Raw genomic sequence first — 131,556 nt, 5'->3', positions numbered from 1 at the left:
TCTGTCACTCTATTCCTCCCCCTGCTGTGTTTCCTTCATAATGCTTACCACAAACTGGCTTACACATCTGTCTCTCCCGCCAGAAAGTGGCTCTATGAGAGCGTGGTACCCCTCACTCCTACAGCGGTACCTGGTACACAGTAGGTGCTTAATACTTGCTAAGTAAAGCCACCAAGTGGACATACTCCAAAGAGAAAACACTTCAGGGTCTTCAAGAGAAGGAATCAGCAAAAATTTAATGCTCAGCTCCCCACGCTTAACTACTGGAATAAGGATACAGGAGTCATCCCTTATTCACGATGTTCTGCAGCGTCAGTTATCTACGGTCAACTGCAGTATGAAAACATTAATGAAAAATTCCAGAAATAAACCATTCATGGGTTTTAACCTGTGCACAGAACTGAGTCGCGTGATGAAATCTCGCGAGGTCTGCTCTGCCCCGCCCCCGGAACCTGAGCCGTGTGCCCTGGGTGTGGGCGCTCCCGCCTGCCAGTCACTCAGTAGCCATGTGGGTTGTCAGACCGACTGGGGCGGTGTCGCAGGGCTGTTGCTCAGAGATCACGTCCGTTACTTAATAATGGCCCCAAAATGTAAGAGCAGGAAGGCGGGCAGTTCAGGTGTGCCCCAGAGAAGTTGTAAAGTGCTTCCTGTAAGTGAAAGGTGGAAGTTATCGACTTAATAAAGAAAATCGTCTGCTGAGGTCGCTAAGATCCACAGTAAACATGAGTCTTCTATTTGTGAAATTGTGATAAAGGAGAAAGAAATCTGTGCTAGTTTTGCTGCTGCGCTTCAAATTGCAAAAGGTATGACCAACAGGGTATGGTAAGTGCTTAGTTAAGATGGAAAAGGCGCTAAATTTGTGGGTGGAAGACGGGAATGGGAAATGTGTGTGTTTCCATTTATGGACAACATGTGCCAAAAAGCAATTGTTGGGAGGGGATGAGCTGGGGGGAGGGCGGGCGGTTACGCGGAGAGGAGGTGTGGAGAAGGGGGGGGAAAGACAACCAGTGGGTCCGGATTTGGAAAGAAGGACCACCTGAAATTTTACCTTCCTCTCCCAACCCGACACTAGAGATCCAGAAGAGCTGCCTCTGGTAAGAATTCTCACCTTTTTTTGGCTTCGGCCATTTTCCTAGGATCCCATGTGCAAGTTCCAAAGTGGGGTTTAAAGTAGAGAGTGTAGCCCCACTGTCTACAAAAATTAATTTCCCCCTGGCTCTTTAAGAGCATAAATGATAGATAGCGGTTTACTGGGGAATCCCTGGGAGTGCCATCAGCACTGGGAGGAGCCCTCCTACCAGGATAGATAGTGGGCGCTTAGTTGATGTGAAAGGATTTAACCAAAGCTTGAATACAATATTCTTTCCAGCATCCTGGTAGAGTGCAGTTGACACACAGATTTCTGAGCCAGAGTTTTGATGATGGACGAATAGGAGGGAGGGTGCAAAACAGGAGGCCCAGGTGTTTTGAGGTTTCTGGTTTGGAAACTGTTGCAGCTGCCAGATTAACGGAGTGGTCTTTGCTTACTGCCTTGTGGTCTCTTCAGAGCAGAAAGGCAGTTCAGAAGAGGGTAGTGAGTACTCAGGTGAAGGAAGATTGAGAAGAGTAGGAGGAGTCAAGTCTTATAGTTCCTCTCCTGTCATCAACTTCTCATTAGCCTTTTGCAATGAAGCTGTTTTGGCATTTTAAAGTTTTTTGGAGGCTCCTGCATTCCAGTTAAAATAGGTATCCCATTTTCATGTTGTTCGAGAACCCTTGCTTGAAAATGCATGTCCAATTGGAATATTCCCCATAATGGTCATTGTAAGTCTAAGTGGTCTTAGTAAAATTTTGTCATTTCTGTAGATGGATACTGCTTCCAGGCCCACAGCTGTGCTGGGATGCGGTGCAGTCAGTTTAGGTTTCCAATTATTATACTTTGAGTTTTGGGGTCTTTTGGAGTGAAATTAATTAGCCTGAGGGGCCTGTGCTACTGGGTTGGGAATTTTGTGGTGGTTTACAATGTACTTTGTTGCAAAAACAAAAACAAAAAAAAAGCTGTTCAATTATTAAAGAAGACAACTTGGGTGATTCAAACTACAATGAACACTTTATGAAGTGGACAGTTTCCTTTTGATCTATCAAATGGGCAGAAAGCAAGAGATACTATAGGATAAAGAATAAAGAACAAGAGATAAATAGAAATTATCGGATTGGCTGGGGCCACACAGTCAACCTTGTTTGGGGTGAGAAAGCCCAGAGTTGGCTTGGTGTTTGGAGATTGGCTGACTGAATATATTGCAATTCTGGTCAATCAGAACATGAAAGTTATCTAAGTGTCCGTTTGATGACATGGTGCCCTGCATAGGAGTAACTCTATATTGGGCCCCCTATTATAGCTTTTTCTTCTCCTAACATGTTATAATTCTTTTTTTTTTCTTTTTTTTTTTTTACTTTTCTCTCACTAGATTGTGATTTTTTTTTTTTTAAGGCAATGTACTCCTTTTGGCCTGGCTAATGAAGGTTTAAGTCAGGATATTAATATTTGACTATTCTTTTCCTTCTAACACCAGCACTTCTCAAAATGTGTTCCTTTGAACTGATATCAAAATCAACTAGGATCTTGTTAGAAAATGCCAATTATCAAACCCCAGCTCAGGTTGTTGGAGTAAGAATCTCTATGGGTGAGAACCAGAATCTGTGTTTAAATAAGTTCTTTCATTACTTTTATGTGCCCTAAAGTTTGGAAAACATTGTTCAGACCTCGTGGAGTTATTTTTTTTTTTCCTCCTTCAGTTTTGCAAAAAAGCAAAAGTAATCTCCGCCCCCTTTCTAACTCATTACATTTATGCAAAGGAATGCATGTTCCTACTGAAGTTGCAACAGGTGAGGGCTAAAGGCACTTAGAGGACTAATAAAATCACAGATTTGGCCAATTTTCACCAAGCAAGAAAGGAATGATGAAGCCAGCTATCGGCTCATTTCAGCAGCAAAGGAAACCTAAGATTGGCTGTTACCATCATGGCATCCATTGGCTTCATAGGGTTCTGGACCCAATTTTAATATAGGGGGTATGGTTTCCTACACCGGCTGGGTGTCCTACAATTCAACTTAATTCTGATAGTATCAGATTCTACCTAGAGATAGCTTCAGATTTTACAGGTTAAGAGCTCAGTCCTACAAGACTGCCTCCCCAACATCTCTGATGCCAGTGGCAAGCCCATGTTGTCACCTGGCTTTCTGACTTATGGGCCATAGGTTGGAGGTCCCAATGACACCCCCTCCTCGGTTAGATTAATTTTGCTAGAACAGTTCACAGACTCGGAGAAACATTTTATTTAAATGTTATTGTTTTATTATAAAAGGATGTAACTCAGGAAGAGCCACATGGAAGAAATGTGTAGGGCAAGGTGTGAGGAAAGGGCAGAAGCTCCCATGCCTCTCCAGACACACCATACTCCCCAAATCTCCAGGCATCTTTTTGAACCCTGTCTTTTTTGGGTTTTAATGAAGGCTTTATTACAAAAGTATGATTGATTAAATCAGTGGTTATTGGTGATCAATTCAATTCCTCTCCCCTTTTATCCCATCCTTGGAGGTCAAGGGGATGGGGTTCCAGTCCTCTAATCACATGGCTGGTTCCCCTTGCAACCAGTGCCCATTCTTTGGTGCTTTCCAGTCACCTATCACCATAACAAGACACCTTCATGGCTGTTGTCAGGGCATTCCAAGGGTGTTAGGAGCTCTGTATCAGAAACTGGGAAGAAGACCAAATCTATATTTCTTGTTATAAATCACAATATCACACATCACAAGTTGGCATGGGCTAAAGGCTGTAAAGATTAAAATGTCACTCAGAGGAGAGAAGAGACTAACAGAAAATCACATCATGTTTTCCCTGAAAGTCCATTAGTGTAATTGGCAGGGGCTGCACACCTTCCTCACCTGCCTCATTGTGGCTCTCCAGTCACACAGGCCATTGCCCCTCTGCTTTTGTAATTGGGTGAAAACACACAACACACAGGGCCTAGGATTTGGCGTCCCAGGGGTTACCAAAGGGGTCAAAGGACACAACTCAGAAGTTCAGGGGGTTAATTTTGAACATGGGATTGTTTGATCATTAGGAATCCAGAGATGGGAGGGAACCAGGCTGATTAATTTCTTCTCCTTCTCTCTCCCTGGACTGCTCTGAGGCTTGCTTTTCCCTTGAAGCCCATCGGGACAATCCTTGAGTTCCAATCCAGTAAAAGACCCTACCAAGCCACTTGCTACTTTTTGCCTTAATCCTTTTTTTTTTTTCTCATCCTAATACCCAAAGGTTTGCCTCTCCTCTCCCAAGTAAACTACTGTCCCTTTGCTGCATGCCTCTGGCTCTGTTTCCTGGGGACCCTGAGCTACATGCCATCCTTTACATTGAGAATATCAGATTGCATTTCCCTGGCTGGAGCTGAAACACCAAAGATGAAGACACCAAAACTGCCTCATGGGAGAGGGGGGAGCAGTGGGCGGGGAGACCAGTGTAGGGAAGAGCAGGCTGGTGCAGAACAGACCAGCGAGGAGAGCAGAGCAGAGATAGGGGCCTAGCCCTGGGGTTAACTCACAGCCATTCTGGTGCACAGCTGTGCTATGTCACAATTGAGCTGTTTTGCACTGAATTGAGTTCTCTTCGCTCAGCCCCAAATTGGGGATTCCTGTCAGTGCTGAATTGACACCGACGCCAATTGGTTATGTAACATATGGTGCCTGTTATATATCAGGTACTCAAATATTAATATTTATGTGTTAATATTTGTGTAGCAGAAGGCAAACAGATTGAAAAACACTCAGAGATATGAAGGTCTGCTAGCAATCTTTGCATAATGATTCAGAAGCATCTTAAGAAAAAGATGGAGGCCAGCTTGACTCAGTAATTGAGCCACGGTTAGACTTTCAAATATAGGTATCTTCTATTGCTGGAGTCAGCTCTGTAAATTCCCACATGTCCTCTGAAGACTCGACATTTCGGAATTAGGAGTGACTTTACAAGTTTCTCCCCCAAATTTACATTCAAGTGTCCATTTCCAAATAGCGAAGATTTGAGTGTTAGCATCTGGCTGCATGATCCCAGTTGCACCCTGTTCCCCTCTGCTCCTTGACTGCAGAGCAAGCAAAGAGGCTGCAAGACAGGAAGAGGGTCACCATTTGGTAGTCATATTCAGATGTGGGAACTCAACTATAGAGAGAAGGGGGGCAGGGGAGTGGTTTGCCAGTGAAGCTGTGGGAAGCTGAGGATTCTCGGCAGCTCAGGGCCATTGGGAATGTCCAGGGCACCACTGGCGTCAGGTGGGAGTGCACACTCACCCAGGAATCAGATAGGGGTTGCAGACCAATGTGAAAATGAATATCAAATGGCTAGAAGGTCTTGATGAATAAAGCTAAGAATGTCTGCTTTGAAAGGTCATAAAAAGAAGCAACTATCAATAAAACCAACATGAATTAATAGCAGGAGTATAGCAGGAATTAGGAAAAAGGGTATGAAGAGGCAATTCACAGAAGGGAAAGCCCAGATAGCTAACAAGTATATGAACCGTTACACAAACACCAATAAAATGCAAATAAGAATGAGTCACTTGAGACTGGCAAAAATTAGAAACTTAAATAACACAAGACGCAGGGCAGGATGTAGAGGAATGGGAGCCTCAGACGTTGCTAACGGAGGTGCAGACTAGGAGAGCCGTTCTGGAAAGAGTTTTGGCAGAACTCCATGGAATTAAACACGAGACTACTCTATGACCAGCAAATGTTCTCTCCTATATATGGGCAAGAAAACATTATTTGTATTTTTTTATTTTAAATATATTTTATTGATTTTTACAGAGAGGAAGGGAGAGGGATAGAGAGTTAAAAACATCGATGAGAGAGAAACGTCGATTAGCTGCCTCTTGCACACCCCTCACCGGGGGATGTGCCCACAACCAAGATACATGCCCTTGACTGGAATCGAACCTGGGACCCTTCAGTCAGCAGGCCGATGCTCTATCCACTGAGCCAAACCGGTTAGGGCAGTAGTCAGCAAACCAGCTCGTGAGCCACATGCGGCTCTTTAGCCCCTTGAGTGTGGCTCTTCCACAAAATGCCATGGCCTGTGCAAGTCTATTTTGAAGAAGTGGCGTTAGAAGTTTAAGTTGAAAAAATTTGGCTTTCAAAAGATATTTCAATTGTACTGTTGATGTTTGGCTCTGTTGACTAATGAGTTTGCCGACCACTGAGTTAGGGCAAGAAAACATTATTTTAAAGTTTCATAAAGATATCATCATGGTGGTATTGATGGTAGTGGGAAGTTGGAAGCAATCTAGGTATCTATCACTGGGAGGAATAGGGGAAAATGGTTAGGGAGGAGTGAGAGCTGGCATTAAGGCTAATTTTCTTTCTCTGTGTTCTATAGCACTGTAATATTTTACATGATAGTTATGCATTATATTTTAAATTCAGGAAGAACAATAAATATTGGAGGTGAGTTCTCTCTAATGGAGCATGCCTGCACCTTCCCCTCCTCCTCTTCTCTCCCCAGGCGTTACCTTTGCTCTTCTCTCTCCTAAGCTCCAAGGGCCCTTCTTCTGCCTCTAAAACTTGTTTCCTGAGCCTATGCAGCCCAGCTGGCTCAGTTCCACCTCTGTGACTTTCAAAACAAACTTTTTCTTTTAATTTGAGAAAAAAAAATATTAGAAGTTGTTTTAAAAAAAGAAAAATATGGTCGAGGCACACAGTGGCCTCTTCTGCAGAACTTAGTTAGCAGCAAGAACTAGGTGTGACCATTGCAGCAAGGATAGATTTTTTTTTTAGATAGTTCTGAGTGAAAAACCTATGAAACTGAACAATGCCATTTAAAGTTTGAAACACATGTAGACATTTTAAATATTCCTACGTACTTTGTAAAGATGCTGTATCTATCTAGGAAATTGGATCATTGTTCAAAACAGAATCACTCAAATGTATAACAGTTGATTAAACTGGATAACTTTTTTCTCCTATAAAAATTCATGGGTAGGGGGAGGGTATAATGGTTCCAAATCATCAGGGACCTAAGCTGCTTCAGTCACGTTGCTTTGCCACCCTCCACTCTCAGCTCCAGCTCCTACGCGTAAGGGGAAAAGGAAAGGCAAGGACACATCTCCACCTACGGGGCAACCTAACTTGATACATCACTTTTGCTCATACCCCATTGGCCAAAAGTAAGTGGTATCATTATGGCTAACACCCAGCTACTAATTGCATTAGTATGTAAGGAGGACAGGGAGCAGTGCCTGCTACAGACACATACATATGCAAGTGATACCAATCAGCCATGTTAATGACATTCACAGTAGCCACTTTAGTGGCTGAGCAGAAAGGAATGAGGGTCAGGATAAAAGGGGAAGGTGAACATTTTATATGAAACAGAAAGAGTCCTTATAGGGATTCATAATGATATGGGTCATAAACTACCATAAACTGAGACATATGATTAAGGCAATCCTGTGCATGTGAGAAAAGAAAAAGAGCAGAAGAAAGAAACAGGGAAGAAAGGAAGGAGGGAAAGAGGGAGGGAGGGGAATGAGGAGGGAGAGAAAAAAACACAAGAACGAGGGAAAGAAAGCAGAGTTATGATAATCTGAGAGTTCTCAGGGAGCAGTTTGGGGAGTGATCACACATGTACCAGTAGGTGAGTTGCAGGGTGTTCCAAGACTTGAGGGCACTTTTCTCAATAGTCTCAGAAAACCACCAAAAAGAAACAAAGTTGGCTTCTGAAGTTACAGGTCAGCTTGGCTACTGGTTTCTCTTCTGGTCACTGAGAAATTCCAATTGCTTAAGTGCACCGAGTCAGAGACATGGAAGATCAAAGGGCAGGGTTTTCCAAGGCTGAGTAATCTGTGGGTCAATGAACTATTCAAATTCTCATTTTCAAACCCAGAAAAAGCAGAGGATGGGTAGTGGAAGTAAATTCTGACTCTGCCATGCTCTGGGGATGAAAGAAGTAGGAAGATGTGGGCTCATCCGTCTGAAGACTGTTTTGCTAGAAAACACTGACTTGGATTAACAGTTTAGCAAGTCTCATTTGACTTATGCAAAGGAGAACAAAAACCTCAGTACTGATTATGCTCTAGTTAATTCTGAAGTGGCTACAGTGAATATCATTAGCCTAATGATTAATAAATTTATATAATATATATATATATGTAATATAGAAGTCTGTTGTTCTGTATTTGGCTGACTGTTGTCAATATCTATGGTAGAAAAGAAAGAGAACAGTTTAGAAACAATGCAGATGCAAGCTCACATTCTTGCTTTAATACTTGCAGATGTACAGATTTGGTCAGGGCTCTTAAACTTTCAAAGCCTTCCTTTCCTTATGGTAAGATTAATGTAATAGCAGTTACTTAGAAGAGTTGCTTAGGATACTTTAAGTTAAGTACATAAAGTATCATGCAACTCCTGGTTTACAGGGTGAAGCAAATGGTAACATTATCCACTAAATATTGGGTCTTTCCCCATATTATTTTTTAGTTGGTCATTTGGTTAATGCGGAATTTCGTTATATTTCTAGCCAATAAGTGCATGCGTTCAGGTGCAGGCAGAGGAAGACCGTTAACACCGCTCATGTATTTCATGTACATATAAAATCCTCATCTTTAATTTTGTTCATCCTTTTGGACTTACAGATCAGTTGTTTGGCCCGCTGTTGGAAAAGTTGGTTCTGGGGAATTTATCTCACAAAGGGGACCTGGGAGAGGACACATGAAATCAAGAGCACGTGATGAGAACGCTTTTTTTTTTTTTTTGTCCGGGTCCCTGGGTAGCATTCACATCTTTGGTTATGACATTAGAAAAGAACTACCACTAAGAACCTTTGTAGCCGTTACAGGAAAGAACAGTCAGTGGAACAAAGTCTTGCGCTTACAGAAACTGTCACAGTCCAAGAGAACAGTCCCGCTGTTTTCTGGGAACACACACAAGTAGAATAAGGGGCCACGTGCCAAATCAAGCTTTGCACTGAGGAAGAGCCAAAATGAAGCTTCACCAAGCTCAAGGACCAAATTAATCACCGCAGAGCTCAGACTTCAAACACACCAATACAGAAACCGGTCATTGTGAGGGAATGGCTTTCAGCATATATTTACATCCCAAGTGCAAAGAAATCTAATAATAGCAAGGAGAGTTCTCCACTAGCTGGAATTTTTATGGGATAATTATATTTCTGGGGACTAAAGGTACCATCTTCATTTCTTATTATGAAAAATCATGGGACCAATTGTCTTTCAGTGACCATCCTAGCTATATCTATGGCTCTAAGACTTGACAGTAGGTAAGGGAGGATATATTTATGTATAAAATCATCTGTATGTTTTATCTGACTCCTTATCACATACCTTGTATTTCTTAAGAACAGGATAATGATCACAGAAGTCAGAAAATCCATTTGCAAACTCTAAGCTGAACCTCATTTAGCCCAGTGAGTTTTAAAGAAATCACACACACACACACACCTAGACAAAGATATATAATCACTTTTTCTCATAAAATGAATACAAATTAATGGGGTTAAATCTTTTCAAGGTCTCTTTCAGGAAAAAAGTTAGTCCTCAGGTGAATTTGTCTGTATATGCAATGAAAACTAAGTTAGATTATTTTTCTTCTTGCCTTAGCTTTCAGCTGCACAGGCTCGTTCCCTTTATGCAGGTGCCTATGTTAGCTAACCCTGTGTCTCTTTTCTGTTCCTTAATCCTTATTGTGCTATGAGGCACGTGGGATATTTCTGGAAATCTAGATGCTTTAAAATCAGTTGAATAAAACCTCCCTTTCCTGGATGAAATGAGGTAAATTCCCTTAAATATTTCCTTGCCACATCCAGAATTTTGCCAGTCTTTAGAAACTCTCTTTTTCACCTGCTGTTCAAGTGGCTTCTTTCTCTGCAATTGCTCTGTCTCCTTGCCCTTCACCATCCTGCCCTGGCTTAAGTGTTAGCTTTATCATGCCTAGATTATACATTCTCCATCCTGCCATCCTCCCTGGACAGTTCCCCCTCCATTTAATACCCAAAGTGATGCCAAGGTCCCCTCAATCACTCACTGCTGTGACAAAAAGCTAAAACTTTAATCAGCAGTGAGGGACTAAAACCCAACGGTGATGTGACCAGCTTCTCAACTCCTTAAGCCTAACCAGTCAAGTAGGTGGTAGTGGTTTTCTTTTTCTAGAATGATCAGGACTTGTTCTCCTGAGATCAAAGAGCGATGATCGAGTTTTTACTCTGAAGGACTGTTTTCTTGTTCCACGAGTCAAAAATCACAGGGCAAAAGCACAAGGACTTAGCACATTTATTATTGGACAAGGTGATAACCATTGACACTTTTATTTTGTTTGATATGAAAAGGGCTTTCAAAGCCCCCACAGGGATCATGAAGGAGAAGCATCTTCAGCTAGAAAATACTGACAGCATTTTCCTGGAGTGCATGCAGTTCCTGGTGCTGCTGTTGGGGGTTCGCTGGGGTGTCCGCAAGTTTACCTGGGTCTCTGGGCCAGCTCAGGGTGTCAGTTACCAAGCACACGTTGTTTGGGGAGGACTTGTTTCCTAGCGCTGCCATAACAAAGCACCCAAAACTGGGTGGCTTCCAACAGCATGAATTTATTCTCTGAGTTCTGGAGTCTAGAAATATGAAGTCAAGGTGTAGGCAGAGCCATGCTCCCTCTGAGTCTTTAGGGGAGAGTCCTTCCTCGCCCCTGCCTAGTTCTGGCGGTTCTCAGCAATCCATGCCATCCCTTGGTTTGCAGATGCATCCCTGCAGGCTCTGCCTCTACCCTGCCCACAGCCGTCTTCTCCTCGCCTGTCTGTCTCTTACAAAGACACCAGTCACATTAGATTTAGGGCCCATCCTACTCCAATACAACTTCATCTTAACTAACTGCATCTGCAAAGACATGTTTCCAAATAAAGGGTCACCTCCTGGGGGACTGGCCAGGAGTTAGGACTTCAGCATACCTTTTTGTGGAGACATGATTCAACCCATAATGTTAGAGTTAAATTTAGCTTCCTGCTGGTCTTAGATCCTTAGGGAAGTCACTTTATCCTTACGTTGGAGGGTACACTGTCAGGTGGGGTCAGGAGTGTTGGAAAGGGCACACATCTTCCCCTTTGCTCTTAGTCCGAGCCCTGTCTAGCTTGCCTGCCAATTGGCACACACCGTACTCAGTGTCCTGACAAAGCGTCTGCCTGTGTCTGTGGGGTGAGCAGTCATCAGAGCTACCTCTGTGGCGTAAAAACGCTTGCCGATCTGCCAGGAGCATGAGTGACAGGCATTTTCCACAAAAGTTCCTCTTCCTCAGGCAGGCCAGGAACTGTTTTTCTGAAAGCACCGCACAGGCAGTGAGATCCCTGGTTATAAATCTCTTTGTAGGGAGCACGATTTGCCATTAAGTGCCAACTTCCTCTGCCCAAGTCAACTCTGCCCGCCCCGCCCCTCAGAGGTTTAGTCCAGAGGGCACCATGGAGCGTGCAGCCTGCGGCTGGCTTCAGGGGAGAAGCTGGCAACATGCTTCTGCCTAGGAACCACCCCATGAGGTCATCCTCGGGACAATGGTGGGGGTGGGGAGGACTAGGGGGGACTCGGGTCTGCCCTTGACTGCCTGATAAGGAGCTAGTGGGCTGAGAGGGTGGGCAGGCACTGAATGTTGGCAGCCTTGAGCCCTTGGACCTCTGCCCAGTCTCTCAGCTGCTGCTACTCCACTCCCCGGTGGCAGCTGCCTGGGTACTCCTTTGACGCAGTAAGGGAGCACAGAAGCCAAAATCAAGGAGCTCGTGGGGCTGGTCCAGGGCAGAACTGGGACAGGCAAAGTGTGTCGGGGTGTCTTGCCACTCACACTCCCTCCCAGGACCTCAGCCCATTTCATGCCTCAGCCCATCTCAGCAAAACCTTGCTCTTACTTGGATGGCTCTTGCCATTGATGGCCTTTTTGCTCCATCCTTAACATTTATCCCAAAAGAAATAAAACCTAACAAAAAGCCTTAAAAGGGTCTCTTGAAATCTTAAATAAAATGGCAAAATGAGTAGCAGGAAACGTCTTATAGAAAACAACAATAACTGAAACTGATCTTTAAAATGATTCTCCTCCCCTGCTGATTTCCCCACGCTCTCCACTCCTCCAGCTTTTTAATCCAACCTTTTCCCAGATCTACTTTCTCATAAAGTGACTTTCTTGCCTCTGCCCTTCATCGTTCTCCTTCTGGACCCTCTGCCTTTTTAGTCATCAAAATGAAACAGAATAGCCTGAAAGGTCTTCCCACAGAAGGCTGTGGGGGAGGTCTCCTGGACGCTCCTCCAAACACACGATATTTAACCACTATTAATTTTGGTTTGTCTTGCACTCCCAAAGAAATCTTAATATCATTTATTCCTCCATACACTAAAAAGTGGATCTTTAATTTTTGAATTCCAGGCACTATAGCAGGCAGGGGGCAAGGTAAAGATGGGGAGCAAATGCAGACTCTGGTGGAGAAGGGATGGCCCATCACCTCCTGGGCCAGCTGTTGTGCCTGGTGATGGTTCATCCCTTTTTGGCAGTTTCTGATTAAGGGCCCAAACTCCGAAGCTCCTCATACCCAAGGTACAAGGCTGACTCCGAGCACCCAGGCTGGGCTCCATGCCTCTAGAAATTCAAATCGGTGTTAGCTGTAGCTGCAAGTACAAAGTTAGCAGGCGAGGCTGTGACCATGAAGCATCATCTCCCCAGTATATCCTATTTTCATTGTATTTCATCTTTCCTCAAGTGATACAAATGAATCACTAGAAAGCCATGCTTTTGCTCCTTGTTAAAGCCCCAACAAAGGAAGTCCCCTCAAGTGACTTTTTTCTTCCATACTTAATTAGAAGCCAAATTTACTTCAGAGTTCAAGACTATTCCACACTTATACATCCTGCAATGAGCTTGTAAATCCTCAGCATCCATGGCTCTAATTTAGCACTTTGAGATAGAGCAGTGGGCTGGGTGTGGGGAGGAGGGGAGAATTGGGGGAGTTGAGCAGGTGGGGGTGATGAAAGAGAAGATCATAGTCATGAAATGCAGTTGCCACCAGATCCATAACTCCCAACATTGTGAAGGTTCTGCACAAAACTGAAACAATCTATACCCAAGCATGTCAAACTCAAAGGCTGACACGAGCCAAATAAACATGGTTTAAGCACAGTATGTGGGCCACACAAAAAACACAAAAGCTTCAATTTTCATAGAAATGTAGGTTTATTTCTATAGAGACATGCTGAATACAAAGGGCTGAAATAAGTGAGTAATCATTAACATAAAATAATAGAACATTTAAATAAAAATTAATATTTATCTTGAATATTAACTTACCAGACACTGAATAACTACACAAATTAATAAGTGTAATGCAAATCTATTTTTCTTGTTCTCAAAAAGTGAAATATTTCCTGTTGCACTGTAAGTCAGTCCAAGACTAATGACATGGCAATCAGCTAAAATATTTGCTGCTAGTATTAGTGGAGAGAAATAGTGCGCCTGCTCTAAGGCATGTAAGAGAAATTAATGCAACACAATTATAGTAGTCAGTCATTAGTGAAGGTTGTCATTTATTATTAATAATTATGTATAACATGATATTGTAAAAATTAAGATACAAAATTTTTATTAAAATGTCTCTTACATACCGTTAAATTGGCTGGGCTGCAAAAATGTTCATTGTGGGCCACATGGGGCCCATGGGCCTTGAGTTTGACATGCTTGGTCTATACCCAATAAACTGAGACTTTCTCTTAAATACTCTTGAGTTTATACTTGACTGGCAAGGTCAGAGAGCAAGACACTTCAGTGAGAGGATGGAGTTGGGTAAAAAGTTATATACGAGGGCAAAGAATGCAGTTTTGCTGGTGGTTCTTTCTATTTGATGTTGTTATGCAATTTTCCATTCATCCTAACTCAGTTGGTGAAGTTTGTTATTCTTGTTTCAGTGACAAGATACCTAAGCAGGATCTTATTCTAAACTAGAGGCCCAGTGCACAGAATTTGGGCATTGCAGGGTCCTTGGCAGCTGCCAGCTGCCAGCCAGGGCCTCCCTTCCCCCGCCATGTTCTTCGCCATCCCCTGGTGGTCAGCATACATCTAACTCCTGGTCAGTCCAACTCCCGCCTGTGGGGACAATTTGCATATTAGCCTTTTATTATATAGGGTTATTGCTTTGTACTAGCATCTTCATGTACCTAAGAAGGGCTTTTCTAAAAGAAGTTGATAATTGGGGTGAACTGGTGATATTTGGTGAAGTCACCTCAATATCAACTGGTGAAGTTAATATTTAGGTGACTAGCTAACAGACTTTTTCATCCAAATGGGCTGGTAAACAATGAAAGGACTGGCAGCTGAGGGAAGCCCTGGACTACCGTGTTTCCCCCAAAATAAGACATCCTTTGGAAATAAGACCTAGCGCATGGGAAGATAAGACATCCCCTGAAAATAAGACCTAGCACAACTTTGGGAGAAAAAATTAATATAAGACACTGTCTTATTTTCGGGGAAACAGGGTAGGAGTTCCTAAAGCACAAGAAGCAGTTGAAGCTTCAGATCTCTCCAGGTTGCTGGAACCACAGCAGAGGTCTCCTGGGCACTCCTCCAGACACACAACCAAAGCTGCCCTTGATCTACTGCCTGGCTTCCAGGTGGCCATGCACTGTGCCCACCCACACGATGTCTTTGCCCAGAGTACTGTGGCTGGGCCACTATCCTCTGAGGCTGATTGGTGCAAATCTAGCCCTCACTGATTATGTCACCAGACCCATGATTGGAAGACTAGTAACTTGAAAGACACAGAGCAAAGAGTGTATGATAAAAAATAAAAACCTTTTACTCCTAATACACCTTTCTTTTATTGTATTTTGGAACCAGTAAAATTACCCAAATGGTTCTTTTTATAGCATATATAGGATTTGATTTTATTTTTTAGAAATACCTCTGAACATCACCTAGATCCCCTAAATTATATTGCCTTGATCCAAAACAATCTAACTGGCCAATTTTTAGATACTATTAAAGAAGCATGGTCAGCTCTGAAAGTGAGCATGAGATGGACATATATGGAGCAAGTTAAGTCTCTACATCACTTAGCTCACTGGTGTTAAATATGCAAGCCTTGTGAATAAACATCTCCTTGAGATCTTCCAGCTTTCCTCAGAGAAATACTCTATTATTTAGCTAGGTTGTACCCCTCCATCAGCAATTCATTCACTGACTTCTGATCAGGAGAAGGAGAAAGAGGACACTATGGGAGGCTCAACCTTCAGGGAAGACATGATCCACTGAGGAGGGACCAGGGAAATCGTCTCTAAATGAGAATGACATGTCTGCAACAATGGATTTGGGCATATAAACTATGTGTTCATGTCTCATAGCTCTAACTACCACATCAGGAGCCAGTTGAGCAGCACCACCAGTTTCCATTTCCACAAATGGGCACATTTCACATACCATTCGTTTCATATTAGGTATTTTTAATTAAGGCAATTAAAAATTTACTGATGTCTGACTCAGAGAAAAAGATAGGAAGGCTAAAAACAAGGCATGACTTCAACTGAAATAAATTTGAATGCCTACCATTGTCTTCCTTCTCAACGCTCATGTCTTAAAACAGGCCAAAAGATCTCAATTGTCCAATGAACTGAGTGATAGCAATGACTACAATTGCTGTCTGAAGGACATGAGTTCATGGGATAAAGGTAAAAGTAGTTTAATTCAGTGTTAATAAAAGTGCTTATTCAGGTTGAGAAGAGAAAGACACTAACAATTACAATCCAGAAAATTCTATGGCTGTGGACATCTGTCTGTGGTCCTTAACGGAATTCTGCCAGGAAGTTGTGCCAGCGAGCTGAGGCCAGATGTAGGCTGGATGCTGGCACACCAGCTGCCTGCCATGGCAGATGTCATCCTGAATCTGATAGACAGAGGTGGTTTACCACATTTACCCTTGGTGCTTATTGGATTGAAACTTCAGACTCGCTTTTGATTTCATTAATAATGAAGAGGGAGAAAGACACTATTCTGCTGTGAAGTAGATGATGCTGACGAGTTTTATTTTTATACCTCAGGATTTCTTTTTCCTCCGTCATTCTAGAAAGCGATTAGATAACATCGAAAGATGTCAGTGTAAACCTCCTCCCTGTCTCCTGACACAAGATAGGAGCGATTTGAAGTCATCCCTAAGGGATCTATCTGCTCAGGGCAGGGAGCCAAGTTTCCATCTGTAGCCAAGTGGTGGGCCCAGTGACATCACAGGAGGAAGGCTGACAGTGTGCCGGGAGGTAGGAGAGCTCCAAGCTCCCACCAGGGCCCTGGCTTAGTAGCTCACTGCTCTAGGACTTAAGACATGAAAAGCCAAAAACCCCATCTTGGAAGTAATTACAGACTTCCTAACCAAACCAGTGCAACTTAGTCTAGATTCTAAGGGTCAAAGCCTTATGGTTTAGCCCTAGCCAGTTTGGCTAAGTGGATAGAACATCAGCCTGCAGACTGAAGGGTCCCAGTTTGATTCCTGGTTAGGGTACATGCCTGGGATACAGGCTCCATCCTCAGTATGGGGTGTGCAGGAGGCAGTCCATCAATGATTCTCTGTCATCATTGATGTTTTCTATCTCGCTCTCCTTCTCCCTCTCTGAAATCAATAAAATATATTTTTTAAAAGTAGTGTGGGAAACAGCAGATTGGGCGCTTTTGAAAAACCAGGTGATGGAAGCCTCTGACTTTTAAAAATGCTTTGATACGATTGATTGAAATACCCCAGTGACTAAAATGGGCTATTTTTAACCGCCGGTGCCTTGTCAGCATGCACAGGACACTCACTCTAATCTGGGGGATTTCAGCGTTTGCTTTCTGAAGAAGGTCAGCGTGTCCTGAGGGTGTGAGAGTGACATCAATCTCAGTGCCATGGTTCGAGGTTTTGTTACAGTGGCCCATTTAGTACAGCTACAACCACAGTACTTCTTAGTAACAGTTAGCTGGTGTGTAAGGGCACATAACCAACAAAAATCTCTTCTACTACCATTTTTATTCTTTCACCTAGGTTTCACTGAAGGTACTTTTCTGACCTCATAGCCCTTGACAGAATCTGAACACTGGAGTCCTGTGCTTTATCTCAGTCCAGCGACCCACAATTTATGTCAAGCCCCGCCATCCAGGCTACTGCAGGCAGCAGACAGCGTTTTTTAGCATCTCTCAATGGGAACACTATTGGAATTTGGGAGGACATAGAAGGGAAGGGGAGAAATTGGGTTGGGCTTGGGCAGTTTGCTGTAGAGGGCAATAAGGAGAAGCATGGCTGTCCCTCCCCCACACGAAATGCCAGCAAGTCCTTTCCTGGGTACACATTTCCAAATGTCCCCTTGGGGAAAAGAAATGCAGTTAAGAAAATATTTTAAAATAAATCAGCAAGCCCTCTGGCCAGGTTGCTGAATTGGTTGGAGCATAATCTTATTGATATACACCAAAACGTTATGGGTTTGATTCCAGGTCAGGACACATGCTTGGGCTGTGGGTTCAATTCCTGGTTGGGGCACATATGGGTGGTAACTATCAATGTTTCTTTCTCTCTCTTCCATTCTTTCTTTCTAGAAATCAATGGAAATGCCCTGGGATGGAGATTTACAAATAAATAAAAATAAATCAAATAATAAAAACTCAAGTCTCCTTCATAGCTGAGTATGAAGAGCTGAACAGTTAGGACACCAAGCAGCCAGCATAAAGGCATCTCCTCGGAGGCATTATTCTGCACCCTATAGTTTGCCACAAATTGGACTTTATTTGTGGTCTCAGAGGAAGAAAAGACTCAAGTAAATGTGCAGAGAGAAGTAGATAGAGAATATTCAGGCCACAGACCGATGCACATCCTTGGTTCCCAGCCCAGACCCTGGCTTCACAAGGATCTCGCGGGCTCTGTTGTGTTCTCTCCTCTTAGATTTCATGGGCTTGTCCGCAGCCTTAGAACAAATCTCATTCCCCCTCTGTTTTTTTCTTAAGCTAGTTTAAGGTGTTTCAGTTATTTTCAACCAGAACAACTTGATTTAGAGTATATTTTTGAAAGGATAATTAATAATACAAGGTGCTCATGAAGCAAGCCATGAACATAGCAAGGTCATCGAGGAAATGTCATACATATGGTGACCAGGTTTGCCTGGAAGTCTTGGCTTACACCCATTGCCCTTCTTTCATGCCCAATGTCCCAGTTTGACAGCAAATTATATGGCCACCCTAGCCAAAGGATCCAAAGCAAACAACAATCTTCTTGAAGAAAGTTGACTGTAGAGGAAGGACTTCAGGTAAAAGGAAGAAAAAAAAATTTCCCCCCAATGGCTCCTTTAGCGGCAGATATATCTGAGTATGATTCAAGAAGAAATATAACTGGCCCCCAGACAACCAGACTGTGTATAAATAAGTAAAAATGTAGAGAATAATATTACCTTATTATGTTTTTCTTTACTGGCAAACTCATACATTAAAATCTGTTATTGTGACTCATGGAAGTAACTAATTCTGGTTTGGCAGACAGAATGGCAAGTGTTTTAGGTTTTATAATCCATGAAGAGGAATGCTGTCTAATCAAAGCACTTAGATGCACCATCTAATTGGAGTCCTTTCTTGTTGCAAGAGAAGCAAAACAGCAAAGGGATTCTCTTGTTTCTGAGAGCAAAGGTGATCTTCAAGGTTGAGGGACATATGAAGAGAAAGTATCTGTAAAAGTCCAGGGCCCACCCTGAGGCAGCACTTGGCAAAAGCCAGTGTACCTCTGTCACCAGCCAATTGGGTGGTTTCCTGTTTGAGGTTCTTGTTGCTGGGGTAAGGGCATGATCATACATAAAGTCCAATGTCAGAAAATGCTTTTTATTTTATTTTTTTACTGTGGTGTTTTAATCTTAATACATTAATTTTGGATGCTTGGGCATTATTTTGAACACTTAAGATCTGATCCTTTGCAGCAGTTCATTTTGTCTAGTTAGCCTCTGATAATTTGCTGAGAAAGCAAATGGAAATATTAATATACAGTGCATAAATCAACACTAAAGTGGAGACTCCTTGAATTTGATTATATCATATTGTCAAATTCTTGGAGAAAATGTAAAGTACAAAAGTTACTTGACAAGATCAAATTCAAGAGTCTAAAAATTCAAACTCAGATCTCCTTTTAGTGGTTTCAAAACAAAACACCTTAAGACTCAGATGTTCCACTACTAGATATTTACCCAATAGAAGTGAAAACTTATTCATACAAAAACAGCTGTTTATAGCAGCTTTGTTTTAGTCTCTCTACCCCCTAATAAAAACAAACCAACAATGCCTCAACCAATGAATGGATAAACAAACTTGTATATGGCAGTAAAAAAGAAGAAACTCTTGCTCTAGCCAGTTTGGCTTAGCGGATAGAGTGTCAGGTCTGGGTTCTATTCCAGTCAAGGGCACGTACCTTGGTTACAGGCTTGATCCCAGCCCCAGTCATGGCATGTGTGGGAGCAACCAATCCATGAACCTCTCAAGTCGATGTTTCTTTCTCTCTCTTTCTCTGTCTCTCCTTCTCCCTTCCACCTTCTCTAAAAATCAATGGGAAAATATACTTAGGAGAAGGTTAACAAACAAAAAAAGGAGGAGGAACTATTAATTAGGTGCAACAAGAATGTCAGATGCACTGTGCTAAGTGCAAGAAACCAGACTCAAAGGCTACACAGCATTAATTCTATTTGTATGGGAATCTGGAGAAGATTGTATGAACATTATGGAAGAAAGCAGAACTCTAGGGACAAAAAAACAACAGTGGTTTCCAGGTGTGGGTATGAGTAGCGGTTGACTACAGAGGGGTGATGGGAATTTGAGGGCTGATTAAACTGTTCTATGTCTTTATTGTGGTGGTGGTGATGGTGGTGGTGGTGGTGGTTACACAACTTGTGTATTTGTCAAAACTTCTAGAATTCAAAGTAAAAATGTCTAAGTTTTATTGTACATAATTCCTTAATATTTTTAAATGGGAAAATTCATATTTGTAACCCCAAGTCATTGGCACAACATCTGACTTGCAGTCAAGCTCTCAATAAGTGTTGAGTGTCATCTTTATTTTTTTAAGTGTTAAATGATTCAAACACCTAAAACAAAAGTTAAATTTGAATTTGTTCAAGGTTATTAAAATTTTCCTAGAAGCTATTGAGTTAATGAAAAATTCCTAGGATAGTAAAAAAAACAAAAAGAGTCAGGAATGGTTGATTTAAAAGTTTTCATGACCTTTACACATCGTTTATTTGTGGCAGGTGTTTAATTTTTTCTTGATTTGTGTTGGGCCAAAAGGAGCCCAGCTCATTTCAATTTATACAGGAAGGAGGGAGCCTCTTGGAGGAGTGACTGGGGTCACTTAAAGGAGCTGAAGTCTCCAGCTGTGCCTGTCAGAGCCACAGCCCTGATCTGAAATAACACGAGAAAAGTAAGCATAAGGTTATGAATTTTTCCTAAGACTACATCCATTCAACTTAAAGGACTACCCTTCATTCTGACATCAGGTGCTTGCTTCTTGTTTTGACAGTCCAATGGTTTTTATTTTTTTAAATAGTGGTTATATAAGTGGATGATTTTTAAAATATTTTGTTGTTTTTAAATGTAATAAAAAGAGTCTGCAACACACTTTCAGGCATTCTCTGTGACTCTGTCTGCCTCAATCTCTGTTTCTTTCTCTCTCCCTCTCTTCCACTCATCTATCTTAACTAGTCAGTGAAATCTAAGAATCTGTTAAGCACAGAGATGATGGTGTTATGGGCTGGGGTTGCTAAAACTGGCTAGCCCCGCTATGGTCATGGTTTTCATTCTTCACTGTATCCAGGCTCTGCCCAGCACCTTGCATCAAGCAGCAGTCTAGCATGTCTCAGAATGATTTGAAAATCACAAGGTGTTTTCTAAGTTTCAAGGATGTGCTCAGAAGTGTTGGATTTAAGTGATCAAAATCTAGGCTTTACAAGTCACATGTTTCCCCACATGAAAAGCAGAGTTCACACCTCTTCAGATACTTTTCTTCTCTCTCTACACCCCTCCCCACTCTCACCCCTGTCTGCCTGAAGAACAAACAAAGCAACCCACTTCCATTTAGGCCATGTTTGGATCATGCCTTTTATCTGGAGCTCAAACAAGGAGCCCAGTGTACACAAACTCCCACAGGTGCTGCTTTCCTGGTGGTAGAGAGGTCCTTCCACAGGCCTGTAAGAGCATGCTGCCACCTTTATGTAATGCTCTCTAAAGGCATCTCTGGGGTGAGTATCATCCCACTGCTGCTGTACTGATGGTCATGTTTGTTTTTGCAGTCTGATCGAGACTTACTAGACTGCCATGCCATGTGACAGGCGAAGGGAACCCAGAGTTCAAACTCAGAGGTAGTTAGTATGCAATACTCACTTGACTGCATTACTCCTATCTCTCCTTCTGTGGCTATAAAGCCTTTTCCTCTTCTGTCTGTGTCCTATTTCTCACTGCCTCCTATTTATAAGGATGCGTGTGATTGGATTTAAGCTTCACCATGGTAAACCAGGATAATCTCCTCATCTCAGGATTCTTAGCTTCATCTCAGATGAAAAGATCTTGTTTCTATGTTGAGTAACATTCACAGGTCCCAGGGATTCAAATATGGACGTCTCTGGGGAAGGGGGACACTGTCTAGCCTAACACAAGAAGACAATTGTATTGCTATTCTGCATTCCTCTGCTCCTTCATAACCTCTACCCCAGAAGCCTCCTCTTTACATGTTTTATGCCTACCATGTAGGATACCATGGAAAATACAGAAAAGTGAAATCACAGCCTTCCTTTTAGGAATCTTGCCATCTATTTTAGGACAACTACCCTGGGCTCAGCAATAAGTACTCAAATTACTATAACTAATTACCATTCCACTGGACTCTTAGAGTCCTTATATTCCAAGAGGATGTAGAGAAAGTCAGTGGGTTGGAATGGTCAAGGGAAGCTTTAGAGAAAGTTAAGACTTGAACCAAGCCTTAACATTTTGTGGGTCTTGGCCATGTAGAGGGAAAGATAGTATCTTAGTCCCTTTTGGCTGCTATAACAAAACTAGAGTCCTGGTGCATGAAATTCAGGCATGGGTAGGGTCCCCAGGCCTGGCCAGTGGTCAGGGCCAATTGGAGCCTTCTTGCTGCCAACTGGAACCTTCCTTCCCCTAGTAGCCAACTGCCATTTTATGCCACCCCATGATGGTCAGCGCATATCATAGTGGGTGGTTGAATTCCCGAGGGGACAATTTGCTTATTGGCCTTTTATTATATAGGATAGGATACCACAAACTTGGAGGCTTATAAACAACAAAAATTTTTCATAGTTCTGGAGGCTGGAAGTCCAAGATATGGCACCAGCACTGTCAGTTCAGGGTTGTCTTCCAGGTCAGTGGTTGCCAACTGGCGGTCCTTGAGGTCCAAAAGGTTGGTGACCACTGTTCCAGGTCTCGGAATTCTTGTTGTATCATCACATGGTAGAAGGGAGAACAGAGCTCTGTAGAGTCTCTTTTTGTAGATCAATAACCTCATTCATGAGGGTTGCACCCTCATGATCTTCTACCACCATCACTTTAGTGTTTCAGTGTGAATTTAGGAAGGCAGTAACATTCAGGCTATGATAAGAGTTAAATTTATTTTTTCATTTGAGTTTTACAATTGCCCTTCAGGGTTGTGTCTTTCAAACATTTTTGGCCCAGCTCATATTAAGAAATACATTTTACATCATGACCAAGTGTTGAAATATATTTGTGAAAGAAAAAGTTCATAAGATAATATTTCTTTTTAACACCCGTGAGGTCTGATCCTTTTTATTCTATCCCATTCCATTTCATTAAAAAATTCTGACTGAGGCTTACTAGCTCACTAAGTTGAATTATAACCATTAGATTGGATTGAGACATGGACATTTGAAAAATACCACTTCAGTGCAAATACTCTTTGTCATGACCTGACTATTGCGTTTATTAGTTATCTATTGCTGCACATGACAAATTATCCCAACACTTAGTGGATTAAAGCAGTGCCCATTTATAATCCCAGTTTCTGTGGATCAGAATCTCTGCATTGCTTAGCTAGGTGCATCTGCCTTAAGGTCCGTCACAAGGCTGCAAAGCGGTGCGCAGAGCTGTCGTCTCATCTGAAGGTTCAGTTAAAGAGCAGAAGGACTCACTTTCAAGCTTACTCAACTTGCTTCTTGTCAGGATTCAGTTCCTTGTGGACTTTGAGGTTCTCAATTCTTTGCTGACTATTGGCTGGAGGCCTCGCTCAGTTCATTTCCATATGGATCTCTGCACATGGCAATTAGCAACAGGACAGCTGGCTCTAGCAAAGTGAGTAAATGGGAGAGTGAGCAAGACAATGCAAGCCTTTTAGTAGTCTCAGAAGTGATATACCACCACATTTTCTGTATTTTAGTTGTTGGGGAAAAAATCACAAGGCTCAGCCACACCTAAGGGGAGAGAATTATGCAATGGTGTGAATACCAGTAGGTAAGCAATCACTGGGGACCATCTTAGAAGCTCCTACCACACTGATATCAATAAGAGAAGGAGTTAATGGACTTGGGGGGATTGAGCATAACCCGTGGTCTAATTCGCTTAGCCCTTTAGTGAGCCATACTGTCTTATAGTATATTCAGGGTCTGATTGTTGTCTACAGTTATGACTCTGAGGAACAAAATGATTGGGAGTATGGCTTTAAGGTAAATAGGGAAGCAAGAGTGTTCCCTTAATTTGACAATTGGGGAAAATGAGGTGTGATGGATTTGCTCATACTCACATTATGAGTTAGTAATTATATTGTAGTTACAAGGATATGAGTTATCCTATCTAGAGAGATTAGTAAATTAACCAAGGTTATCATGTCCTCCTGACTTAATAAGTTATTAACTTGACCATGGTTACACAGCTAGGTGTTAACACAATACCATACTGTCTCATACTAAGCTAGAAGGTCGAATAAGAGGGATTTCTCTCTTTTGAGTTAGATTTGCCAATTTAGGAAATTTTGCTTTCTGTGAGGCAAAGGAGAGGATGTAACACTTATGAAGGAAGCAAACCATGTTAGTTTTTCAGATTTTTCACCGCAAGAGGTAGGCACTATTCTCTTATTCACCTAACCATAGTCCATTCTTTATTGATAACAAACTCTATTTGTCTTTGGAATTTTATAACAATTTTCTTAAATCTTGGTAAGTCTTAAGAACAGGATGCTATGTCACACAAAACCTAAGATCTTGCTTTTATTTATTCAGGGGATTGAAAGATTGGTATTTGGAAAAATGATTTCCAATTCCTAGATTCCTCCTTTCCAATTCTTAAAGGGCTCGATTTTAGGACTGTCTAGATCACATGTGTCAAACACAAGGCCCGCAGGCCAAATCCGTCCCGCCAGGCCTTGCAATGTGGCCCGCACCGCGCTGTCATCACTGCACTCCGCTGCATTTCCATCACAATGACAGTTTATGACTATTCAGTAAACCATTCGGCCCGCGATTTAGGCTGGATTTTAGATTTTGGCCCCTTCTCTGAGTTCGATACCCCTAGTCTAGATAGTGTTTTACGAATGTTTATATGAGTAGCTGGTGACAAACTGACAGATCTATTTTACATATAGAATTTTGTGGTACTTGAAATGCAGTGTAGGTACAAGGAAAAAGATTGTGACTTCTAGCATCAAATGTCAAGAGGCCTCACAGGATATATTATAGAAGAGGCTGAGTTTGAGAACTCAAGGCCTTTTCTCTAGCATCACTCATGAGGAAACAAAAACACTGCTCTTTGCCCTGTTCATGTTACCATGGTGATCTGATCTCTACAGTCACAGTAGCGAGAGACAATTGTGTTCGGACTCATTGAGGATCCTCTCCTCATGGCAACAGACTAGAGAGATTTCAATGGCAGGGCTCACCATTCATGCAGGCTGCATTCAGATGATGACATTAATGGCTTTGAATAGAAGGTGGAGCTGTCATGAAGTGACAAAAAAGAAAAGGAATTTTGTAAATTTTTTTTTTCCCCTTTGAACTAAGAATAACCCTGGGGTTTGAGAGAACTTCCTATCTTTTCTTTCTGTTCTCACTACAATCATGCCTCTGAGGTCCTGAAAAATCTGCCCTGATTTTTTGGGAATGAATTGAGTAAGAAAGAAGATTAAGGCATGAAACGAAATGAATGTGGGTTTTTTTGTTTGTTTTTTTCTTGTTTTGTTGTGTGTGTGGTTTTTTGTTTTGTTTTTTTCTTTCTGTTTTTCAGGACTATAACCAGGTGGGAATGTAAAGGTTTCTTTTATCTTGGCCTTCCTTTTCTCTGGATGACAGGACATGGCAAAATGGAATAAAATTGATCTGTGAGTTCAAAAAAGGAGACTGAGAAGGCCAAATAAAGAAAGGTGGGTTTTTTAAGATACTTCGAAATTTATTCAATATATAATAAAAATAATCTGGAATGATTTTTTTTAAAGAATCATAACTTTAACCTTTTGTTCTTTCTTTTCAATAACTGATGATTCTTTTTAGTGTGGGGTCTCTGGAATGCAAGGGTCTTGCCTGATAGAAATATTGATGGAACATCTACTCACAAACAAGTTCTTGAAACTACTTGAATTTTCCTTTCAGGGTCTGCATTCTTACCTCTTTTTTTCTTTTTTCTTCTCTCCTTTTTCTTCCTTTCTTCCAGTTAGTTAAGCATTTGACCTCTTTCAGTAATATGGCTTGAGTTTCAAGTTTTGCCAATGGGAATGTCAGCCAATAGCTAGCTGAATCTTATGGAAACTCAGGAAGAGTTGAATCATCAGGCTCCACAAAGAACAGGAAGGCTGGTGACACTGAGCCTCATAGGAGGGTCAGGATAGCTTTTTGGATCCCACATGCACACTTCCAGGCACCTCAGCAGTGACATGCAAGGTTTCTTCACTATGTACTCTGACTTTCCAGTGGTTCTGCTATTTTCAGTTTCTGTTTATCCTTGAGTCTTCTTGCTTTTCCACACTGGTGATTCTCTACACATTTTCCAATTCCAATTGTTAAGGAAGATCTGGCTGGCCATCTAATTATCATCATCTCTTCACATGTTTTTTGCACAAGACCACATCACAGGTCCCTGGCCAGTCTGGGGATTGGTTATGTCTGTGCCAGTCCGTCATGTGGCCTGAACATTGCCAGTCCTTCTGGAATGACTGCTCAGGGCTCCTTTCTTCAGTGGGGCAGTTTTTCTGAAAGGGACTGTGAGTCTTGCACAATGGCTGCCATAAATAGTTTTCAGTGAAAATGCCCATGGCTTGGATACATCTTGCCCCATATGTTTTAATATGACATAAGAACAATTGCTCATTCACTTTGTGACTTTTTGTGTGTGTGTGATTCATTAAGCTTCCTTGAAGGAAATATTGGAGGAAGAGGGGATGGCCAAGGGAAGGTAGGCAAGATTTTATTTCTTTACTCACTGAGGAACACAATTTCAAGTGAGAGAACGACAATGGGATTTTGAAAAATGTTAGTGAGACCTCCTCTAATCTTGCTTTAGATTGCTGGCTACATTTAGCTCATCTCTTCCTTGGTGTGAGAGTGGACATAGGACAAGAGACTGACACATGAGCTTATGCATGGACACTGTCACCATCGGTTTAGTCCAACAGTCCACCTAAACTGGATTAAACTGTGAAATAATCTGTTTCTTTATGGGTATTTCTCATTCCGGGTCAGTTTGTTCCCACCTGCATTGCACCATGTGGCCAGGAGGCAGCAAAACACGGAAAAGGCAGGGATGGAAAGTTGGGCAGTGCAGAGGCCAGGCGTGCATGGCACACTTGCATTTTGTTCTTACATTTCTCGTGGCATGGCTTCTTACATAGCTTGTCTGGGGGTCAGGAAGGATACCACTTGGGAAAACATGCTATCCTTTTGAAAATGGCTGCTACAAAGAATAATGTTTTGAAAAGTCAGCCAATTCAGGATTATCAGAGTTTCCCTCCTTGACCTAGTTTAAGTCCTTTGCTGTGCCTCCTATTTTAGCCGTTAAGAATTAGGTTGCTATTAAATATCTCCAGCTTAATTTGCTCCAGAGGCCGATGCCCCAGCATCTGGTCCACAGCAAGTGATAGAAAGACCTACATTTCTCAGGTTGTCCTTAGTGTAACCAGCATCCCTCTTCTCACCGAGGCAATCAGCTCTGGGCCCTGCGTTCTAAATGTGAGCTCATCCTTACACAGCGAGAGAATTCATTTCTGTGAACTTGTGTTCCACACCTCTATTTATACATCCACGTTTCCTACTTCCTTTCAACACAGCAAAAATGTCTTAAATGACCTCATTTAATCTTCTTGCTGCTGCTTATTCTTCAAGGTTGCATTTAAAGAGTTAAAAATGGGGCTGTGGCGGGGGGCAGGATGAGATGCGGGTAGAAATTTTCATTTGCAGTTGAAAATACAAAGTAATGAAAAAGTGGGTAGAAAACTGGAAGTAACAACTGATGGCAAAATGCTTAAGAATGTCCAATAAATCATTTTGTGGAGACTTAATGTTTCTGAGTTCCAGTTTAGAAGAATTTGTCATTGGTCCCTTGTTACAAATGCAGAATCTTAGGTTCCATCTCACAACTGAATACAAATCTGCATTTTAATAAGTTCCCCGGTGATTCTTAAGCATGTTCAAGTTTGAGAAGCACTGCCCTCAATACCTTATCAGTTGTCAGGACAACCTGATCACATCAATTCCAGTTGAACTGATTTTCGATCCAGTACCATCGCTCCCTGCTGGATAGTCTGTGTGTCTTCCTCATTGCCAGCAAACCAAGCCCAAGTTTATGGTTTGGCCATGAAGGTCGGGCACAATATCTGAAATCCATGTTTCTAGCTTTGTCTTTCATCACTCCCCATACACACATTAATCTCCAATCAGACCACGACACTTCATCATGGATGTGTGTACCAGACCAGACACTCATGGTTGCTCGCCTTTTATCTATTATGCTGTTCTTTCTGTGTGATGCATCCTCTTGTCCATGCCTTTGTACATGCTGACATCTTGTTAAATCTGCAAGGACCACATCAAATTCCAAATTCTTTGTGAAGCCTTTCCACGAATAGATGGGGTTCTTCTCTCTCAATCTCTCTCTCTCTCTCTCTCTCTCTCTCTCTCTCTCTCTCTCTCTCTCTCTCTCTCTCTCCCTCTCTCTCCCTCCCTCCCTCCCTCCCTCCCTCCCTCCCTCTCTCTCTCCTGTAACACTTGCAGTAACGCTCTTTTATGGTGTTCTTCTCATTATGGCTGACTTTACTCATAGAACACTCATCTGGACTTTCTCTATCCCTGCTCCATATGATAAGCTCTTTGAAACAATGGCTCCATCTGAACTCATACTTATTGTCCCTGAAGCGATGGGCTTAGTACCTTGCACAGAATGGACAGTCAATACATTAAATTCCCAGACAGTATAATTTGGTGAATACAAAATAATCATATATTAGGCTTCATATATAAGGAAGGTGCTGCTCAAATTATCATTTGTGCACATCATGAGCTGGACGAAAACATACTCTTGCTCAGTTCTCTTTTGGAGTAATTGCTTCAGTGGCAAAGGACAAGAATGAACTCTGGGCCTTAGGATTTGAGAGGCTAATTGGTCCCAATATGCATTTAGTCTATGGTTTGTCTCCAAGAATGTGGGGTGCTAACCAGGATAACAGGCCTGATGGGTGAATGAAGCCTCATTGTTTCATATAATACAATGGGACGTGAGAAGCATTTGCTCTGGTTTCTGGCACACAGAAAGCACTTCAAACAGTAGCTATTTTGATGATTTAAAAGATAATGGTAATTTTGATGGAATTAATATGACCACCTATTTTATTATCCTAAAATTTTTTAAGTCATCAGATATTAAGATACTAGCTGCACTTGCCATGTTTAATGTTTATCTTTTATGGTGGACAGTAGCAGACAAATCTTAGCCTGTTTCATGTACATAGTTGGAATATCCCCAAATGATACAGTGCTATTAATCATGGAAAAAATGTTTTCTCTCACACCATTTAAAATTTTCTCTGAATAATGTATTATCTTTGAATCAAATACTGAACAGAATAACACCTACAGTTTCCAACTTTATAGTAGGAAAAAAATCTATGTGAAATAAAGTAAATGAAAACATTTATTATCATCACGGAAAATAATGAAGGTGGAGAAAATAATTAGATTATGACGTTTTCACCACCACTCTTTTCCCCTTGTGATGTTGCCATGGTGATGGAGGAACCAGTTAGCCAGTAAAACCTTTTCCATTCTTGTATGGTTTATCCTATCACCTGTCATGTTGGAAAAAGCAGCATACTCATTAGCTTGTCAACTGTAACATAGAAATCTTGATTAAGTTGATGGGTTTCTGCTTCTTTTGAAACATTCATCATTGACTAGTTCTTCCTTCTCTGACATCTCAATTTTCCAAAAGGATTTTCTTTTCCTTTCCATCCTTCAACTTTGCTCATTTTCGTTGACCTCAGATCTTTGTTAAACTACATCATCTTCTCATCTTTTATATTTGTTTACTTATTAAATTTCCAACTAGTTAAGAACATTATTTAATATTTCCCATGAAATTAATGACTTGACTCCACTTCCCTTTGGACTTCCTTCAATTTGTTTCTTAGGTTAAAGCACATGAAAAGAAAAGGAGAATTTCAAACATTCTTTGCTGGCGATCCTCGTTAAGTAGGGTCTCATTATCACTGTATTTTGAGGGAACTAGAAGTGAAGTTTAGAGTAAAAGTGAAGCCAGTGTTATCTTACTGAGTCTAAATAGCAGAGATTCGAAAATTCTGTGGGGCTTTCAAAACCTTTTTCCTCTGCCTACTATCCAGTTCTTCCTTTAGTAACAGCATCTTGGTCTCCTTTTAGGGGTGCTACTTTCCCACTCAGATCATGTGATGAACTTGGGCTAACTGCATCCCCCGCTATTGGCTGGTGCAGGGCCCAGACCTGGTCAAGGAGGTCCCTGGCCCGAACTCTCTCTGAATCCAGTGGGAGGCATTTTTCCAACTGAGAAAAGATAGGTAAGATATAGCGGGAGCTGCTGGTGTCGGTCCTTGTGGTCACCTTAGAAAGAAGCCACACACAGAGAAAGCAAAGCTGAGCTGGACTGAGAGTGACCAATGCCTTGTGACCCAGGGACTCAAATCAGGCTTTTTAGTTCCATAAGCTGTTTAAGTCCCTGGTTTAGGCCAGTATGAGTCCTGTTCTAATAACATAACTTTGATTCATTCATAGCTTTCTGTGGCCTGAAAAATTGAGGAGGAAATTGAGTGCTTCTGACTCCCCATGTGGGTTTTATCACATAGGAATCCTAGGAGAGTCTGTCTTTGTCCTGGAGGCAACTGAGTACAGAGCAGGCTTTGGAATAAAATAAAATAAATACTTGGTTTCAAATTCACTGATGCGGCTGTGTGGCCTCATGGGCACATTACTTAAGCTCTCTGGCCCTCTGCTCCTTTATGTGTAGATGTAGCTGTACATATGAACTGCCTTGCCCTGCAAAGAACTTAGCATGTGAACGAATAGGAGTGGGAGCAGGGGGACATTCTGGGACTGGATGAGAGGAAATTCCGGGTCCCAGGGGTGGGAAAGAACTCGGTGGCCTTAAGCCTGAGGAGCCAGGGTGGTGCTCTCACTGTGGAGTCCTAGCTACATCCGGGTCTGAGTAAGCATGCTTTGCAGTCAGAGTGATCATTCAAACACCTAAATCCAACCAAGTCACTCTGCTTTTGAAAATCCTAACAGCCACCCATCCTTCAAACTTTGGAACTTATAAATAAACCTCTCCCCCATCTGCCCCAGGGCCACTGATAACCCACCCATGGCCAATGAAAGACGGAATCTTTGTGCAAACTGCATAAAGGTGTGTAAGAAAGGGATTGAATTACACACACACACACACACACACACACACAAAAAAAGAAAGAAAAAAAAAAAAAACCCTTTCCTGGGTGAACGCAGAAACTGTATGCAGTGCACAAACAGCATGACTTTGACAAGAAGCCCTGGCTCACCATTGCCTGGAACTTTGGTCTCTTCTCTTAGGCAGAGGCTCCACCTTCCTGGAGGCTGCTGGGCTGAGGGAGCTTTCCAGTGACTGTTTAAAACCAGAAAATTCTCCCTGGAGCCTTATCTGCAGAGAGCTTTCTAGGGTGTCCTCTGGTGGTCACTCCTTAGAATTTAGCCCACTGTTTCTGGGGCAACCATCTGTTATAGTATCAGAGGTCTCACCTTCAGGCCCGAGGAACAGTTCCAGAGAGAAAGGTAAACTCGTTACGCAGCAATGCTTGAAGGAGAGAGAGGCCCAAAGGAAACAAACGGGTGGAGGAGGCAGAGGAGAACAGGGGAGACCACAGACAGGAGAGCAAGACAGATGGCTACGAAAACACAGATCTGAATGAAAGGGCACAGTGTGACTAAGACAGAGACACACTGAGGAAAGGATCCTGCCTCCTGGGTTCAGCTTATCCACACTCATCACCGAAAAAAAAACCAAACAGCCAGGGTGGAGCAGGCCTGAGCAGTCTCTCTTCCTGTGTCCAGGGTATCATCACGGAACAGGGAGACACATGGCTAAACATCAGAATGAAATTCTCTTTCAAAAACTTGCTACCTAACCGCAGAGAGCAGAGCCAGGATGCTCTCCTCTGCCCGAGGAATGACGTGACCGCTGCTGCGCCCGATCCTAGTCATCCTTGACCAGTGATGCCTCTGGGGGAGCTCTGGCCGCCAGAACGTTTGAACAGACACAGCGGTTTTCTCGGGCAGCTCAAGGTCACTCGCCATAACGTCAGAGGAAGCTGCTCCTTGGGCAAATGGGAATGAACAATGACAATGACGCTTCCCAGCAGATGCCTGTGTCCTTAATTTGCCCGCTGTGGAGTGAAACCGCAGAGATTTGAATAGTCTCAGGATGAGGTGTCAGGACCGTCTGCTTTGATTAAGATGCATTAGCTGATCACGAGGAGTCTCCCCCTCCCCTTTGAAGCACAGAGGGATAAAATACGTCAAGGGGAGCTGGCAGAGAGAAGCAGGCAGGGAGGAGGGGAAGTGATGTCTGAGGAAGGGAGGAAGGGAGGAAGGGAGGAGGGAAGGGATGGAGGGTGAGAGGAGAAAAGAGGGGGGGGGGACAGCACAGCAGGGGTTCCTGCTCTTGGAGATGGAGCATTTCATCAGAATAGCAATGAGGAGTAGGGGAGAGGAGGGGGTTGGAAGAAGGGCCCTGCATGAATAGTCACCTTCAGAACAGAGAGAGAACAAAGATCTCGGATCCTCAGGCTTCTGTGACAGCTCCGGGGGAGTTTGCAGGAGAGCAGAGGCAGCGGGCTGGCAATTTGGGTCTAAACCTGGAGGCAAGGCTGGAGAAGAGCAGACAGGGGTTTCTACCTGCAGAGCCACCCAGAAGATTCTTTCCTGGCTCGCTCTGGGGGACAGCGGTGTGGTGGATGGGGACCAGGATCTGGGTCTATGGCTGCTTCACCTCTCATCAGGTTTAGAATCCTGTAAGTCGCATAACTTCTCTAGCCTCGGTTCCGTATCTGCAAACGGGGTACACTCTCCCTCGGCTACTTGTTTACTCCCTCCTGGCTATTCAGTGAGCAGCAGATGCGTGCTCACACTCGGCTCCATGCTGGGGCTACAGTGAAGTGATCCTGCCCTGTGGCCAGTGCTCACCCAGCCCTGGGCACTTCATTGTATCCACTCACTTCCACAACCCTCAGAGGGCAATGTTACCTTTATCTCCATTTTACAAGGAAAAAAGCTGAACAGGATCGGTAAGCCCCATGCCAAGGGCACACATCGGCCAAGAATCGGAAAGTCTGAACTTGAACCCAGACAGCCTGTACCCGAGGCCAGGCTCCCACCCTCCGCTCTCCTCCTGGGTACTCATAGACTTGCCATTTTGTCTGGAAAACAGCCGTGCTTGGCCACATATTCCCTGAGATTGCTTCCAACCCTAAGGTGTAGCAAGTCCACCAGGAAGTATCTCAGGTTTAGGAACAACTGCCTGCAGCCTGGGGTTACCCCGCTCTCCGTGTCCACGCTGGGTTTGCACATGCACACTGTGGAGCAGACGGTCCCCCTGCTTCTCTGCAGCTCCCCAGGCCCTCATCCCTGGTCCTTACGGTCGGTGGCCAGGAGTGGACCACAAGTGATGTCTGTCTGAGCACAGAAGTGAGTCATTTAGCTTTTGAAAGGGAGAGAGAGAACACTAAGGTTGAGGGCTGCCTAGGTGAAGTCTAGCAGACTTTTAAACATGCTGTGCTCAATTTCATCTCATCTCTTAAGACTGTGGTTTAAAGGCTGACAAAATTATACACCCTAAAATCAATGACAGTGAGCTACTACTTGAGACAAAAACAACAGTACCTTGTATTCCGGCGTATAAGACGACCCCCTAATTTTACAGTTGAAACATAGGTTTAGGCCTATATTCGCTGTATAAGACTACCCCCCACTTCTGAGGCGACACCAGTTCTTTGTTTAATAGACCGCCTCTCTGACTCTGGCCAATTTTCGGTTGACTTTTTTTCGGTTCAAAAGTCGTCTTATACGCCAGAAAATACGGTAAATCCACTTTGCTCAAGGTTTTGTTTTTCTTTTTTTCCAGAGCTCGTTAAACTTCCAAAAGCAGACTGTTTTAAGTTCTAACCCAGAATCACTGCTTTCCTGGTCTCAGTGTGTGGATCCCAGAGTGGCCAGGAATAAGGTCATCATTTAGGGAGGATGATAGAAGAATTTTCACACAAATAAGACAGCACCAGCACTGGCCTACCTCCAGGGGGGTAAGATGGGGGCATACCCAGTACTGAATGGTGTGTGTGTGTGTGTGGTGGGAGAGTGGCTTTTGAAGGAGGAAATGGGGATATGTGGTTGAAAACAGTCAACAATGCAATTGTTGGTTCCAATTTTTTTAAAACCTTGAGAGGCGATCATCAGGACTTCTGAGGGAGGGTGGTGATTGTCCTCCACATGCATTTCTACTAGACACATCTCTCCTGCAAATCCCCACTTGAGAAACATGAGGATGAGGCTAGATATGGACACCCTAATCAGGGACACTAATGACCTGGGAGGAATTCTTGTCAGGGTGTTAATTGCTTTAAAAAACAAAACAACTGATTTAGCCCATCCAGCATGGCTCAGTAGTTAAGCATCGGCCTATGATCCGAGAGTTCGTGGTTTAATTCCAGTCAGGGCATATGCCTGGGTTACAGGCTCGATCCCCAGTGTGGGGCATCAGGAGGCAGCCCATCAATGACTTTCTCTCATCACTGATGTTTCTACCTCTCTCTCCCTCTCCCTTCCTCTCTGAAATCAATTAAAAATATATTTAAAATAAAAAAAGAGATACAATTCAGAGACAAATTCCAACAACCTTCCCACAGGAACCTTGGCTCAAGATGGACTTCTGATCAGTTAAATCCATGGGCCTCAGCCTCAGGGTTTGGGGTGCTCTCTGAGGACCTATGTTTGCTGATACCAAGCAAGAATGCATGTGCATCTCTCTCTGTGTGTGGCAGCCAGAAACACCAGCCGTGGCAATTCCAGCCTGATCCCTGAACTCCCTCTAGTGGCTCTTTGGGGCACTTCTTTTCATTGCCAGCCATTAAATTTAGAAATAGGTAATTCCAAAGACAACCCCTGTGTGAGCTCCTTGGTCTCCGTTTAGATTCTTTGGTTGATCATGATAATTGCAAACTTTTTAAAACACTAATTGCCTATCATCTCCTATATGTATTAATCCTCACAGTTGTCTCCCCACTTTACAAAGGAGGAAATGGAAGTTCCCTAATGTGTCTCCGGACCAGGTCGTGGAGCTGGAGTGGCTCTGAACAGCCCTGCTCTAGAGCCCAGGCCCCAGCACTGCCCTCTCCGCCCTCCCTAAGCTGTGTGCGAAGCCCAGGATGCCAGCGTCACCGCACAGACACTCAGCCTTCAACAGAGGGACACTCGACGGGTTCTGCCACTAGCACTTAGGTTTCCTTGAGAATCATCATTTTAGGCTAATGTGTAGCCACATTTACTATCAAAAGATAGTTCGCTTTACAGGGTAAACTCCTTGGAGAAGGCTCTAGGCTTGATTTTGCTACTATAGCAAAAGGCACTTCAAACTTAAAGAATTTTATGTTTTATACAGGAGTGGTACCCTACGTAATATAATATAGCACATTATTCCCACTCGCCCCTACAGATATGTTTTATAGACAAACTTAATGAATCTTTGGGTTCTTGAAAGGCCATCTATTAAGTGAAGACTTGAAGCTATATTGTTCCCCTGTTCTCTGGAGAGCTAGATTCCTGAGGTTTGAAAGTGCACTAGTTTGGGAGCCAAATAAAATCAGGCTTGCATCTGGCTTTATGTTTTAGCAACTTCACAATTCTGGGTTCCAGCTTCCTTATCTATAAAATGAAGGGATTTAACCAGATGAATTTTAAGCCTCCTGTTAGTGGAATGTTGTGAGTTGGTTGGTTGTGAGAGCAGAGACATTAAGAACAACAACGTAATGATTAGCAGATGTTGATAACTTTACTCATGCAGTTATATACAGCAGATCCTGGAGTATTGTTTAGCTAAAATGTTGATGAGATGCCATAAGAACTTAACACTTGTTTCTATCAGTTAGTCTATGGTATGATCAACCTCTTTAAACAGGCATACCTCTGAGATATTGGGGGTTCTGTTCCAGGCCACCACAATAAAGAGAGTTTGGGGCCCTGGCCAATTTGGCTCAGCCATTAAGAGCATTGCCCTGTGGACTAAAGGGTTGCAGGTCCACATACCTCAGTTGCAGGCTCGATCCCTGGCCCTGGTCGGGGAATGTGTGGGAAGCAATCAGTCAATGTGTCTCTCTCACATCGATGATTCTCTGTCTCTCCCCCTCCCTTCCATTCTCTCTAAAAAAAGAGTCAATGGAAAAAATATCCTTGGGTGAGGATTAACAAAAAAGGGGAGTTTAGGTGGCAAAGGGTCTTGCCTTTCATTTGTAAGAAATGAAGCATTTGTGTATGTGTCCACAACCAAGGTATATGCCCTTGACCGGAATCAAACCCGGGACCTTTCAGCCCGCAGGTGGATGCTCTATCCACTGAGCCAAACTGGTCTCGGCTGTTGATCCTCTTATTAACATGTTACATAGTGTGGTACATTTGTCACAAATAATGAATGGATATTGATGAATTATTATTAGCTAAAGTCCATAGTTTATTGAGATTTTCTTTGCCATTTCCTAAAGTCTTTTTCCTGTTTCAGGATCCAACTAGGATATATTACATTTATTAGTAGTCATCATGTCTTCTTAGGCTCCTCTTTGCTGTGACAGTACCTCAGACTTTCCTTGATCAAAAATAGTATTTAAAAGTGCAAGGAGCTGAAACCGGTTTGGCTCAGTGGATAGAGTGTCGGCCTGCAGACTGAAAGACCTCAGATTCGATTCCGGTCAAGGGCATGTACCTTGATTGTGGGCACATCCCCAGTAGGGGGTGTGCAGGAGACAGCTGATCGATGTTTCTCTCTCATCGATGTTTCTAACTCTCTATCCCTCTCTCTTCCTTTCTGTAAAAAATCAATAAAATATATTTTAAAAATAAAGTAAAATAAAAGTGCAAGGAAGTCACAGACATTGGTTGCCTCTGGGAGGTTGTGAGGGCCGTGGGGTCAAGGGATGGATACACAGGTACTTCACATGCATCTGTAATATTTTATTAAAAGAGAAGTGAAGCAGGGGTGGCAAAATATTTAGACTGGATAACATTGAGTAGAAGGTAAGTGTATTACATCATAGTTATGTCCTATTTTATTTTCTTGAAATATTTCAGTTAAATAAAGAAGTGGGCTGTGGTTAGATGGAGCTGGAGCACAGGGTTGGCAGATGCTGGTTAAAGGACTTGTGGCTGGAATTGAGACAGGGCCTGTTGTAGACGCTGCTGACGGAGGGCAAATCAAACCTCTTCGTGAACGGAGAACCACTTACAACTTGTTGGCAGTGACGTGGGCTTAGCAGGGTTAAGCGTTGGGATGTATGGAATTGCATTGGAGAGGGATTAAGGAGGCAATTCGGCCAGGAGGATGATATAGAGGTTCAAGTGTTTAATCAGAAAGGGCCGAATTTAAAAGGTATCAGATACTTAGTGTTCACTTTCCTGGTGCTCTGTGTGTTATATAATTTAACCCTCAGAACAACTCATTGAGGCGAGTACCCATTATTAATACCGTGTCTCTTGTGCAGATGAGGAAACTGAGCCACAGAGAGGTTAAAGAACTGCTCAGCGGCATAATAATGGTAATAATGTAGTACTTTCAACAATAAAGAATTATTTAAAAAAAAAGTTGTGTTTGAGAGGCTGAAGCAAGGTCGAACAGGAGGTTGTGAAACTAGGAACGTGGGGGCACTGGATGGAAATGCCGCCAGGCTCCCAGGCCTTTCATTTTCTACTCCCGCCATAGGCAGATAGCAGGGGCAGATGGGAGGAGGCCCAGGCATTAGGGGTAAGGAAGAAGTAGGTATGGACAGTTAATGGCTTCAAAATCAGGAGGAAAACCTGGATTGAGTAATTGGCTAACAAGAAAACTTATGTTTCATGATCTCTCTCATATGTGGAATCTAAGTAACAAAATAAACTGATGAACAGAGTACGTACATCCAGAGGCTTGAAAGCATGGAACAGAATACGGAATCTCGGAGGGAAGGCAGGGGAGGATGGGTGGGTGGGAAATAATCAACCAAGAACCTTATATGCTAATATGCACGGTCCATGGCCACAAACAACAGAGCTGTGAGGGCCTGGGGCGAGCTGGAGGCAGTTAATGGGGGGCGGGGAGGTAATAATGTAATACTTTCAACAATAAAGAATTATTTTTAAAAAAAGTTGTGTTTGAGAGGCTGAAGCAAGGTCGAACAGGAGGTTGTGAAACTAGGAACCAGCTGCTTAGGAGTGGGAGAGTTAGTGAGCCAGAGTGTTTCTTTATGGAGGAGAGGAAGGAAGGAAAGTGAAAGACAGGAAGCAATCAAAACTGTAAAGATAGAAACTGTTTTATAAACTTGGTTCGTTAAATATTTAGTAGGCTTTTTACTTAAGTATGTAACTTCCTCCCACATGGGTTTAGGCGAGCCTGAGTGAGAAGTAGTTTCTCCTTCCCTTTTACAACTCCATCCGCTTACAGGAGTGCTTGGTTTGGAGTGATTTCTAGAAGGATGAAATAGCACGCTTTACCCCATTGTATGTCCTTATTTATTTATGTTATTCTTTTTAATTTGGCCCAGCACTTTTCACTTTCATTTACAAAATAGTACTCCTTTTCTTTTCAACATTTTTGCTTTATGTAAACTATATCTTGAGGTGAGATAACAAATAGAAGTTGAAATAAACAATTTAAATATATCAGGTGTTATGGGCAGAACATTGTTCACTTTTGATATTTTAAAATCCATATTTGATTTCAGAGTGAAATTAAGATTTTATATGCTTACTTTTTTGTCCACCTGAGGAGATAGCTTGTTTCTTTGTCCTGCAATGAAAGGTGAGGGTTACTAAGATTCATTTAAAACACAGTAAGAAATGGCTCTAGCTGGTTTGTCTCAGTGGAGAGAACACTGGCCTATAGACTGAAGGGTCCCAGGTTCGATTCTGATCAAGAGCACATGCCTGAGTTGCAGGCTCAGTCCCCAGTAGGGGGCATGCAGCAGGCACCCAATCAATAATTCTCATCATTGATGTTTCTATGTCTCTCTCCCCTCTCTGTTCCTCTCTGAAATCAATAAAAATGTATTTAAAAAACACACAGTAAGGAATGAACATCTTTTTTTTTATGTTTATCAACAAAGTGGTGAATCTATGCATGTCATATGTTAGATTACTGTAAAACATGAACTTGATATTCAAGTGTGTTATAAAAGATGCATTTACTGTAAAACTACATTAGGGGGCTGTCAAAGACAAGTCAGAATCAATAAGTCTTTTTCTTCAGTTATTTCTGAAGAAAATCTAAACAGAGGCAAAGTTGGGAGAGGAAAGTGTTGATATAAAGTTTGATTTTTGTCCTTATTCTCATAGAAGGATTTTGGAATGTCAGTTATTAGTCAAATCACTTTGCAAATATAGAATTACATGAGATAAGAGAGAGTAAAAGCCAGTAGCAAAGGAACATTGACCAAGGAGTCAGGAGACTTAGTTCCATCCCTAACTTGCTATAACTCTGGACAAACTAGGATCATCTATTTCACCCTCAGTGATCCCATTATTATTGAATGATCTTTGGTGAGGCCTAAGCTCAGTATGTTTAAGAACATTTCCCAGGTGATTGTACTAGGTATCTGGGGCTGAAAGCCATTGCACAGAATAGCAGTTTTATGTCACCAACACACTGCTGTTTAATGGAAGAGGAATTGTGGGATAGCCAGTGCTTATGAAAGGAGAGACTGAGGCAGAGCTGGAGCAGAATGCAGTGGGCATTACAACTGACACCCAATATCCATTTCACTCTAGATGCTTAGTCGCGGCCAACTAGGAGACCCTCATTCTCCTGACCAATGACAAGCTCAGGGGAGAGCATGGAACCCAGTGAGGCCTGAGAAGTCTGATGTCGCTGCTGTCGCTGCTGTCGCTGCTAGGTGAGGGCCAGGGGCATCATTCTGGGAAAGGTCTCTCTCGCTGGAGAGGAAGTCCCTAATGGAGATGTTCTCTTTTCTTCCTCGTGAAATTTGGTTGGATTTGATGTTTGGTTCCACGGAGGCCATCTGGCTCCCTGCCTATGGAGGGAGTAAACATCAAAGCTCAGAAGACCCTGAGTCTGGATGACATTGTTCAACCACTATATTAACCCGCTCTGCTTAGGAGATTTTTTTTTTTTTTCAAAAAATATATTTTATTGACTTTTTACAGAGAGGAAGGGAGAGAGAGAGAGAGAGCTAGAAATGTCGATGAGAGAGAAACATCGACCAGCTGCCTCTTGCACACCCCCCACCGGGGATGTGCCTGCAACCAAGGTACATGCCCTTGACCGGAATCGAACCCGGGACCTTTCAGTCTGCAGATCGACGCTCTACCACTGAGGTTTCAGGTCTACTTAGGAGATTTTTATGTTGGACTTTTACTAAATTGATATTGAAAGCCTCTTTGAGTTAGATTTTGTTATTTGCAGCCAAATACACTCTAAATGGCACAGCAGAATATAGTTCCTTTTAGCCTAAAGTCAAAGTGGAGTTTTCTACTGTGGTTCTCTCTGGGGCTAAGACAGAGTCTTCTTGTGGCTTTGGTGAAGGCTAAGTTGGGGTCCTGGACCCAGAGTGGTAGGCTTAGTCATATGATTCAAGTGCCATATTTTGGGGGAGGGGGCTGAGAAACATTGCATAGAAAAGTAGTTTGATATCACCAATGCACTTCTGTTTAATGGAAGAGGAATTGTGGGACAGCCAATGCTTATGAAAGGAAAGCACACTGGGAGAGGGCAAGGGAACATGCTGGGAGAAACCTGGAAAGCATCTTGCATGAGGATGTCCTAGCTCATGGAAATAATCTAAATGTCCATCAACACCAGGATCAATAAAATATGATATAAGCCTAAAATGCAAGACTATACAACAATGAAAAACAATGAACTACAGCTACACACAAACATGTAGATGAATTTTCAAACCTAATGTTGCCCATAGGAAATGAATACCAAAAAATACATGCTACATATACAAAATCAGTTAAAACAAAACTATAGTGTCAGATGCCCTATTTGTATCTCTATATATAAAAGGCTAATATGCTAAGTGTCCCTCTGCCCACCCAACTGGTTGCTATGACGTGCACTGACCACAAGGGGGCAGATGTTTAACACAGGAGTTACTGAGCTATAGTGACTTAGCAGAGTTCTCAGGTGACATGCCTTGAAACTAGAGAGGAGGGAGCCTGATTCCTCACGGGCCACCCAATTCCACCTTTAGCTGTGAGTTATGTTGTTGCTAGAGCCTTATAATAAAATGCTATTCTTATTGTGTTCATACAAATAATCAGGCCAAATTGAAAATAGGTTTAATGCAGTAAGCAAATTGTTCTTAATTTTACTCTAATAAAAATTAGGGTAATTTTAGGGGGCAAATTGTGTTTCAGTAGATTCTATAATACAAAGTTGTAAATATTAAACTCCAGTCCAATTAAAAGCTTTATTTTTTCACCTATAAAGTAACTATTAATAGATCCTGAATTTTTATAATTTTCTTAAATGTTTTATTATAACCCTCCAAATTAATGTGTCCTTTTTCTCCCATTCTTTGACTTAGAATTAAAACATTTTTCTTTGTATCGAACCATTTGTCATAATCTTTTTTGTTCTAGATTTTGCCCCAATATAATTAAAATTTATAATAGGTTGTCTCCACCAGGTTACAAGTCCTACTCACACTCAGGGAATACCACCTCTAGGCACCATGGCCACCTCATTCCGTGCCCAGGCCTCATTGTCTCCCTAACAGAGAGAAGAAAAACTTGGCCTTCTCATCAAGGAGCAGCTACAGAAGGAACCCTGTGCCCCCTTTCTCTGAAAGAATTAGAGCCAAGATTCTTTTGTGTGGGGGGCGGAAGGGAGTGGTAATGTGGTAGGCAGTTAGACATGAGCAGAGCAAGGACATAGGCCAAGTACAGAAGGTCACCAGCATGGAAAGCCTCAGGTGCCCAGCAAAGAACAATTGTAGGGTGGGACCTTCTTCCAGGGTGACCTTTCCTCCCCTAGCATTTGGTTTGGACCCCTGACCTTTCCTCCCTAGAGATAACATTTAGGCCTCAGTTGTATTTCAGCTCCAGGCCCAGAAAAGCAGCAAAACCAGATATGCCACATCAAGGCTGACCTCTGACCCAGCTGTATTGAAAATGACCCCCAGCCCTGACACCAACCAGTCAATCAGTGGAGACCCTGACCTTGAAAGGACACACCTGTAAAGCTGCTGAATATTCTACTGACATCTTCCCCTGAGTCCTCCCCTAAAATATCCACCCTGAAAACTCTTAGGACTAGGACCCGGTCCAGGAGCACACTGGTGCCTTTTCCTTTCCCCTTTTCCTCCTCCTCCTCCTCCCCATCCCCATCCCCCCAGGCATGCTACCTTTATCTTCCTCAGTGAAAAGCTCCAACGGCACTTCCTTTACTTCTATAATTTATTTCCTAAGCCCAGTTCTTCTATAAACTACTTCTTCTACCTCTGTGATTTTATAAATAAACTAGAGGCTCAGGGCACAAGATTCATGCACTCAGGGAGTACCTCAGCCTGGCCTATGCCCTCTCACAGTCCGGGAACCCTTGGGGGATGTCCAACTGACAGTCTCCTTAGTGCTGCCTCAAAGGCAGGAGAGGCTCCCGCCATTACTGTGCTTACCATAAGCCTGGTTGAGCAGCACTCACCCTGTGAGAGTGCGCTGACCACCAGGTGGCAGCTCCTGCATTAAACATCTGCCCTCTGGTGGTCAGTGCAAGTCATAGCGACCAGTCATTCCGCCATTTGGTTTATTTGCATATTAGCCTTTTATTATATGGGATGCTCTTTTATAGTTTGAGTCTTGGCTCTGAATTCTTTCTTAGCCAGAGCTCATGTACAGAGGTTGCTGAACCCAGACTCCACCAGTCTAATGCCTGGTGCCATTCCCACCTCCTACAGCAAGACCATCCTATGTAATTACTTTTGGTCCTTGAGTTTGTAAGGCCCACCATGCTGGCCTCTCCTGAGTTTGTGTGGTTTAGTATGTGGCCCCTTTTCCGTCCACACTGCTGGTTACTTGTGATGAGCCCGTACTTCTCATCAGAGACTCGAGGCATCCACCTTCTTTGCTGGTTGGTTGCTGCCAGCAAGCTGAGCTGCCTTAGGATTGTAAGCACAGTGTATTTTTGGTCAAGGGGATCATTGGGGCTACAATGAGGCTAGAGAGCCAGGGTGGCCTGTCTCCTGTTGTCTTCCATTTCTCTCACTCATGGTGCTGGCCACATTGTCCTGGGAACCAAGTTACTCAGAATGATAAGTTCCCTGGGAGGGCACAAGTGGCCCCGAGGTCTACCCAAGGATAGCACAGTCTCCAGGTTGCCCTCCCTGTTCTCCCAACCCCCAACAAGATGTGGTCTTTCTGGGTTCTGTCCTTTCTTGGACTTGCTCTTCTCCAAGTTCTCTGTCCTGGGTTTTTGGTGTTATTATTGTTACTTGTTTATTTTTTATTTAACTTCCCTCAATTTCTTTTCTTTCTAATTCTCCATACTTCTTGCACACTCCTGTTTTCTGTGAAAGGAGATGATTATGAGTCTTGTTAGTATGAAGGAGTGTCTAAGGAATGTGCTTGTCTAGCATGTATATGAGGCAGGGTTTTGCGGGAGGGCCAGTGTCTGAGAATCTGTGCATGTGGTTACATGATCAAATTCATAATCCCAAGGGAGGCCAGTGTATTTATGTGGGTTTTGATATTTCCCAGGGTGGGTGAATGATATCCAAAGGGGTTTGGGTAGACTCTTGAATCCTGGGCCTCCCCCCATCCCTGGGTAAGCGAGGAATGGATTTTCCCTCAGGTTGGCCTGGTGCCAGGCAGTGAGTTAAGTATTTCCTATTTCAGTGTAACTTAGTTTTCATTGCAGTTTTCGCTCCTGTGAGTCAGCCTCAGGAAACAGCTGAGAGAAACCCAGTTCTCCTGCAGGGTCACCCAATGAAAGAGACACATTACTCCCTTTTATAGCCTCTTGGGATTGGGGAGACATCAGCTTCTACCTCATCACACTGGCCCTCCCATTTTAGGGCCAGACCCCAAGCTCTGCCCCACCAGAAGACATTCCTGGAACTGGTGCCTGTGTGGTCAGGGCCACGACCCACCCATCTAGTCTTTCTTCCCTCCCTAACTTGCTAGTCACCACTTCCCCATGCCTCCTGGCTGGGCCTGTGTGTCATCCCGCAGGTGTATGGCTGTGATCCAAGGTCTCCAGGTATGCTGTGGGGCAAGCTTAGGCAGAATCAGGGCTATGGTATTCAAACCAAGGCAACTTTGGAAGGAGTGTTGGGTCTGGAGCCAAGAAAATAAAGACTCCTTCCCAATGAGAGTAGACAGTTGTGCAGCTTTGGAGTGCTCATCTCTCAGAGGAGGGGTTCAGATGACAAAATGGCTAAGTCCTGCCAGCTCTAACATCTTCCAACACCCTCTCAGACCAGGATCTTTTCTCAGCATTGGGGAGCCACCCTGGAGGAGGTGAGAAGAGGAAGCTCAGGCCCGGTGGAGGTCTGGTGCAGGGAGAGGCCAGGCACAGGCCCTGGGAACAGCTGGCCATTCAGACTCTGACTGCGATACCCACTCAGTCTCTGAGCCTCCCCTGTCACTTCCTCAGGAAGGGAGTTGCAGGAATTAACTGACGGTGCACAAAAAGCGGTCTGCATAAGATCAGCACCTGGCTGTTAGGGGAAACCCACAGTTCTATTAGGGGAAGGAGAAGGAGACACAGACAGGAAGAGAGGATGGCTTCTTTCCCACAAAGTGGGGCTCCCAGGATGGCCAAAGAGGGGGGTGGTAGTTTGTGTTATCAGCCCCCCACATTCCAGCCCAGAGGGCAGGTATGTCTATTGGTATGTGCATTTGTGTTTGCATGTGTGTTTGTGTATGCATGTCTGTGTGTGTGTGAATGTATATGTTTGCATGTGCACTGTGTATGTTTTGGAGAAGGGCAGCTCCTTGGCATGTGGCTCCCCTGGCTTGGCTGCCCTTGAACTTTGGGGTCTTTCCCATATGGCCTCGGGGACCCGCCTTTCTGAATACGGGGTGGGCCTGGCCTGGGGGCCCATAAAAGGGTCAGGTTGTAGCAGTTCTAGAAAGCTGTGCTGCTTGCCATCTCTGCAGCGTTGGTCTCGGTCAGGAGCACCCTGAGGGCTGGGCCTCTCCAGGGGCTGGGACAGGCCTGGGCCTGGGAGAAGGAGTGGCCTCGGTCCTACCTGTCCAGCTGCAGCACATGTGCCTCCGGCTTCACAACTGGAAAGTCTTAATTTGTGCTCTTTCTTCATTTCTCTTTTTTGGCCCTGATTTTTCCCTTGTCCCGTTTTCTCCCCCACCATTTTGTTGCTTTGCCTTCAGAACACCTGTTTATAAACCAGCACTTGGGTTTTCCAAGGACAGCCTGTCGGGCTCTGCACTGTGAGATCTCTGTCCTGTCCTTCCCAACTATCCCTGCCCCCTTCCTCAGGAAACTGGACCACCACCAGATTGGAGCTCACAGAACAGCCACAAGTTTCCACACTTGATCTTCCCAGAATCTGGGCACTCCATCCCACTCATCCCATCCTTTCCTGGATCTGCAGGTTCTGTTTCTGTCTGGGCCTTTTCCTCCTCTCTCACTACTCAGGAGGTGCACTGGGTCATGCCAAAACTGCCCCCACAGGAGAAGCATCCCTCCGCTTCTGAGCATGTCCTGTATTGAGGCATGCAGGCTGGGCTCTGCAGCGGAGTGGCTAGTGTGAGGTTGACTATGATCCATGGAGGTGCCGCTAAGGAATGGAGAGGTGCCATCGAGGGAAGAGCACCATTGGGAAGGAAAGCAGAAGCCCCTGGATCAGAAGCACTGTAGACCTCAGGTGCAGTGGGGTGAAGCTCCTGTAGAAATAAGAAGCTGTTGCTTTGTCCAGTTTTGCTCAGTGGTTAGAGCGTTGGACCACAGACCAAAGGGTTGTGGGTTTGAATCCCAATCAAGGGCATGTACCTTGGTTGCAATTCAACCCCTGGCCCCTGTTGGGAGACAACAAATTGATGTATCTCTCTGATCTCTCCCTTTCCCTCTCCCTCTCCCTCGCCCTTTCCCTCTCCTTCCCTTCCACTCTTTCTAAAAAATCAATGGAAAAATATCCTCAGGTGAGGACTTTAAAAAAAAAGAAAGAAATTGTTTTCCATGGTGAAGAGGGGGAATGGGGCAGAGAACTGAACACATTTTTTTTTTTTCCATTGCAAAGCCTTTCCTTGGTTGCTTAGCTCTCATTCTGCTTCTGTGAGAGACACAGAGGAGGCCACAAGGGCTTGTTGTGAAGATAAAGATGGGATGACAGGGCCACAGAAGGGGTAAAGGGCCCTGTGAAAGGGAGCCAGAAACAGTACATTTGGGGGAAAGGGAGAAAACAGTGCTAGGAAACTATCAAAATTACCACCCAGAATCGTAGCAGCATTTCTCAATTCACTGGAGAGCATCACAGTGCTGACTCCAACTGTCAGCATGAAATCTGAGGTGATTTTCAATGTTATGACATGTTTTACATGATGTGGTTGCTCTAGGAATGCATACCGATCCCCTTGCCCGTTCTGCTCCGGACACGTGATTGTGGAAAGGTTTTCAGCAGCTTCAAGTTTACACTGTTCATCTCCATCCCTTTCTTGCTCCTGGCTCATCGTCACCCAGAGAGGCCTCACTTCCCATCATTGGGACCTCTGATAGGCACCTCCACAGGACAGTCCTGCCTCTGACAACAGAGTTTTTTTCATTCTGCTTTTCTTTTAGCTTCATCCAAACAGGAGCCAGCTGTGAAACCCAGAGGGAAGTGTTGACGTTGCATAATTAGAACCAATGTTTCCAGAGTAGAAACATTCAAGCAGTTCAAGAGGGACTGTTTGAAAAGAATTAATGAGAGAGAGAGAGGGAGGGAGAGAGAGAGAGAGAGAGAGAGAGAGAGAGAGAGAGAGAGAGAGAGAGAGAGAGAGAGAGAGAGAGAGGGGGGGGGAGGAGTCGTTTCCTCAGGTAGCATCATACATAATTGCCTCATAATAGGTAATGGTTTTTTAAAAATATATTTTATTGATTTTTTACAGAGAGAAAGGGAGAGGGATAGAAAGCTAGAAACATCAAAAGCTAGAAATATCAATGAGAGGGAAACATCGACCAGCTGCCTCCTGCATACCCCGCACTGGGGATGTGCCCGCAACCAATGTACATGCCCTTGACCGGAATTGAGCCTGGGACCTTTGAGTCCACAGGCTGACGCTCTATCCACTGAGCCAAACCGGTTTCGGCAATAATGGTCTTAATGAAAGTCGTTAAGCTCATGTTTCATGAATAAAATGGTTATAGTGTAGGAATGTTCAAATCATTGCACTCAGTTGGCTTTTTATTGTATTTTAGTTCAGAGTGTCAGATTGAATTGTCAAGGTAGTTTCATAACTTCATGAAAATTCCTTCCTTTTTGAAACGTTGACAGGACCAGGTGTCAGTAAGCTCAGGTGGGATCCTGGAGGCTGGCAGAGGGGAGGGGACAAGGCTGGACCGTGGGAGGAAGGGGGGCTTGGCATATCCTCAGTGTGCAACCAAGGATTAAAGTCAAGGCAGGACCCCTGCCCCTTAGCAGAGCAAGAGGCAGGAATGGGTCAGCTGCGCATGGCCTGAGGGTGCCTCTGTGGCTCCAGGCCACGTGTCGTGGGCAACCGGAAGTTGTGCAGCCTCCAGGATGAAGCCACAGCCACACGGGCCGCTGAGCAGTGTAAGTGTGGCTGCTCCAAATGGAGAGGCTGTGAATGTAAGGGCCACATGGATTTTCAAATCCAGTGTAAAAAACGGGACAGCCGAAACCTGTTTGGCTCAATGGATAGAGTGTCGGCTTGGGGACTGAAGGACCCGGGTTCGATTCCGGTCAAGGGCATGTACCTTGGTTGCGGGCATATCCCCAGTAGGGGGTGTGCAAGAGGCAGCTGATTGATGACTCTCTCTCATCGATGTTTCTAACTATCTCTCTCCCTTCCTCTCTGTACAAAATCAATAAAATATATATTTAAAAAAAAAAAAAAGGACAAAAGAGCTCAGTAAGTCTGACTCTGCAGATACCTCTAGTCCCACCTTTGTGCTCCTGGAGAAGGCTGAGTTCCCAGGCCTGCATTCAGGGCTCAGGCCCTCCCGTCCACAGCTGTCCATCCTGAAGGTGGCACTGCCATCTGGGCTTTGTTTTGCCTGGGCTGATGGCTCTCTCTCAACTCCCTCTCTCAGGGGTGGTGTCAGCTGGCCTCTTCCTGAGCTCAGCAAACAGGTCACATTCTTACATACTGAGCGGGTGTTTAATATATATACATTTCTGCTACCCCTCCCTCCACATTAGTGCTTGGGATTTTGGGAGGGAGGACAGGTACCGCCCTCCTGGAACTAAAGTCCAAGAGGGGGAGGCAGATGTTAGTCAGACAACAACAGAAATAATGGGCAAAACCACACCAAGGCCATGCCACTGCAGCAGGCTGATTCGGGGGCTGGGGAGGGGTACTTTGCAAAGAGCTTCAGCTGAGACCTGCAGTTGGGTGAGGACATGGATAAGGAGAGGGCATTCTGGACAGCAGGAACAGCCTATGCAAAGTCCCCATGTCACAAGTGTGGCTGGTCTGCAGGCCCTGTGAGCCCTTCCCGTTGTTTCCTCCCCCTCATGCTCCACAAAGGCAGCCGAAATTGGCAGGACCAGCAACTCAGACCTGACTTTAGGGCAGAAAACTAACTTCTGTAGGAATGGGAGGTGGGTCATCGCCTGTCTCTGCTCTTTAGACCTGGCTGATGTGCGCTGGCCCGGGGCCTGCAGCATCTGAGCCCACAGCACAGCTCCATTCACACAGGCCTCTCTGTCCCCCAGGCAGGTCTGCCCGTGGGGGGAGACACAGAAGCCCTGCGCTGAAATAACTCACATTCCAGGGCGGGCAGCGCCTGAGTCTCCCTTTGTGCTCTGCTGCCCGATTCTGTCAGAGCGAAATCCTGTGTATAATGGAATCGGTGTGGGCAGCCACAGCAGACGGCTCCCCGTCTCCTGCCGAGCTCCCCGGAGGGCCATGGGCGCGCAGGACTAGAACAGGTGGTTTTTCTAACCTCCTCATAAGGTTTGGTTTTCACTATTTCTTTTTTTTTTTTTAATGTATATTTTATTGATTTTTCACAGAGAGGAAGAAAGAGGGATAGAGAGTTAGAAATATTGATGAGAGATAATCATCGATTAGCTGCCTTCTGCACTGGGGATGTGCCCGCAACCAAGGTACATGCCTTTGAATGGAATCAAACCTGGGACCCCTGAGTGAGCCAAATCGGTCAGGGCTGGTTTTCACTATTTCTGAACTGAGAACAAATTTAATTCATATGCTCCATGATGCTGTTGATTGAGAGTTATAGTTCCTTTTTGTTTCTCAGAATTAGACTTGATAAAACATCTAATTAACATGTTAAAACATTTTGACATACTAAAATCTATCTCATAGGTTTAAATGCAAAATACCAATAGTTTGAGAACAATTATTTACACATCACAGCAAAACTTCTAACAGTTGCCCCTCTTCCTGCATATCAGTGAGGCATTCGCTGCTTCAGACAGGCATTGGCGCGGCATCTGTGTTTCCCTACTTTGTCTGCACTGAGCACATATTTAAGTGGATTTTAAACAAGCATAATCGGGTAACCCAGGGCATACAGGGTTCCTCTCTGGTCTCCGTGTGTGCTGTGTGAAAAGGGTTCTCAGAGACACAAACCCTCTCACAGGACGCCCAATGTGATCGGTGACCCGTGAATGGGGTCAGGGGCCAGCACTGCCAGGCAGGCAAGGAAGGGCTTCCCCCAGGAGGACAGTGACGGCTCATTGTGGGGGGAGGGAACGGGGACACGGAGCATGAAACAGGTCCGAGATCGCTGCGCTGCTGGGACCATGATCACAGCACTCCTATTTGTCTGTCAGAGGTGCTTTCTGTGGGAACAGTCCTCTGGAATACTAACATTTTCTGTTATTATATTCTTTACTGTAACCTACCAGAACAACACCGGATTGAAAACCATGGAATGCATATGCCACTTGTAAGTGTAAGCGGTATCTGTGAAATAAAAACTATGAAAGAGAAATTCTACGGAAAGGTAAATAAGGGGCAGAGTTCATCACACATTCGGGCTGTGGTTGCTCAACACTTCTCTGTAAGACTTCTACGTGCTCGACTACAGAACCTAAACGCTCTGAGAGTAAAAGCCCAGCAGCCACTTGGTCCACAGCCGCCGGCCTCACAGCGTGTCATAAGGGGCCCCCATTCCCAGGACTTCCTCTTCCTGCCACAGCCAGCCAGCCAAGGGATAACCAGGGTCATCTCCCCAGGGACAGCCCAATGCTACGCAGGCCATGTCCCCAGCCCCGCACCCCACCCCCATTCCGCTGGCAGCCACACTAGCCCTCGTAGTCCCACAATACGCTGTGTGCATTCTGCCTCCTGGCCTCTGCGAGGAGAGCTCCAGAGCGCGGGCTCTCAGGCAGCAGGTGCACAGGTGTCTCCCTCATCTCCTTCCTGCTTCTCTGGGAGGCCAAGCCCACGGCCGCCCTGGGGTCAGGGTAATGGGCAAACAGCATCCACGCTCACTCCCCAACACACTTCCCTCTGCTTGCTGCTCTCTGCATTTCCTTTATCTTGGGGGAATAAATGGTTGAAAATTGATAGGACAGAGAGGGCCTGGGAGGAAAGGCATCTGAGGAAAGCTGGACCTGGATGGGGCTGGCCCGGGCTGGGGCAGGCAGCAGCTCCACAAAGTGCACCAAGCTCCGCACAGATTGCACGGATTCCACACAGGACTTTCCGAGGCCACAAGTGTGTGCTGCTCCAAGACCACCTCATTGGTCAGGCCTCGGGCTATGGTGTTCTCCCCAGAACAACCCATTGCACATCTGACTGCTGTCTGTGGCAGTATATTTCCCATCATACCCTGCAGTTAAAACTTCAACTCATTAAAACTAAAACTAGAAGCTGGAGCAAATGCAGAATAGAGTAAAAGTGAGAAGCCAAAAAGCAGTTGGAGCCCTGAGCCCAGCCTTTGGCAGTTTCCACAAACTTCCTGCACCTAGAAGAGCATTGTGTGCAACTTACCAACAGCCGTTCTCACAGCCGTTAACACAGAACCCTCTGGGGATAATCCTCCGTGTGTGGTGATTCTAGTCGCAACTTTATGCTTTAGGAGTATGAGCATGTGTTGATAAACAGCCCAGAGAATTTGGGGTCTTTCTAGGGTTTGCCTAAATTCTGGCCACCGTTCTGATCCTTTTGTAACTTGCTGGGTGTTTTTCACTCAACAGTGCCTTTGAGGCTTCTCGGTGTTCATTTATTTTACCTGCTGTGCTCCTTCGTGTAAGTGTCACAATTGGCTTTTCCATTCCAAGTTGATGGGCATTTAGGTGTCTCTCATGGGCCTTCACAGTGCTCTGTCCCTTCAGGGGACTTGATAAATGTGAAGTTTCATGGTCAGTCACCAACACTCTCAGCAAAGAGCAAACACTTGGGATTGTTAGACCTTAATATATATTTTTTTAATATAGCTTATTAATTTTTTATTTTTATTTTTTTACAGAAAGGAAGGGAGAGGGAGAGAGAGTTAGAAACATTGATGAGAGAGAAACATCAATCAGTTGCCTCCTGCATACCCCCTACTGGGGATGTGCCTTCAACCAAGGTACATGCCCTTGACCGGAATCTAGCCTGGGACCCTTGAGTTTAGTCTTTTGAAATGTCGATTCATAACCTTTGCCAAATATCCCCTTAGGCTCTATTGTTGTTAGTTTTTAGGAACTCTATATATTCTGGAACCTGGTCATTAACTGGCTATAAGAGTTTCAAACGTTTCCCATTTTGTGGCTTATCTTTTAAATTTATCAGCCAGCAGTATGAAACTTGAATGTAGTCACATATGTTGATCGTTTTACTTATAGTTTGTGGTTTGTGCATCTCATTTATTAAACACTTCCTTATCCCAACTTCACAATGGTCACTTTTTTAGTTTTAAGATTTTTTTTTATATTTAGTTCTTTCATCTACTTGCAACTTATTTTTATTGAGGTAAAATTTATATAGTGTACAAGGTCACCATTTTAACCACTTTAAAGTGTACAATCTAGTGCTATTTAGTACATTCACAATGTTATGTAATTGTAACATTGATGAGAGAGAAACATTGATGAGAGAGAAACACCAATCCATATCCTCACCTACACTTACTATTTTCCTCTTTTTATTACAGCCATCCCAGTGGGTGTCTCATTGTGGTTTTGATTTACATTTCCCAGTGACTAATGATGCTGAACATCTTTTCATGAGCTTGTTGAACATCTGTATTAGTTCTTTGAAGAAATATTTATTTCAGTCCTTTGCACTTGTTCAATTGGATTGTTTGTCTCTCTGATGAGTTTTAGTTCTTTATGTATTCTAGATTTAAAAAAATGCTTTTATTGATTTCAGAAAGAAGAAAGGAGAGGGAAAGAAACATCAGTGATGAGAGAGAATCATCACTCAGCCACCTCCTGCACACACTCCCACAGAGGAGCGAGCTTGAAACCTGGGCATGTGCCCCGACCTGGAATTGAACCCCGAACTCTTGGTTTATGGATTGATGCTCAACCACTGAGCCACACCAGCTGGGCTATATATTCTGTATTTTAATCCCTGTTGAATATATGACTCAAAAATAATTTGTCCCATTCTGTGTTGTCTTTTTACTTTCTTGATACAATCCTTTAATTCATAAAATTTTTAGTTTTTATGAAGTTCAATTTATGTATATTTTCTTCTGTTGCATGTGCTTTTGGTGTCATATCTAAGAAACCACTGCCAAATCCAAGGATATGAAGATTTCAACCCTACAATTTTTTCATAAGAATTTTATAGCTTTAGCACTTACAGTTATTAATAGGTCTCTAACCCATTTTTAGTTAAATTGTGTACATGGTATAAAGTAAGGGTCCAACTTCATTCTTTTGCATGTGGATATCCAATTTTCCCACAATCATTTGTTGAAAATACTGTCCTTTCCTCATTGAATGTTCTTGGAAACTTCGTTGAGAATCACTTAACTATATATGTGAGTGTTTACTTCTGGGCCAGTCTCTTCCATTGATTTATATCTCTGTCCTTGTGCCAGAACCACACTTTTAACTGCTCTAGTTTGAATATAGGTTTTGAATTCAGGTTGTGTGAGTCCTCCAACCTTGTTCTTTTTGTCAAGATTGTTTCTGCTATTAGGGACCTCCTGCAATCCATGTGAATTTGAGAATCAGCTTTTCAATTTTCCTGAAAAAGGCTATTGAAATTTTTATGAGAATTATAGATAGTATTGACATCTTGAAAACGTTGTTTTCCTGTCCATAACCACCATGTCTTTCCATTTACTTACATCTTTTTAAACTTCAACAGTGTTCTGTAGTTTTCAGCATAAAAATCTTTCTCCTCCTTGATTAGATTTATTCCTAAACTATTAATACTTTTAGATGCTAGTATAGGTGGATTTATTTTCTTAATTTTTTTTTAATCGTTCATTGCTGGTATATAGAAGCACAACTGATTTGTGTGTGTTGATCTTGTACACTGCAACTTTGCTAAATTCATCCATTAGTTCTAGTAACTTTTTGGTGGGTTCTTTGACATTTTCTATGTATAGGATAATGTCACTATGAATGGAGATAGTTTTACCCCTTTCTTTCCAACTTGAATGCCTTTTATTTCTTTCTGTTCCTCTAACAGCTCTGGCTAGGGCTTCCAGTACAATGGTGAATAGCAGTGGTGAAAGCAGGCACCCTTGTCTTGTTCCTGATCTTAAGGAGAAAGCTTTCAATCTTTCATCATTGTTTATGATGTTAACTGTCTTTTCCATAAATACTATTTATCACATTAAAGAATTTCTCTCTAATCCTAGTTTTTTTGAGAGCTTTTATTATGAAAGGGTGTTGGATTTTTGAAATGCCTTTCCTGCATCCATTCAGATGATCTCCCCCCCCCCCACATCGTTCTTTTACTGAGAAGTATAAGATTGATTAATTTTCCTATATTGAATTACCTTTGTATTTCTGGGATAAATCTCATTTGTTCATGATGAATAATCCTAATATGCTGTTGGACTCTATTTGTTAATTTTTTGTTGCATCTATATTCATCAGGGATGTAGTTCTGTAGTTTTCTTGTGTCTTTGTCTGGGTTTGGTATCAGAGTAATGCTGGCCTCATAGAATGAATTATTCCGCCTCTTCAGTTTTTGGCATGTTCCCCAGCTCAGTCCTGGTCCTTTTTTCCTTCTGTTCACACATTCAGTTTCCTCGTCTCTTTACACACCTATGTGTAGATGCTTTCAGATCTGTATTTCCAACCTGACCACGCTCATTCAGGGACTAGTTCACTCTACAGGTCTAACAGGCATCTCAATGTTAATATGTCTTTCCCCCAAGTCTCTCCTACATTAGTAAGTGACACTGACTTCCAGCTGCCAACCAGTCCCTGAATCCTTGAATTGCTGTCTTGGTACTAATTCTCACCTGCAGACAGGAGAATCCACTGGAGTTCATTTATGCAGGAAGGGATGTGGTAGAAGATATTAGGTAGATTATAGCGTCCATGGGAGGGTCAGGTAACAAGGAGCAGCCAGAAACATCAACAACCTGGAGAAACACCTGACCATGCTGTGGGATGTGTTAGAAAAATTCCCACTGCCCTGCTCCCTTTTGCTCAGCACCATTGCTGCTGGGGACATGACCTGAACTGCTTCAGACAAACCAAACACATCTATCACCATCTGCTGTGACAGCCACTACCTGTGGCTCCTTCCACATCTTATGTGGTGCATGTATTAGCAAAAACAGGCATATCTGTGACCTCAAACACAAGTGACCCAGGGCATGTAGCTTTGCAGTCCCCAACTTCTGCAGGCAGGAGAGCACACTAGAGGTGGTGGGCATGGGTTATGATCAGCTGATTCAAAATGCCTCCCAGTATCCTCCTTGGCTTCTCTGTCCCATCCTCTCCACAGCCGACTGTCAGCCTGTCCTCTCAGTGCTCTTCTAAGCATATCCTGCTTTGACCATTTCTCACAACCTCTGTCATCGCCACTTTGATCAAGCCCTAACACTCTTAACAAGATTGTAGCAGTTGCTTCCTGACTGGACTCCCTGCCTCAACCATCTGTGGTCTCCACACTGCAGACAGGGGTGAGATGTTTGGAATGTAAATCAGATAGTGTCACTTCCTTTCCAAACTCTCCCCACAGTGGTTTCCCACGACACTCAGAATAAAACCGGACCCATGACCACGACCTACTTATCCCTGCCGCCTTTCCAGCCTTGTCTGCTTCGTGTAGCCCTCATTCACCACGCTCCTCTGTACACCAGCGTGCCCCAAGCAAACCAGATCCGTTCCCAGCCCAGGGCTTTTTGCACGAGCAGCTCCCTCGCTTTCTTCCGGCCCTTGCACAGCCTTCTCTGCCTTGACCATCTGCTTTATCCAGATTTATGTTCTCTGTTCATTGGTTTATTTGTCTCCCTCCACTGGACCTGACCGGGGCTGTGCAGCGACTGGCCAAAAGTAGGTGACCAGTCAGTACCTTTTAAATAAATGAAACCATCTCAGTTGCCCAAGTTTTGGGAAAAACTTCTTGGAAAACATCCCTGACTTTATGGATATAGCAAGGAAGGAAACAGATCTCTAGATATCATGACTGGAGACAGCACCTGGAGGACTCCTGGGCCTGCCCTGTGCAGGTCCAGCTTTCCTCTGCACAATAGGCTCCACCTGCAGTGGAGCTGGAGGGATGGAGGGGAGGCGAGATGGCGGGATTGGGGGGGGGGGGGGGCATTTGCTTCTACTACTTTGTTACCAGTCTCCAGCAAGCATGAGAGGCCAGCCCTGCCAGGTGGCTCAGTGACTGAGTGTTGACCTATGAACCAGGAGATCACAGTTGGATTCCTGGTCAGGGCACGTGCCTGGGTGCGGGCTCAATCCCCAGTAGGGGCGTGTAGGAGGCATCCCATCAGTGCCATCAGTGATTCTCACCATTGATATACATATACATATACATATATATATATGAATGAAATCTTCTTCTCCCTCTCTGAAATCAATAAAAATATATTTTAAAAAGAAGAAGAAGAAAAAAGAATGAGAGTTCAGTATTGCACCTTGACCAGGCGTCAGGGTCACTGTTGACCTTTTCTGAAGTCAGCTTCTGGATCCAGGAGGAGCTGCTGAGGGACAAAGCCACCTGCTCTTATTCTGGGACAAGGCCCAGAGGGCGCAGTAGAGAAGCCCTAAGCAATGTGCTCACTGGGCCGGGAAGGGAAGGCCGGTCCGTCTACACTGGCAGCAATCCAAGTCCACTTTCTCTATGCGGGTGGAAATCGGGGGTCCAACTGTGTTCCGTAGCCCCGTGGTTGGCAAATTGCAGCTCGTGAGCCACATGTGGCTCTTTGGCCCCTTGAGTGTGGCTCTCCCACAAAAATATCACGGCCTGAGAGAGTCTATTTTGAAGAAGTGGCATTAGAAGAAGTTTACGTTTAAAAAATTTGGCTCTCAAAAGAAATTTCAATCGTTGTCTTGTTGATATTTGGCTCTGTTGACTAATGAGTTTGCAGACCATTGCCCCAGCCCGTCTGTCTACACCACATCTGTCTACACTGGGGGAAACCAGGGCTCAATAGTCTTCGCTGATAGAAGTCAAAAGTCTGTTGGGTTTACACCCCCCCACCACCCCCCCCACCACCCCGCAGAAACCGGGTGCAGAGCCACAGCCACTAGTCTGATCCTAAGAAGACAAAGTAGAAGCAAATGCCCCACGCCCCCACGCCCCAGCTCTTAGAACAGGAGCCCGCGGGCCCGCCCAGGTGAGAGCGCCAGGTCCGGGCACTGGCACTCAGGGTCCGCCCCGCACCTCGCCCACGCCCCTGGGTGGGTGGGTGGGAGGTCAGGCCCCGCCCGGCCCCCTCCCGGAGCCCCGTGGGTGTGGCCCCGTCCCCGCCGGGGAGCCGGGTGCGGAGGTGTCAGCCCCGCCCCCGCCGGGGAGACCCCCGGAGGTGAGGCTCCGCCCTCGGGGTCCGCCCACCGCTTCCGCCGCCGCGGCCGCCAGGGTGGGGGCGCGGCCCCGAGGGTCCGCCCGGCGGACGGCGGCCCCACTGCAGCCTGGGCTCCCGGCTCCGGCGGCGGCGGCGGCGGCGGCCTCCGTGGGGACACGGCCCCGCGGCGGACAAAGGCGGCCCCGCCATGGCTCTGAGCGCGGACGGCCCCGGCGGCAAGGGCTCGGGCGCCCAGGTAGGGACCGGCCGCTGGGGGGGGGGGGGGGGGGGAACCTTGGACTTTCTGGTCTTTGGAACACAGTGTAGCAAACTTTTCCCTGAACCTCATGCATGTTATTTAGGAGGAAAAGACGCTTTCCCAAGACGGCTGCGCGGTCCTGGGTCCGGGGGAGTGCAGAGGGAGGGGGTGTGGGACAGAAAGACGCCGGCGGGACTGCTGGGGATGGGAATGCCCCCAAGTCACCCATTAGCCCAGGCGGTGGGACCAGCCCATGCATGAACCAGGGTGCAGAAGGGTACAGAGCTTGTACCGAAAGAAGTGCCAGGACTGGCTTCCAGGTTGGAGGGTCGGCTGATTTAAATAATGATCGTCGACGAGGGAAACAGGACAGTCATTTCCGATTTGGAAAAGTGCGATGGGAGCTGTGTGTGTGGCCCAGCGGCGTGCAGAGCAACCAGCGTGTCGGGTTTATGCTTCCCTTTTCCCTGGGAAACGAGATTCGAGTGTTTTGGGAAAGTAATTACATTCGACTGCTGCTACCCAACAGCATTTTTTACTGAAAAAGTTTAGCTGGTGCTTTCGGGTGTCTAATTAACAATTAGAACATGTAATTCAAAATTAAATTAAACGCATAATGAATGCCTTCCGAAAGGGCTGTGCTGAGCAGGCAGCAGGCGCCGGGAGGAGGGAGGGCGAGCGTCTCAGCTTCGTGTGGACAGAGTTCCCAGTGGACCGGAGCGAGGCAGGGTCTCTGGGTCAGGAGGAACTTTCCAGGCGCTTCATGGGAAATGTTTGCTCTCTGAAACGTATTGGGAGGTGGAGATGTTCAACCGCTGCACGTTTCCATTCACCGGGATGGGATTCCGTCTGCAAAGCTGGGCATCTGTAACCAGGACAGGAAGCCCACTTTCTCTTTTTTAATATATATTTTATTGATTTTTTACAGAGAGGAAGGGAGAAAGATAGAGAGCTAGAAACATCGATGAGAGAGAAACATCGACCAGCTGCCTCCTGCACACCCCTCACTGGGGATGTGCCCGCAACCAAGGTACGTGCCCTGACTGGAACTGAACCCGGTACCCTTCAGGCCGATGCTCTATCCACTGAGCCAAACTGGTTTTGGCGCAAGCCCATTTTTGCATCTGAGGTGGTGCCGCGTTTTGGTCTTACTGTGCTGAGTCTAGTCTGCAAATGGCGTGGGAGCAGAGTGGACTGGTCAGATGGGCCCCAGGGAACAGAGTCCTGGCCTTCCCCAGGGGCGGTGGGGCCTGGATGCTGGATACCCGGTGGCTAGCAGGCCAGCCCTCATGTTTGGTTCCATTGAAGGGGTCTGGTGTGGGTCTAGTCCAAATGGCCTTGGTGAAACGAAGACCTTTGTGTCTGGCGTCTGGTGGTGGTCTCACATGAATACATGTAAAAGATAAGGAAAGAAGCCGGCCTTGAATTTGAGAGCGAAGATGTGTGTTCACTGGTTGAATCATCCAACCCAACCTAGGAGTCCCCTGGTCCCCGGATCTCAGTGTTTCTTTTTCGAGAATCATTCCAGCTCAGTTCACATGCCACTGCCTCCCTCCTTCCCCACAAAACTGAGGTGTCCTCTCTTTGTGCTTGAACAAAAATTGCATCACCGAGAGCAGATGTGGGGAACGTCCAGCCCGAGGGCCAGGTACAGCCCGAGAAATCATTTGGTCTGGCCCTGCCAAGGCATTCAAGGTGGGTTAATAAAATGTTTGATTAAATACAGCCGGCTAATTTTTAACACATTGCGGACCAGTAGTTTTATTGCCAGCTTTACCCAGATACATTTCTATTGAACGAGTACAAAAAATGTTTTACGTAAAATGTTAAAGGCACACTTTAAAATTAAATACCCATTGCATTTTGAAGTTATTTATTACATGTTCTTACAAGCGAATACTTTTTAAAGAATTCTCATGGTCGGCCACAGCCCTTAGAACAGAAAAATATGAGAATTCTCGTGATCCGTCCGAAATGTGTTAAGTTGGTAATTTTGTATGGCTTGCGAATGAGGTTATAAATATGCAAATGGCCCTTGGCAGAGAAAAGGTTCCCCACCCCTGACGTAGCACCTGCTAGGCCTTAATAGCCGCCCACCCAGGTGGGATACCCATTCTTCAGATGGTGGAAAGTGAGGCTTTTTGTTGCCTTGTGTCTCCCAGCCAAGAAGCAGCCATGAAACAGTGGGGTGACTGTTCAGTATTGAGCCCAGGGTTTCTGTGTCCAGTCCAGAATCTCTGAGGGTGGGGATGGAGGCTTCTTCACTGCATCCCTGGGCCGGGGCTCACTGGTCCAGCTGAGGAGAACGAACCCAGCACACTTCTAGGGTTGGGGAGTCAAGAGAGGAGGCTGGGGTGAAGGAAGTGGGGGTGCAGGGGATGGGCTGAGAGGTGCAAAGTCTTGTCCTACACGTGTTGATCCTGGGGTGCGTGGGGAATCCTGAGTTCTGTGAAGCGAAGGCATCCTACCTTCGCTATGTGCCCTTCAAAGGGCCAGGAGAACAGGTGCCCTTGGAGTGGGGAAGAGGCACCAGACCCCGACCTATTGCCCGGAGAACAGGCCTGGGTCTTAGAGATTGGATATGCGCCCGCATCCACTCTGGGTTAGCTGTTGGTCTTCGGCCCAGTAGTTCAGCCTCTCTGAGCTTCAGTCTATGCCTTGTGTATGGGAATGACATGTAGCCCCAGTACCTCTTGGAGCACCATAAGGTCTGATTTTAAAAATGGATCTGCAGATGCTTCTAGAAAGGAAACTCAGTTCATCATTTAGCTAAATGTCCTCAGGTTGAAAGTTGCCTCTGTCCTGATATCTGGGACACTTTTCCAGGCCTCTCTGTTCACATCTGGGCCCAAATTCTCAAAAACAGAGCTTTCAGATGCTTTTAGACAAGTGTCTGACCTAACAGAATTTTCCCCAACTCAGAAAATCAGATTGTGCCCAAGATACTTTGTGGTGAATTTCTTTTCATCTCTTTAAAACTACTTATGTTTCTGAGACCGAGGAATGGGCTTAAATCCAATGCAACAACAATTAGGAATTAATTAATTTCCAGTTCTGCACTAGAATTGGCCATGTCAGCTAGGTAGATAGATGCACCTCACCTGCACACAGTCCCCTGACCCAGGGACCCCCAGCCCTCATACCTCCCCTGCCCAGCCCCTTTCCTGCTTGGTTTCTCCATATGTGGGCCTCCTCCATATGAGGGTCTAAAATCACCAGTGCCTGGCTTTCCTTAATTGCTTGTCTCCCCAGGCTTTGTTTCATTCTCCTTGTTTCTCTGATGCCTGGAATGGTGCATGGCGTGCAGTAGGTGTCACATGATAGTGACCCTCCCCTCCCTCCTAAAGCCCACTTTCATTCTTCTGTCTAACCCCCCCCCCCCCCCAAATTTTTCTGGGCCACACAGATGCAGAGCCTGCCCTGTGGGACCTGCGGGAGCAGCCAGGGAAACCTTGTTTGTCTCCGGGATATAGTCAAAGCAGACCAAAGACAGTCACAGAGAAAGGCTCAATACACCCTCATGTGACGTAATGAGTGTGCTTTGTGTGTGTGTTTTGGGGGTGGGGATGGTGGTGAGCCGAGCAGAAAAGAAATGCCTGAATTAATTTCAAATGAATGGAAAGGGCAGCTAGGAGGCTGACCCCTCCCTTCATTGCCAAGTGGAGGAGATGTGGTTTGGCTCAGTAGAAACTCTTTGACCTGTAATGAGCTGTAGCCATCAGGTGACTTAGCCGGGAGTGTGAAGGGGTTGGAATGAGTTTCTGAGAGCTCTTGACTCTGTCCCTGCTAGAGTGAGACAAAGGGCAGCGTGGCATAGAGGCAGCGGCTCAGAGGTTGGGATGTGGGCCATGCAGCTGGAGGGGCCTGGGTTCAATCCTGGTTTCCCCATGAGTGGGTGAGCAGGCCAGCCCCTCAACTCATCTTTAGAATGGGATAGTAACAGCATTACAGTAGGCTTTCAACAGCATCTGCAGTACTTGAAAAATGTCAGCTGTTATTCTGTGATTCTGTAGAGAGAGAGATTTTACTACAAATAAGAGGTAAAAAGCATTACATTTTAATTTGTTGTCAAATCACTTAAGGAGAAATGTTCAATGAAGTTATCTTCAAGACATTCAAAAATATCAACTGAGAAGAGGGATTATAACTGCAATTATGTACTGTTTCAAACAATCACCAATTTTTTTTTTAAAAAGAAGAAATATTTTGTGAAAGTGCCCAAATCAATAGGCCATGAATTCTACGTGGTTCCAAGGTTTCGGAGCTTTTCTTCTGGGTTATTCAGAGACTAATCCGGTGTGACTCAGTGGTTGAGCGCTGACTTTTGAACCAAGACAGAGAGCGGTTGGATTCCTGGTCTGGGCACATGCCCGAATTGTGGGCTTGATTCCCAATAGGGGGCATGCAAGAGGCAGCAGATTGGTGATTCTCTCTCATTGATGTTTCTCTCTCTCTCTCTCTCTCTCTCTCTCTCTCTGTCCTTTTCTCTCTGAAATCAATCACAATGTATTTTGAAAAAATAAAGAAAGAAAACCTAATTGGAGCACGCATTTAGTTAGTGTGGAGCACCACAATGGGCAAAGGTGTGAGCATTTAGTTCTCAAGCTGACATTTGTGTGTCCAGAGATTCTGCCACTTTTGACTGTAGCACAGAGACTCATGGTGGCCAGTGACATATGCTGACTAGCCTCTGACACTAATGCAGCCTGTCCCCAAAGCACAGTGTTACACAGGAGAAGCATGTACAAGGGTTGGGTATAGAGAGCAACAGCAACAAATGAGGAAAAATATCTTAGCACAATTTCTGAAAGGTACTATAAGTAATTAAAAAAATAATAATTTATGAGATGAGGTTCACATAATGTAAAATTAACCATTTTAGAGCAAACAGGTTAGTGGCATTTGGTAACATTTACAATGCCGTGCAACCACCTCTATCTATTTCCAAAACGTTTATGTCACCTCAAAGTAAACCCCCACACCTCTTAAGCAGTTTCCCCGATTCTACCCGTTCCCAGCACTAATGTGCTCTCTGTCTGTGGATTTATCTACTCCAAATATTTCATGTAAATCGAATCATACAATATGCAACTCTTTGAATTGTGCTAAAATACATATAACATGGAGCTGACACAGAGCCACTGGATCTGCCCACCCTAGTGTGGCCGAGAGCAATGGGGACATGGTGAGGATGCTGCACAGAGGGCCCCATAGCTGCACAAGCAGGGTCCCATAGCTGAGTTTTCTAATATACACTAGAATCAAAGGAGCAGACGCAATGGAGATTACATGGATTCCATTGGTGGTAGATTAAGGGGGCAGGAGAAAGCAAAGTGGGGAAATCTCTGAGGTTGGATATAAAACTAAATGGAGAGATACATACTTGATTTACATTGGTGAGTACCTGATAGTCAACATTTACAGCACATAGAGATGGTATTCAAGGAGCAAGATAACAACGAAGGGTTCCGTGGTCTCCTGCAAAAGATTATCCACAAAATTAGTTTTTGGTTATTGAATAGTCTTTAAACACTGGATGAACTCTAGGTGTATGAGTTTATTTCTGGAACCTCAATTCTGTAGAGAATTTTTATGAGTTTATTTGAGCCAACTGACAGCGTATACCGGGGAGTAAGATCTCAGGTTCTCGGGAGAAGAATAATTTGCAGTTTCTTGTATGTATTTGGACTTAAGTCCAGGCCATCTGAGTGGCTCAGAGAAGAGGAGATGTGGAAACTTCCACAAAATGGGCTGCTGGCCAGAACAAACAGCATTTGATCACCAAGAACATGCCAAGCTGGACGGGGAGACTGAGGAGCTGCACCACAACTGGGTGGCCCTGGAGGTGGGCGGGGTGATTCGCACGGCCAGGGACTGATGCAGAAGGGTCTGGGGGCAAAAATCAATGAAAAGCCACAGGTCATTGCAGACTATAAGAGTGAGTAGGCCATTTCTAATAATCGGCTTCTGGGCACATTTGAGAGAGCCATCGACCTCAACTCCAGGGCAAGGACTTTGGGTAGTAGATTGAGAAGGGGCCAAGGGCGAAATGAACACGAAGCCTCGAAATCAGTGCATTCTGGCTGATCTCATCTGGCTGGTTCCCCGTTACCATCGGCACCAGCATGGATCTCCTTATGCAGCTGAGTTGAACACAGGGTGTCAGCCCTGCCTAGGAGCCCCCTCTTCCTGAACCCGCCTACTGGCAAACAAAACATTGCAAAGTGTTTGCTTCTCCTCACTGTTTTGCCTCCCTACCCCCAAATCTCAAATTAAGGTACAAAACACCACCTTCCTCTCCCAGGGCGTTGGCCCAATTGTGGGTGTGTTTCCTGGGGGAGCTGAGTGGGAGCCCCTCAGATGGGCGTGTGCGGGCTGGGGTGGCCCAATCTGGTCCAGGAGAGGGAAGATGCTGCCTCCAGTGCAACTGTTAGAGACACTATGAAGATTCCAGTGTCTCCACAGCCTCACCTATATTTATCTCCTGGTTTTGTAAAACTATTATTATTTTCATCCTAATGAGTATGAAGGAGTATTTCACCATAGTTTTGGTTTGCATTTTCCTAATGAGTACTGATGTTAAGCCTTTTTTTTTTATGTGCTTGTTGACCATCTGTATCTCTTTCTTGGAGAGCTGTTTATTCAAGTCCTTTGCCCATTTTTAAATTGGATTATTTGTCTTTTTATTGTTGAGTTTTAACAGTTCTTTATATATTCTGGAAACTGGACTCTTATCAGATATATTATTTGTAAATATTTTCTCCCATCTATTGATTATCTGTTTACTTCCTTGATAGGGTTCAATACTCAGTATGCAAAATTTTTTAATTTTTATGAAGTCCAATATATATATTTGCTCTTGTTTTTTGTGTTATATCTAAGAAATCATTGCCACATACAAAGTTATCAAGATTTTTTAAGAGTTTTATAGTTTATTCATTTTAGTTTTTGTGTATGGTGTGAGATAAAGGTCCAATTTCATTCTTTTGTGTGTAATATCTACTTTTTCCAGCATCATTTGTTGAAATCGTTAGTGTAAGAAATATCCAAACCTATAGAGGATTTTGATGTCTTTATCTGGGCCAAACTGACACAATTGCCAGGAAGCAAAATCTCAATGGATTGAGAAAATGCTCCAGAGAAGGCAGTTTTGCACCTTCTCTGGAGCATTTTATACATTAAAATCAAAGGAGCAGACAAAATGGGGTTACATGGATTCCATTGGTGGTAGATTAAGGGGCAAGAGAAAGCAAAGTGGGGAAATCTCTAAGGTTGGATATAAAACCAAATGGAGAGACACATACTTGTTTTACATTGGTGGGTACCCGATAGTCAACATTTACAGCACATAGAGATGGTATTCAAGGAACAAGATAACAACGAAGGGTTCTATGGTCTCCTGCAAAAGATTATTCTGCTATTTCAAAGTTATGCTACCTTAGATACAAAAATATATAGACAGGTTTACTTTAAGTAAAACTTAATCTTTGTCAAGGACACTACAGGTTGAGGATGTGACTACCTGCCATGACCCACTTTTAGTTAGGAATTTGTATGTTTAGACCACCCTATGTGGTTTCTTTCAGTCTTTGAGTTTGTAAGGCCTACCATGCCCTAAGTTTGTCAGGTTTAGTATGTGGACCCTTTTTTTGTCGACAAAATTAATTTTTGATTATTGAACAGTCTTTGAACCCTCGATGGGCTCTACCGTGTTTCCCCAAAAATAAGACATCCTCCGAAAATAAGACCTAGCACATGGAAAGATAAGACATCCCCTGAAAATAAGACCTAGCGCAACTTTGGGAGAAACAATTAATATAAGACACTGTCTTATTTTCGGGGAAACAGGGTAGTTGTATGAGTTTATTTCTGGACCCTCAATTCTGTAGAGAATTTAATGAGTTTATTTGATCCAACTGGCAATGTATATCAGGGAACAAGACCTCAGCTTCTCAGGAGAATAACAATTTGCTGTTTCTTATATGCATTTGGACTTAAGGAGGGAACATAAGGAAGATTACATGAAGTAGGAAAAATCAAGGGAGGGATTGGATTAAAGAAGGAAGGGTGAAAGGGGCATTTCAAAGGTATATTAACCTTAGATGCACAGAAGCAGTGGACAGGACTTGCTTAAAGTGAAGATAAGCCTTTTAGTAAAGAAGTTATATACCATGGTGGGGATGTGACTGTTCACCATGATCTGTCCAATTAGGAATTTATAATCAGATCACCCTATGTGGTTACTTACCATAGAACCTGATTTTCTTCTATAACCCCCGTTTAATCATAAATCTATCCAAAGGATGCATTGATGGCCAACCTTTTGACCAGCTAATGTGATCTCACAGTGCTATGAAGGTTTGTTCCTAGGAAGTCTCAGTATTGATGTTATCTATTGACCACTGGGGATGGGGCAATACTGTAGCCATGGGATATGAGTGGAAGCCAGGTTTTCTTGAAATGAGAAAGGTAGGTAATTGGAAGGCAGCCAGGTCTTAAGGCTTTTATTGTGAAAAAACACTGGATTATTTCTATCCTGTGAACTATCATGATCTGAATTTTGCCTTCCACCTCATTATTCTATATTTGGCATCTAGTATAACATTTACATAGTCATAAAAAAAAGAGTATTTACAGTTGTTATCTTATACATGTTCAGTTGGACTATATAGAAAAACCCAAAGAACAAGTATAACTACCCTGTTTCCCCCGAAAATAAGATAGTGTCTTATATTAATTTTTGCTCCCAAAGATGCGCTAGGTCTTATTTTCAGGGGATGTCTTATTTTTCCATGAAGAAGAATACGGTACCCATTTATTGTTAAATGAAAATAAAGGAAATTTATTACCTGTATACGGTACGGTAGTACGGTAGTTGTCAACACAAACCAGACAAACTGTGAATCCTACAGTATCAGGAATTTACTCATTTATTCAATGACAATCATGTCATCATCTTCTGGAACATCATCATAGCAATCCAATTCCTGAATTTCCTGGTGAATTTCTTGTGACTCCATTTCTTTCAGAATCAGTGGACCAAATCTCTCAATTTTAGCCTAGGGAATCCTTCTTTTCGGGAGGATGCCTTATATTTCACTCAAAAGGAAACCTGTAAATAGGTCTTACTTTCAGGGAAACATGGTATTAGTATGACTAATGTCATTAACAGACAGATAAGGACAAATAGAATGGTTTCTGAGTTCAATATCAGTCCATTGGTATACAGGCCTTGTTGACATATTGTCTGCCTCTGATGTTAATGGAGTTTCTGGTGTCCCTTGAGGCAATATCAAAGATGGGTAGATGTCCATTCCTGGCTAGGCTCCTGGTAAGGTCTGATCCAGCAAAGTTGGAGAGTATCTTTTATTTGGTGTCCTTTCCAATAAATGAAATCTTCAGGTCATAGTCAATGATCTTTGTCTTCTGGAACTCATTCTGAATCGTTTACTAACTTGGCATTTTTTTTAAGTAACTCAAACATTGGCAATAGGATAAGATGTCATCTCGTAAGTTACTTCATTTAATTCAATTAAATACACTATGATCCATAGAGGAATGCAAAAACCAAAAAGTGAGGAGCCAGGGAGCCAGGAAAAGAACCAAGCAGTTGCCTTGGTTTCCCATATCCCTGACTATCCATTTCTTTTAAATCACTTAACTTCCATAAACATATTTCACAGACATCAAAGTCAATTATTAACATGGACTTATTTTTTGTAAAACCCAGATAAAATAAAGACATGTCTTTTTTACTTAAACCAACAAACTTAAGCTAACTTATATTTACTAAAGATTAATCTTAGAGACATGAACTTGAAAAGCATGAGTTAGTTTCTATATTTCTGAGAATGTTAGAATACTCAGTCCTTACAAGTGCTTGCCTTTAAGTTAATTTTAACAATAACATCCGGAGGTAGAACATTATCTCACATTTACTGGAACTGGTGCTGATACTGGGCTGAGGCTTTTTCAGGAATTTGTGCTGGACCCGGACGGAAGCACCTTTGTTTTTTTCCAGAAGGAGGTGGGGTGAAGACTTCAAGATTGCATGTCTGGCTGGGAAAGCTCTGCGGGACCACCTCAGGAGGCATTATGGGAGTGCAGGAAGTGGCAGATGGTAAAGCACAATTTAAGGTATTTTATGGAAAATGCAAACCATACACATGATAAAAACCATTACAAAAAGCTATTCTACTGAGAAACCTATGATGTGTCTACTTGGAGTGCCAAATAGTCCTTTGCATGGTCTCCCTGCCCAGGAAAGCCACCAGGAAAGGCAGCCTGGCAGGTAAGGCTGTACATGACGTGAACAGGCTCCCAGCGTTTCCAATGTGGGGCACAAAGAGGAACCAAGAAAGACATGCACAAGAAAACTGTTGGGGATCCTGAGTCTTAAGATAAAGCCGAAGCCTGGAGGCCAAACCCACACTCAGAATGGGCATGGCAGGAGGCTTATCAACTGTTGGTATTCCAGAGCAGGGAAACTCTGATGCAAGGAAGCAAAACATAGCATGGAGGAAAGGTGCAAACTGGAAAACAAGAGGTGTGATGCATTAATTACATACATTAATGCACACACAGACTCAGAAGAGTTGATTCCAATTTTTGTTTTGATGGCATTTACAATTTATATCTGTCCTTGCTTGACAAATCAAGTTCCAAATGACCTTCCCCTTTTTATAATAAAGACACCCATTTTTAATACCTCAAAAAATTGGGTTGTCACCTAAATGACATCATAGGTTGGCTCATTTATCTAAATGCCTTCTCTCTCCCCCTCTCTCTCCCTCTCTCTTTCTCTCTCTCTCTTTCTCTCTCTCTCTCTCTCTCTCTCTCTCTCTCCTTATAAATTCTTGTATATAATTTCATTTTACAATAGCTTATGGGAGAAGGCCTTCTTAGCTTAGGGGACAAGTTCTGAGATGGTCTATAATCATTTTCTTTCCATTCATTCTGCCTAATTGGAAAGCTGGCTTTTTCTCATTGTTCACACAAAAATTAATTTAAAAGTATCAAAGGATCCTCCTTTTGGCCACCTTAGAATTAATAGGAGGTTGACTGTTGTGGAGATTGTTGGCCTTGGAGTCACAGTTTCCCATGTAAATATTGAGGTCTGTAGAGTCTGAACTTACTTTTTGGGAAACCCAGTCTTTATGTGGACATCTCTGGAGAAGCCAAATGAGACGGGTATTCCTATAGGACTGCTTCTTAGTCACCTAACAATAGCATACTGGACGCCACCAGAACCGCATGCTCTTCAAGCACAGGCCCCTCTCTCGGGGTGAACCCCTTCCTTCTTCTCTCCCTAGGGCTTCCGCTATCTTCTCCAGGATTGGCTGCATTGCCACACTGGACAGCCCCGGTGCCCATCTCCACCACTCTGGATTCAGGGATCTGGACAAATCATCACCCACCTTGTCATTCCCACTGGGGAAGCAAGTGTCCTTTCTCTTTTGAATCTAAAGAGATTCAGTCTCTCAGTTGACCAGCTAAACCTTTGTTCAGATTGTTTTGAATACTATTGACTCCTTAACAATATTAAGTCTTTCAATCTATGAATGCAGGATATTTTCTGTTTATTTAGATCTCTTTAATTTTTCCAAGCATTGTTTTGTACAATAGTTTTCAGTGTATGTGTCTTTCATTTCACTGATTAAATGTACCCTGGGTGTTTTATTCCTTTTGGATGCTATTGTTATGATGCACTTGTTTTCTTAATTTCCTTTTTGAATTGTTCATTGCTAGAAACACAGCTGATTTTTGCATGTTGATCTTGTACCCCTGCAACTTTGCTGAATCCATTGATTAGCCCTAGTAGGCTTTTTGGAGATTCTTTGGCATTTTCTATAAATAAGATCATCTGCAAGAAGAGACAGTTTTACTTCTTCATTTCTAATTTGAGTGCTTCGTTCTCAGTTTTCCTTCCCAGACTTTGTTCATAGACGACACATTTCTCGGTGCTCATTGGTTTTAATTTAAATACTGTCAGTGAAACACAGCATGTGAGATGGGAGAGCAGTGCCCCCGCCCTGGGAGGACAGGGGCTTTGGACAGTGTTGACCAGAGAACCCAGGTGCATGTTCTAAACACACACTTCTGTTTCCCCAAATGTCCCTGGATGCAGGCACATGATCTCTACGTCCTCATGACCTGCCCATGTCCACACATCTCTGCACTGTGTTCCACCATCGCTCTGGATTTGCTGCCATTATTGACGGAATTCCTGCCAGATCCTTGTGAGAGTTCAGCAAGCCTGATCATGCCTTCTGCAGTTGAAACACTGTCCTGAAAGGGGTCAGAGGTCAAATAATTTACTAGTGACTAATACAAATTCCTCACTCAGCCCTGGCCAGTGTGATTTCAGTGATTGGAGCGTCCCTCCCTTCGACTCTCTCTGAATATCAGTGGAAAAATACCTTCGGGGTGAGGATTAACAACAAAAATTCCTCACTCACTGCCACCCACTTCACCTCCACTTTTCACTCACCTCCACTTTTCACTCACTGCCACACTCCTTCACCTCTCCACTTCACGCACCCTCATCTTCCCCCCTCCCTCACCTGTACCTCTCACTAAACTCTACTCTTTCTCACCTCCCTGTTACCTCTATCTTTTCTCAAGGACACCCTCCCTCATCTGTACCATTCACCTCCACACTTACCCACTTCTACCCTCACTCACCCACCTCCTCCCTACTCACCTCCACTCTCACTCACCTCTACATCTCACTCACCTCTACCTCATTCACCTTGACTCTTCACTCACCTTCACTTCTATTCACTTCTACCTCTCAATCATCTCTATTGTTTTTTGCCTCCCACCCTTCACGCAAAAGTTAGACCCGTTGGGAGAGAAGCAGATTGTGAAAATGCAGGGTAATTAACCTGTGGTCACTTGAGCTGAAACTACCACCTTATGGACTCAAGGAAGCCCACATCTTATTTGTTGTCCACATTGGAACACTTTGAAGGGGGAAAAGAGTGGTAATGCCAAGACCACAGGTGAAAACCCAAATTATCTGGGGAACCCTGTGACTTGGGTATCTTTTCCTCCTGGTGACTACATTGTAAACCATAAGGGTTGGTCCCAACAGTAGAAGGGGGTGCTCATAAACTGGGTGTCTCCAGACTCCCTTGCAAAGCTAGTTGCTGTAATTCCAGAGGGAGCACGTCAGAGCCATGCTGTGCAGACATGCCGACTATACAAAGTGCAGCCAGCCCCCAGCAGATGCGGACACACCCTCTGTCCTCACAAGCCGGCCCACTCTTAGGTCTCCGCCAGGTCCAGGCTGCGTGTACACTGAGCCTGGCCACCACTGGGCATTACACCTCTTGTTTCCCAGTTTGCATCAACACCTTTCCTCCATGCTATGTTTCGCTTGCTTGCATCAGAGTTCCCCTGCTCTGGAATACCAACAGTTGATAAGCCTCCTGCCATGCCCATTCTGAGTGTGAGTTTGGCCTCTAGGCCCCAGCTTCAACTTGAGACTCAGGGTGCCCAGACTCAGGGTTTTCTTGTGTATGTCTTTCTTGGTCCCTCTTTGTGCCTCACATTGGAAACGCTGGGAGCCTGTTCACGTCATGTACAGCCATACCTGCCAGGCCTGCCTTTCCTGGTGGTTTCCCTGGACAGGGAGACCATGCAAAGGACTATTTGGCACTCCAAGTAGACACATCATAGGTTTCTCAGTAAAATAGCTTTTTGTTATTGTTTTTATCACGTGTATGGTTTGCATTTTCCATAAAATACCTTAAATTGTGCTTTACCATCTGCCACTTCCTGCACTCCCATAATGCCTCCTGAGGTGGTCCCGCAGAGCTTTCCCAGCCAGACATGCAATCTTGAAGCCTTCACCCCACCTCCTTCTGGAAAAAACAAAGATGATTCCATCCGGGTCCAGCACAAATTCCTGAAAAAGCCTCAGCCCAGTATCAGCACCAGTTCCCCGACAACCTCAGCCCAGAGTCAGCATCAACACCTGTCCCACCAAAACGAAAGATTAAGTCTAAAGCATGAGGTTCTTTAGGAAAAGCACAGGAATCATGGGTAAGTTAAAGTGCATGCCCAACTGTGCTTTTCCATTAATACCATACATTGGGTCCTCCTTACCTTAGTTGTTAAAATCAAATCAGGACCTTGGTACCAGGTACCTTAACGGCACTATCAAGCAGAGAAACACTGCCAGTCTGAGAGGAACTTTCCTAGGATTCCTGTACCCCCATTTTGAAGAACCACAAATCGGATCGATTCCTGACTTTAATCACAGCTGTAACATCCCAGCTGTGGCTGGGACCCCTGCCCACAGAATGCTTAGGGAAGATGTTAGGTGACATTTTCAAATTCGCAGTGCAGATATACAGTGTCACACTCCCACTCAGTGTTTTTGCACCTACTCCCTTTTTATATATGTTGGCATGTAATCTGAAAGTGTGGGGGGGGGGCGGGGGGGAAACACACCTGTAATTGGTGATTTCGATGGAATCTGCTGTCAGATCTACAATTTAGAAAGATTAGTTTCAACCCTTCCACAAGAATATCCACGGGAATTAGTTGTTTCTCTGTTGGAAGTTGCCTGGGAAAGGTGTGGGGACGCCAGGTGTGCTGGCTGAAGACCGGATGCGAGGCAGACGCTGGCAAAGCAGCTGGACTCAGACAAAAGGGAACTCCATCTGTTTTTGAAGTGGTTTGTTGTGGCTCATTTTAATAGGGATGTGAACCAAAAAGGACAACAAAACTCTTGGAGGATGAGAATATGTTTCACTCTTTATGCTTGAGAAACTATACATCTCACTGCACGGACACATTTCAAGAGCACTTTCCTTTCCTGGCCAAGGGTTCTTCAGAGAAATTAAGCAGCAAAGAATGGACCAAGTCTCGATGGAGGGCCCAATGGAGAAAGTTAAGTGTGGTGTACTTAGGAGTACAGGAGATGTGTTAAGTTGATATAATAATCTTTATGCTCCAGCTGTGATTTAGAACAGACAAAACTCTTACTTCCAGCTGAAATTACATTTGGCAGGAGAAACCCAGTCTGGGCTGATTGTGGTTAATAACAGTCTTGTACAATTTTATCAAATACCTTCAAAGAACTAAAATAATTAAAGTCAGCCAAAATGCCTTGAAAACCAACCTCTTATTGTCAATTTTCCTTTTGTATTAAAAAAAATAAAAAGCTTTAAAGTCCTTTTAAAATAAAATAAGTTGTTACCATTGTGGAATAATTGATGAATTTAATTTTAGTAATTTTCCTGTTTTACATATGAAGAAACCAGGTGTGCAGAAATCTCAGGGATTTTATACTATGAAACCAATATAGAACTCCAGGTGGCATTTATTGTACATGTGGTGTCATCATCCCCCCCCCCACCACCACCATCACCTTTGCCTTGGCCCGGGGACACTGCCCACTGCCTAGCCAGCCTCCTCTTCATTGGCACCTCCATTTGGACCCCCTTGGGCCCTATAGCCTGTTTCTCATCTTGCCAGCTCTGTCTTCTGTCTGCTGAGGGCAGGCCTGCGTCTGCTGGCCAACCACTGCAGGATCAGCAAGTGAACTGTAAGGTGGGGTCACTTCCGGGTCGCTGCTGGCATGATGGGCTCCAGTGCCCACGGCAGGCCTCTGTCTGGGACCTTGTGCTTGCAGCTGCTTTTGTCCTGTGCACAGACCAAGTGATCATACAGCAGGTGGCTAGGGTTGTGCTTTGACTTCCCACGTGCAGCCATCATTCCCAAACATGCCACACAATAGGGACACCCCAAGACTTTCATAGCACCCTCCCCCCCCCCAATTTGGGAATTCCCTGTAGTTTATTAGGTTGTCGAATACAAAACAAGGATAACAGAACTTTAAATGACTGCTTTAGGCCCTTTCCATTCACTTGATCATGAGTAGAAATGAGCAAGCCCCAACAGACAGAGGTGCCTGGTGGCCATCCTCCATCGCAGGCTGGGACCATCGACTTGCCCAGCCTCAGAGCACACGGAGCAGTGCTGTCCTGGGCTGACTCATGAAGAGGCACATGTCACTGACAATCAGTCGAACATTGAACGTTGAGTTAGAGAATGGTGTGAGCAGAGCCCTCCTTCCTTCATGCCTTCACCCAGAATGGCAGCCATGCTGAGCCAGGCTCCACACCATGGGGGCAGCAGATGGGAGGTGGGTGGAGCTGCCTGGCAGGAATTCCCCCCTGAGAGTGTGGGGTCAGCAGGTTTTCTGTGAAAGGCCAGACAGTATTTTAGGCTTTGAAGGATCACATGATCTTGATTATAACTACTCAACTCGCCTTTTACAGCACAAAAGCAGCCATAGGCTGAGAGTGGCTGTGTGCCAATAAAACTTTATTTATCGACACTGAAATTTGAATTTTGCATAATTTTCGCACCACAGACTAGTGTTCTTCTTTGTTTATATTTCAATCACTGGATCATAGATTATGGGCTGCTGAGCATTTTGTAGAGAGCAGCAAGGACAGAGCTGGAGTGACACAGGGTGCCCCCACAGATCCACGTGAGATCCTGAGGCAGCTTTTCCAAAGAACACCCAGAGGAAGATTCTGAGTGTGCCAGGTACAGGCAGATTCACCAGGAGATAAAACCCCATTAGGTCAAGGCCCATTCTGTGTGGAGGTAGATTTGATAGAATGGCTGATAACATAATTGCAGATTTAATACAGAGTTGTGGGGCGGGCTTGCTTTTCCAGTCATGGGAGTTAAATGTGTGAATGTGGTTATAAACTGTGAAGTGCCCTCAGTTACCTCTATGGTGGGTGTGGCATTACAGTTTGGAGGTTCAGAGGCCACATGGTGGGCAGGTATGTTGACACCCTGCTAGCAGCTTGGCAGGGTCCTATTTCTTCCTTCAGGAGAGCCTACCAGTGGTCAGCAAACTCATTAGTCAACAAACCCAAATATCAACAGTACAACGATTGAAATTTCTTTTGAGAGCCAAATTTTTTAAATTTAAACTTCTTCTAATACCATTTCTTCAAAGTAGACTCGCCCAAGCCATGGTATTTTGTGGAAGAGCCACACTCAAGGGGCCAAAGAGCCGCATGTGGCTCAAGAGCCGCAGTTTGCCGACCACGGGCCTAACCTGTTCATCTTATCGAGGCTGCAGTGGTAGCAGCTGCTCTTTGAGTTTCTCTTTGCTGCTCAAGGAGAAGAAGAAAGATGCTGGAAAGTTGGCCAAGAAAGACAAAGACCCAGGGAACAAATCTGGGGCAAGGCCAAGAAGGAGTGGTCCAAAGACAAAGCTCCGGACAAGCTCAATAACCTGGTCTTGTTGGACAAAGCAACATATGACAAACTCTGTAAGGAGATTCCCACCTGTACGCTCATAAACCCAGCTGTTGTCTCTGAGAGACTGAAGCAGGCTCCACAGCATGGGAGGTGAAGGCCCCTGGTTCCTTGGCCAGGGCAGCCCTACAGGAGCTCCTCAGTAAAGGACTCACTACTCTCAAAGCACAGCGCTCAAGAAACTTACACCAGAAACACCAAGGGTGGGGATGCCCCAGCTACTGGTGAAGGTGTGTGAACAACAGGTCCCACTAGCTGTACATTTTGAAAAATAAAACTTTATTAAATTAAAAACAAACAACCACAGTAAAAAAAAAAAAAAAAAAAAAAAAAAAAGAGTCTAGCCCTAGCTTGTTTGGCCAGTGGATAGAGCATCGGCCTGTGGATTGAAGAGTCCTGGGTTCGATTCCGGTCAAAGACACATGCCTGGATTGCAGCCTTGATCCCCAGTAGGGTGTATGCAGGAGACAGATGATCAATAATTCTCTCTCATTATTGATGTTTCTACTTCTCTCTCCCTCTCCCTTCCTATCTGAAATTAATTAAAATTATATTTAAAACAAACAAACAAAAACAGCCTAATCCCGGCTGCACCTGCCAGTCCCACAACAGGAAGTTTAGTCTGGGACAGAAGGAAAAACTTGAGATCAGTTTAAAAATAAATTGGGGTGTAAGCCACCTGGAAAGCCCCTGCTCCATGTGGATCTGAGCATCTGAGGAGGAAGAAAAGAAAAAGTGCAGTGCAGCCTCAGTCTGCTCACAAACTTGAGAGAAGCCCCTCTGGCAGCCGTCCCAGCACGGTTCTGGGCGTAAGATTGCAGAGGGGAGCTGTTCGAACACGCTGGCCGGCGGACTGTGGCTGGGCTGAGTGTTTCGCCCTGTTAACGGATTTTCATTGTCAGTGATCCCTGGCATCCCACAATCCACTGTAATCCGCACACCAGCTTTAAATTGCTGAAGTCAGGTGATTGTGTGTGTGTCACATTTAGTAAGTTATGTATAGAGAAGATCAGAGAAGATGATGAAAACATCAGAGAAGATGTTTTCAGGGTTTATATTTGGAGACATTATTTTCTGGATTCTCCTCTTGGGCCTGTTACACAAGGAACAGCCCTGAAGAATGGCCCAAAGGTCATTCCTTTCTTTTGGCATTCTCCTAATTTGGCCCTGACACCCAGAAGGTGTTTAAAGACCTTTGTGTCTGCTAGGCCTGCTGGTAACCTCAACAATACCACTATTGCTCACTGACAAATAGCTTGAAGCTCCAGTTCCGGGGAAAAGTCTAGGTAGGGTGGGAGGCACTCATTACAGGACCCTCACCTGGAAGTATTGGGAAAAGGGAGAAAAGAGACGGGAAAGGGCAGCCACAGAGTAAGGAGTAGCTTCCTCTGCAGTTGCCTTTCAGCTGCTGTGAAATGTCAAGAACCCTTGTTTGAATACGAAAGCACTGGGAATGGCCTATTGCAGTTCTCTCTTAATTATGCTCAGGCACTTGAAGGAAACGGGCAGCTCCACAGCCAGCTCCCTGTTTTCTTCAGGGGAAAGTCTCAGTCCTCAGACATTTTACTCTTGGGATTTTAAAAAACAACTTAGACCCCAACACACAGTGTTGTTTTTAAATACTTTGCATACTTATTTATTTTAATATATTTATTTTTAGTTTGAAAGAAAAAATCTGCAAGCAGTATTTCGTAGCCAGGGGAATGAAGATTTAGCACTGCACTTTACAAACAAGTTTCAAATTAGAGAGTTTTTTCCTCACGACTGCTATGCAGGCTTCAAGCTGTGCTGAGATTTGCTCTGATGCTCCAGTTGTTGGATGGGGGCTGAGCACAGATCTGGGTGAGAAGTAAGGCTGAAAAAATGAGAAATTGAGTGCAGGGGTGCGCACAGGCAGGAGTGGGGTGAGTTTCCACGCACTTCCTGAGTGTGTGTGTACGTACATGTGTGTGCCTGTGCGTATGGGTGTACACACATGCAGGAAACTGTCTCTGTGTATGTTTGTGCATGCATGTCTGCATGTGTGCATCTGCTTGTGCATGTGAGTGTGCAGAGAGACCAAAGTGCAAGGCACCGTCTCAGCAGGCTGGAATGTGCCTGTCCACTGAGACCTGCTGTCACAGACCCATCTCTCTCAGGCTATAGGAGTAAAAGATAACGGGCTCATTATCAGTGCCTAGTGGCTCTAAAGCCAGCTTTAGCCCCCGCCTATCTCTCACTGCTGGAGGTTGGCACCAGCTCTGGTGAGAAGTCCATATGTGCCCATAGGGTCAGCCTCCAGGGTCCACTGGACAGCACCCTCTCACTGTTGACTCTTGAGAGACCTCCACTTTCTGGTCTGCTGGGCTCTGCTCTGGATTGCTTGTCCCTCATTCGGATACCCAGCCTTGGCCTCATTCTGTCCAATGTTTGGGCTCCTCCAGAGAGCCCAGGCAGCCCCTAACTGTCAAAGGGAATGGGTGGGCACCCTGCAAGAAAGAAAAATCACTAGAAGGCTCCTTCCCTGATCTTCCCACCCAGTGAGACCTTGCTCATGTCTGTGCCCTGTGTCTATGTAAAGCTGGTCTGGATACAGCTTGGCCTGTGCTCCCACCCTGCCCCGGCCTGGCTTTACTCCCTGGTCTGTGGTCAGTCCTTTGGGGTCCTCTGCCCTTTTACACTGTGCGTTAGTGGAGAGCTGGGTCACCCTGGGCAGGGGCTCAGAAGAAGTGAACTGGCCCAGCCACGGGGTTTCCTGGGGCTTTAAGCTGACAGGTGTTCTCTGGTGTGGGGAGGAAGGCTTTGGCCAGATCATGGTGTTGTCACCAGCATGAGCCATCACCACAAGGCCTAGAAGCTCACCTGGGCCACCCCGGGTCTCGGTTGAGTGGTTCAGGTGGGGCTTGGACATCAGACCTATGTGCACCAGGTGTGCCTGTTTCCGGACTCCAGGGGGTGCAGACATTGCGGTGAGAGGGGTGAAGTGGGGCTCCTTCTGCAGCAGTCACCATCCCAGGCTCAGTTGTAATGGAGAGGTTTGAAAGGAGGCTGTGGAATCAGGAAAGAAAGAGCCTCATTGATAGAGGAGTCCCCAGAGCCGCCCCCAGCTGCTGGCGTCTCACGTCTCCACTAGGCTTCCTGTGCCAGTTGCGGGTTGGAAAAATTATGTGCCAGGTGAGGCTTCTCACCAGGGCCTGAGAATCTCTACATTCGGCAGAATTAGTAGCGTGTGTTGCTTTTGTTAATCACCGAGCTCTTCCAAGTGTGTGGAGTGTAGACCTCAAGAGGCATCGCCCCTTTTCCTCCCTTCTCCTTCTCTCTGGGCACCAGCGTTGGGCCACAGGATTTTTCACCCCTTAGAAACGTCTCAGCCTTCCAACTGGGAGGGTCGGGAACCCCACATACACAGCAGCTGTGAGCGGAGGCAGGGCAGGAACCGGCAGACTGGGTGTCGCTGGACTAGATGTACACAGCCTGATGTAGACATGCTAGGAGTAGACAGACTGGGAATAGACAGGCCGGCACACCAGTGGATGAGGGGATCAGGCTTTTTAGGCAGGTGTCTTGGAAGCAAAGGTGGTTTCTGGGTCTATGCACACAGGAAACCAGCGATGGTCATCGATCCCTTGGGCAGGACGCCGGGTGCCGTCACTGGGCCCTTTCAGCAAGGAGGCCCCTGTTAATAGCAGCTAAGCAGCTCTAACCAGGCTGGCTGCGCAGAGCAGGCCTCCTGGGAGTGTGGGTTTCACACACAGCTCCTTCACCCTCAAAGCTGAAAAAGCAGCTATTGATGGAAAGTGGGGCAGCGCAGGGCCCCTTTGGACCTGGGTCCTGCTTGGAGGGGTTGCAGGATGCTCCAGTGCACATCCTGGCTTTTGTTTATAAGTTCTGGCTAGAGGCAAAGGCCACAGCAGCGAACTGAAAGGCGGCTCTGCCTTCTGGGGTGGAAGTGCCTGGGGGACAGGCACCCCCACACCCCTCACTCAGGATGGCTTCCCCCTGGGCTGCAGCTTGTTATCACTGGGGGCTGGTGTGGGGGCTGCAGGAGGAGCCAAGCTCCCAGACCAGATTAGGGGCCTTTGTGACCGCCACCCCCACCCTCGTCCACCTGCCCAAGCCTTGCCTCTTGGGTGATGCCCCCAGCCCACATTCTGTGACCCCATCAAGCCCTCAGCCCCACGTTCTATCTGCTCTTTACATCCTGACGTAAATCCTTCAGCCTACTGTGGATTTTCAGAATGAGACATTATGGCTGGGTCCCAGAGGAGCCCCCTAGCCTAGCTGATGGGGGTGGAGAGGACTGTGCCACCTTTTGCCACCACCGCTGCTTGGTCTTCCCCTCGCCCTACCTGAGACCTTGTCCTAAGTGTCCTGTGATCCAGCTTGTGTCTGCAGCCCTGTCTGTGTGGTGCCTCGCTCTTCAGCGTTCTGTCATGTTGAAGTGCCCTTCTGGGGGGGTGGGTGGGGTTGGGAGCAGGGCTCAGTAAGCCGCTGCAGACCTCCCCAGCAGTTAAAGGGATGCTGATTGATGTCTGGGTCCAGCCTGCTGACAGTCTTGCCTGAAGCCCTGGCTCTGTCCTGGGCTTGCACCTTCACTCACCCTTAAGGATATTGTGCTTGAATTAAAACGTGAGCATTGATGGGCATTCCTTGCTGGGATAACCTCAGTCACATCCCTCCGGCCTGCTAGGCCCTGGACAGGGCACCCCTGCCTTTCCCTGTCCATTTCAGCTGGCCTCATTTAGGTCAGCAGTGTCTTCAAAAAGAAATTCCCTTAGTTTTGACGGTGAGTGAGTTACCTTCCCTCTGCCTCAACCGCACCTTTCCTATGAGGAAGGGTGTGACTGGCTTCCAAGGGGTGGGCACCAACGGACCTTCTAACCCCAGTCTCTGCCTTCTCATTTGGCACACCTGAGGGTCGCATGGAGGCCATCATCTCCTGAGAGCCCGATGCCAGGAAGAAGGTGCTTAGTCCCTGGAGAGCAGAGATATGATGAGAAACAAAGATCTTGACTTTAGCACGGCCAGCATGGCTCAGTGGTTGAGTGTCAACCTATGAACCAGGAGGTCATGGTTCGATTCCTGGCCAAGGGTTGTGGGCTCAATCCCTAGTGTGGGGCATGCAGGGGGCAGCCAATCAATGATTCCCTCTTATCATTGATGTTTCTATCTCTCTCCCTTTCCCTTCTTCTCTGAAATCAATAAAAATATATATTTTTAAAGATCTTGATTTTGAAAAACATCCCCCTTTCAATAAAATTTCACCTAAAGTTAATAGGGAAAATAAACCCGTTGTTGAAGAGTGACTCTTTAAAATGTCTTTACAAACATACATTTTCTGTTGTTAAAATGCAAAGGCAGTCCTGCAGTTGGCCAAATACTGAATTCACAGATCAGCAAAATGGTGATTAAATGTTTTTATGCAAGTACTGTACCTGTTATTCCGCCAACATGTGTAATACATAATCCCATTCTAAATCACGGTAAGATTGATCATCAAGTAAACAGGCAAATGTTCTGTGTTTTGGAGTCAGCCTATCTCCATGTGTGAGGGTTTGATTGAAATGGGAACCCTGAGTTATATAAAGAAAAGAAACTAGTGCTTTACTGTCAACATAGTCATCAACATTTGTCTGTCTCCTCTCTTCTTATTTTTGGATGTTTTGATGGTATTTGAGGTTTTGGAGAATGTGAGGCCAGGCTGAAATGCTTAGCTGTGCTCACACAACATTCGCCCTGACCCTGCGTCCACCTCTTTCTCTTCCTCTGCACCCAAAGGCCTAGAACTATTTTAAGAATTTGCCAACACATATTTCTATTGACTCACCATTTCTGTACTCACGTACACACACCTTCAGAAGTCCTTGTTCACAACCCTGACCCTCAACACACTCAGCCCTTGAGCTCACATGTATTCTCCCATACAACTATGCCCTCACACACAAACCTGGCCTCAAACATACACACTGACCCCCCCACACACACACACACATACACACACTCACAGAAACATGAGGAAAGAAAATGCCAAACAGAGTAAACGTTCCAGATGACTGAATTTGACGCTGTAAGATGCCAAGACATTGTTCTCATTTTTAAGCATTTGTTAGGGAAACCTTTCTAAAATATACTGTATAATTTCCTGTTTTCTTAAGCTGCCTTAAATATATCCAAGGAATTTTGGGCCAGGCCCTCTCTGTCAGTGATGGCACATTAGCATGTGAGGCTGGAGAAGACCACAGCGAGGTTTCACCTCACAATTGTCAGAATGGCTGCAAGAAATCAACAACTAGCAAGTGATGGGATTGTAAGTTGGTGCAGCCACTACGGAAAACAATATGTAGATTCCTCAAAAAATTAAAACTGGAATATGACCTAGCAATTCCACTTCTGGGTATTTATCTGAAGAAACTCAAAATACTAATTTGGAATGATATATGTACCCCTATATTCACTGCAACATATTTACAATAGTCAAGAATTGGAAGAAAGCTAATTAGTGGACAATTGGATAAAGAAGATATGGTACAATATGCAATGGAATATTACTCGGCCGTAGAAAAATAAAAAGCATGAAATCTTGCCATTTGTGACAGCATAGATGAACCTAGAGGGTATTATGCTAAGTGAAATAAGTCAGACAAATACTATATGATCTCACTTATATGTGGATTCTAAAAACAAAACAAACAAACTCATAGATGTAGAGAACATTTTGGTGGTTGTTAGATCGGAGGGGTTTAGAAGGATAAGTGAAAAAAGTGAGAGGATTAAGAAACACAAATTACCAGTTATAAAAGTCACTGGAATGTAAGGTACTACATAGGGAATCTATACTAAAAAAGCTGAGGTGCCCCTTGCACCCTCGCATGATGTCCTCACATCATCACAAGATGGCCGCCCCCACATTGTCACAAGATGGCAGGCAGGGAAGGGAAGTTGTGGGCAATCAGGCCAGCAGGGAAGGGCAATTGGGGGCAATCAGGTCATCAGGGGAGGGCAGTTGGGAGGGACCAGGCCTGCAAGGGAGGACATTTGGGGCGGGGTGATCAAGCCTACAGGGGAGGGCAGTTGGCAAACAGGCTGGCAGGGGAGAAGTTAGGCATTAATCAGACTGGCAGGGGAGTGGTTAGGGGGTGATCAGGCTGGCTGGCAGAAACTGTTATGAGCAATCAGGAAGGCAGGCAGGCGAGCAGTTGGGAGCCAGCTGTCCTGGATTGTGAAAGGGATGTCTGAGATTGGAGAGGGTGCAGACTGGGCTGAGGGACACCCCGCTCTCCCCCCCCCCCCCCCCCGCCCCGCCCCATGCATGAATTTTGTGCACTGGGCCTCTAGTATTGTAATAATTATGTATGCTGTGAGATGGTTACTAGACTTATTGGGTGAACATTTCATAACTAATATAAATGTTTAACCACTATTATACACCTAAAACTAATATAATATTACAGGTCAGCTATAATTGAAATTTCTTATTTTTTAAAAAAGAAGCTGAAGTTGTTTTACTTTGTCCTACCCAAGGCTTCCTCAACTTACCTGACCTGGGAAATGGCCTCTTGGCCAGCAGACAACTTCCCTTGGGCAGTTCTTGCCAGAACCAGGCTCTGAGTGAGGACAGCTGCACAGGGAGTTGGAACCAGGAGAGGGGCACCCCTTCCTCTCCACTCTGTCCTTCGCCTGGGCCACGTGTGGGGGCCCAACCCAGTCCCAATGGGAATCAAAGGACAGAGAAGCAGCGAGGGAGGCAGGGCTGCTCTGTGAGTGCCCAGGGCTGTCTCTAGGATCTCAACAAACATCGATTTCTCTCCTTCAATGTTGGACAGTTTTGAGAAGATAAACTAGTTGGAGGCCAGGAGACCCACCATCGGGAAGCTGCTGCACATAAGAGATCAGGTCCTGCCCAGTGGGTCTGGAAGATGAATGGGCCTGGATTTGGGCATCTGAGCAGCGGAAGGACAGCTCTCTGCCTGGGAGAGTCCAAAGTTTGCATTTGAGTTCCTCCAACATAGGTCATTAGAGACATGTCCCCTAGGATTCCATTCCACTTCCTTCCCAGCAGTCTCTTGTGTTACAGTTAGCATTTGCTTCAAATATCTGTAAGGGACTGCACAGCCCCTGGAGAGTGGTTCCTGCCACTTATTCTTATGGACTCGATGCTTGCTTCTGAACCGGGAGTGATTTGAGTTTTTTGGAAATCAGACCACATTGGCCTTTTCTGGACAAAATCAGCATTTAGATAATTCCTGTTGACGGAGGAGAGCCGCGCATGTGGAGGAAACGGAGAAGACTGGCATGGCAAGGCTTGTGAGGGGTGTGGGAGCTCCAGAGGGCATCACCCGGTAACACAGAGGTGGGAGCTGAGCTCCCTGAGGTGTGCCTTGCACCACGTGGTTTCTACTAGGCAGAGGCTGAACTGACTGCAGCCCTTACCGGCCAGTCTCTGTTTGGCCTGGTTCCTCGGATAGCACAGGCAGCTTCCCTCTGAGCCCACCCACTTCAGGCCCAGAGGATGTGGGGTTTTCTTTTCCATTAGGAAATTATCAATTAATTTGATTAGCTGGTCAGAGGAGTCTCAGATGTAACCGTTGTCCCTTTAAAAATCCACTTGGCAGTTTTAACCTCTTGGGCATTTAACTGTTATTTGTAGCCTTGCATTTATTTCCTAAACAAATGAACCTTGTGGCATTTCCTCAGGAAATGTTACATCTAAAAATAGCATTAAACTTTAAAAAAAAAAAAAAAAAAAAAAAAAAAAAGCTAAACTAAAAGCATTCTATCTTTACATAAAAGCATGTGGTACTAAAAATGTAAAGGGGAATCGGTACCAGTGATACAGTTTTCAGAATGACTGAAAGGGCACACTTCTGTGATTTTTTGACGAAGGAGCCCCAATGGTTTCTATTCAAAATTTTAAAACATCACCGAAACCGGTTTGGTTCAGTGGTAGAGCGTCGGTCTGCAGACTGAAAGGTCCCAGGCTCGATTCCCGTCAGGGGCATGTACATTGGTTGCGGCCACATCCCCAGAAGGGGGTGTGCAGGAGGCAGCTGGTCTATGTTTCTCTCTCATCGACGTTTCTAGCTCTCTATCTCTCTCCCTTCCTCTCTGTAAAAAATCAATAAAACATATTTTTAAAAAATTTTAAAACACCATCAATACAATTTAAATGTGTTTGCTGTGGATGCACTTATTTCTAAGCATACAATGGTATGTGGACCAACTCTGCTCTCCCCACAGGCCCCTCCATTCCAGGTGCAGACCCAGGTGTGCCAGGCAGGGGTGGGGGCGGGGGTGGGGCTACAGGAGAGGAAGACGCCCCTGAGAAATTTCACATGCTCCACGAAAGATCCTAAGATGTAGCATTTAATGTGCATATTTCGGAATTTGATGGGATGGAACTTATCCCAAATTTAAACTTGATTGAGTGTTATTTAGGGCCACCCTCTGAGGCAGAGGTCTCCCGTCTACCTAATGCAGCTGTGGGCACTTCCTTGGTCCTACTGCTGAGTGACAGCGCAAAGGACAAGCGGGTGGTCCCCAACAGGAACTCGCACTGTGCTGAGGACTCACCTAGTTCACAAATATAACTCAGGGACCCTAGTGCCAGCCTGTGAAAGTGTCTTTCTTGGTATTTAACATTCCCGATCCTCTCTTTCGTTTCAGGATCTGGAATCCCTCGACACCTACATCCAGAACACGCTCTCTGACCTCTACCCACCGTTTGAGGCCACGGCGGCCACGGTGCTCTGGCAGGTGTTCAGCGTGGCCGAGAGGCTCCACGGAGGTGATGGGCTGCGCTGCCTCACTGACTTCCTCATCCCTGCCACGAGGGCCCTGCAGCACCTGCAGCAGGAAGCCTGTGTGAGTACCGCCCTCAGGGGACAGTGCCTGTGGGAGACCCTCCCCTCAGGGGACAGAGCCTGTGTGAGACCCTCCCCTCAAGGGACAGAGCCTGTGTGAGACCCTCCCCTCAGGGGACAGAGCCTGTGTGAGACCCTCCCCTCAGGGGACAGAGCCTGTGTGAGACCCTCCTCACTCTCAGGGGACAGAGCCTGTGTGAGACCTCCTCACTCTCAGGGGACAGAGCCTGTGTGAGGACCTGCCTTCTGGTGTGAGGACTTCCCTGCAGAAGGAATCCAGTGTGAAGACCTTTCCTGCAGGGAACACCTTAACTGTTCTTTAACTTGGAGAAGATTTAGGCAAAGATAGCTGGTACCTAGAAAATATTTAAGCTGAGGAAGTGGAATTTCAAAACCAGGGAAACATGCCATTGATGGAGGGAAACATGCCCTCTCCCTCACCTCCATCAATGGCATGTTGATTTAAGCCAGAAATTAAAACCAACATAATTCAAGTGAGCATTTGTTGTTTTATTTCCAAAAGAACGCTGTGAGATCATGAAAAAACAACACTGTATTGTAACCTCAGCCATGTTCTTACAGAGTTTAAACACATACGTGGAGAGATCTTCCCGTTCCCCTCTATTTGATGGGTCCATCCGGTACTGCTCACCTCCTTCTTTCATCTCTGGCTCCTCCTTTTCCTTGTCCCGAATGATGGGTGAAATAAGACTGTGTCCCAGGAGCCAGGCTTCTGCAGACATCCACTCTGGCCCCCCGAAATGAACTTTCACTTGAGCACAGGAAGTAAGTCACTCTCTGGAGTAATCATCTCAGAGCCAACTATTGGAGCAGTTCCAATACATACAAATAAACTCTGTTTAATTAATGTCTTATATGTTTAGTTTATTTCTTGGGATATTTTTATCCTAGATATATTTTCGAGGCAGTGCTAAAGTTAATGACAGCCAAATTGTGGGTATATTGCAGTGAGCTACTGTAAAGATTATGGCTGAATCTTAAAAAAGATATATCTTTATCAGTACCTTTTATTACTCGTTGATATTGAATTACAGCTTTAAAAAAAATACCATTTGGGCTACTTTGATTTATTAAATTCTTTGAATACCTTCTAGCTAGAATGAGTATGGTAGAGAAATAACCAAGGATACCCTAGGTTTGATTCTTTATCTGGTAGTCTACCCAGAGGATATTTTCCTTAGTGATTATGTACCTTTTGCACATTGATATGGGGCAGCAGTAGAGCATGGTGCCTCTCAGGAGTGGTGAACAGGAGCACAGAGAAACAATCTGCTGTAAGTCAGATCTGAAAATACCTGTCCCCTTTTTAAGGAGTGTCTTGACTTGAAAAGTTTCTCTGACCTCATGTTTTGCTTTCTTCTCGTTTGTGTTTTCTTTCATTTTAACCATGCCATCCCTTCTCACTTACAAAATTGCCTATTTTATGGGGAAAAAAAGTCATGTGAATATTACTCTTTAATATGAATGAATATTTGTAAGTGTTTAATAAGTATAAAATGAAATTTAGAGACAACCTTACTATTCGCATATTTCTGTTGCTATTGCTTTTTACTTAAAAAAAATTTTCTTACTGATTTCAGAGAGAAGGGGAGAAAGAATCATTAAATAGCTGCCTATTGAATGCTCCACACTGGGGATCAAGCACACAACCCGGGCATGTGCCCTGACTGGGAATCAAGCTATGACCTCCTGGTTTATAGGTTGATGTTCCACTACTGAGCTACCTGGCCAGGAGCTTTTTACTTTTTAATAAAGAACATAAAATTTGATCTTTATGACATAGGAGAAAGTGAATGTATCCTAACCACTATAAATGTATTTTAGTTAATATAAATTCAATGCAGTTTTTATTCATTTACTCACTATTGTCAGATTATGTGGCTTGGGAATAATTTTTAATCATATTAACTTTAAGATAAGTTGTTTAAAACTAATATTTCAATGACCACCGTTCTTCTCTAGATAGAAGAAATGCTTAAAATCTCTCATTGGCTTATGTATAATTTTGTTTCACCACAGTTTGGATCAGAGAATGTCTGGAGAAATTTAAAGAAAAGAAATTGGAAAAGATATAAATATAGGATGTTTCTACTAAGAGGGGAAAGCAGTAGGAGGGAGTGAAATAAAGAAAATGAAATAGTATAGGTAGAAATCAAAAAGGAGGGAGTAAGCAAAATAAAGATATGGGAAATAAAAGGCATAACTTACATAACAGGTTGAAAGTAAAGTTATTAAAAATGGTAGACCAGAAAATTCTAACCAAACAATAACTCATATAGCAATATTCATAACTACATATAGTAAAAGGCAAATGCATTGTTAGGGCTAAAGAGATTCATTCAGAATTAGTACTAGTCACAACCAGGAATACATAAAAATCCGTAAACACTTGACAACATAGAATGAAAATGTTTGAAGCATAAATTGAGCAAATTATTATACAATTTCATAATTCATAATGAAACATCATAATGGAATAGTTCACCTCTCTCTAGAGCAAATAGGATAAGAAAACTATACATAAGTTATACACTTGAACACGTATCTCTCTTCCACGAATGGGTACACATAGAGTGCTGAACCCAATAATTTTTGTAAAATATATTTTTATTGATTTTCTCTTTTAGAGAGAGAGGAAAGCAGAGGGAGAGAGATAGAAACATCAATGAGAGAGAAACATCAGCTGGTTGCCTCCTGCATGCTCTCTACTAAGGATTGAGCCCACAACTTGGCAGGTGCCCTGACCAGGAATAGAACGGGTAACCTCTTGGTGCCTGGGTTGATGTTCAACCACTGAGCCACACCGGCCAGGCCTGAACCCAATAATTTTAGAGTAAGCATTCTTCCCCAGACAACCTATAGATTCAGGAAGCTCATTAAATGAAGAACAGGATTTAAAAAAAAAATGGATTCATTGTAAATTAAACTGCTTAAAACCAATCATAAGGCGAAAATCTTAAAACCTGACAGAGAAAAGGGGCAAATCACATATATCCAGCCAGCAGCAATAAGAATGAAGAGTGACTTTTTATCAGAAGCATTGGATCTCAATAGACAATGGAAAAACATCTTCAAATGTTGAAACAAGAAAAAATAAACCTAAGTTTTTATATCCAGTGAAAATATCTTTCAAACATGAAAATAAAATAATGGCACTTTCAGATGAATAAAAGTGTACTAGCAGAGGTGCAATGCAAGAAATGTTGAAAGGGTCTTCAAGCTGAAGGGAATTGATACCAAGTAGAAGCTCAGATCTACAGTAAGAAATGAGCACAAACAAGACTAATATATGAGTAAGTGCAAATTTATCTTAAAAATTATTGACTGCTTAGAGTAATGTATTGTGAGATCTATAATGTAGAAATAAAATAAATGACAACAAAAGCACAAAGTTTGGGAGTATAAACAGACTGTGTGACTCCATTTCTGTAAGCTTCAGATGCATGCATAACAAGTGTTTAGGAGTCAACATGTGGTAAACACAAAGAAAAGGAGGGGACTAGTCGTGAAATTTGGGGAAGTGCTTGCCTCTGAGTGGTCACCGGCATGCAGGAGACATCAGAGATGATGGCGACATTCTTTTCCTTAAACTGCTGTCTCGTGATATTTTATATCTTCTGTAATGTAAGCGTGCTTTTGTGTCTCTTCATGTTTAATTTTAAAACTTTTAAACAATGTCTTACTGCTAAAAACAAATAACTTTCTCACAAAGATGGGGAAATGCCTGCCTCTCCCACAAGGCCTAGGAGTCGTAGCTCCCACAGGACGGGTCTGTGGGTCACCCTCCTTTCTGACAGGGTCTTGGGAGCCCTGTGCGGTGTGGGAGGTTCTCACTGGACTGGAGACTGATGGGAGACCTTGTGGCTGGAGCACTGAACATCACAGGCGTGACTGGCTCCTCCCCCTGGCCGGGCAGCCCAGCTCCTGCTCCCAGGGGGCCTGTTTCCTCTGCCTCTGTCTTGGAGCTTCCTGCCTATGGCCTGTTGGGTGGTGGGAGCAAACCCAGGATTTGGACAGTTGAGTTGAATTCATACCAGGAGGGGAATCGGCAGGACTGGGGCATGAGGGTTGCACAGTCATGGGTCACCAAGGAGAGTCTACCTCGACCCTGCTCAGCCCCTCCAGAAAGGAGTCACCTCAGTTGGCCTTGGACCCTCTGATTCTGGAACTTTCTGTCATGAAGATCATTCCTGGGGCCCAAAACACTGACCTCAGCTGCACACCTTTAGGCCACACCTCAGGCTGAATTTCTCTCTCTGATGGCCACTGGGTTCTTCACTGCCAGGCTGGAGATCTCTCCATTGCTGACTGAAAGGCCAGGCAGTGTCCTGTGTCTTCATGTCCAGCGTGGGGAGGTCACTGGTCACTCAGCAAGGCGCAGGCCCACATCTGCGGCCACTCACACTAGTGGTCACTGACTCGCCCCAGGGGACTGGGGGTAACCATACTCTCTGACCTGCTCTGAGGCCTCAGATCCCACAGGAGCATCTGAAATCTGGGCTGGGCTCTGAGCCCAGAGATGTTTGGTGTTTTTATCTGTCAGAGCAAAGTTCGGGGGAGCCGGGACCCAGCAGGGCAGTGATCCGTGTGAAGAATTTCTAGCAGCTCAGGAAATGCTGAAGAAATCATGTTACATGTGAAATCAAGATGCACAGCGGTACTTGTGATGTCATCTCAACCATTAAAAATGCACAGAAAAAGTAACGCAGTGACACACATAAATGTCCACAATGCTGACCTGGGGGTTGGTCTTGGGATTCTTTTTATTCTTTTCTTCTTTTTTTTCTTTTTTCCTGGATTCTCCAGTTTGCAATGCACAGTATTTTTTTTTTCAATCTGAAAATCTTAATTGTTAATTCAATGTGGCCACAGGTGTGAGGGTGCTTGGCAGGTGCCCAGTAAAGACCAGCGTCACCTGCACCAGAGGCGCCCTGCGCTGCCCTCCTCGCAGGCTGTGCCCTCCGCTCCTCGTCCAGACTGCCTGCTCCTCCTTTCTGTGTAACGTGCACACGCACAGAGAGCCCACAAGTCAGCAGGCACATAACTCATGAGACCTTCACGCTTAAGAGCACACTGGTACGTCTGAGATACAATTTTCAAAGTCAACTCTAGATATATGAAATATTAAATATCTTTTAAACCTGAACCCTTAGAAAAACTAAAGAAAGTAAATGTGAAAGGCAGATTTTGGTAAGATACTTAGTTTTAAATTTTAAGGCAATAGAAGATATCACCACAAAACTCAAGAAGTGAAACTTACATAGACTTTAAGCTTCTATAGAGAGGAAAAGAACTTTATACTATGAAGCAAATGAACTGGGAGGATGTTCAGCAGTAGATAGATTACAGAAACATTTGCTATTGGTGAAAGTAGAAAATTGTTAAAATTTTTTAAACAAGACAATTGGAGCAAAAATACATATAGGATATTGACAGGAAACAAACATCAAAAAAGTGTTTACTTCACTGTCACACATATGTGAATTAAAACAACAGTATTCCACAGTATATACACTAATGTAGAGAATGATTTCTTTCTTTAAAAAATTTTTTTGTTGTTGATTTTAAAGAAGAAGGGAGAGAGAAATAGATAGAAACATCAATGATGAGAGAGAATCATTGATTGGTTGCCTCCTGCATGCCTGTCACTTGGGTTCGAGCCTGCAACCTGGACATGTGCCCTGACCAGGAATCGAAACGTTCATAGATCAGTGCTCAACCACTGAGCCATACCTGCCAGGCTAGAGAATGATCTCTAATTGCAGAGCCTCGTGCTGATGGCAAACCTGTTCAGTGCCGCTGCTAACAGTGTGTCTCCTTTGAGGGCAAATTGGCCAAAGTGGGAAGAGTCATACAAGATGTTCATAACCTTTGCTCCTATAATCCTAATCCCAGAAATGTATCCTAGAACAATCATTTAAAGGAAAAAGGCACTGTATCGTGACATTGTTCTTTGCATTTATTGTTTAAATAGAAAAAGAAGCATTGTAGATTTACGAAAATAGGAACAGTTAAGTAGCCATCAAGATGGTAACTGAGAGTGACACAGAAATGTTTGCTACGGTGACTGCAGATAAGAATGTCAAATTACACCTACGATATTGTTATGGTTTAGGAAAGTTATTTCCTATATAGATAAGGGTAAAGAAACGTTTAACATCTTTTGGGATCTATGGGGTTGAGATTTTTCTTTTTCTTTTTTTTAAAATATATTTTATTGATTTTTTTACAGAGAGGAAGGGAGAGTTAGAGAGAGAGAGAGAGTTAGAAACATCGATGAGAGAGAAACATCGACCAGCTGCCTCCTGCACACCCCCTACTGGGGATGTGCCCGCAACCAAGGTACATGCTCTTGACAGGAATCGAACCCGGGACCTTCAGTCTACAGGCTGATGCTCTATCCACTGAGCTAAACTGGTTTTGGCTCTTTTCTCTATTGTAATAACAACGTGTGTGTGGTAAGGCAGTGCTGGGATGGGGAAAAGTAAGTTGCAAAGCACAATACAGTACTTTGGAACTAAACCCCTCCTGTGGAATGTGGTTTCACGTTAGAACGTGTACCTGCAGCTTCTGACAAGTTAGGGCCCCACCCCTTGTTCCCTAACTGCTGGACACTCCCATGCCCATGCAGACGCAGCCCGTGTTTGACTGTGTCTCGTCCATCCGGAAGTTGAAACCTTTTCTAGATCAAGTTCTTTTCAAGAGTGCTTAAGAACTCTCCTGGTAACCGATAGCTTGCTATAGATTTCATTGACTCCTTAATAAGTAGGAACCTCCCATTCTATTATGTGGGAGTTTGTGGCCGATATTGGTGTCCTGCTCAGGTCCCACATTTTCTCACTGTGTCTCACACCCTGTCATTCTAGAGGCCATGCTCTTTTTTTTTTTGGTGGGGGGGGGGAGAGGTTGGGGAGTGAGGATGTGTAAATCCAAGTAGGGACCACCCTGAGGAGTCACTTCCTGCAGGGTCCCCAGGGCTTGGCTGCGTGAGACTGTGCTTGGGGTGGCTTCCTTCCTCCTGTCCTGTTGCCTCCCTCCCCCAGGCTCCCAGAAGGAGCTGTAAAAAGCGAGGTTTTGCTGAAACCGGTTTGACTCAGTGGATAGAGCATCGACCTGTGGACTGAAAGGTCCCGGGTTTGATTCCGGTCAAGAGCATGTACCTTGGTTGCGGGCACATCCCCTGTAGGGGGTGTGCAAGAGCAGCTGATCGATGTTTCTAGCTTTCTATCCCTCTCTCTTCCTTTCTGTAAAAACTCAATAAAATATATTTTTTTAAAAATAAAAAATAAAGTGAGTTTTTGACTGGCTTCACTGAATCAAAAAGAACCCCCCTGTTTTCAGCCCCAATGATTTGTTTGGTGTTCTGAGGTGCAAGGGGGCGGTGGTCACTCTCCCTGCTGAATGGAGACCAGGGTCCTGACAGGTTCCATGCCACTAACCTCCCTCCCGTTCTTGCCCCAGGCCAGGTACACAGGGCATGTGTTCTTCCACGAAGGCTGGCCGCTGTGCGTCCACGGGAAGGTGGTGGTGCAGCTGGCATCCCTGCGCGGAGTGAGGCTCAGGCCCGGCGACTTCTACCTGCAGGTCGCACCGGCGGGGACGCAGTCCGCCAGACTGGTCTTAAAATGCCTCTCCCGGCTGGGACGAGGCTCCGAGGAAGTTGCTGTGCCTGAGGCCACGTACGGCTGTGTCTTCACAGGAGAGTTCCTGGACCGGGTGAACAGGGAACGCAACAGCGTCCTCTTGAAAAACTGCTTGCTGACCTCAGGCTCTGCTGTCTACCGCACCCCATGGAGCAACGTCACAGCCCCTGTGTTTGTACCCATCGGCGGAAGAGTCCTGCCCCACTGCCCCAGCCGTCCTGGGCCTGAGCGGCCACCCAGCTGTGCCTCCGAGGCCCCGGCGCCGGCCATGGCCAGCGACACTCGGACCCTGCCCCACGGCGGGGGGCCCGAGGACAGTGACCGGCCTGGCCACCTTCCTTCTCTGAGAAGAGCTGAGTGCGAAAGCCCCAGGAGCTCTGACATCGGCCCATGGGAGCCCCGTGCAAGCCCTGAAGGACCAGGAGGGAGACTGGACCCCGTGGACAAGCAGGATGGCCCCCAGGCCCTCACCTCCCCCGAGGATGCAGGCAGCCTGAGCTCCAGCAGGCGGCCGCCTGGGGCCCCTGCCACCACCGTGGAGGCCAGACGCTGGTTCAGGAATTCCTACATGGAGGCCCTTCAGAACCCCATGCCCCTGGGCTCCAGCTCCGAGGAGGAGTCCCTCGTGGATGATGCCTGTGGCACCCGGAGCAAGAGGGCCGGGCCGGCGTCCACCCAGCCCCAGAAAGAAACCCCCGGCCCCCAGGGAGAACGCCAGGGGATCCGGAGACGACAGAGCTGTCCGAGCGCCGCTGGAAGGACCCTTCCCAGGAGGTCTCAGTCCTGGGACCGATCCCTCAGGAGCTCCCGAGGTGATGCCCCCCATTCGGCCAGCGCCGAACCCCGAGGTCACCTAGGAGGACAGGCTGTGGGGACCAGAGACTTGGGCTCCAGCCACCCCTCTGGCTGCACCAAAGAGGAAGGTAAACTCTTCTCCCCTCCCCCACTGTCCCCTTTCTCCCTGCTTTCCTCCCCTCCCCTCTGGTGCCCTATCCCATGTCGTTCGGTCACTTGGTTTAGTAGAAGCCTGTCTCCGTATCCATAGTGACTGTTGAAAATAATGCTCACAGGTGTTCCTTTCCTGGGGCTGCTACACCAAGTACCATAAACGTGCTGACTCAGGATACAGAAACTCATCCTTCCACCGTCTGGAGGCCAAAGGTCTGGCTTCACAGACCCACAGGCTCTAAGCGAGGGTGCTTTCTGCTTTTTCCTCTGCTGGGGTCCAGGCATTCCTGGGCTTGTGGGCACACGCCTGTCCCTTCCCCCTGTCTGTCTGTCCATGCCACAAACGACCTTCTCCTTTCTCATATGAAGACACTTGTCATTGGATTTAGGACCCACCCTGAACTCTATGTATTCACATCTGCAAGACCCTCTTCCAAAGAAGGTCACATTCCCAGGTCTGGGAGGGGACGCATGCTTTTGAGGTCACCGTACACCCCAACATTGCATTAATACTTGTCCGTGTAGGTAAATCAGGCGTAATGTTCATTTTTTTTTAATGCCACCAGGTCGATGTCTTTATGCTCTTTAATTACACTCACTGGAGGCCCTCAGTAAGTTTCTGAGCATCCAGTTCCTGGAGTACTTTTCCTTAGGCTCGAGTCTAGAGGGAAAATAATTATATAGAGTGAGTGAGTGAGGTGCATAAAGAAAGATAAGGAAAGAATGGCAACATATTTCCTAAGTCAAATATTTCAGCTATTTTCTTTATTTATTAATTTTTGTATAATGTTCTGTGAAGAACAAAAACAATGACTTTGGAAAGAAGCAAAAAAATATATATAAACATGCCGTAGACCTCAGCAAGTTCAGTGCTAGCCGCCCATACAATAAATACAGTAGTGGGTATAGCGAGGGTCACAGACATCTGACGACAAACATGCTGTCACACAATCACGAAGGCGGCAGGTTTAGTTTAAACAACCCAGCACAGCCGGGCAGAAACGGGGCCAGTTGACTCCTGGGTGTAGAGTAGCACATCTAAGAAGATTCACAGCCTCATGATCAGACATGTGGTATTCTCAAATACAGTCATTTCTCTCGGGCCTAGTAGGCGTCGTCTACTCACTATCCAGAGACTCCTTGGAGAGAAAAGGCTCTCATGAATGTAATATCTTCTCCCCTTGTCCATGTGAGAAAGCTTGGCGTTCGATGCAGAATTGGTCTTACCCTTGGCCAATGATGTGTCCTAGAATATGTAAGCATACATGAAAAATTCACTCTCAAGGACACTGTGCTATTGGAGTCCTTCAGCTAGTGGAGGGATAGACAAAATTTGTCCATCAAGCAGTGGAGTGAGACCCACATGGGAAAGAATGAGGCTGTGGGACAGGCAACATCATTGCCGAACCTCACAAACACTTCTGCTAACTGAGAGCAGCCAGGTAAGAGACCACATCGTGTTTGGTCCCATTTATATGAAAGGTCCAGAACAGGTAGATGTACAGACAGAAGGTGGACAGGTGGGGGCCTGGAGCTGCAGTGGGAGAGGAGGTTTATCATAAATGGGCATTTTTCAAGGGACGAGAACATTCTAAAACATTTATGATGATGGTTGCACACTTGGTAAAGTGTCTCTGAATTGTACACACGTGAAGTGGATGAACTTTATGATATGTAAAATATATCTCAGCAAAGCTTTTTTAAAATACTGCATGTACGAAGGAATGCTGTGGACTTCTCAGGCCCAGCTGTAATGAGCAAGCTGTGCACAGTTACCCGATGTTAGCCCTGAAGGAAGTGATGGACGAGGCTTAGGGACCAGAAAGCAAAGCCTGTGTTACACAACATCCAGCATAAAATGCTTCTCCCTGAGGTCCTCAGGCAGTGAGCACTCCCGGTGGAACTGAAATACTTAACTGCACATGTTTCCTTACGCCCCGCTTCTCAGGGGCACACCTGTCCCAGACGGTGTGGTATGCCTCTGTTTCTGCCAGAAATGGGGCAAGTTCTCATGAAAACCCGCTGTTTCCACTCTCGTTTTTATCCTCACGTTTGTAGCAAGCTGAGCGTCCACCCTTCAAGCCAGAGCAGTTCTTCATCTGTGACCAGGTCTCTTTGTTGTCCAGCCGGTGTCCACACAGGTGACCGCAGCCTCCGAGGACAGGACCCCCGCAGGTGTCCTGACCTGCTCGCTGAGCTGCTGTGTTCCGAGGGTGAGGGACAGCCCCCCGGCACGGGAGACCTGCCCAGCCAGGTGCCCCGGCAGGTGCTGGAGATCAGCCCGGAGCTGCTGCAGTCTGGGGCCGTCACCCTCCCAGGTGAGCACGGCTGCCTTACTCCGTTTGGGCTGCGATAACAAATGCCACAGACCAGGTAGCTTATAAAAACAGAAATGTATTTCATACAGTTCTGGAGGCTGAAAGTCAAAGATCAAAGTTCCAACATCAGGTTCTGGTGCAGGACCTCTTCCTGGTTCATGGTCAGGGTCTTTTCACGCTATCCTCACGTGGTGGGAGGGCCAGGGAGCTGTGTGGGGTCTCTTATAAGAGCACTAATCCCACTCACGAGGGCCCCAACCTCATCATGGAAGCACCTCCTAAAGGCCCACTTCCTAACACCATCAAATCAGGCTTTAGGATTGGAGCGTATGGATCTGGGGGAACATGAACATCCAGATGATAACAGTGGCCATCACTCTCTCAGGTGCACATGGCCTTCACCTGCCCAGGTGGGGGCCAGGCTCTCCTCTCCTGGCTGATCTCACATCTAAGCCAATAACAGTTTGCAGACCCGAGCTCATTATTTCTCAAGCCTGAAGACATGTGTGCCCCCACAGGGGCTGGGTGCCCCCTTTCACAATGCCCTCTATTCCTGCAGGGACCCGGGACCGCCAGGGGAGAGCGGTAGTGCAGGTCTGCACAAGAGGCCCACTCTGGTCCAGCCAACACGTGTCCAGTGCCGAGCTGACCCGCCTGCTGAAGTACCTCCACGGCATCCCCAGGTGGGACTGAGCGGGATTTCCACCTTTCACACCCCTTTGGGGATAAACCCACGCAAGTGTGCCTCCTCATGCAAGGGTTTTGGTCTGTCGCCTCCGGGACCCTTGTGACCTGGATAGCACACTCCCACCTGCCCCTCAGTCTCCTGCTGTCTGGCTCCTCTCTTCGCCACCCCATCTTCCATCTTCCTCCACCCCTCCCTGACACATCATCCCCTCTGCTCACCCTGCCCTCTGCCCTCTGAACTGAGGCTCTGTCACACACTCAAGCCCTGAATTCTGTGTCGCTCTGCATTCTTCAGCATTGCTTACTTACATGTTTTATACTCCACCTTTTTCTAAAACATACTTGAAGTGGCCTTGGATAGAGATATGAAGATAATATTTAGAATAAATGAGTGAAGCAATCATTCACATAAGTAGACCCTGGCACTAGGAAGGAGGAAAGAACGACTTATCTAAGGGAGCCTTGTGTTCAGCGGGCAGTGCCAAAGGCCAGAAAGAAGTGTGCCAGCTCCTCAAGAGAGACACACGCTCCTGGCAGTACTCTCAGAGGGCCAGGCCTCCTGAGTCCTTCGGAAGGTCGCGGTGTGGAGCAGTCTGCCTGGAGAGCAGCCTGTTGGAGGCCTTCTCCGGGGCGGTGATTTCAGGTCTGTCCATGGACCAAGGACAGAGATGGTAGAGCTAGAACTCAGGGTGGTTAAAGTGCGTTATTTAGGCCCTGCTTCCCCGATTTCATCAGATGCCAACACACTTTGGATAGTCCTCACGGCTGCCAGGCCACGCATCTTCCCCCCGCCCCCCACGGTGCCGGGCGGAAGCACCCCCGGAGGAGGATGGGCTCAGTCATAAAGGCACACGGCCCGTCTCCAAATCCTGGCTGAGAGTAAAGCAGGATGGTGACAGCTGCCCCAGAGGCCTGTCAGAAGCTTAGAAATAATCTCTCTGAAGTACCTGGACTGAATCCAGAGTATCGTCTTCCACCACCTCACATCCCAGCAGTCACATAGCACACATCATGCCATGTGATCGCATATGAGAGCATGTCATGTGATACACATGTGAGCTTGTGTGGGCACATGTTATGTGGACGGCCATGTAATGTGAGAACATGTTCCATGATGCACTATCACAACACATGATGTGAGCACATCTCATGTTCTTTGCAGTGTATCGCTTTCTATTTTAATTTCTTAAACAGCATAGGTAGGATCAGTGTGGGAACATTAAGGTGGAAAAAAGAAGTAAAATATTCTCCCTAACACTCCTTGCACGGAGCAGGTTCCCCGTTATCTGCAGGGCACTAGTTTCACTGCCTTTCGGGCAAGACTGGGATTTCAAATTGTCCTTTAGCACAGATTTCAATATATATTGAAACTACACTGAAAAAAGAGAATAGTTTTCCTCTCACCTTAGTTTATTCCTTGTAAGCTTCAGGTAAACACTGTCAATGCCTTCAGGAAATGATGCTTTCTGTTAACGGAAGCTTCTTTAACGGGAGCCGCAGTGGAGAGCTATGCGTTTTGGGAGTGCCCGCCCTGCAGAATCCTTAGCCTCGCAAAGCTGGCGGGCGGTGCTGTGTTCTCCGTTTGTAATGAAGCATTTGTGAGTTGAGGCCAAGGGTACTTATGGGGTCAACAGGGCCAGAACGTGAACCTGGAAACTGAGTTTGCCTGCCTTGCCTCCGAAAATTCAGGCAGCCCACGTCTCCTCATCAGAGAAGGCATTTCCACCAGCTCACAGCGCTCTGAGAGAGAGCCTCTGTTAGGGAACAGTCCTAAAGTACCAGGACAAACTTGTTCTGGGGCCCCTGGTTTGGCTGGTTATTTCCCTATAAGTGTTGTAATTTTGTTAGCATCTCAGTTGAGTATTACCCCTTGAGAAGCCGAAATCCACTCACCATCCTGGGACATGGCACCTGCCTTCAGCTCTCTGAATGAGGTACCAGAGGTGTCAGCATTGTTAGGAAAAGCACCCAGCAGTATCCTGTTACTGCAGGTGTGTTCCAAGGAGCATTTGTTCAGAGGGTGTGCCTTATAAATGCACCACCATCAGACTCTTAGATACACAGAAATCTTAATATTAGGAAGAATGTTGGTTGTCATTCATCTGACCCATGCAATGAAGGAAGCCATCCAGCCAGCCACACTTACCTGGAAATACAAAAGAGAATAGAAGATGGTTCCTGCCTTCAAGGAGACACACACAGGAGCCTAATTTACCGCAGCTCCCTGCATAAGACAAGTCCTGGGAAGGAGCTGCATTCCAGCAAGGGAGGAGGCTTCTCCACGTGCTGTGTCCCCGAGGAGGGTGAGTGTAGATAAGGAAGAGGACGATTATCTAGGTAAAATAAAGAGCACACACAGCCCCAGGGCAGTCAGTCACCTTCTGGTGGCACTGAGCGAGGCAGGAGAGTGAGGACCAGAGACAGTGCAAAGGGGAAAGGTCCCCCTGGGCCAGAAGAGCATGCTGACCTCAACGTGCAGTGGCAGGAGAAGCCGGAGCAATGGTGGGAAGGCAGTTCTGAGACTTCAGCAGCTCCCCTTGCCTGGAGATGCAGATGGACATGAGGCCTGTTGCCTGCTTCCAACTGATGAGCAGCTTGATTTCATGGAAGGCAGAGGGTGATGTGTGTAAAGTCAACACTTTTGAGTTCTAAAGTCGGGGGGATCTGGGTGAGAAAGTCTCACTGAGAGATGGAGAAACACACCTAGGAAGAGACTTAACCTGCAGTGGTTAACACCATCTGTCTTTCTCTCTCCAGGAAGGAGGTGCGGGACCTGGGGCTGGTCATCCTGGTGGACACACGCAGGAGTCCGGCTGTCCCTGCCCTCTCCCAGGCCCTGGCAGCTCTGCAGGTGAGTTGGGGTCACTCCCATCCTCGGTGCCCAAGTGTCTCAGGGCTGAGTGTGCTATGGGCACAGAGCCCTCTTGGAAGGAGTGTCAGGCCCGTCCCCTGGTCCTGACTGCAAACCTTGACAGCAGAACGAGCAGGATCAGCCTGTGCAGGCCTTGTGGTGTCATGTTCTGTCTCCACTGGAATGGCAGCGACCCCTTCCTCTCATAGTGCTGTATCTAACATCTGCTACATCAGGGTACAGACCAGACAGGATGGGGCATGGAGGGGTGGCTGCCACTCGCTGTGAGGATGAATGCCCTGGACCTTGGCGGTGCCTCTGGGATGGTTCACGAAGGTTGTCCAGCAGGTTTACGGTCCCCACCCCCAGAAAGACCCCACCCTGGTTCTGGTTTATGAATAGAATCCAGAGAGGATTGGGGAGTCCCTGAAACGGGGATAAAGGTACTGCGGGGATGTTCCAGGTACCCAGGGCTAGACAGGAACCAAAGAGCGTCAGCTCCCTCAGACGTACACAAGGCCCTTTGTGTGCCAAGCACTGTGCTGGGGACTGGGGTACCAGAGGTTCCTGGAATCTTCTCCACTGTCCTAGCTACTCCCTGAGCCAAAATCAGTGTCCTGTGTTCTGTCTCTACTCAACAGAACTGGCTGCTGTTCTCACCCAGTTTCTTAAGTTTAGCAATGCCACATGGAAGTTCTTCTCAGTAAAGACTCAGGGACAGAGGTCGGAGTGTAAGTGTTGGGGCCAGTGAGGCCAGGCTGGAGAGACCTGGGGAGACGATGGGAACCTCCAGGCTGGAGACACGTGGCCCAGAGCTGAGGCCAGGCAGCAGGATGGAAGATTAGCAGGAGCAGGGCATCTAGGTGTTGGTGCTGCTCCTGGCCTGACCCAGGAAGATTCTGGGAGGTGAAACAAGGCTGCTGGCCACCCAGCTTTTGTGAAAACATCTCGGAGCAAACCTGATGGGTGACGTCTGCATTTCAGAGCGATGTACGTGCTCAGTTTTAGCTTTCTGCAAAAAAGGTCCACATTGCATTCCTGAGAAGCCTGAGTTATCTCCTCTGACACAGCAACAGGTTTGACGTGCCAACATTCAATTTCCGTAAGACATTTCAGAAGCACATCATCTGTTTGCTCTTATTCCCTGTCAACCAGCTGTTGGGCTCAAAAGTCGGAATCCAGGATGTCATCCAGTTTTGTGTTCTTATTCTGCCCAAGACTGGGAAAATTCCTTCGAGATTCTGGCCTTCCGTATTTACATGCAATTTTATATAACAGTATAAAGACTGAGAAATTGCCAAGTAAAGTTTTTTAAGAAAATACGTAGATGATTGCTTTCCAGAAAGATTTTGAAGAAAGTTCTGTTTAAAGATGTAATGGAAATGTTGATGACCCTACGATGTCCTCTGAGTCCTTTGATTTTGCTAAAAGATTATTAATCTGAACTTACTGGTTGGTTGTAATCCAACTGGACAATAAAACATGTGTTAATAACTCAAATACATTTCCCTGAAGTTAGTGGTTGAATGCCTCAGGTAATAACATCAGGTCAACATCCATATTAATAGCAACTTGAGAGAAAAGCTATTTTGTTTTGCCTCCAAAACCAAACTAAAATGTCACTATTGATTAAATATTTTTGAAAAATGTAACCAGAAGTTTTGAGTAAAAATTCCTAGAAATCCTTTCATTTGCTTCATGTAGCTTGTTGGAGAAAGCTATATAATCATGAAAGACCTGTGAGAGCTATCAGACCCTCGTGCACTATGCTGAGGGAAGGAAGCCAATACTTGTGTGATCCCATTTATCTGATAACTTGGAAAGATATATTTATTGAGACAGGAAACAGAGCAGTGTTATCCAGGGGCCAAGGATCTTGACTACAAAGGAGCGTAAAGAAATTTGGAGGATGCTAAACTGTTCCTTATCTTCATAGTGGTAGTGGTTACATGACTATAAGTTATACCAAAACTTAGAGAACTGTCCACTAAAAAAGGTGAACTTTATTATATGTAAATTACAACCAGTAAACCTGAATACATTAAATAATTCATAAGGGCAACTACAGTAATTTACACTTAGAGCAAAGGCATTCTAAATATTTTGGCAAAATATCAAAGTGGAAATAGCACCAATCAAAATTGGACAATTCTATCAACTCAGTGAAGTTAAAAATTAGAATTAATTTTTATTTTCTAATTAATTAATTAATATTTTTACTTATTTCAGAACATATCTCCACCCATAATTCATAGTATTTTGCTGTTGGTTGATAAAGATTCAGCATTCAGGCCTGACAAGGATGCAGCAATTCAGGTAATGGTTTTAGACCCTCAGCATTACATCTGACTTTGAGTGATGCATAATGTTAAATATTAAGGCACCCAGATGAGATAAACATTTGAAAGAATTGATGTAAGTTTTGGTCTCAGCCACAAAGGAGCCTGGAGCCCTGTCTCTGGCCCTTCACTTCTTGCTGGAGCCGTGCAGAGCAGAGCATCAGAACACTTTCAAAATTGGATCTTCTCTACCGCAGGTGCTTTCTTTTCTTATCTTTCTTGCTTCTTTCTTTTTTATTTGAAAACTTCTTCGCTTGCTTTCTTGAAGGATATTTTCACTAGATATGGACTTTTGGCTTCATAGTAGTTTTTCTGTTTGTTTGTTTTTCTAGCATTTTAAAGATGTTATTCTTTTTTTTTTTTTTTCTGGCCTTCCTATTTGCTGATGAAAAGTACATGGTATTTCAGGTAATTGTTCACCTATTGGAAATGCCATTTTCCTCTGGCTATTTTCCCTCTTTTTTCTTCAGCAAATTGACTATAATGTGACTAAGTATGGTTTTCATTATATTTATCCCATTAGCTGTGGCTGAAATTTTATGTCTATCACCAAATTTAGATAGTTTTCAGTCATTATTTCTTGAAATTTTTTTTCTGCTTAATCAGGGCAATCCTCTCTTTCTGGGATTTCAATTGCACACACTGATGTCATCTCATAGGTCTCTGAGAATGTCTCTTTTTAGATGTTTTTTCTCTCTCTTCTTCAGATCAGATTGTTTCCACTGATCTATCTTAAAGATCACTGACTGCATATTCTCATCTCCAGTCAGCTAATAATCCCATCTAGTGAATTTTTAAATTCAAATATTGTGTTTTCCAGCTATAAAATTTCCAGTGGGTTTTTAAGTATAATCTCTGCTGAGATTTCCTATCCTCTTATTAATTGCAAGTGTTTTTCCTTTATAACTTTGAGCATAATTATAATAGTTGCTTTAAAGTGCTTGTCTAGTAATTTCAACATCTGGGTCTCCTCAGTGTTGGCCCCTGTTGATTTTCTTTTCCTTTGAGAATGAGTCACATGTTCCTGATTCTTCATGCGTCACGTAATTTTGGATGGTATTCTAGACATTGTGAACATTCTGTTGTAAAGACTCTAGATTAGGGGTGTCGAACTCAATCAGAGAAGGGGCCAAAATCTAAAATCCAGCCTAAATCGCGGGCCGAATGGTTTACTGAACAGTCATAAACTGTCATTGTGATGGAAACGCAGCGGAGTGCAGTGATGACAGCGCGGTGCGGGCCACATTGCGAGGCCTGGCGGGACGGATTTGGCCCGCGGGCCTTGTGTTTGACACATGTGCTCTAGATGCTGTTATAAACCTCCACACAGTGCTATTTTAGTGTGAATTTGACTTGTTTAGACCTAAGCTGAAAACCATCCCTTGCATAGATTCAGTTCAGATTTTGCCTTCAGTTGCTCAAAGTCCTCCCCGTGTACACATGGTTCTGGGTCAGAGTTCACAGACTTCTGGAGCTCCCTTTCCCCAGCTTTCTCCCTCGTGAGGATTGATCTTCACATCCCATCCCATCTTTGGGCCAGAAAGATGCCAGTTTTCTATCAGAGCTTCAGCCACTCCCGTCTCACCATTAGCAGCCTGCTTTCCCGCCAAAGCCATAAAAATGGATGCTCCCTCCATGCTAGTTCCTTCTTCCACTTTTCATTGCTCACAATAAGCCCGGCTTTGTTCCCCCTTCAGAGCTTTCAGACAGTTGTCATTGCACTTTGTCCAAAGTGTGTGGTTTTGTCTGCAAAGGGTCAACTCTGCCATGCCAGAAACAGCACAGCCCCACTTTCCTCCTCCTGCCTTTTCCCTTCTCCCCTTATCGTCTTGCCCTTGCTTCCTTCCCAGCCCTTTCCCCCCTCCCTTTTTTTTTTTTTTTTTTGTCTTTCCTTAAAGGGGACTTCATTTCTTTTTGCTACCTTCTCCTTTCTCTTCTTCCCTTCATTCCTGTATCCAACCACACACAGTCCGTTAATGCCACCAGCCAGGCAGCATAGTGGAACCCATCCACAGCAGTTTTCCCAGGAAGGAGCCACCAGTGGTGTTTCCCTCTCCCGGCAGTGCGAGGTGGTGGGCTCCCTGAAGGCCCTGCACAAGTTTGTCGACAGCTCCCAGCTGACTGCAGACCTCGAGGGCTCCTTCCCCTACAGCCACAGCGACTGGATCTGCTTCCGCCGGGTAAGGAGCCACAGTCACCAGGGGACTTCTCCTAATGGATGTTTCCACTCAAATCCGAAAGGGCCTCGCCACCCCTGGCCTCACCTTCCACAGTTGCCTTTGTAGTCTGTTTCTAACTACTGTGCTGCCCGGGCTTAAGAATGCCACTAAAATCCAGCCCTGGACCAGGAGGGTGCTGCTCCTGAGCTTCCGAGACAGCCAGGGGTCACTGGGTGACACCATGACAGGCTTACTACCTGGGTCAGTTTAAACGTGGGGACTCACAGCTGCTTGCTTCAGTGTCTGACGGAATGTGTCTTTTTTGTCTCATCCTCTCAAACCACAATAGAAACTGGAGCCCTTTGTCACCAACTGCCAGGACGCCATTGCTTTCTTACAAAATTTAGTTAGCTACCTGAATACCCACAGGACTCTACGCACGGCTCAGGTAGGTCCTTGGTGTTTTATTTTATTTTATTTTATTTTATTTTATTTTATTTTATTTTATTTTATTTTATTTTATAAGTAGAAACATAGGAGTTTAGCCAAAACTTGAAAGTTAATATTTGGCTGAAAACAATTTGGCTCAGTGGATAGAGTGTCGGCCTGCCAACTGAAAGGTCCTGGGTTTGATTCCAGTCAAGGGCATGTACATTGGTTGTGGGCACATCCCCGGTGGGGGCTGTGCAGGAGGCAGCTGGTTGATGTTTCTAGTTCTCCATCCCTCTCCTTTCCTCTCTGTGAAAAATCAATAAAATACATATTTAAAAAAAAAAAAAAGTTAATATTTGGTTTCACTGCCATCCATAGCAGAGATTCTCAAACCCTTTGGATTTGTAGATCCCTTTTGGTAGATCACTTCCTCCCCCTTATGACCAAAACAAGCCCACCCTGCCAAAAAGAGGAACAGCACCACCACATTTGATGCCATGCCAGCAAGGCATGAGTGAGTGCTGCTGGGAACAAACAGCTCAAACACATAGAGAAGGGCTGGCCGAGGGACCGTGACAACCTGGAGACCCCTTGTGGCTGCCTACGGTGTGCGTGCCTCCAGACACCAGGTTCTCCTATGCTGAGTTTCAGTTTCCCTCTGGCCCTGCCACCAGTCTCAGTCTCAGACTTCCCTCCCCCGGGTAAGAATTCTAGAATCTGCTATCCACCCTCCTGCTAGGACTGAGTGGTGGGTATGCCATCCAACTGTGCCTTCAGCTTGATTGCTCACATCTGATTCTTACCCAACGTTAGACCTGGGAGGACTGCCTGGAGGAGGGGGTTTTTACACACATTTCTCCCACCCCCGCAGGAGGTCACAGAGTTAATCAGTGAGCACAAGGCCATAATGAAACAAGTCCTGGAAGACGCACTGCTGGTCACCCTCCGCCTGGAAGGTGGGACTGTGCTAGCACGGCTAAGGAGGAAGGAGCAAGGAACCAGTGAAGACAGCCGGTGAGTGTCAGCGCTGGGGCATGTTGGGGTGAAGCACAGCATTCTGCCTCACAGAGAAAGCCCTCTCTGTCGGAGGCAGCATCCAAGGGGCCCAGACCGCCATTCCTCTGACAGACAGGCTTGACTGGCCCAGAGCGTGTCTCATTCGGGGACTCCAGGGAAAACTAGCTGAGTCCTTGGGATGCTCAGGGGGAAGACAAAACTCATTATAGTGGGATTCAGCAGCCAGAGGTCCTGACCCAGTGCTTCCTCCACCCACATGTCAGTCCCACCTTGAGGTGCCTGCATGGATGTGGCCAGCAGGTGTCACCGCTGCTCAGGCTCTGGGCCCCATCAGGGGCTTCCATGTGTCAGACGTGAAGGACATAAGAAGAGTGCAGTTGTGTGTTTTAAGTAGGTTGTCACCAACAGCATGTTCCTAAGAGGATGGCCTGTGAACAAACCAGTGATCAGGACGCGACACCAGACAGCTGCCTTCTCTTCCAGAGACAGCATTGAGGCTGCCTCCCGACTGTACAACCAAGTGGACGAAGAGGTGCACAGGCTGGTCCTCACCTCCAACAGGTGTCTCCAGGAGCTGGAGGGTCTGCGAGAACTGAGGGAACTCCAAGAGGAGCGTGACCAGGTCAGCCAGCATCGGAGAGGGAGGGGACCAGGTTAACCAGCATCTGGGAGGGAGGGGACCAGGTTAACCAGCATCTGGGAGGGAGGGGACCAGGTTAACCAGCATCTGGGAAGGAGGGGACCAGGTTAACCAGCATCTGGGAGGGAGGGGACCAGGTTAACCAGCATCTGGGAGGGAGGGGACCAGGTTAACCAGCATCTGGGAGGGAGGGGACCAGGTTAACCAGCATCTGGGAAGGAGAGGACCAGGTCAGCCAGCATCGGGGAGGGAGGTGACCAGGCCAGTGCTCCAGGAGGGAGGGGACCAGGTCAGCCAGCGTCAGCGCACACACAAAAGCCTGTGCTATGAGTGGCTGTGATCCCACTGTTTTCAGTAACAGACCTCTCTTCTCGGGTCCCTGGCATTGCTCGCCAGTGAGAACTGTGAATGGGAAAGAAGCATTTCCCTCTGACATGTTCCGTCTGAACCACGAGATATTGCCTCGGGATTTGTCTCTAAAACGGAAACCTGGACCTCATCACATTGTCAGGTGCAGGCAGGGCTGCCATCGGCCCCGCTGTCCCTCCCAGGCAGCCCCCGGCGTCCCAGCACCACCAGCCTGAAGCCTGTTTGTGGGGTATGTTTAACATAGTAAGAAGTTTCAACAGCGAAAGTTCTGGATCTGTTTTTCAGTGATCTCAGTTTCCAGTTCCAAACAGTGAAAATAGTTGTAGACTTGAGCCTTGGTTGTGGCCCTCCCTGGGATGTAGCTACTCACCTGTTGGAGTGAGATGCTGGGTTTGCGACAGGAGAAGGCGTGTCGGAACGCGGGAGCCAGCCCGGGGCGGCACCAAACGCCTCCTTTCTCCTCCCCAGTCTCGGAGCAGGACTCCTTCCCACGCGTGGAAGTAACATCTTCTTTTCCCGGGCAGATCCAAGCGTGGTTTGAACGAGAGCACGAGAAGTGGCTGAGCCCTTTGGAGCTGCTCCCTGTGGAGAACGTGAAGCTGCTGCCGACGGTGGGTGCAGCCCAGCTCCCAGACCCCACAGTAAGTGCCCCACTTGTGCCCATGGCTGAGTCCTTGGGCTCCGGCAGTGCTGTCAGGAAGGACAACAGCTGAAGGAAGAGAACAGAGGACACCGTGCAGGTCGTCGGCGGGGGGGCGGGGAGGAGGAGGGTATCTGAGCGCCTCGGCCAGCCAGGAGCGGACGGAGGGAGAGCTGGCCCAGTGGGCCCGCCACTCCCAGGTCTTCCTAGCGCTAAGAGACCCAGCGGAGTTCCACTCGGGGACCCACGCGTGCTGGATCCTTTACTCCTCGGACATTTAGTGAGTGCTGTCCCCTGCTGGTCTGGGTGGGCGAGGCACTGGGACAGCTGGCCAGCGCTCCTGTCAGACCACGCCCCTGGTTCCTGTGAGGAGTTAACATAATGGTCCACTCTGGCCAAATGGACATGTGGACTCCTCTGCTTGTTTACTGGCTGAGTTATAAAGTCCACTTACTGCCAAGGACCCCAAAATAATCGCCACAGAACAGCACACACCTGTGACCTCACAGCACCCTAGAATTGCCCAGCCATGGGGGACCCGGGGCTACAGCCCCCGGAGCACAGCTCCTCTTGACAGAATCCGAGGGGACAGGGGAGGCCAGCACAGGCATGGCAGAGGCAGGGGTTCGGGACCCACACCAGGCAGAGATGTGGAATCAATCAATAATTGATTTCGCCGACATCCCCTGGTCCTGGAGCACCGTCATGGTGCCCTGGGGGCTGAGGAGGACTTGTGTGCCCCTTGGGTGAGTCCAGGTGGCAGCTGCCCCCGTGGGCAGAGGGCTGTTCCTCTCGCTCTGGCTGTCTGGCTCACCCTGCTCCTCCGTGTGGGTGCCTGGATAGCAGAACAATATTGGGTGGGGCCTGCGGAGCCATCGGGCTGTGAGAGTCTGTCGCTGTACTGACCTGCACCCTCCTTTGCTACACAGGCGAACAGGAGGATGCTGCACAGCAGTGAGTGCCTGCAGCCCCTGGGCCCAGAGCTGGCGGCCGAGTATCTAAAGAGCTGCCCCCAGGATGCCAAGGCGGTGCTGGGCCTGGGCGGCCAGCAGGCGCTGGAGCAGTGGCACGCCTTGTGGCTGCGGTGCCAGCAGATGCACCTCTGCCCCCAAAAAGCCCTTTTTGAGGCCGCCTCAGGCCCCAGTGCTCCACCTCCAGACCAGGAACTCTTGAAGCCTGAGCTCATTCAAGGGGCAGAGATGAGGCTCCGTGAGCCATCCTGGACCCCCCTCGCTGCCCCTCAGGGCTGCGCTGGGGAGCGGGCACGACTGCTGCCCGGCCTCCCTGGACAAGTCTCTTTCTGCGGGCAGGATGGCGAGCACCTGGACTCAGGTGTGCGTGCCCCAGACGACAGCTCCACCTGCCCCTCTGAGCCCATCCAGATCCCCGTCGTCCATCACAGGAGACATCCCCTGAAGAAAATGATGAAGAAAACACTCAGCTCGGAGGCTCCACCACTTGACAGCAGCCCCAGAGATTCCCACTGGCCAGCCCACACTGGGGTCTGCGACAGAGGCCTGGAGGTGGCCTCAGAGAAGAAGCCCCCACTGAGGCCACACACCAGAAGCCCCCTGGTCACTCGGACCCGGAGCCTGTCCTCTCCCTCCAGGATCCACGCCTCCGAGGAGGACAGGAGGAGGCCCGCAGGAAGGTGAGGTGGATGCCCCTGCAGACATGGGGCCTCGTGGTCAGTGGGGATCTGGAAACGCAAAGCCGTTACATTCGCTCTGCAAGATAGATATCCCCCCAGGCTGCCCTGACCTGTCCAGGCCAGGCAGACTTGTGTTGACCTTAAGCAAGATGTTGATTACCTCCAGTGCTCGGAACAGAATCGTTGAAAATGCCTTCTTCTTCATGGCATGTGGTGACCTGGCACACCCACTTTATTTTATTTTTTAAAAAATAAATTTTATTGATTTTTTTACAGAGAGGAAGGGAGAGAGATAGAGAGTCAGAAACATCGATGAGAAAGAAACATCGATCAGCTGCCTCCTGCACTTACTGGGGATGTGCCTGCAACCAAGGTACATGATCTTGACCGGAATCGAACCTGGGACCCTTCAGTCCGCAGGCTGACACTCCATCCACTGAGCCAAACCGGTTTCGGCTGGCACACCCACTTTAATGGTTAAACAGCCAAGTCTAGTTACTCGGAGCCCATTTATAGAAAATTACAATAAGCAAATCAAGCCCACAACACGAAGAAATTACCTTAAAAAGTGCTTTTTAAAAAGCCTCTAAGTGCCCCAGTCAGAAGTATGTATGTATTGCCCAAATGAAGATAGATGTCCATTTTAACGTGTTAATCTTTGAGATGTTTGTAAAATGATACTTTTCGTTAACTGTTTAGGTAAAGTGGCAGGAATTCGCCATTAGAGGTATTAGAATTAAGTAATTTAAGAGAGTTGACAATAGGATGCTCTAATGTAGGGAGAAAAGCAGTGTGCCTTGCTATTAGGGGGTGTGGCCAGGCCACCACAGGCCTCTTCTGGTTTCCCTGATGAAGGGCCTTTGCTGCAGCTGATTGGTGACACGTAAGTGCTAGCACGCCACACAGAAGGAGCCCCAGGAGCCCTGGGCTGGGTGGGAGGAGATATCTCCCCCCCCCCCCCCCACACACACACACACTTTGTCTCCTCACTGTCCTGGGCCCCAGGCCCTGCTATGGTATCTTCTGCTCCAGCTGCTTCTCCTCAGCCCCTGGATGGGACGTCACTACAGTTTAAAGCTGTTTTGTTTTTCAGAAATCTCTTCTGATAGGTTAGCAGTCGGGGCACATCAGAACCTCATTTTCTCACAAATCTCCAGCTCAGCCTTCCTGCACAGGGCTCGCTGCTGGGGGTCAAGTCTTCTTATTGCTGGAACCACACCCCAGTCCCCACCGCCCAAGCAGGCACTAATCAGGCTGCCTGGAAACGAGAACACGTAGGACTCACTCAGGGAGCCTGCGAGTCTCCCCTTTTCCATTTCCTAAAGCAGTGGTCGGCAAACTCATTAGTCAACGGAGCCAAATATCAACAGTACAACGATTGAGATGTCTTTTGAAAGTCAAATTTTTTTAAACTTAAACTGTATAGGTAGGTGCATTGTTATTAACTTAATTAGGTTTACTGCTAAGCTGGCCTTGGCTAAAAACTCAAGGGGCCAAAGAGCCACAGTTTGCCGACCTCTGTCCTAAAGGATTTTCATTTGAAAAGGCCGTTACCAATAGCATAGGAACACACACCTCTCCCCTGTACCTCTTACCTTTCTTCATTCTCCGTCAGGGGAGCAGCTCCTGGGAGCCAGGCGTGATGCGGGCGTGGGGCCCACTTAACCTTACTCACAGCCAAAGACAGAAAACTTTGGAAGATGCTGAGCCGTGCATCTGCCGTGCGTGCACCCACGTGCGTCCCTCAGCATCCTGCCCGCTCTCTGTGTCTTCCAGCAGCCGCCTGCAGCACATAATGGCCGAGATGATCTCCACGGAGAGGGAGTATGTTAGGTCCTTAGGATATGTCGTCGACAACTATTTTCCAGAGATGGAAAGGGCGGACCTGCCGCCCGACCTGCGAGGGAAGCGCGGCATCATCTTTGGGAACTTGGAGAAGCTCTACGACTTCCACCAGCGGCACTTTCTCTCGGAGCTGGAGCGCTGCCGGCACTGCCCCTTGGCCGCGGGCCGAGGGTTCCTGAGACACGTAAGTGTGTTCCCCCTCCCCCCGGTGGTGGGCAGCCAGTGCTCGCCCTCGGATCAGCGGGATCTGGAGTGCCCACCCTTGTTCCAGGCCATCGGGAGCCTGCAGTCCAGGCTTAGAACATGTGTCCCCCGCAGCACACTGAGACCCATCGATGCACAGGCACCCAGAGCAGACCATAAGCCTGTCAGTCCGACAGCACAGACACGATACTCACAGGTCCCCTGCCAGCACCCTTGTTGAAAGCCACACGGTGCTGGGGGCTTCGTCTGCATCGGCCCACTTAATTCTATCCACAGCCCCACTTCCTCACCTAATCAGCCGAAAGGAACTCCCAAAAATCAGTTTGCTTCCTGCATGGAGAAGCCCACGGTCCCTTCACACCCTCCTGCCTAGGGTCCACCCAGCTCCCCTTCCGGACGGGCCCCAGGACCAGCCTGCCCAGTCCTGAGAGCATCTGGTCGGGTGCACAGATCACCTGCGGAGAGCTGCCCTTTCTTTGTGTATTAGGTCTCTTCTTCTAAGAGAAGAAGAGACCATGAATATGGAGGAGCTCCCTGTTGGGGTCCCTGATAAAATAATTACTTGGCCCTGAAAAGAAGATTCTTTCAACAAGTAGCTGCGAGGCACAGGTGTAGGCCCTGGGCAGACGGCACGTGTGCCTTGGTGGTGTTAGATCTCAGTGACCACCAGAAACACCAGGATGACAGAAAGTCCACAGTATGTCTTTTCAGCTGTTTTTGAAAGGGCACGTTTAGCCATAAGGTGCAACTTGTGTAATGTTTAAAATTTGTAAGAATTTTAAATGTTTGAACAACATTGGTTCTTGACCATTATCAAAAACTTCAGCACGCCCATGCTCCTCCCTGCCCACCCTGTGAGTGCTCCTCACGCCTCTTCCCCCGAACTCTGTATTAAGACCCACCCAGGACTCTGGCATTGCCCCCAAGAGCACCCACCATGCAGGGGAGGCTGAGGTGGCCCCAATGTGGCACCTTTTCTCATGACCGTGTTAAGAATGTGCTGCAGGCTGGGGCCACGGCCCAGGCTCTGGCCAGAGCCCCGCTCATGTGCATCATCCCTCCTCTTTGCAGGAAGAACAGTTTGGCATGTACGCGCTCTACAGCAAGAACAAGCCCCAGTCGGATACCCTGCTCTGCAGCCACGGTCTCACCTTCTTCAAGGTCATCCCCCAGCCCGCCAGCCTGCTGCACCACCCCTGGCCTGGCCCAAACTGACCCTGTCCCCCGGCCCTTGCAGGACAAGCAGCAGGCGCTGGGCGACAAGATGGACCTGGCCTCCTACCTGCTGAAGCCTGTGCAGCGCATGGGCAAGTACGCCCTGCTGCTGCAGGACCTGGTCAAGGAAGCCGGGCGCTGCCCCGCCCACGAGCAGGAGCTGGCGGAGCTGAAGGCCGCAGAGGACATGGTCCGCTTCCAGCTGCGCCACGGCAACGATCTGCTGGCCCTGGATGCCGTTCGCCGCTGCCACGTGCGTGCCCCGAGGCCCCAACAGGCTCTGGTGGTTCGGGGCTCTGGGTTGATCAAGGGGAAGGTCATGCCTGGAGTCAGGAGCACAGAACTTTTCTTTAGGGATGTCCCTGAAGCTTAGATCCCCCCACCCATGCGACACCCCTCTTCCCCCCCCACCCCCCCAGCTGCCAAGAAAGAGCGGGAAGTGGAGAGGAGCTCAGGGTCCAGTTTTGGAGCAGCAGCTGTAGGGTGTGAGATCAGGTGGGCTCCAAGGGCTGCACACTGTAGGCACCAGGGCTATTTGAAAACACCTGGATGCATGAAAGTTGAGTTGGGCCACTGGGCTTGAGGCCTGGCCTGGCCATGTGTGGGCTGGTCTCTACTAGGGAGCTGAGGCCCAGCATCCACATCCCCACACCTTGGCGTGGCAGGACCACCTTGGCAGGAAAGGAGACTCCCAGTGAGGCAGGATTCCTTGTCTCTGGTGGTCAGATGGACAGCTGTAGAATTTCCAGATGACAGTGAAAATACGGGCACCTTGCTAAGAGCAACATTCTAACCTGTGGACACAGACAATAGTGCGGTGAAGGCCTGGGTAGAGGGTGGGATTGGGAAGTAGGAGTCAATTGGGAGGAAGGGGGACATCTGTAATACTTTTTAACAAGAAAGATAATTTTTTTTTTTTTTGATTTCAGAGAGGAAGAGAGAGGAAGAGAGAGATAGAAACATCATTGATGCCGAAGCCAGTTTGGCTCAGTGGTAGAGCGTCGGTCTGCGGACTGAAGGGTCCCAGGTTCGATTCTGGTCAAGGGCATGTACATTAGTTGCGGGCACATCCCCGGTGGGGGGTGTGCAGGAGGCAACTGGTCGATGTTTCTCTCTCATTGACGTTTCTAGCTCTCTATCTCTCTCCCTTCCTCTCTGTAAAAAATCAATAAAATATATTTTAAAAAAAGAAAGAAAAAAAAGAAACATCATTGATGAGAGAATCATTGATCAGCTGCCTCCTGCACGCCCCACACTAGGGATTGAGCCCGCAACCCTGGGCATATGTCCTTGACCGTAATTGAACCCAGGACCCTTTAGTCTGCAGGCTGACACTCTATCCACTGGGCCAAACCAGCCAGGGCAAGAAAGATAATGATTTTACAAAGGAGTTTCAAGAGGACAACAGAGCAACAAACCACAGGATCATCACCAAGATCTTCAAACTCTCCCAGTGCGCTCGGCTGAGCAAATGGGATGACTAGGATCCATGCAGCATCCTCAGGCATCACCCAGGACAGGGCCATACACGGAGGGAAAGTCACAGGAGAGACATCACTGTGTTGTCTGTCACTGGGATCCATCCACAAAAAGTGCTAGCCTAGCTGGGGCACAGCAGGTACACCCCCGAGTATCAGCTCAGAGGGATTTCCATGGTGTGGGACAGCTCAGGTGTGGTAACTCCTGGGGCCACCAGGTTGGGCATTTATACACAATGAATGAGACTCCGGCGCTTCAACAAGGGGTTTTTTGTTAACATGAACAAAAGGGCTGCCCTGGACAGTGTGGCTCCGTTGGTTGAGCCAATGCATGCATCATGGGGTTTGCAGTTCAGTTCCCGGTTAGGGCACATGCTTGGGTTGAGGGCGTAATGCCCGGGTTGAGGGCTCCATAACTAGTAGCAGGTGTGCAGGAAGCAGCCAATTGATGTTTCTCTCTTACATCAATGTTTCTCTCCCTCTCTAACATCAGTGGAAACATTATTTTTTTTAATGAAGAAAAGGGCTTTGAAGTGAAAAGTTGAGTAAAATTGAAGGCAGGGGCTTGTACTGTGACATCCATGCATATGAACATGAATGTGGGCACGAGGGGACCCAACCGGGAGGCTTCTGCATCCAGTTTCAATGTGCGGTTTCTCCCACACATCCAAGCAATTTTTGGAACCAGCTGGGTATCCTGTAATTCAACGCACTTCTGAAACCACCTACCCTTCGATGACGTAGACCCACAGGCTCAGACCAAGAGACTCCTTCCCACTTCATATGCCGATCACAAGTCCAGGCTGTCACCTGTTCTTCTCTGACCAACCAGCGATAGACTGGAGGGTCCCATGACCATTCCTGGGTCCCATTAATTTGCTACAACTAGCTCACAGAACTCAGGGAAATAGCTCCCTTCCTGGATCACCGGTTTATTATAAAGGGTACATTTCAGGAACAGCGAGACGGAAGAGATGCTCAGGGCAAGGCGTGGGGGGAGGGTGTGGAGCACCCCCTCGCCTTCATGTGCTCACAACAGGAAGCTCCACCCCCTGTCCTCACGGGGTTTTGTGGAGGCCTCCTTACATCGGGGTGACTGAGTGGATCTTTGGCCTTTAGCCCCCCACCCGCCTCCAGAGGTCAGCGTGGCCTCAGATCGAACCCAGTGGTCCCTGAGGGAGCCTTGCTTGCTCGGTCCGCAGGTGAATCTGAAGGAGCAGGGGCAACTGAGATGCCGGGATGAGTTCATCGTTTACTGCGGAAGAAAGAAGTACCTGAGGCATGTCTTCCTTTTCGAAGATCTCATCTTGTTCAGCAAGACCAGGAAGGTGGACGGAAGCTACGACATCTACACATACAAGCAGTCCTTCAAGGTAATGTGCCCGCCTTGTGCCTCATGCCACTGGCGTTGGGCTGGTCCCTGCTTGTCTTCACAGCACATGTTCTTTCCAATGGTTCTTGAGTGAATTTTGAAAACGTGTGACTCCCAAAGCTTTCAGGCTTTCTGGGCACTGGTTCAGTGGCTGGAGAACAGTGTCTTCTCAGTCTCTTCATTTTGGATTTTGATAAAAACAAACACCAGAGAAGCTCTCCCCTTGGTGGGTCTCAGGATGGCCCCCTTGCCCCTAAAGGAGGCCCTGAGAGTAAAGAGCTTTGGGGACTCCTGGGAGGAGCCCAAACCCATAACCCCTTACCTGCCTGACATGAGGAACACGGCAGAGGTGGGATGGTTGTGAGATCCCACCTGGTGTGTGACCGCCAAGACCTTCCAGTATTGTTCCCATTTCTCCAGTGGGGAAACTGAGGCCTCAAGAAAGAGCCAGTGTGGACGGGGTGAAAACGATCCGTCCTGTCCAGAGCTGGCCCCCACCCGGCCTTGGCCTCACCATTTGGTATCCTGGTGAAGAGGCCTTGGGGTCAAGTATCAGCCCAAAAGGGGTCAGTTGCTCCGAGGGCGTCTCTGAGGTTCCCTCCCACGCTGTGACTGCAGATGGCTGACATCGGCTTGACGGAGACCGTTGGGGACGGTGGTGTGAAATTTGAGATCTGGTTCCGCAGGCGACGGAAGTCCCAAGACTCCTACATTCTCCAGGCCAGCTCTCCGGAGGTCAAGACCATGTGGACCGATGTAATAGGGAAGATCCTGTGGCGGCAGGTTCTGAGGAACAGAGGTGGGCGAGGGGGCTTGAGAGAGTGGGAGAGGGTGGAGGGCGGGAGGCCTGCAGGCAGCACCATTTACCAGGAAAGGCCTGGACCCATCCCATCAGCACACAACACTTATTTCTCCTTAAAACAAATACAAATAATACCCTGCATTGTAGTTCCTCATAGTCAGGCTCCCCAACCCCTCAGGCCCATGGAGGTCAGCTGTCTACCCTGCCCGGCTTGTCAAGGCCTCCTGACTGGGTGCTGGGCTGATGGTCAACCTGTGGTCTCCCTGCTCATGAGGGCCCCTCTTCAATAGGCACCTTTTCCCTTCTGCTGGAATCCCCACCAGGTTTCTTCCTTCTCAATATCACCCCTTTGTTCCCTCTTCTGCGCTTATTTAGTCACTGGGGCACCTCTGTCTACACTCACAAGTAGCCATTCATGCAGTCTGGCCACTATAAGTGCCATCTTAATAGCGACCCCTTAACCTGGCCTTCCTGTGGCATCTTAGACCATGCATGCCTGAGGAACCCTACAGGCTCTATCATCTGAGGGGACAACCACCTGTCCCCTCATTAGCTGTATCATGCCCAGAGCCTTATCCTATCACAGAGATGCTCCCAAGGTCCCCACTGTCATCTCCTTCGAAGCATAGTTCACCCCTGCACACATGTGCACACATACATCCACCTACTCACGTGAGCATACAACATATGCTCACACTGCACAAGGCAGCTCTGCTCAGGGTGCCTAGTGGCTCCTCGATCCCCTCGGAGTGGATCCAGACCTTAAAGGAGCAGGAAGCCCATGCTAGGTCCCCTATCTCCTCTCCCCAGTCTCCTCTGCTCCTGCCATTCCCTCTACATCCTCCAACCAACTATAATTATCTTTCTTTTCTTTCTTTTTTAGTTTTACCAAGAAGTAATTCATTATTACACTCTTACCCTATGCGTAGGTCTCCTCTCAGTATTCAAAGACAAACATATATCTGTCAGTGTGTCCTTCTCGTGGCCATGTGCCTCCTGGAGGCCTCTGTCACCCCGTATTCTCTGGGAGAGGCCACGTGAGGCCGCTTGGCCGCCCAGCATCACTCTGGGGAGCCGGGTCTGAACTGAGGGTGTTGGGTACAGAACACCATCAAGGGTGGTATTAAACCCAAGGAGTTGCTTGGAGGAGTCTCCTACATTCTTCTATTTCAGAACTCAGAATGCAAGAAATCGTGCCTGTGGGCCTGGGCAGCACACCATTCCTGGACATCAAGCCCAGCGGTGCAGCCCTGAGTGACCAAGCTGCCGAGTACAACATGAATGGGACAGGTAAGGTGGTCCGAGCCCTCCCCACTCCGCCCTGCCAGCTGGAACCCAGGCCCCAGAGCGCCAGGGTGGCACTTAGCAGGGCGGCTGCTGCAGCCAGAAGATCTGGCCAGTCTTCCTGAGGGCCCTGACCGGTTCTGGCATCCAGTCTGCACTTCTGAAGCAGGGGCCGACAGCTTGCTTCCTGTCTCCTTCCAGAGTCAAGGGCCCATGTTTCCACAGCTGTGCCTGCCTGTAACCACCCCACGCCCTTCAAGAGACCGCACTCCACCATCTCAGACAGCAGCACCTCCTCCTCCAGCAGCCAGTCCTCTGCTGCCCTGCATGTGTCCCCCGGCCAAGCCCACTGGCCCTGGCCGCACGACGTCCACGCCTGCATCGAGGAGGACGAGCCGGAGCAGGAGACGGGGAGCCAGCCCGCGCTACGTGAGTGCACTTGTGCGCGGTGGCCACCTGCGCTCCAGCCTCTCACAGCTGATGTGGTTTGGGGCTAGTTTATGTGTTCATTTGTTTCGCTTGATTTCCAACATTTTCAAGCAAATTAGAATGTTTCTTTTCTTTAAAAAACAAACAAAAAACACACCAACCTTTCACTTCCACCCAAAATGAAGTAACAGGGGACAGATTCAAAACAAATTTTAAAAAACCACACAGATAGCTATAACTGGTTTGGCTCAGTGGATAGAGCGTCGGCCTGTGGACTGAAAGGTTCCAGGTTCAATTCCAGTCAAGGGCATGTACCTTGGTTGTGGGCACATCTCCAGTAGAGGGTATGCAAGAGGCAGCTGATCGATGATCCTCTCTCATCGATGTTTCTAACTCCCTATCTCTTCCTCTCTGTAAAAAATTAATAAAATATGTTTTTTTAAAAACCACACAGACAAAACCAAACCAGGAGAAATATATGAAATGAGAGATTTCAAAACACAGAACATCTGACAATAAAGAACGGTGACCCTGAGAGGCAGAAAGATAAGGTGAACCCCGCGACTGCCCTGGTTACTGCCCTTAATGTCCCCGGACATGGTACACAGCCTCCCCATGTGGACTAGACCAAGGTGGTGGGGTTTGCAGGACGAGGTAGGCAAGGCCTGTGCAGCAAAAGGCCTTGGGAGCCTGACAGATGGTTCCCCTCCAAAATCCAAATCGCTTGGTCAGCACAGCATGTGAAGAACCCCCGGAGCCAGGGAATCTTTGAAAGGCCAAGAGAACAGATGCCACAGTCACACAGGCACCTATCCCACCAGCTGGGCAGGACATTGTGGTTCGCAGGGTGCTAGGCGAGCCTTTGGAAGGGCCTATCTCAGGAGGAGGGAGCATTTGACTGACCCCTGCCCCCAACCCACCCACCAGATCATGAAGCAAGACCCAAGAGGACTCGTTTCCAGGTAACCTCACTGCATCGCAGGACCAAGCTCATGGAGATTTATAGAATCAAAAAAATATCCAGCACCCAACAAGGTCAGTTCACATTCTGTGACATCCAGTCATAGCAACAGGCAAGCAAAGAAATAGAAAACATAAACTGTAATGAGAGTAACCAATCCTGCAAAACCAGCTGAAGCTGGCGTGGATGTTGGAATTATCTGTTGAGGCCTTCAAACCATTGTTATAACCATTCTTGATGTCTAAGAAGTTAAGTAATGACGTGGAAGATATGAAAACACCAAGAAAGGACATAGAGGGCAAAAGCTGCAATATCTGAGGTGAAAATGAGACAAGTTGGGGTAACAGAAGAAAATGTTAGTGAATTTGAAGACACATCAGTGGAAAGTGTCCAAAATGAAACCCAGAGAGGCAGAAAGAAGGCGGAGGGGCACATCCATGAGCTGCTAGACAATAGCGTCTACAGGCGTGGGGTTCTATGCTATCTGTGAACTGAGTAATATCACTTGAAGGCAAATTGTGATCTGTTAGATTATAAAATAGCAAAACAACCACTAAAATAAAACAAAGAGACAGCTGAAACACTAACAAAGGAGACAAAATGAAACAGTAAGAAAAAAGTCCAAAGAATGTAGAGAAAGAAGAAGAGGGAACAAAGAACAGAGGGCTGTCTGGTCAGAGGCAGACCCGTGCTCAGCATGTCAGAGACCATACTGGTCATAATGGGCACCAGCAGCTTTTGGTGAGCGATTCACATGTTCTCTCTGACTGTTGTGTACACATGTGTAACCTCGCGGTATATACACAGGCCCAGAGATGTCCATTTGTGCTTTAGAGGTGTGCACTTTCTTGTGTCGCTTACATCCCAGTGAAACAGTATTTTGCACAACATCCTTGTGGAGGAAGGGATGTGTCTGGAATTCACCATGGTTGGTTATTGGCCTGTGGTCTCCTGCCCAGATGCGGCCCATCCTCGGGCCACACTGCCTGGGACATGTACCTTTCCAAGCCCAAAATGTGTCCTTGCCAGCAGGACAACATCTGAGACTTTGCAATCTCTGTGCCTGATGGAAGGCATTGCACGTGAACCCTGCCGGGGAGCCCAGGCAGCCAGGTGCTGCACACCTGATCAGAACCAGCAGCAGCCACGGCAGGCTGGGCCACCCGAGTACAATGGGGACACATGGCATTGCCAGCCCAGGGCGGCTACACTTCCTGAACACATACTTCTGGGTCCAGGACCACAGGTAGCTCACATCTGGGCTGGCACAGCCTGCAGTCAAGGCCCAGTCTGAGCCCGGATGTGAGGACAAGGAGAAAGGGCCTGTGTTAAGGGCTCATCTTGGCCATCCCCAGCTCGGTGCCCAAACAGCACTCATGATCCTGCAGAGAATTACAGGGGAATGCCACCAGCCACCCATGCAGGAGATTGAGACTGTGCCCAGACAGTGGCCTAGAACTCCAGTCTCAGATGTGGGGAGTGACCCCGGGTCTGGACCCAGTGGCTTCAGCTAGGCCAGCCCTCCAGTCCTGCAGCAGAGATTTGGGGGGGAAAGGGGGCAGGTCGGGGAGGAGGGGTGTAGGAGGGGGAGGGGAGGGAAGAATGTCAGGTCTTGTTTGTCCTGTTCTGGCTCCTTGTTTAAGGGTTGGGGACCTTCTTTGGTCTCAGTTTCTGCTTCCCCTTTGACTTGCATGCCCAGTGGTCACAGAGCCCCCAGCATGAGCTGAAGACCGCCTACTGGTGGAGAGGTTGTCTGGGCGCCGCCCACCCTGGTCTATCAGCTACACTGGCTCAGAGAACCGGGTCAGGAAACACTGTCCATGAGCATATGTGGTATTACCTTCCTGCCACACCATCCTGCTCTGACCAGCCTCACGTGCTGCTAGAAGCTCGCACATGGAGCAGAAAACGCCTAGCTGTTGATTGCCCCTGAGCATAGAAGACGCGGGGCAGCGCTCATTCCGGTGGACCCGCCCTAATTCTGGTCCTCTCCACAGGTGCCAAGAGCTCGGAGTCTTCCCAGTGCATGTCCGGGGACAGCAGCCCTGGCCCACCCGGGCTGTCACAGCCCCTGTTCTCTGATAAGGGCCCCCAGAGCACACCTCCCCCCCTTCCACCGAGGGACCCGCAGCCACAGATTGACGGAGCCCAGTTCATCACGACCGTGAGTGTACCCTCTTCTGAGATCCCACACGAGAGGCCCAGGTGCTTTGGGCGCAGTCAGTACCTGCCCACGTGATGCTGGGCCGCCCAGGACCACACAGACCCCACCCCGAGGGGTCATCATGCACGTGAACCTGCTCCCCACCCGCACCCAGCACTGCACGCTGGGCAGGCTGGCTACAAACCGAAGGCCTGGCTCAGGCACTGGGCACTTGGAGTCACTTAGCCAGGGTGATTGTAGGGCCTGCTCACTGCTGAGATTTTGCCGGCCCCCTGGAGGCCTGTACCATTTGGCATTCACTGGTTCCATTCAGTGGGGCCCTCACTCAAGGCCCTGCAGTCTGGGTATAAGAGGGCTGATGGTCAGCAGAGCCATTTCCAAGCAGCCTGCCGAGGAGCAAGCTGAAATCGGAAGATGCAGGGCGGAGGGTCAGCAGGGACTCTGCCTAGAGTCCAGCCCCTCCAGGGACACTTACAGGACCCCCAGTCCTGTCCTTCTGAAGGGATCACATACCTGGCAAATCAGTGTTCCCCCAAATGGATGCAAATGTGTGTTTTTATCTCGGGAGGGTGTCTGGGGCCCAGCCTGTCATAGGAGGATGCCCCAAATATTGCTAAGGGTGTGCACTCAGACGTCTTCCTGAAGGGGAGGGGCTGACATGGCCCGGAGAGGGGCCAGGCAACACACAAGTTACCTTTTCAAAGGGACCTCCTCACAGGACATGGCTGGGCCTGTGGGGTCAGTGCCTTCGCCCACCCCACGTCATACTCGTGAGTCTCAGGCACAGCTCCAGTGCTAGAAAGACACCCTCAGGCCGAAACCGGTTTGGCTCAGTGGTAGAGCGTCTGTCTGCGGACTGAAAGGTCCCCGGTTTGATTCCGGTCAAGGGCATGTACATTGGTTGTGGGCACATCCCCAGTGGGGGGTGTGCAGGAGGCAGCTGGTCGATGTTTCTCTCTCATTGACATTTCTAGCTCTCTATCCCTCTCTCCTTCTCTCTGTAAAAAAATCAATAAAATATATTTAAAAAAAAGAAAAAAAAAAAGAAAAAAGAAAGACACCCTCAGACCACCTCCTGGAATCCTCGGAAGGAAAGGTCCGATTTTAAGGGTGCGCTGAGCAGAGAGTCGAGGGAATGAGTCTTTAGCTCCCTTGCCCCAGATCATCTGTGAGGCCCAATGACGCTGGTTCTGTAGTGACTTCCCTCCCTTTCTGTCAGAACAACACCCCTCATGTCTTCAGCTTCTGGATAGCTATTTGAGTGTCAGGCAAAAACACTCTGTAAGTAACAGTCTCCCAGCTTCCCCAGTGCACCAGGGTTTCTCTCGCCCACCTAAGGCGCTGGGCACCCCACCACCCCCAGGCTGCCTGACTGAGCCTCTGCCTGTTGCAGATGCTCCCATATCAGGATCCCATATCGTGACGGCATTGACAGCACCACGAGAGAGACGCACCGGCCAGGCAGGGCTGCTTCCCTGCTCCCCCATCTTCCTGTCTAACCTCCCTGTAGTCTCGCTGCCTAAACCCCCTGGTGACCGGCATACTCAAGAGGCCAGCATTGGCCACTCTGAGAGCTCAGGCCTTTCTCCAATAGGAGGGCCAGGCCTGGGAGAGATATAGTCTGTCCCCAGAGGCCCAGCCAAGGCAGTGGAGACCACCCACCCCGCCCCTGCCTCCAGGGTGTCCTCCAGAGCACCCCCTATCAGCAGTGGCTCAGGGGGACCTGGCACCCTCTCCTGAGAATGGACCTCCCTGACACCCCCTCCCACCTGCCCGTGCCCTATGGCTCGCCAGCAGTTGTCCACAGACAAGGTTGTCACTCATTGTGCCCAGTACTGCGTGCGGGAAGTCCATGCACACATCGAATCCATGTCGCAGCAGGCACAATGCTGTGCAGGCACCATGGGTGGGAGCCACAGTCCAGTCGTCAGGATGAGGACTTGGTGGCAGGTTCCCTGAGTGTGAAGTCACTTCCTCCACCATGATCTCAGGCCTTGGTGTCCTGGGCGGACAGTGGAGGAGGCACAAAGGAGTGCAGGAGACATCTCTGCCTGAATCCCATTCTCAGACTGCAGAGAAGACCCCCTGCTCACCCCCTCCCACCATCCCCCCCCCCACAGTTTCCCTGCACTGACCACCTTCTGTGTGTGTGTGTGTGTGTGTGTAGGTCCCGGAGCAAATGACAAGTCTACAAGTACATGTGAAACCCCTGTGCCTGTAAAATAGACTGTTTTCCACAAACCACCTGTGAGATTGTTGTATGAGATACAAGATACCGTAATGAGCCAATTAATTAGGAGTCGTTTATTGCGGACGTCCTGTGATGCTAGCTGAGGGCCGCCACTCCCTTCCAGGCCCAGACCTGTCACTCACAGACCAGCGCTGCACCTGCCACAGGAGAGTCAGCTCGAAGGGGCTCTTGTTAAGGGGCCTTGTCCTGGTCCTTGCCTGGCCCAGTGCTTCTTAGAAAGGATGTGTCCACGAGCCTAGAGTGCCTTTTGTGGTGGGAGGACCCCTTCAGAGCCTCACCGACAAGGACTCGGTGCTCTGGCAGACCTGAGGTAACAGGGTCGTTCTTTTGACAGCTCTGAGACCGGGATGGGATGTGGCTACTCCAGGCAGAGGAACCTCAGTCTAGACCTGCACATGAGGTCTGAGGATGAAGCTCCAGCTGGGCGCTCCTGCCACACCGGCCCCGGGATTCTCGGTCACACGCCCCTTGGGACCTGAAGTCATTTCCATCAATTAACCGCTCAGCCTGTGCATGGCCAGGCCTCCGCTTCCTTCTTCCTGTATGGTTCTTCCACCTCCGTCCAGCACCGACACCCCATGCGGCCCAGCCTCTCCCACTGTGGTGGGAGCACACAGACCCCTATCCCATGCGGAGGCCCAGACACGCGTGGGCCTCAGAGCAGGGTGAGCCCTCTGGGACTGTGTCTCTGTACATCAGGCCGTGGGTGACGGGCCCCGCAGAGATGGGTCCCAGGTGCAGGGTGAATATAAGGGAACCTCCGTTCTGTTTCCCATGTAGCGAGTTGTATGTAGTCAGCAGAGCAAGACTAGAGTTAGGCTCAGGGGCCACAGGTGACCCCCTGTGAGCCTGGGTGGAGGCTGCACCCTGCTTCCCAGGCAGGCACCAGGGTGGGGCAGGGGCACAGCAGGTGGGCTTGCAGCTCTGAGGAGCCGGTGCCGGAGGCCCGTTGGTGTGGACGTTGCCCGAGAAGACCACCCTCACCAGAGGAGTTGAATCGGAAGCAGGGAGAGCCTGGGAGACGCCAGACCTGTAATGAGCTTCCTGCTGCAGACATCCCTCACCCCCACCCCGCACCACCACCACCACATGGACCTCCAGGACCAGGGAGTGCTGGTGGCAGGGGCCACGCTTCTCTGATCTGCCAGCGTGGAGACTGTTTTGTCACATTTTTAGTGCTGACGTGTCCCAAACTTAGGAACAGAAATAAATAGGATGTGTTTTTACCAAGTGGCTGCGTGTCTCTACAAGGTCTATTGTGGCCAAGGACATCTCCTGCACATGTCACCTATGTCACCAGGAAGCCCCGCTCCTGCGACCCTCGCTCTGGGGTCCGCATCCACGTCACACACCTTTTGGTAAAGGCAGGTGAAGTCCCACTGCTCACTCACCCCTCACCTGCCTGACTGAAGTGGGTTCCACCCTGGGAGCTGAGGCCTCCCCATCCCCACCCCCCTGAGGGAGGCTCAGAGGGGACAGCTGCCTGCAGGCCCCTGAGGGAGCGTCCACACCCCACACACACCCACTCACATGCCACACACCTCAGCAGATCCTTTCCTCCACTGCCTTTCTCTGCCTCTCCCCCTCCTCCTCTTGCTCTGTCTTCCTGTCATCTTTTCTGTGTGTGTGTGTGTGTGTGTGTGTGTGTGTCTCTGTTCCAGTGGTTACCCTCCCAGCCCAGAGCTTGTCCTGGTGGCCTGTGAGCTAACTGCTCCAGCCCTGCCCCAAATGCTGCTGCTGCTGGTGGTGGTGGTGGTCGTGGTCTGTGTGTGTGTGTGTGTGTGTGTGTGTGTGTGTGTTGGGGGATAGGAGGGAGTAAGTCATTTAACAATCAGTTAACAGCCATCAATGCCCAGGCTTTATAGAGAGGAAATATTTCCCCACCCATTTTAGTAACAAAAGACAGATTAACAGAAAAGCAGTTTTATTTAATATAAAATTTAGGTGGCATGGAGCCCTCGCAGGAAACGAAGGCCCAATGGATAAGCCCAAGTGTTTCTCTACTAAGCTGAGTAAAGAGGCAGCGGTGGAAAAGTAAGGAAGACAAGTTACTTAACGAGGTCTGTTTGCTCAGATTCTCTGGCCTGACCCCCAGCCCTCCTGGTGCAGGAAGGGTGACTTACATGCACTTTATTTCATTTTTTAAATATGTTTTCATTGATTTCAGAGAGAGGGAAGGAGAGGGAGAGAGAGAAACATCAATAAAAATTGTTCGGCTGTCTCCTACACATCCCCTGTTGGGATGGGAATTGAACCAGCGACCTCCTGGTGCACAGAACGATGTTCAACCAACTGAGCCACACCAGCGGGGCTCACATGAAGCTTTAGCTCCTGCTTTTAGGAAGAAAGGGGAAGGTTGGAGGTTAGCACCTGCTATTGTTCAAGTGCCTTTAGCTCAAAATAATCCTGATGCTAATGTGGCATATTTGGCACATCGTACTCTGCCACCCTTCAGAATGAAGAGTTGAACACCACATCAGGGAGGCAAGGCAGCATGGCTCCCAGGGCCTCCCATCCAACCTGCAGCAGCGCTTGCCTCCTGGGTCTAGGGTCCGAGATGAGGACACGGGGGGGATGGAGGGTGCAGAGCCTGCATCTCCCAGCTGCTGTCAGGCAGGCCCACAAGGGACTGTCTGCATGTCCTCCCAGCTCACTCAGACCATGGCTCCCTCCCATAAAAGTGGGAAGGCCACAGGCTGCACTGGGTCCTTGGAGAGAAAAAGGAAGAAAAGGGACAAAGCAAAGCATTGATGCCTTATGGGGCTGGCACAACCGTTGTCAGAGGTGCCTACCCCCATCCTTGGTACTAGTCCCTATTCCCAGAAGTGAGGCCAGGGGAGACTCCTGCCCCAGAGGTTCTGTGAAATGTTTGTTAGCCCAAGGCTGACCTTGTTCTATGCTCCTATAACTGTGGGCAGGGTTAGAGCTGGGGCAGATGTGCTCCAAGGAGACTGCCCTGGGATCAGCTTACTGCACTCCTAAGCACAGGCCACCCACCCTTGCAGTGGGCACAGGCCACCCACCCCTGCAGTGCGCACAGGCGGCAGTTTTCTGGGGCCCAGACCTCCCCTGACCTAAGCACTGAGCTCTGCTTTCACCAGCCGAGCTCCACGAAGATATGCCGGCTGCTGCCAGACACCTCGCCCAGAACCAAACAGGCACCCGGGACCAAAATAACCATCAGATGACACAGGGCTGGCCGGCCACCTCCCTCCCAGAGGCAAGCTGCTCCCAGCAGCTGCAGCTAAAAATAGCGGAGGGCATACACGTGTCTTCGGGAGAATCACGGGGGGGGGAGAGCCCTGTCCTGCCTTTGTCACCGCAGGTGGGCAGGATGAAGTCACTGCGCTTTGCTTCTGCCGAGGCCCTGGCGTCCCACCCGCAGGTGGCCCTGCAGAGCCTGGACAGCGTGGCCCACAACCTCTACCCACTCCTCTTCAAGGCCAGCTACCTGCTGGAGCGAGCGGAGGTGATCCGAGCCCTGCTGCAGCGGTGGCCGCTGGAGGAGTTCCGGCTTGGGGCCCTGCTGGGGCCCAGCACAGACCACGCAGCCGACCTGCGAGACCGGGCCTGCAGGGCCTGCCTGGAGGCCTGCCTGCGGGGCCTGGCGGACCACGTGCTCCGGGGCACGGGCCCGCGGCGGCTGCTGTTGGCCGACCTCACGGGAGTCCGGGACGTGCAGGTGCAGCAGTGCCCCTGCGGGAGGGCGCTGGGCCGGTGGGGCCGCACGGAGCTGCTGGCCAGGACCTGCTGCGAGCTGCAGGCGGACCCCCGCGCCGCCCGGCATTCCGTCAAGGTCCTGGCTGACATCTTCGTCACGGATGGAAACTTCCAGTTGGTGGTGCAGGCCCTGGGGCCGGCAGCTTCCACCCCGCCGCTGCGCCTGCGCTGCCTCTCCTTCCGGGCAGACAGCCTGGAGCCCGGCCAGCTCCTGCAGGTGCTGTGCCTGGCGGGGCCCGGCGAGCTGCGCCGGCTGCAGGTGGTGCACAACGTGCGGCTGCACGCGGGCCACGTGCAGCAGCTGCTGGCCCAGCTGCACTTCCCCCAGCTGGTGTCGCTCACCCTGCCTGCCAGGGCCTTCGACCCGCCCCCTGCCTGCGCCCCCGCTCCCGAGGGGGAGGACTCCCTCCTCACCTCCATCGCCTGGCAGCTCAGCCAGATGACCCAGCTCACCGAGCTGAGTGTGGCTTTCTCCACGCTGACCGGGAACGTCCAGAAACTGCTCGGGTGAGTCTGGGGTGGCCACAGGGAAGTGGCAGGGCGGGTGCGGTCTCTGCTCACAGCCTCTTACCTGGGCCAGGGTGACTCGGGACCCTAGTCTAAAGCCAAAGATGCACCAAGGAACCCGGTAGATAAGGGGACCTTGGTACTTATAAGAGGCCCAAAGCAGGAGGGGACGGACTAGGCCGCAGTGGTCGGCAAACTCCTTAGCCAAATGTCAACAGTACAACGATTGAAATTTCTTTTGAGAGCCAATTTTTTTTAAACTTAAACTTTTCTAACGCCACTTGTTCAAAATAGACTTGCCCAGGCTATGGTATTTTGTGGAAGAGCCACACTCAAGGGACCAGAGAGCCACATGTGGCTCACGAGCCGCAGTTTTTCAACCATGGGACTAGGGCACATGTGTCAAACACAAGGCCCGCGGGCCAAATCCGTCCCGCCAGGCCTTGCAATGTGGCCCGCACCACGCTGTCATCACTGCACTCAGCTGTGTTTCCATCACAATGACAGTTTATGACTGTTCAGTAAACCATTTGGCCCGCGATTTAGGCTGGATTTTAGATTTTTGCCCCTTCTCTGATTGAGTTCGACACCCCTAGACTAGGGAAAGAGAAGGGAAATTTAGCACTGGGAATTCACAAGGAACTGTTTTCAATTAGTAAGGTAAAGAGAAAATGACTGATTAGCAAACCAATAACACAGAAGTGACTATATTGGTGTATTAATTACTTGTTATTGTAACCCCAACACTGGGCTGAACAAGCTTGCTTCTGGGTTGCTTCTGGCTGTTGGTGGACTGTGGTCTCCTTGAAGGTGTGGCAGACGGAAAAGTGGGTTATCTGCTTCCAGGTTCACTCCCGCGGCCCCGGGCAGGTGGCCTAGGCACCTCTTCACACAGGCTCAGGCCCTCCACGAGCCTCTGGCTGCTCCCCGAGAGCCAAAGTGCCCTGGGGGTGGAGGGGCTGTCCTTGTAACCTCCTCACTTTTGCTTATTGTGTGGGTTAGGAGCCAGTCACCACCGGGCGGGCCGTCAGGCCACCTGCCATGAATATCCTTATAAAAACGTCCAGAAAATTGAGCTTCTCATTCCTTGAGCCAGGGAGTGAGGAATGAGGAGCCCCTTCCTAGTTGAGGGAGCCCTTTGCTTGCAGGTGTTTCTCTTTTATGCACGTTAACCCAGAACTGCCAGCCCAGGTGGCCAGAGGCCACACTCCCTCTCCTCTACTGCAGGTATCCCGACTCCGCCAGGTCACCCATCCCTGTTCCTGCCCCTCAAATCTGCCAGGCAGGGGAATGAGGGCTCCTTTCCTCCTGTCTTCCACAGGACATCAGTCTCCTATGCAGAAAAGGTGGCCGCCAAGCCCACTACGTAGAACTCTGACGAGTGACTGGCTCTCTGGGACCTTCAGGACAGTCCTACATGTGGCTGGCTTGGGTCCTCAGTCCAGATGTGCCTTTGTGCGGGGGGGAATGTGTCCCGCAGCCAGAGGGACCCGACACAAGCCTGGCAGGGCTGTCATGCCATGTTAGCTCAGCCCCTGATTTGCCTTCCCACTGCCCCGCACACCCTGACCCTCCACTGGGGGGAGCCCGTGCTCCATCGTGTTCTTTAGTCGGGCTGGATGCTGAGCGTCTAGGATCCCTCCCTGGAAGGTCCAGGTGAGGAGTGTCAGGGAAGGCACACTCCTGAGGTCCCTTTGAGGCTGGGGAACAGGTGGGGATGTGGCAGGGCCAGGGGTCAGCAGGGAGCGGGGACAGCAGGGAAAGGGCAGTGTGAGGGAGGTGGCAGTGGAAAGGAGGAAAAGAGGGAAGGGCTCCAGCTTTTCCTGAGTGAGCAAAGCCCCGGAAGTTCTGAGCAGGAAGGTGGATGATCTGTGTGTCTCCACAAGGCTCACTCTGACCTCTTTGGCACACACAATGCACACGGGTGGAGGGTTAAGGAGAACCACATGGGAGGTGTCAGGCCGCCACGACCCCCTCGGTTTGGTGATTCCTAGGAGGATTTCGTGCAGAGTAGTGCTCACAGCTGTGATTAATTAAGGAAAAAGCACAATTGCAAAGGGAAAGGCCGGTGGGACTGGGCTGGGAGGCCTGGCAGGAGCTCCCAGGTCCTCGCCCAGTGGAGTCCCCGGACTCACTTTATCCCTCAGCACCGGGTAGGTGCCCTCTACCGGGGAGCTAGTAAGGCGCCCAGGCCCAGGGTGTGTTGTGGGAGCTGGTCGGCCGGCTCTTCCGCCGGGCGCACACCCAGACTCCAGGTCCCAGAAGGAAGCAGGACCTTGGTATGAACCAGATTCTTTGGGTAAATAATCCAGGGCCAGGGGCCACCCAGCCCCCAGTCCCATCCCCAGACGCAGGCCTCCCAAGGTCAACAGTCAGGCCCATACTGATGGCCCTGCCAATCTACATAGGAGAGGACTAGGCTAGGACAGTGGTCAGCAAACTGCAGCTCTTGAGCTGCGGTTTGCTGCTCTGTTGACTGAGTTTGCCGACCACTGGACTAGGACCATCTGTGAGCAGGGCAGGTGGTGAGCAGAGCTCAGGCCTGGACTTGATGTGAGGGAGGATTGACAGGATTTCCTCGTGGGTGGTGTGGCATGAGAGAAATGGAAAGAGAAGCATTCACCCACAGAGCCCAGCAAGGATACAGAGAGCACGCTGTGAGGTTGACAGCAGGTACTCAGCTGTGCAGGCCCATGGGCAGATACCAGGCACTGAGCGCACACATAATACAGGTGCAGGAGGTGGGAGGGGATGGGCAGGACAGAGAACTGGACCCCGTGCAGCCTTCTGTGCTCAGCGCTCAGGTCCTGAGTCCCGGGGATGGCTGGACCGAGAACACGCATCTCTCACAGGACCCCGTTGTCCATGTTCTTTCTGACTTTGAGGACCGCAGCCCAGAGCAGGGTCACGCCCCGGCTCTGTGTTTATTGATGTGGGGCCACCTATATCAGAAAGGGAGAGCCTGGACAAGATGGCTCCAAGGCCCTAAAACTGTGTGGCTTCCACTCTTGAATGAAACCTGGGCATCTCATTTCCTGCTAGTTCACACGCATCTCCCTGTCCCAACCAGTTTGTGAGCAGACATTCTCTACAGAGACCTCTGTGGTCATGTCCCCACCGAGAGTGGTGACATGAAAGATTCATCCTTGTAGGAGCTGTGGACACGAGGCCAGATCTGTCTTCGGTGGAGTGAACTCTTCACTACACGCAGCCACACCACCGTCTCAAGGATGCAGCCTGACTTTCTGCCCCCCAAACAGCCGCAGACAGTAGATGAATGAGCGAGGCTGCATCCCGATCACAGTTTGTTCATGGCCGCTGAAATTTCCTGTCGTTCTCTCATGTCACAGACGATCCTTTTGGTTTGTTCAGCTCTCAGAGCCATTCTCGCTCTCAGGCTGAACGAAAGCAGGCAGCTGGTGGATTTGGTTCTGAGGTCACGGCTGCTGCCCCCTGAGACAGAGTCACCTAGTCGCCCGCAGAGCTCCTCCCCGGGGAGCTGCTCACCTCTGCCATTTTCCACTCACCTGCAGCCCCCTCAGGACCCCGCTGAGAGTGCTGGACCTGGCCAACTGCTCCCTGAACCACGCGGACATGGCCTTCTTGGCGGACTGCGCCCATGCCGCCCACCTGGAGGTGCTGGATCTCAGCGGGCACAGCCTGATCTACCTCTTTCCTTCGAGCTTCTTCCGGCTGCTGGGCCGGGCAGCGCAGACCCTGAGGGTGCTCACCCTGGAGGAGTGCGGCATCGAGGACCGCCACCTGAGCACCCTGATCCTGGCCCTGGGCCCCTGCCGGCAGCTGCAGGAGCTCCGCTTCCTGGGCAACCCGCTGTCGGCCTCCGCCCTCCGGCGCCTCTTCCTGGCCCTCTGTGAGCTCCCCAAGCTGTGGTGGGTGGAGTACCCAGTGCCCAAGGACTGCTACCCGGAGGGGGCCGCCTACCCCCAGGACGAGCTGGCCATGTCCAAGTTTGACCAGCAGAAATATGACCTCATCGCCGAGGACCTGCGCGGGGTGCTGCTGCGGGCCGGCCGGGACGACATCCAGGTCTCCACACCGGTCTTCGGAAGCTTCGACCCAGATATCCAAGAAACGAGCAACGAACTCGGGGTTTTCTTGCTGCAAGCTTTCAGAACGGCCCTGGAAAACTTCTCCCTGGCTCTGAAACAAATGGAGTAGGCGGGCCCTGCAGCAGGCACAGCGGGTCTCGCCTTCCAGCCGATGGATCTGTGACCACCCCGGGGTCGGCAGTTTGGGCCCAGTGTTTGTGCCCTCCCTACCATATCCGAAGCATTTCTTAGTCCTGGCATCTGTTAGGCGCTCTAGGAGACGAAGCCCTGCCTTCCCGTAGACATGACACGAGGTCACTTTAGGCTCAAAGCACAGCGGGCATGCAGGAGGGGGACATGGCCCGGGGCAGGCACAAAGAAGTGCCAGGGACTGAGAGTGGCCGTCCTGGTCACGGTGCGCCCCAGGCTGCGTGCGAGATGCAGGCTAGCCTGGTAGCGGTAGCAAGGAGGTGGGAGAGAGGACATCAGCTGGCATGAGAGGGAAGAAATGAGAGAATACGTCACCACCAACTGGGAAAAGAGTGAGAGTGAAGAGCATGGGAGCCCTGTGCTGTCCCACCCCCTGGCTTGTCCACAGTGCTGATGCTTACAGGGTGACGTCTGTCTGAATATTTACAGCAGCCAATCTAGCGTGGACCGTGGGCTTTGGTTATCAATGGCTTTAATCTAATTTGAGGCGGTGAACAGGGCCAAGGCTGCTGGCTGAGCCTGAGAGCACAAGGGGAAGGAACCCGAGGGCCTGCAGTGACCACACCCTGCTGCCCTAAGCCTCGCAGGCCCTGAGGAGGACGCTCTGCTCTGGTCTAAGGGAGCTGGCCTGGCGCTCAAGAGTAGGACGCAGGTGGGCTTGGTTTCCACAAGCTCTTATTTGTGCAACGGTGATTATTAGGATGATTAAATACAAATAAAACAGAAGTGTGTCTTATTCAGATATGATTTTAATTTCAATGCGATTTAACTTAATTTTAATTTCAATGTGATTTTAAGTTCAGAATTTTTAAAGGAACCTATGAAATAAAACAATTTTTTTCTCAAGATAGAAGCTTGTACCTGATCTGGCCAAATCCTCCTCAACCATCCCAGTGCTCCATGAAGGTTTGCATCACTGAGTGAACAGGTGCTGCCCCTCCCCTAGTGTGCCCCTTCCCAGGTGCTCCCACCCCTCCCCAGATGTGTCCCCACTCCCCAGGTGTGTCCCTACCCCGGTACCCCTGCCTCTTTCTCCAGGTGTCTCCCATGCCTTTCTCCCACGATGGAGTGGGGCCTCTGAGGTTGGATCTCCAGAGTGAGAGCGATCTCAGGGGTCAGAAGGGGAGGGAAGGGTGGCCTCCCGTCAGATCTGCTCTCTGCCTA

The 131,556-nt window shown here is 47.3% G+C and overlaps 2 protein-coding genes and 1 pseudogene across 7 annotated transcripts; all 3 read left to right on the top strand.

The window, feature by feature from the left end:
* The first annotated feature begins 56,827 nt into the window (after positions 1-56,827).
* On the top strand, positions 56,828-123,139 carry PLEKHG4B (pleckstrin homology and RhoGEF domain containing G4B). Of its 6 annotated transcripts, none has more exons than XM_045571571.1 (23): positions 56,828-57,046; positions 83,990-84,187; positions 91,669-92,773; positions 94,925-95,116; positions 95,676-95,799; positions 98,561-98,654; positions 100,884-100,970; positions 103,057-103,173; positions 103,502-103,600; positions 104,456-104,598; positions 105,085-105,223; positions 106,135-106,251; positions 107,180-107,901; positions 109,681-109,930; positions 111,022-111,111; positions 111,188-111,418; positions 113,846-114,016; positions 114,634-114,814; positions 115,991-116,107; positions 116,303-116,530; positions 119,489-119,655; positions 120,875-120,936; positions 122,241-123,139. In XM_045571571.1, exons 1-22 carry the CDS (start codon positions 56,999-57,001, stop codon positions 120,914-120,916), a joined length of 4,662 nt encoding a protein of 1,553 aa, XP_045427527.1. In that variant the 5' UTR covers positions 56,828-56,998; the 3' UTR covers positions 120,917-120,936; positions 122,241-123,139. The 6 variants fall into 6 exon arrangements, with proteins under 6 accessions (XP_045427527.1, XP_036265567.1, XP_045427529.1 ...); XM_036409674.2 differs by having other exon boundaries at positions 109,678-109,930; XM_045571574.1 differs by having other exon boundaries at positions 56,829-57,046; positions 107,561-107,901; positions 109,678-109,930.
* On the top strand, positions 73,853-74,657 carry LOC118702943 (annotated as a pseudogene).
* A 2,070-nt stretch (positions 123,140-125,209) lies between the features above and the next one.
* On the top strand, positions 125,210-131,335 carry LRRC14B (leucine rich repeat containing 14B). The gene is made up of 2 exons (XM_036409616.2): positions 125,210-126,133; positions 129,667-131,335. The coding sequence occupies exons 1-2, from the start codon at positions 125,241-125,243 to the stop codon at positions 130,310-130,312; spliced, it is 1,539 nt and encodes a 512-aa protein (XP_036265509.2). The 5' UTR covers positions 125,210-125,240; the 3' UTR covers positions 130,313-131,335.
* Positions 131,336-131,556: the final 221 nt, after the last annotated feature.

This window comes from Pipistrellus kuhlii, unplaced genomic scaffold (assembly GCF_014108245.1).
Source record: "Pipistrellus kuhlii isolate mPipKuh1 unplaced genomic scaffold, mPipKuh1.p scaffold_m20_p_4, whole genome shotgun sequence".
Lineage (NCBI taxonomy): Eukaryota > Metazoa > Chordata > Mammalia > Chiroptera > Vespertilionidae > Pipistrellus > Pipistrellus kuhlii.
This window is presented reverse-complemented; position numbering and strand designations above follow the sequence as displayed.

Bases quoted from the DNA above. Each gene is read 5' to 3' on its own strand.
- PLEKHG4B (XM_036409674.2), top strand. From the start codon at position 56,999: ATGGCTCTGAGCGCGGACGGCCCCGGCGGCAAGGGCTCGGGCGCCCAG. The intron at 84,188-91,668 runs GTGAGTACCGCC...TTCTTGCCCCAG, and splicing joins ACCTGCAGCAGGAAGCCTGT to GCCAGGTACACAGGGCATGT. The intron at 114,815-115,990 runs GTGGGCGAGGGG...CTTCTATTTCAG, and splicing joins GCAGGTTCTGAGGAACAGAG to AACTCAGAATGCAAGAAATC.
- LRRC14B (XM_036409616.2), top strand. From the start codon at position 125,241: ATGAAGTCACTGCGCTTTGCTTCTGCCGAGGCCCTGGCGTCCCACCCG. The intron at 126,134-129,666 runs GTGAGTCTGGGG...ACTCACCTGCAG, and splicing joins AACGTCCAGAAACTGCTCGG to CCCCCTCAGGACCCCGCTGA.